At 45.4% G+C, this 141566-nt stretch overlaps 6 protein-coding genes and 1 long non-coding RNA gene across 12 annotated transcripts; 2 read left to right on the top strand and 5 right to left on the bottom strand.

Moving 5' to 3' along the window:
* The first annotated feature begins 1202 nt into the window (after positions 1-1202).
* LOC118076261 (uncharacterized) lies at positions 1203-11873 on the top strand. Its single transcript, XM_035098897.3, has 6 exons — positions 1203-1365; positions 6882-7271; positions 8276-8365; positions 8548-8613; positions 9890-10014; positions 11233-11873. Exons 1-6 carry the CDS (start codon positions 1308-1310, stop codon positions 11413-11415), a joined length of 912 nt encoding a protein of 303 aa, XP_034954788.1. The 5' UTR covers positions 1203-1307; the 3' UTR covers positions 11416-11873.
* Positions 11874-14281: 2408 nt separating this feature from the next.
* LOC118081103 (uncharacterized) lies at positions 14282-26116 on the bottom strand. Its single transcript, XR_004692043.3, has 4 exons — positions 25982-26116; positions 19100-19231; positions 18094-18411; positions 14282-14399 (listed from the first exon to the last, which is right to left on the bottom strand). It is a non-coding gene; the product is annotated as an uncharacterized LOC118081103 (long non-coding RNA).
* Positions 26117-38951: 12835 nt separating this feature from the next.
* LOC118076250 (nuclear factor 7, brain-like) lies at positions 38952-48721 on the bottom strand. The gene is made up of 5 exons (XM_035098886.3): positions 48157-48721; positions 46551-46646; positions 44120-44353; positions 42515-42537; positions 38952-39523 (listed from the first exon to the last, which is right to left on the bottom strand). The coding sequence occupies exons 1-5, from the start codon at positions 48559-48561 to the stop codon at positions 39304-39306; spliced, it is 978 nt and encodes a 325-aa protein (XP_034954777.3). The 5' UTR covers positions 48562-48721; the 3' UTR covers positions 38952-39303.
* A 2299-nt stretch (positions 48722-51020) lies between these two features.
* Positions 51021-56599, bottom strand: LOC132591640 (uncharacterized). 2 transcript variants are annotated; one of them, XM_088662720.1, is made up of 4 exons: positions 56100-56599; positions 54487-54509; positions 53110-53223; positions 51021-52028 (listed from the first exon to the last, which is right to left on the bottom strand). In XM_088662720.1, exons 2-4 carry the CDS (start codon positions 54492-54494, stop codon positions 51701-51703), a joined length of 450 nt encoding a protein of 149 aa, XP_088518846.1. In that variant the 5' UTR covers positions 54495-54509; positions 56100-56599; the 3' UTR covers positions 51021-51700. The 2 variants fall into 2 exon arrangements, with proteins under 2 accessions (XP_088518846.1, XP_088518845.1); XM_088662719.1 differs by lacking the exon at positions 56100-56599 and adding an exon at positions 55881-56068.
* Positions 56600-64618: 8019 nt separating this feature from the next.
* On the top strand, positions 64619-91781 carry LOC132591619 (C-type lectin domain family 2 member B-like). Of its 4 annotated transcripts, none has more exons than XM_088663432.1 (7): positions 64619-64982; positions 65708-65791; positions 75355-76006; positions 77916-78017; positions 86560-86753; positions 86856-86962; positions 88549-91781. In XM_088663432.1, exons 3-7 carry the CDS (start codon positions 75862-75864, stop codon positions 88658-88660), a joined length of 660 nt encoding a protein of 219 aa, XP_088519558.1. In that variant the 5' UTR covers positions 64619-64982; positions 65708-65791; positions 75355-75861; the 3' UTR covers positions 88661-91781. The 4 variants fall into 4 exon arrangements, with proteins under 4 accessions (XP_088519558.1, XP_088519559.1, XP_088519560.1 ...); XM_088663431.1 differs by lacking the exon at positions 64619-64982 and adding an exon at positions 65198-65285; XM_088663433.1 differs by lacking the exon at positions 65708-65791.
* An 822-nt stretch (positions 91782-92603) lies between these two features.
* Positions 92604-107666, bottom strand: LOC118080139 (killer cell lectin-like receptor subfamily F member 1). The gene is made up of 6 exons (XM_060271003.2): positions 107184-107666; positions 102300-102389; positions 101384-101488; positions 98155-98309; positions 94963-95066; positions 92604-93494 (listed from the first exon to the last, which is right to left on the bottom strand). Exons 1-6 carry the CDS (start codon positions 107266-107268, stop codon positions 93374-93376), a joined length of 660 nt encoding a protein of 219 aa, XP_060126986.2. The 5' UTR covers positions 107269-107666; the 3' UTR covers positions 92604-93373.
* A 6875-nt stretch (positions 107667-114541) lies between these two features.
* LOC118078939 (killer cell lectin-like receptor subfamily F member 1) lies at positions 114542-124002 on the bottom strand. 2 transcript variants are annotated; one of them, XM_088663429.1, is made up of 6 exons: positions 123785-124002; positions 118816-118923; positions 117903-118025; positions 116207-116361; positions 115431-115540; positions 114542-114732 (listed from the first exon to the last, which is right to left on the bottom strand). In XM_088663429.1, exons 1-6 carry the CDS (start codon positions 123867-123869, stop codon positions 114612-114614), a joined length of 702 nt encoding a protein of 233 aa, XP_088519555.1. In that variant the 5' UTR covers positions 123870-124002; the 3' UTR covers positions 114542-114611. The 2 variants fall into 2 exon arrangements, with proteins under 2 accessions (XP_088519555.1, XP_088519556.1); XM_088663430.1 differs by having other exon boundaries at positions 118816-118905; positions 123785-124000.
* Positions 124003-141566: the final 17564 nt, after the last annotated feature.

Genomic DNA, 141566 nt, shown 5'->3' with positions numbered 1-141566 from the left:
CAGAGCTTGAGCCCAGGACCTTCTGCACCTAAGGCATTTGCTTCCACTGCTGAGCTCTGGCCCTCAGAATTTTGCCCAAGCTCACAGCAAAAGAAGCAAGCGGATGGCAACAATAAGCGGGATTGTGGGCAGGACCCCAGGCTTTCTGCCTATTCCTTATTTCAAGGAGCAGCTCCTTACTGATGAACCCTATTTATCTGTGAGACTTCAATATGTTTGCTGATGTTGCCTTCTCTGGAGAGGTTCCGGATTTTTTGGCCTTTGTGAAAACTGTGGACACATGTGGTTGTTGGATGGGACAAGACAGCTCAGTTGGTTAGAGTATGGTGCTGATAACGTAAAGGTTGCAAGTTTGATCCCTGCATGGGACAACTACATATTCCGTCATTGCACAGGGTTGTACTAGATCAGGCACGTCCAACAGGTAGATCGTGATCTACCGGTAGATCACTGGATGTCTGTGGTAGATCGCTGGTAGATCACTGGCTCCTCCCAAAGAAGCCCAACAAGTTTGGCTCCCCTAAAAAAAGCTCAAAACTTTTGCCCTGCACTCCCCCAAAGAAACGGGCCTTTCTCCTTCCTCAAAAAGCTCAACAACTTCGATCTGAACCCCCCAAAGGGGGTAGATCACTGTCACTCTTTAATTCTGTGAGTAGATCGCAGTCTCTTGGAAGCTGGCCACCCCTATACTAGATGATCCTTAGGGTCCCTTCCAACTTTATGATTCTACGATTCTGTGAATATGCCCTCTCCTTCATACCATTGTTCACATGGAGGGAAAGGAATTTTAGGTCCACATTTTCTGTGATGTTAAATGTGAATGCAATCAATGGACGTGCTCTTGGTTGTGTGAAATGCAGCCTTTGGGACCACGGTGGGTGGGGGAAAGAGCCCTTTAACTCTCTTTACCAGGATCCTGATAAATATCCTCTCTCGAAAGCTGCTATTTGCTTCTCAAGAAGAGCTCTAAGAAGCCTCTGTCTCTGTGGTTTTATTTGAGTGTTAAGACCTTTAAACCTTCCCCTTAAATAAATTCAGACAAGACTCAAATTTTAGTTTGGTTTTTGGCAACACGTGCCCTCTTTAAGGGAGGACCCGATTTACATAACAAGCTACTGTACATACTTGTTCATTCATGGCAGTTTGACCTTAAATTTCACTTTTAAGCAGAAACTGCAGAGCATGACTGGGTTTACCAGCGAGCAAGCAGGAAGTTCCTGGCTCCTGTCAGTCTTCCCCTGAGCAGACTACACAGGGGGAAGAGAGGATCACTGATGTTGACTTAGCAAAAGACCGTGGGGCTGTAAATGCAGGAAGGTATCCTGGTTGCAATGGCAAAGCTGTGGCTGTTTGGGATGCTGATCGGTGAGTGAAAGGGTCTATTTTAGGAGATGCTACTACTCTAGGCAAATGGTGTGGGGGGAGGGGGAGGTTGTGAATTCAACAAAACACAAATTGCAAAGCTTTCTCAGGATGCAGATTACTTCAGGTGGTGGGTTACACTTGTGATGTGCTGGACAGGCACATCTCAGCTCGGTTGCCCGATGGGAATCCTGATAAGGGAGTTTGCGGGGATTGGCTTTCAATACGCAATCCCCACTTACAGCTCTTCCAGACCATCTGCTTATTCAGCATTCATCCTGATTTGCTTGCACAAATGTTAAATTGTTGTTGTTGTTTAGTTGTTTAGTCGTGTCCGACTCTTCATGACCCCATGGACCATAGCACGCCAGGCACTCCTGTCTTGCACTGCCTCCCACAGTTTGGTCAGACTCATGTTCGTAGCTTCGAGAACACTGTCCAACCATCTCATCCTCTGTCGTCCCCTTCTCCTAGTGCCCTCAGTCTTTCCCAGCATCAGGGTCTTTTCCAGGGAGTCTTCTCTTCTCATGAGGTGGCCAAAGTATTGGAGCCTCAGCTTCAGGATCTGTCCTTCCAGTTAGCACTCAGGGCTGATTTCCTTCAGAATGGATAGGTTTGATCTTCTTGCAGTCCATGGGATGAATTACACAATTACAATTGCACAGAGGTAAAATTATGCCTGGTCTTTATTGAGCATTTGGTCTGGTTTGATTGCTCGGTGTTTGCACCTATTCCGTCCATTTGTTCATCCCTCACTTTTCCATGCATTTCCCGGTTCACTTTCCAAACTGCAGAAAGTCTGGTATTTTTTAGAAAAATAAATGAAAAAAATCATTTGCTGCACAAGGGTGACAGAGCCCTTTAATCCACCTTGATTGCGCTAGCCTAAAATTTGGTATGCGCGTGAATTTCTCCTGTAAATACAACATGCAGGTGCCCTTGAAAAACCTGAAAGAAGGGCCACATAGATGCTGTGTGTTGTTTTTGGTTCTTTGTTATTCCAGCTCTGCAACTGGTATCGCAGCACACGGCCAGTACTTAAACTGAAAATACTCAAACTGAAGTGTACTTAAACCGAGGTATGACTGTAAATGCTCAAGTTATGATGCCTTTGGCTTGTAGACCTCAACATGTCTGAGCTCTCAGGAATTGCATCACATCCACAATTTCTAAAAGCTGTCCTAAAAAAATTGAAGGGAGATGGCTGCTTTTCCTAACCCACCTGAAACACTGAGTTTTTTGAAGTTTCATTTCTACATAGAAATGCAACTTATAATCCTTTTCCTTCCTCTTACAGTCAATATTCTGAGTGTAAGACCTTTGGGGTAGGTCTTACACTGGGATGTTATCTATCTATCTATCTATCTATCTATCTATCTATCTATCTATCTATCATCTATCTAATCTGTCATCTATCTATCTATTATCTATCTATCATCTATCTATCTATCTATCTATCTATCTATCTATCTATCTATCATCTATCTATACATCTGCAAACACATATTCCATTGACGCTGCAATTGTCATTGTACAACTTGTGTACAATGAAATTAAATGAGCCTCCCCCAACACTCAATCTCTTATCGAACAACATACCACCTCGCAAGTCAATTTCGGTATGTTATTTTCCGTTCAACAGCCTAACAGCCCACAGATAGAAGCCATTTTTTAGCCTGTTGGTACAACTGATTATGCCTGTTGTCTTTGTCCATGGAGTTTTCTTGGCAGGGATACTGGAGTGGCTTGCCAGTTCCTTCTCCAGGTGGATCATGTTTAGTCAAAACTCTCCACTATGACCTGTCCATCTTGGGTGGCCCTGCATGGCATAGCTCATAGCTTCTCTGAGTTATTCAAGCCCCTTCGCCACGACAAGGCATTGATCCATGAAGGGGATTGATCCATGTATATTGATCAATATTGATCAAGGCATTGATCCATGTATATTGATCAATATTGATCAAGGCATTGATCCATGTATATTGTCTCCCTGCTTATTTAACTTATATGCAGAATTCATCATGCGAAAGGCTGGACTAGATGAATCCCAAGCCGGAATTAAGATTGCTGGAAGAAATATCAACAACCTCAGATATGCAGATGACACAACCTTGATGGCAGAAAGTGAGGAGGAATTCAAGAACCTTTTAATGAGGGTGAAAGAGGAGAGCGCAAAATATGGTCTGAAGCTCAACATCAAAAAAACCAAGATCATGGCCACTGGTCCCATCACTTCCTGGCAAATAGAAGGGGAAGAAATGGAGGCAGTGAGAGATTTTACTTTCTTGGGCTCCTTGATCACTGCAGATGGTGACAGCAGTCACGAAATTAAAAGACGCCTGCTTCTTGGGAGAAAAGCAATGACAAGCTTAGACAGCATCTTAAAAAGCAGAGACATAACCTTGCCGACAAAGGTCCGTATAGTTAAAGCTATGGTTTTCCCAGTAGTGATGTATGGAAGTGAGAGCTGGACCATAAAGAAGGCTGATCGCCGAAGAATTGATGCTTTTGAATTATGGTGCTGGAGGAGACTCTTGAGAGTCCCATGGACTGCAAGAAGATCAAACCTATCCATTCTGAAGGAAATCAGCCCTGAGTGCTCACTGGAAGGACAGATCGTGAAGCTGAGGCTCCAATACTTTGGCCACCTCATGAGCAGAGAAGAATCCTTGGAAAAGCCCCTGATGTTGGGAAAGATTGAGGGCACTAGGAGAAGGGGACGACAGAGGATGAGATGGTTGGACAGTGTTCTCGAAGCTACGAACATGAGTTTGACCAAACTGCGGGAGGCAGTGCAAGACAGGAGTGCCTGGCGTGCTATGGTCCATGGGGTCACGAAGAGTCGGACACGACTAAACGACTAAACAACAACAACAACACGACTGATTATACTTCTGTATCTCCTGCCTGAGGGCAGAAGATTAAAGAGGTGATGGCCGGGGTGTGAGTCATCCCTGAGACTGCTCTCCTAAGGCAACGATCCCTTGCGATGTCATCTAGCGGACTCAAAGGGCAGCCCATGATATCATGTGCAGAAGATTAAAGAGGTGATGGCCAGGGTGTGAGTCATCCCTGAGACTGCTCTCCTAAGGCAATGATCCCTTGCGATGTCTAGCGGACTCAAAGGACAGCCCATGATATCATGTGCTGTATTCACCACCCTCTGTAGAGACTTTCTGTCCGTGGCTGTCAGGCCAGCATGCCACAGTGGGATACAATATGAAAGGACACTTTCTATTGTGGACCGGTAAAATGAGTTCATCAGTTGTTGTTTAACATTATTCTTTTGCAAGGCCCTGAGGAAATGGAGTCTCTGTTGGGCCTTTCTGACCACCTGAGTTATGTTGATTTTCCAAGTGAGGTCCTCACTAAGGTAAACACCCAGGATATTTAAAGGAGGAGACTCTCTCTACACAGCCCCCCCCCCCCGATATACAACACGGCAGGTTCCCCTCTCTTCCTCTGGAAGTCCAACACCATCTCCTTTGTCTTACTAATATTTAGGTGCAAGTTATTCTCTAAGCACCATGTAGATACTTTTTGAACCTCCCCCCATACGCTGTTTCATCTCCGCCTGCAATTAGGCCCATTATAGTACAGTGGAACCTCGGTTTATGAACACCTCGGTTTACGAATTTTCGGTTTACGAATGCCACAGACCCATCTGGAACGGATTAATTCACTTTCCATTACTTTCAATGGGAAAGTTCGCTTCAGTTTATGAACACTTCAGTTTACGAACAGACTTCCGGAACCAATTATACCCATGCTTCGGGTTAAGTACGCTTCAGGTTGAGTACTCCGCAAACTCGTCTGGAATGGATTAATCCACTTTCCATTACTTTCAATGGGAAAGTTCGCTTCAGTTTATGAACGCTTCAGTTTATGAACAGACTTCCAGAACCAATTGTGTTCATAAAACGAGGTACCACTGTAGTATCATCTGCAAACTTAATAATTACTGTGGATGGATCAGATACAGGGGTCCCCAAACTAAGGCTCAGGGGCCGGATGCGGCCCAATCACCTTCTAAATCTGGCAGACGGTCCGGGAATCAGCATGTTTTTATATGAGTAGAATGTGCCCTTTTATTTAAAATGCATCTCTGGGTTATTTGTGGGGCGTAGGAATTCATTCACCCCCCCAATATAGTCCACCCCCCATAAGGTCTGAGGGACAATGGACTGGCCCCCTGCTGAAAAAGTTTGCTGACCCCTGGATGATATGCAGTCATATGTGTACAATGAGTACACATCCCTGTGGGCTGCCAGTGCTAAGCTTCAGGGAGGTACAGTGGTACCTCTACTTACAAATAACTCTACTTACGAATTTTTCTACTTACAAATGGAGCTCTGTCCGCCATCTTGGATGCAGTTTAGATAGGATTTTTTCTACTTACGAATTTTTAGATAAGTTGCTTCGACTTACGGATTTTTTCTCCCAATGCATTCCTATGGGATTCGACTTACAAATGTGTGTTCGGAACACATTAAATTCGTAAGTAGAGGTACCACTGTAGATGTAACAGTCCCAATCCTCACTGTTTGTGTCTGATCCCTGAAAAAGTCTTTAATCCAGTCACAGATGGTAGAAGAAAGGTCCAAATCCATCAGCTTTTTAGTAAGAATGTCCGGGACGATGGTATTAAAAGCCGAGCTATAATCAATAAACAACATTTTGACATAATTCCCCGGTCTCTCCAGATGTCTCGCTGCAAGATGATAGGCTGTAGCTATGGCATCATCTGTTGACCTGTTTGTCCTATAGGCAAACTGATGTTTATCAAAGTCCGGTGGGAATCATGACCTAAGATGTTGAAGGACCAATCTCTCAAAGCATTTCATCACTACAGATATTAATGCAATAGGTCGGTAGTCATTTAGGCCAGGGGTTCCCAAACTAAGGCCCGAGGGCCAGATGTGGCCCAATTGCCTTCTAAATCCGGCCTGCGGATGGTCTGGGAATCAGCATGTTTTTACATGAGTAGAATGTGTCCTTTTATTTAAAATGCATCTCTGGGTTATTTGTGGGGCTTGCCTGGTATTTTTACATGAGTAGAATGTGTCCTTTTATTTAAAATGCATCTCTGGGTTATTTGTGGGGCTTGCCTGGTATTTTTACATGAGTAGAATGTGTCCTTTTATTTAAAATGCATCTCTGGGTTATTTGTGGGGCATCCGAATTCATTCATATTTTTTTTCAAAATGTAGTCCGGCCCCCACAAGGTCTGAGGGACAGTGGACCCGCCGCCTGCTGAAAAAGTTTGCTGACCCCTGATTTAGGCAGTTACGGTAACTGCTGTTTTCTTGGGGACTGGGACAAATCCACAAACACACAAAAAACACATATCACTTTCACTATACCAGTGATGCTCTTCCTCCCGCTAGAGAAATCTCATTGGCTGACAGTATATTTCCCCCAACAGCTTGGGGGAAAGCCCCTTGCATTGTCCTAGCCCAAGAAGCTGGTGCCCGCTTCTGCCTGCTTAAAAGCCCTTCCCCGTTCTCCCTTCTGCCCAGGCCCTGCTGCAGCCCTTTTGTTGAAGGTGCCCGAATCTCTGATTTCCATCTCGGAAGGTAATACGGCCTTGCTCTCTGCCTCGTTGACATTTCCGACTTCGGTGCCGGGCTACTTCCAGGTGCGATGGCGTTTTGTCACTGGCCGCCGGGCGGTGCTGATTCTCATGGCGGATAACTGCTTGGCAGGGAACGGTACTCAGCCCTGGAGGGACCTTTGCGAAATCAGCGTTAGGAAAGCAGACATATACAGACATCGTGTAGAATTGTCCTCTGAGGATGCTTCTCTGTTACTCAAGGGTGTGAGAGCTGAGGATTCTGGGATTTACTGCATCACCTTGCTGGCATTGGACGTGATGCTGTCGGCTAACATCAGCCTAACAGTGACCAAGGGTAAGAGGGTTAGGTTTGGTCTGCACCCTAATGTGACCCTATTGTTTTTAGTAAATGATTTAATTATAATATTATTATTCCATTTATAAGAGATTATTTAATGATTACAGTGGTACCTCGGTTTACAAACACAATTGAATCATAGAATCATAGAGTTGGAAGAGACCACAAGGGCCATCCAGTCCAACCCCCTGCCAAGCAGGAAACACCATCAAAGCATTCTTGACATATGCCTGTCAAGCCTCTGCTTCAAGACCTCCAAAGAAGGGGACTCCACCACACTCCTTGGTAGCAAATTCCACTGCCGAACAGCTCTTACTGTCAGGAAGTTCTTCCTAATGTTTAGGTGGAATCTTCTTTCTTGAAGTTTGAATCCATTGGTTCTGGAAGTCAGTACTTACCCTGAAGCATACTTAACCTGAAGCGAACTTTCCCATTGAAAGTAATGGAAAGTGGATTAATCCATTCCAGACGGGTCCGTGGAGCACTTAAACTGAAAATACTCAAACCGAGGCGTACTTAAACCGAGGTATGACTGTATGTTTTTATTAATAGCTAGGCCCAGGGAAATCCTAGGCAAAATGATACGTCTTTATAATATGCCTGGAGGAGACCGAGGGACGAAGCTTCACCCGACCTTCTCACTTTCTCACATTGTGGTTTGCTTGTCTGTCATTTCTTGTTATTAAAATAGCAGCCATTAGAGATGTAATGTGTGAGATAACTTGATTTAGATCTGTGGTTTTCATTAAGTTAAAAGCAGCCGGGAGGCTTCCAGTATCAAATCAGGACCACAAAACTATGTGGACTAACCTTAACCCTAACTCTTCTGCACCCCCCCCCCACAATACAATAGTTTGCTGATTAAAACCAACCCCTCCCTGATAAAAGAGTTTATATAGCAGACAGTTGAGTCAAAGCCTGCTTCTCGCTTCCCTGGAGAAAGCAAAAGCCCTTGGGCATTTTTTTAAAAAAAGGGTAAAGCCTTTTTCTTGTCATTTTAGCAGAAACAAACAATACCAAATACAAGGGCGTACAATTTCTAGAAGTGGAGAGAAGTGGAATGCCTATCAGTAAAAGTACAGGAGCAACAGGTAAGTTCTAGGGGACGGAGAATGGATGGGGAAAGGGAGATCAGGAAGGAAACAAATGGGATGCTGGCAGAGGGAGTTTGCAGGCATTGATCTTCCTCCCTAAGAGTAAGCTTGCTTGTTCATGATGCACACTGGACTGAGGCTCTCTTCAACTTTTCCTTCTTTCTTTTCTGCTCACCCAGGGATGAACGCTTCAACCGATCAGGCTGAGAGTTCGTCTAACAAGCCAGTTCCAGCATCTCCCCCAAGTAAGTTCTCTTTAGCTGGGGGCTGGTCCTCCTCCACCCCAAAAACCAGACGTTTTGTAATGAATAAAGCGAGAGAGAAATGCCCTGGAAAGTGTGCTCTGCATAGCCCTTGCTTAATGCAATGTTTCCTATCTCACCTCCCCACAAACAAATCAGAATGAAGGCTCAATAAACAGATCATCTGGAAACATCCTCTGTGCATCATATCCTACTCGGAGTAGTCTCATTGGAATGAATGAGCATGGCTAACTTCAGTCCATTAGTTTGAATGGGTCTACTCTGAGTAAGGACTACAGGTGACTAATGGTGCATCTTGGTTTGAGAAGCAGTTGCTTTTGCACAGTGCAAATTGGTTTAGCTCTTGCGTCCACCAGCGAGCTACTGCTCTTCTCAAAGCACAACAGTGATTGGCTGGCTGTTACAGCTCTATCTGGTTTTTGGAGGGCAAAAGTCCACAGTGGAGACCCTCCTTTGTACCCATGGAGTCTCCCCACACAATTTAGAACCCTGAAAGTGCAGGTCTTTGAAAAGATGGGAGCGCAGTGCAGAAAACTCCACAATAGCACTGCCGCTTGGGCCATAGCTGCCAAGTTCGGGATTGCAAAAATCCGGGATCAGCAGTGCCGCGGCACCGGAAGTCGCTTCTACGCACTTCCGGACATGCGTAGAAGCGACTTCCGATGCCGCTGTGCCCATCCGGAAGTGCATAGAAGCAACCTCTGGTGCCGGCGCGGCACCAGAAGAACATGGCCACCGGCAGGAGCTCCGTAATCCGGGGGAATACGGGGTATTTTGCCATTCGGGACATCTGCGGGAAATGGTAAGAAAATACAGGGGTTTCCCGGGGGAAATGGGGTACTTGGCAGCTATGGGTTGGGCTCTCTGTCGTAGCTGAGGAAATGACCAATGCTTGCTCCAGAGAGGTGATGTCTCTTTTTTCTCTTGTCATTCCCACTGGCATGCTTGGCGAAATAGAAACTCACTTCCCTGCTCTAAGCAGTGGCAGGGAGACCAGGACCAAGCAGCTGCCATCTAGCAGCAACGTGAGGGGTTTCCACTCAGATTCTTGGAGAGAACACTTCTGGGGGGGGGGTATCATTCCAAGGTTCCCAGGATTTCCCCCCCAGGTATCTTTGTTTCCACAGCAGTAGTACTGCCCCATGTTTTGAGAACTTGCATCTCAAAATGCCCCCACGCTTCCTTTGACTCCTATTCCCATGCATCTGAGCTCTAAGCAAAACATTAGAGATGAACGTTGTCTGTCTCTCTCCTGTAGTGAATGCGGGTGGTTCTGTCTCTTTCACGAAGGCAGCAAATGACAGCGACTCTACGGTTTCCAACATCATTCATTTGAGCTTAGCGGGCTTGATTCTCTGTCTCCTTGGCCTGATCATAGCAGAGGTAAGTGTCTTTCCCCTGCATTTCTACCCAAGGCATCCATAAACTGTTTCACAGAATCATAGATTTGGAAGGGACCACAGCTAATAAAAAGGTAAGGGACCCCTGGATGGTTAAGTCCAGTCAAGGGCAACTATGGGGTTGCAGCACTCATCTCACTTTCAGGCTGAGGGAGCCAGCGTTTGTCCGCAGACAGCTTTCCGGGTCATGTGGCCAGCAGGACTAAACCTGGTGCAATGGGGCACCGTGACGGAAGCCAGAGTGCACGGAAATGCCATTTACCTCCCCACTGCAGTGGTTCTTATTTATCTACCAGCACTGGCGTCCTTTTGAACTGATAGGTTGGCAGAAGCTGGGACAGAGCAATGGAAGCTTACCCCGTCACAGGGATTTGAACCGCTGACCTTCTGATCGGCAAGCCCAAGAGGCTCAGTGGTTTAGAACCCAGCACCACCTGCGTCCCACTGCAATGCAGGCATCTTTTGCCCAACGTGGGGCTCAAACCCACAGCCTTAAGATTAAGAATCTCATGCTCTACCAACTGAACTATCCCCCACTTGCATTGGGAAGTTTAAGGCAATCTTTAGCAACTGTTTCCGAGGGGAAAGAAAATGCTGGAAGCATCCAGGGTCTGCATTGTTAAAAAGACGTATATGAAAATGTACAATGAGCAGCTGTTATCAGACTTCCAGGGAGGGCTTAATTAGCCACGCAGCAGATCCACACAGGCTTATGAGCACTGCTAATTCCAAATGGATTCTTTCAGAGCGATCTTGCCAACCTCCTGTCAAACCTACAGCTTTGACTTAAATGAATGTGCATATATGCCAACCTAACCACACATGCGCAAACAAACACAAGGCAGTGCTCCAAGAGTGTGCCTTCAAACCATCTGGTGGCATACCTGCCAAGTTCCTCTCTGAAAAATAAGGGACCGGACCGAAAGTAGCATACCGGAAGTGACTTTTGATGCTGCTGTGCCCAGAAGTTGCGCTGCAGCCATTTTGGAACTGGGCAGAGCAGCATCAAAAGTCGCTTCTGAGCATGCTCCGCCCAGTTCCAAAATGGCCGCCGTGCCAGAATAAACTGGGGAAAAACAAAAAAAATCTGTTTTTTCGGCTGGGGACAGCTGGAAAAACGGGGGTTTCCCGGGGAAAACGGGAGACTTGGCAGCTATGTCTGGTGTCCAGCCAAGTCAGAAGCTTCTCTTCCTTTCCACAGCATGTTTCCTTCATGTGCTGCAGTGAGAGAAACTCAGCAACCAGGGATAGAAGTGGAGCCAAACTGTATCGAGAGAGGATGGAGGAGTACCCCTTTCCTTCTACGCCAGGCAACATCTCCCTGCTTCTGGAGATGCCAAGTTCAGATAATCTGAGAGAGCCTTATTATTCCATTGTTCACTGATCATCTTCAGTCCTTCTTTACAGTATGAGAATTCTGTTTCCTTTTCATCTACTGAAGCGCTTATGTGATTATATAGGTGGGTTTATATATGAGAGGCTAAGGCTGTGATCCTATACCCAAGTGACCAAGTGCTACTGAACTTAGTGGGGCTTCCTTCTGAGTAGGCATACAAAGGATGGTGCTGTGACTGTGAAGATCCCTTTTGGGGGGGGACTGGGAGCAATTGCTACGTGGCTAGAGAATATGTCAGAATAATCTTACGCATTAACAACATTTGCACGTGGCTCAAATATGCAGTGGGACTGAGAAGCACTTTTGACCCTGCAGTCTGTAACCCAGTGTGAGCTTAGGTAGCAGTAATTGAAGTCAATTAGATTTTTAAAATTGATGTCAATTTACTTTTTAATTGAAGTAAAGCAAAACAATACAATAAAAATAATAGAAGTACAAATATAAAACGGGGTGTCGTATTTCTGGATAAAGATTTATTATAGGATCAGCCTGCAGGTTTGTCGCCATCAGGAAATGTCCTTAGGAGATGTTTTGCTCTAATAGTACTCCCTAAGTACCATAAATTACAATTGCATTGTAGGGCATACACAACTCCCTGAGAGTTACAATTAGTAAAAGACTCCAACCGGACAGGTTCTTGCAGGTTCTTGTGTATGCCCTACAATGCAATTGTAATTTATGGTACATAGGGAGTACTTTTAGACCGGTGAAAGCGAGAATCTCAGAGCATAAAAATCGAATCCTTAATAAAGTTTTGGAGGCGCCACTTACGTCCCATTTTATTGAGGAAAAACCACAGAGCTACAGATTTTAAATGGTTTATTAAGCACAAACACTCTGGAATAAATGCTGAGGCTTTGAAAAGGAAACTACACCAGAAGGAGGCATACTGGATACATAGTATTGGACCTTTAAGACTTCGAGCATGAGATTTTGTACACATTTTTGAATCTCTTTGTATATGTGAAGGTTGTTGGTGCATATACATTTAAATATTTGCACTTCACGGTTGTTTACCTTTTCATTGTTTAGCAACGTTAAAGCAGCCTTCCCCAACTTGATGCCTCCCAGATGTTGTCGGACTGGAACTCCCATCATCCCTGATATGCGCAGAGCTACGGAGCCACCAGCTGTTCTGAACAGCTGTCAAGCAGAGAGAAAGATGTTAGACTGTCAGTTGCCTCTGCTGTTTAGCAGCCGGAGGATAGGAAAAGTTTGATCTGTGCAGTATTGTTGCAACCGGTAATCTTACACAGTACTTCTGTACCAAGGCCTGGGGCTAGCTTGAGTTGGGTATAAACCAGCAATGTGATTTTTTAAGCCACAGTTTACTACACTGCTGAGAACCATGTTGTTGGCACCTGTCTGTCTCGAGAGACAATGGAGCATGCCTCCAGGGGTGAAGTCCAACTTCTCCATTAGCAGCACCAGAGAAACCTTCCATGCTGTGCAAGCCTGGGCAGTGTGTATGGGGGTCCTGGGCTGCCTAGATGACAAGATCCCCACTCTCAGCCTCACTGATGTGGTCCAAAGGAAAGCAGAGCAAGATATTTGGCACCAGCTTGGCTGCAGGAGTTGCTGGAAGGAGAGAGCTGAGTAAAACAAAAAAAGGCTCCCTGGATGGTAAAATCCAGTCAAAGGTGACTATGGGGTTGTGGCGCTCATCACGCCAAGGGAGCTGGTGTTTGTCCGCAGACAGCTTTCCGGGTCATGTGGCCAGCATGACTAAACCACTTCTGGTGCAACAGAACACCTTGACGGAAACCAGACCGCATGGAAACGCCATTTACCTTCCCGCTACAGTGGTACCGATTTATCTACTTACACTGGCATGCTTTCAACCTGCTAGGTTGGCAGGAGCTGGGGCAGAGCAACAGGAGCTCACCGTGTCACGGGGATTCGAACCACTGACCTTCTGATCGGCAAGCCCAAGAGGCTCAGTGGTTTGGACCACAGCGCCACTTGTCTCCCTTTTAGAGAGCTGAGTGCAGGGTGGGTATCAAAAGTGGACAAATCACCTCAGAAGCAGCCCAAGGTGTCCCTCACCAGAAGTATCACCCATCCTCTAACACCCCATACGCCCCAAGATCCAAGAAAGTTTTTCAATTTTGATGCCTTGTTGGCCACGAGATCTTCTTTTCTCAACTACATGCATTTCTGTCGTTACTGGATATGTTAGATTGAAAGTATCTAAGGAAACCTACCGTTGAAGGAAAGAGCCCTCTTCTTATGCATTCACAGGCCATCCAAAATTCCTAACACAGGAGTGGCCAGGGACGGGGGCGGTGTTGCTTGCAATGGAGCAAGATGCTCACATACTGTAGCTTTGAGCTCTGCATCTCATGAAGGTTTTGTATTTTTCACAAGACCTTTTTTTTCCAAATGTGCACTAGCACAAACTACTCTAAATCAACAGAGTAATGAACTAGGCAGAGGGCCTTCTTTGTCGTGGCGCCCGCCACTACCAAGAAGGTCCAGCTCCGAGGGCCTTCTGGCGTTCTGGCGGTTCCCTCCCTGCGAGAAGTGAAGGTACAGGGAACCAGGCAGAGGGCCTTCTCGGTAGTGGCGCCCGCCCTGTGGAACACCCTCCCATCAGATGTCAAGGAAATAAACAACTATCTGACTTTTAGAAGACCTCTGAAGGCAACCCTGTTTAGGGAAGTTTTTAATGTTGGATGTTTTATCGTGTTTTTAATATTCCGTTGGGAGCCGCCCAGAGTGGCTGGGGAAACCCAGTCAGGTGGGCGGGGTATAAAAAATAAATGATGATGGTGATGATGGTGTATGGCATTGCAAAAAAACCCCAAAAACAAAAACAAAACTATGAAAAGCCCCCAATGAAAACAGAGTGTCAACATTTTACAATTTTATTATAAAGTAAGATAAGACCAAAAAAATCAACAACACTTAAAATAATAATAAGATTGCTAACACTGTAATTACAATGTGGGAGTACGTCCAGGACACACCTCCTGCAGGGAAAGAAATGGAAAATTGGGGTTCAGTAGGTTATTTCTCTTACATATATTAATAGTGAACTCATTATCTGGGTGTGGATCCATATTAACCAAAAGGCAGCATCCATGCACAAGGAGGTTTTTATCAGAAGGCTGGAGAAACACCAATGTTTGCCTATGTGTTCCCCCTTCGCTTTCACTTTCCCTGGCGTATTTCCCCTTTCCTCCTCACTTCTAGGCAGCTTTTGTTTCCTTTATTTACATCTCTCTGCCCCAAATGCTCTCTTTTGTGGGTGAAAGCAGAACCAACTGAACAAGGGTCTTGCCCTCTCTCTAGAACTTCAGAGGAAGTGATGGAATTAAACACCGAGTGTCTGTGTCCAAACAGTCGCAATGCTGGAAAGTTCAAAACAAATATTGTGCAAACATCCAGGTTTAGAGCTCCATCTGAGAAACAATGCTCTAGTTATCTCCCACTTGGACTACTGCAATGCGCTCTACGTGGGGCTACCTTTGAAGGTGACCCGGAAACTACAACTAATCCAGAATGCGGCAGCTAGACTGGTGACTGGGAGCGGCCGCCGAGACTACATAACACTGGTCTTGAAAGACTTACATTGGCTCCCAGTACATTTCCGAGCACAATTCAAAGTGTTCATGCTGACCTTTAAAGCCCTAAACGGCCTCGGCGCAGTATACCTGAAGGAGCGTCTCCACCCCCCATCGTTCTGCCCGGACACTGAGGTCCAGTACCAAGGGCCTTCTGGTGGTTCCCTCGTTGCGAGAAGCCAAGTTGCAGGGAACAAGGCAGAGGGCCTTCTCGGTAGGAGTGGCGCCCGCCCTGTGGAACACCCTCCCATCAGATGTCAAAGAGAAAAACAGCTACCAGACATCTGAAGGCAGCCCTCTTTAGGGAGGCTTTTAATGCTTAATAGATTATTTTATTTCATTATTCTGTTGGAAGCCGCCCAGAGTGGCTGGGGAAACCTAGCCAGATGGGCGGGGTATAAATAATAAATTATTATTATTATTATTATTATTATTATTATTATTATTATTATTATTATTTCCTAGATCAGGGCTAGCCAGTATAGGCATAGCCAGGATTTTTGTTAGAGGGGGAAGGTCTTGGTTAGGGGGAGCAGGACCTTTGTGGCGGGGGGCAGAACCGAAGTGATTGGTCAGTTAAGTATTTCTATTGTTTTACTTGATCTAGGGGGGCAGCTGCCCCCCAGCCCTCCTTGGCTATGCCCATTGTAGCCGGCATGGTGCCTTCAGTACATTGTCGGACTCCAGCTCCCATCAGAAATCATGGCCAGTGGTCAGGAATGATGGGAGCTGAAGTCCAACAACATCAGAGCGGCTGCCACATTCACAACCCCTGTGTTAGAGCTTTAGGCTTGCATTCATTGTAGAACCAAGTCAGTTGTTCCATCAGCACAAGGACTTAATTTTGCACAGTGGGACTTTTCGTCCCTCTTCTCCCCTTGTGCGTCCCCCTGTAGCAACATACACCCTAGAAGTGTAACCACATTCAATGTGCTTTTTAGCATCGTATAAAAACCAGCATTGGCCAGATGGAACCATTTTTCTCATCCTGTCTTCCTTAGGCCTGTCTAGCGAAAGGCAAAATCTCTGGTTGATTTGTAATATTTGCTTAGAGAAACAAATTTTCTTAATGACTTGCAAGCTACTTTAGCATTACAGAGTTGCACTTTTCAGGGACTTCACCAAAGGCAGTATAAGAAGAACGTAAGACACAGAGCCCTAGCGAAGAAGAAGGGGGAGGAGGGAGGGAGAATATAGAGGAGGGAGAAAGGTTGTTTTCTGCTGCTCCAGAGAAGCGGACACGGAGCAATGGATTGAAGCTACAAGAAAGAAGATTCCGCCTAAACATTAGGAAGAACTTCCTGACAGTAAGAGCTGTTCGGCAGTGGAATTTGCTACCAAGGAGTGTGCTGGAGTCTCCTTCTTTGGAGGTCTTTAAGCAGAGGCTTGACAGGCATATGTCAAGAATGCTTTGATGGTGTTTCCTGCTTGGCCCTCGTGGTCTCTTCCAACTCTATGATTCTATGATTCTAAGAAGAAGAGTTTGGATTTGATATCCAGCTTTAACACTACCCGAAGGAGTCTCAAAGCGGCTAACATTCTCCTTTTCCCTTCCTCTCCCACAACAAACACTCTGTGAGGTGAGTGAGGCTGAGAGACTTCAAAGAAGTGTGACTAGCCCAAGGTCACCCAGCAGCTGCAAGTGGAGGAGCGGGGAATCAAACCCGGTTCCCCAGATTACGAGTCTACTGCTCTTAACCACCACACCACACTGGCTCTCTAAGCTAAGGGCCATGGATCAGTGCCATCTTTTGGCTAGTATTGATGGCCTCTGTCTGACTCAAAAGACAATGGAGTGCACCTCTGGGGGTGAAGTCAAACCGCTGCATTTGCAGCACCAAAATGACCTCCCCTGGATGTAAGCCTGGGCGGTGTGTATGGAGGTCCTGAACTGCTCAGACGACAAGACTTCTCTCTCAACAGCCCTGATGTGACCCAAAGGAAAGCAGAGCAATACGTTTGGCACCAGCTTGGCTGCAGGAGCTGCTGGAAGGAAGCGTACAAGGTGCCATCCAACCGCCTTAAGGACCCCACTCTGGATTTGCCTTGCCATCTCACAAAGATATCCCACAAGGTAGTGGAGGTTTAGGATCAGAACTTTCCTTCTCCTAGATGGGCTCGTTTCCCAGGTTGACAAGGGCCGAATTAAGACTACTTAAAAGATTTTGGTGCCCCTAGAGATATCTAATTCAAAATATAAATAATAACAAACCATAAAAATGTAAAACATTAATCTCTATTGTTTCTTCTTCTTCTTCTTCTTCTTCTTCTTCTTCTTCTTCTTCTTCTTCTTCTTCTTCTTCTTCTTCGTCTTCGTCTTCGTCTTCGTCTTCGTCTTCGTCTTCGTCTTCGTCTTCTTTTTCATTTATTGTGGGAGCCTTTATATGTTCAAACCTGGTTCAGCTGTACCATATGTTGTTGTTGTTTAGTCGTTTAGTCGTGTCCAACTCTTTGTGACCCCATGGACCAGAGCACGCCAGGCACTCCTGTCTTCCACTGCCTCCCACAGCTTGGTCAAACTCATGTTTGTAGCTTTGAGAACACTGTCCAACCACCTCGTCCTCTGTCGTCCCCTTCTCCTAGTGCCCTCCATCTTTCCCAACATCAGGGTCTTTTCCAGGGAGTCTTCTCTTCTCTGCTCATGAGGTGGCCAAAGTATAGGAGCCTCAGCTTCAGGATCTGTCCTTCCAGTGAGCACTCAGGGCTGATTTCCTTCAGAATGGATAGGTTTGATCTTCTAGCAGTCCATGGGACTCTCAAGAGTCTCCTCCAGCACCATAATTCAAAAGCATCAATTCTTCGGCAATCAGCCTTCTTTATAGTCCAGCTCTCACTTCCATACATCACTGTACCATATGGTCCATGGTAAATTCTGGCAATGGAAAATTTCTGTGATGACCTCCTTCCCTTTTTTCCCCTAAGCGTTGCTTATTTTGCTTATTTTGCTTAATCCAGCTCAACCTGCCCCATATAATGATTGTGGATCTACAATAAATGAGCAAGTGCTTTTGACTTCCAAATGTTTAACAATTATAGCACTGCGGAGTCTACACAGACCCTACATCCTCTTATAGCAGAGGTGCAGCACGTAAAAACTTACCTGACACGGTGACATTTATCCAGGCCACACAATCTCCAGAAATGTTGAGAAGCTTATAGATCCTGCCAGCATCTCTGCTTACGTTGTATATATGAAAAGTTCCCGCTATCATGGAAACATTCTCTTTGAAGTATTTATGGTATGTCTTGCAGACTCCACCACTAAAATGGCACGCAATATACCATTTGGAAGCTGCGCTGTTCCAAATGCAGATGTCGAAATACGGTTCTGAAGATTCTGAATCATTAGCAAATTTCACTGTTATTGTCTCCCCTTCTTGCACAGATTTTGAAGTACGATTAAGGCAATTCTCACCACCTGTCAGGGATGGAACCAGAAAGAAGTTTAGTTTCAAATATTATCTCCTGCAGCATCATATATCCTTTCCAGTTTGAGCTAGTGTATCCGGGTATTGCTTGCGGGCTTCATGTAGGCATCTGGCAGGCTGTTTTGTGAGCAGAATGTTGGATGTGATGAGTCTTCGTGCAGTCCTAGGTAGGCAAAGAGGCAGTAGACGCTTGTGTGAATTGCCCAAAGAAACTCAACTTGCAGAAATAAGGAATGTTGGAAATGTAAAGAAAAGGGGGGAAATTTCTATCACATGTGGTAGACTTGTAGTAAAGTAAAAGCTTACTGGGAAATGATATATAATTAGTTAAAGAAACTATACAAAAGTACATTGGTTAAAAAACCAGAAGCATTTTTATTGAGTATAGTAGGTGAAGAAATTCCAAATAGAGACCAAAAATTGTTCATGTATGCAACAACTGTAGCAGGGACGCTTTTAGCCCAAAATGGAAGCAACAGTTTGCAGGACCATAGGGGCAGTTTGCAAAAACCCACATGCAAAAGGAGAATGAAACAACCAGCTTCTTTGGGGCTGATTTCTTTTGCAAGGGAACCTGAGAAAACGCTAATCTGACCTTGTCAAAAGCAGCTTCCTATGTTTTTAGGAAAGGACTGTTGTTGTCGGTTTCTGAAACTCCAATTTCATATTCATACTCACTCATTGGCTCATATTCACAGGCATTTGAGAAGAGGAAATGGGCAGCAAGCAAGGTGAATGAAAAGCCACAGGAATATCTCCTGCTGAGCAGCATGGCATGACTCTTCAGTGGTGCAGGACCCATCAGAATATCTGGAACAATTCAGACCATAAAAAAGATTATTCTAATACACATTGAGAACCAAGAGCGGCTTACGGTGTGTGTGTGTGTGTGTGAGAGAGAGAGAGAGAGAGAGAGAGAGAGAGAGAGAGAGAGAGTCTGTACTTCCACCCTGGGAAAAAATGTGGCTAGATCTGGGTGGTACTTAAACAGATGACAGAGAATTGCCAGTGGTTTGGAATGTATTAATGCCAGAAAAATTGGTGGTGTCACAGTGGCCGGAGTGGACTACTTCAGAGTAACGACGCTACGCAGCTCTGCATTTTATTCTTTTATTGGTGCTGCGTATTTACAGTGCTCAAGTCATTGCTATTTACACGGAGCGATGTTGTCAGTCGGTTTCAGAACCTCCTAATGGCTTTTGGCGCGTCTTTCTCCAACACAAAAGCTTTGGCAGACCCATCCTCTTGCCCCTCCTCTTCCTGCGTAATTCTGGAGTTGGGGGGATGGGTCTTCCCCCCTTACTTGCCCCTTCCTGTCCCACCTGGGACCCTGGCTCCTCTACCTTGCCTGAGCCTCGGACACGACTTCCTGCTTCCCCACTGGAATCGGAACTCTCCCTGCTTTCCCCTTTGCTCGGGGACGGGCTTGAACTCAGGAGGGGAGGGACTTCGCGATATCCCCTGTCCCTCACATCCACCCCCCTCCCAAGCTCTCCTTCACCCCTCCCCAGGCCCCCCCCATGTGTCGGTGACGACTGGAAGCCTAAAAACTCGGTGCTCTCCGAGCCCGTTGGTGTGAACACCTCCCCCCAGTCCTGCGAGCCCCCCCCCTTCCGCCTGGGAGGACGGGAATCCCAAAAAGTCCGTGGCGTCCGAGCTGGTGGGGGTAAAAATGTTTTGCCAATCTGCTCCTTCCTCTGACTGGGTGGATCTCGGCGACACCCATACCTCATCCTCTGGTTCCTCAAACTCCGCTTCCCAGCGCCATGGTGAGCTGTTCTCCCGTGCCTCCTCCTCCTCCCCCTCCCTTTCCATGTGCCAGGGCTTGGGTCTGTGGGGAAAGAGGGCGTGAAATTCTTCCACCAAGAATTCCTCCTGTATCTGAGTGGCGGGAACCCATTCATTCTGGGACGGTGGAGCATCCTCCCATGCCATGAGGTACTCCAGGCCCCCCACCCCCCACCTTGAATCCAGGATGGCCGTGGCCTCATTGAGTTGCTCCCTGCTTTCCCTCTCCCCCCCTCCCTCGGGGGTTTGTTCGCTGTCTCGGAGCCTGCTGCTTTCCCTGTACGGCGACAGCAGCGATCTATGAAACACTGGATGCACCCTCATGTCCTCTGGCAGTGCCAGCCTGTATGCCACCGGGTTGACCTGTTGCGTGACCGTGAAGGGGCCCCGCCATTTGGGTGCCAGCTTTTTGCACCTCCCTCTGGTGGGAAGGCCCTCCGAGGACAACCACACCTTGTCCCCCACCCTGATGACCTCCCCTTGTCGCCTGTGGCGATCTGCCCCCTTTTTGTACGCTTCCTTGGCCCTCTCCAAGTGTTCTCTGAGCTGCTGGTGCACCGTCTCCAGTTCCTCTGCCCAATCCTCAGCCTGTGGGCCCTCCTCCTCCTCCTCCCTCTCCCTCTCTGGGAAAGATCTGAGGTCGCGCCCGTAATTGGCCTTAAAGGGCGACACCCCTGTGGAGACGTGCACTGCATTGTTGTAGGCAAATTCTGCTAGTGGCAAGCGATCCACCCAGTCCGTTTGCCGCTGGCTGACGTAGCATCTCAGGTACTGCTGCAGAATGGCGTTGACCCTCTCCGCTTGTCCGTTGGTCTGCGGGTGTCTAGCCGTCGACAAGCTGACCTCCACCTGCAGGAGGTTCATGAGCCGCCGCCAGAACCTGGAAACAAATTGGCGGCCACGATCCGAAATAACCCTTAAAGGTAATCCATGCAGTCTGAAAACGTGATCAACAAACAGTTTGGCTGTCTCTTCTGCCGAGACTGCCCTGGCACACGGTATAAAGTGACACATTTTGGACATGAGGTCCACCACCACCAACACTGCAGTCTTACCCCTGGACGAAGGCAGATCTGTGATGAAGTCCATGGACACCACTTCCCACGGCCTGTGTGGTGTGGCTAAGGGCTCCAGCAACCCTGGTGGCGCTGCTCTGACCACCTTCGCCCGCTGGCAGGTGGTACAGCCCCTTACATAGTCTCGAACATCTTCCCTCACCCCTGGCCACCAGAAGTGTCTCATGACTAGGTGAGTGGTCTTGTCCCTTCCAAAATGCCCCGCTGTAGGGTTGTCGTGCATCTGCTTGAGGACCGTACGTCGAAGCTGGGTGGTGGGTAGGTACAGCGCACCCTTGTAGAAAAGCAGCCCTCTGCGTTCTGCAAAGTCTTTTGCCTGCTCCCTCCCCCCTCTCAGTTCTCTGAAGATGCGGTTGGCAAATTCATCCGCTGCCGTCAGTGCTGTGAGTTCTGCCTCGCTCACCACTGCTGCTCCGCAGGACCATGCCGACGGGGGGAAAATGTGCCTTGGGGCTGGTGGCGCCTCCTCCTCCATGTACTCTGGCTTGCGGGAGAGGGCATCCGCCCTGACATTCTGCTCTCCTGGGATGTAGTGTATGGAGAAGTTGAAGTTCGAGAAGAACTCCGCCCACCGTATCTGCCGCTGGTTGAGCACCCTGGCAGTTCTCCAGAACTCCAGGTTCTTGTGGTCTGTGCACACCTGGATGGGGTGCTTGGCGCCCACCAGGAAGTGTCTCCAGTGCTGGAACGCCGCGTGGATCGCAAGAAGTTCCCGATCAAAAACTGTGTAGTTTCGCTCGGGCTGGGTCAACTTCCTGGAGAAGAAGGCACAGGGTCTCCACTCTCTGTTGGCGTCCAGTTGCAACAAAATGGCGCCCACAGCCTTATCAGAAGCATCTGTTTCAATGCGTAGGGGCGCGTCCTGAACCACGTGGAACAGGTTCTGGTCTGAGGCGAACACCCTCTTGAGGCTTTCGAACGCTGCTTGCGCCTCTGGTGTCCACCTGAACTTCTGCTTGCCTCTCAGGCAGTCAGTGATGGGAGCCGTAACTCGAGAGAAGTTCTTGATGAACTTCCTGTAGAAGTTGGCAAAGCCTAGTAGGCGTTGGGCATCTTTGCGCGTCCTGGGGCTGTGCCAGTCCAGGATGGTCTGCACCTTGTCCTTGTCCATTGCCAGCCCCTTGTCTGACAGCTTGTAGCCCAGGAAGTCCACCTCCTTGGTGTGAAACTTGCACTTCTCCAGCTTCACATACAGGTGGTTCTCCTTCAGGCGCTGCAACACCTCCCTGACGTCCTTCACGTGCTGCACTGGGTCGTTGGAGTAAATAAGGATGTCATCCAGAAAGACCAAGCATTTCCTGAAGAGTAGGGACCCCAGGACGTGGTGCATGAAGGCCTGGAAGCATGCTGAGCCCCCTTGCAACCCGAAGGGCATCACCAGATATTCAAAAGAGCCCAGAGGCGTGAACATCGTGGTTTTCCACTCATCGCCTTCCCGGATCCTGATCAAGTTGTACGCCCCCCTCAGGTCTAGCTTGGTGAAAATCTTGCCCCTGCGTGCCGCTGTCAGGAGATCATCCACTCTGGGCATGGGGAAAGCCACTGGCTCTGTCACCGAATTCAGCCGTCTAAAATCCACCACAAGACGGCGCTGTTGCGTGTCTTTCTTGTCCACCCAGAAGACCGGGCTGCCCCCTGCTGCCTTGCTTTCTCTGATGAACCCCCGCTTGAGGTTCTTGTCGATAAAAGCGCGCAGATCCTCCAGTTCCTGGTCTGACATGGCGTACAGCTTGGCTGGGGGTATAGTTGCCCCAGGCACCAGGTTGATCTGGCAGTCAAAAGGCCTGTGTGGGGGCAGGTGGTCGGACTCCGCTTCACTGAAGACCTCCTGCAGGTCCCAGTATGGTTTGGGTATCGCCTCACCCCCTTTGACGTGCATGGTGGCCACCGTGGCTATCGGAGGCCCCTCCCCTGGTTGGTGCTGCATGCAATGTTCCAGGCAAAAGTCCGATCCAAAAGCGATGCATCTCTGATGCCAACTTATGGAGGGGTCGTGGCGCGCCAGCCAGCTCATGCCCAAAACGATTGGGGGGTCTGAGATGGTGGTGACGTTGAATGCCAGTGTCTCTGAGTGCCTTCCAACCGTCATTCTCATGGGGGGGGTTTGATGAGTGATGGCCCCTCCCAGCAGCTCTCTGCCGTCAATGGTTGCCACGTGCAGAGGAAAATCCAGCTGCAGAAGCTGGATCTGGTGCTCTTCTGCAAAGTTCCTCGAGAAGAAGTTCGCTGACGCCCCACTGTCAATTAAGGCGAGGACTGTCAGGGGATAGCCATTAGGGAGCGTGAGCGTCACTTCTAGAACCACTCCTGCTCTGGGAGGGGTGGGCTGGCTCTGCTCCTCTCTGTGCGGGTGGGTGGGCTGGGGCTGTGGTCTGCTGACTGTGCCTGGCTGCCGCCCCTTGTCTCCTGCAGCCAGGCTTTCCCGTTTCCCTGCTGTGGTGCTGCGTCAGTGGGGGAGGGCACAACCGTTCCCGCCTTTCCTTGCCACTCCCTGCGATGTGGGCAGTCTCTGACGAGATGCTGGGGGGAGTTGCAGAGAAAGCAATTCCCACCCCTTCCCTCCTTGCGTCTTGGCGCCGCTGGGGTTTGAAAAGCCCGCGCGCGCGCGCTATCAATCTGCATGGGTTCCTGGTCCTGCCTGGCCCCAGGCGTGGCTTGAAAGGGTTGTTGAGGGAGTGGCTTCTCCTGCGACCGTGGGAACCAAGCCCGCTTTGCGCGCGTTGCTTGCTTGTCGCTCCATCTGGATTCCTGCCTCACCCCCACCGCCAGAGCCGCTTTGCTCAGTTGATCCATATTACTGGGCTTTGGACCTCTTGAGAGCTCATCCTTCACCTCCTCATGCAACCCCAAGTAAAACGCCGCTTGCAGTGGGGCAGACTCCAGATCCCACCCCAATCTGTGCACCAGCATGGTGAATTTCGCCCAATACGCGCGAACTGTCATATTTCCTTGGCGTAAATTATGAAGTTCCTCCTTAGTCTGGTCCATATGACTATCGGACGAATACATCGTTTTCAAACCTTCTAGAAATAGTTTGACATTCTTCATGCAAGGATTCCTTGTTGCAATTAACGGTCTTAGCCACTCCCTGGCCGCCCCTGTAAGGTGCTCCACAATAAACGCTACTCTGTGCTCATCATCAGGGAACTCATCGTGGTGCAGCTCAAGAGCATACACAATCTCAGTCTCAAAGCCCTGAAACTCCTTCGGGTCTCCATTGAACTTGCTTACTAGGGTCCCGGCTCTCCTTCCTGGCAGCACTTGGACTTGGGGTGCCCCTCCCGCCTTGTTTTTCTCTGCATCCAGCTTGTTTTGGAGGTCTACCGCCACCGCCCTTAAATGCTGCTCTTTTTCCTGGAGCTCTCTCACCTGTTCCGCAAGTTGTAGCCGGTCGTCCTGGACCTTCTTAGTCTCCTCTTTAGCTGCCTTCAATTCTCCCTGCGCCTGCAGCGACAGCTGTTGCAGTTCTAGCTGGGCTTGCTCAGCGATCTGCCGCCACTTCTCCGCCTCTGACACGCTCATCCCGGCAACTCCAAAGTAGCCCAAAAATGATTAGGAGGTTGCTGTCACAGTGGCCGGAGTGGACTACTTCAGAGTAACGACGCTACGCAGCTCTGCATTTTATTCTTTTATTGGTGCTGCGTATTTACAGTGCTCAAGTCATTGCTATTTACACGGAGCGATGTTGTCAGTCGGTTTCAGAACCTCCTAATGGCTTTTGGCGCGTCTTTCTCCAACACAAAAGCTTTGGCAGACCCATCCTCTTGCCCCTCCTCTTCCTGCGTAATTCTGGAGTTGGGGGGATGGGTCTTCCCCCCTTACTTGCCCCTTCCTGTCCCACCTGGGACCCTGGCTCCTCTACCTTGCCTGAGCCTCGGACACGACTTCCTGCTTCCCCACTGGAATCGGAACTCTCCCTGCTTTCCCCTTTGCTCGGGGACGGGCTTGAACTCAGGAGGGGAGGGACTTCGCGATATCCCCTGTCCCTCACAGGTGGCTTACAAAGATATCTTTTAAGAAGCACCCCCATAATAATTGGTGTCTTACAAAGATATCTTTTAAGAAGCACCCCCATAATAATTGGTGTCTTACAAAGATATCTTTTAAGAAGCACCCCCATAATGCTCACTTTCTGGGAAATTGCTATAAATAAAAAAGGTATAGCTGTTAATAATTGAAAGGAAAAAAACTTTTTTTACTGCCAAAATAGGATTGAGAACCAGTTATCTTTCATTTCTTTCCTAGCAAGTACAGAAGCTTTAGTTTCGCTTAGGGTGATCCAGCAAGATGCTCAATACATGGAGAAGTAACATAGATGGAAATTGGAAACCCAGCAAAATAAAGGTATCACCATCAACCCATTTTCGCTCCTCACACCTTGTCAAGAAATTTGGCAGAATATGGCTTGATTCCAAGCTCTGCCCAGGACATTTTTAGTAACGTGCTTACTAAAGCACGACAGAGGACAAGATGATTGGACAGTGTTCTCGAAGCTACGAACATGAGTTTGACCAAACTGCGGGAGGCAGTGCAAGTCAGGAGTGCCTGGCGTGCTATGGTCCATGGGGTCACGAAGAGTCGGACACGACTAAACAACTAAACAACAACAACTGAATAATTCAATTTCCCATTACAATTTGAATCAGCAAAGCAAAAGATCTACAAATCCTTTCCCTCCCGCAAGTTATCTCCTCACCTGGCTTCTGAAATATAGGCACACACGAAACTTCTTAGACTCTCCGACAAAACCTTCCCACTTCTCTGAGATCCTCCTACAGAAGAACCAGCTCTTGAACTGCAGACTCAGAGGGCCGGTGCTGAGTTTTATTCATGCACAAAAATAGCCCACAGGAAAACCAACTACATTGCTCAACAGATGAAAACATGCAGGAGCCGGAGCCTGCAAATCTCTAAGAGACGGCACTGCAAGGCTTGCGTGACACAACATCCATGCTACTGAAAACTCCCCCTTCAGCAATTTGCGCTATCACAGATACAGGAAACCGCAACAGTCCACACCACAACAAAGCAAGCATCATTGAAAAACCCTATCCCACAGGCCACGTGCTATCACCGCTACAGGATTCTTCTAAGGCATGTGAAGACATGTCTTCCTGCCAGCATATTAATTACTATCTCACCTTGATTTTTCAATTTGATCATTTCTTCCCCAAAGGGACAAAATCAATGGCCACCTGTCATTGATGCTTTAGCTGAGAGTCCTGCGTTGCAGGGGTTGGGCTAGATGACCCTTGGGATCCCTACAGGTCTATGAGTCTATGATAATGGGCTGGCTCCAGAACCCTTCTCCAGGCACCCCCAAACTTGGCCCTCCAGATGTTTTGGGACTACAACTCCCATCATCCCTAGCTAACAGGACCAATGGTCAGGGATGATGGGAATTGTAGTCCCAAAACATCTGGAGGGCCACGTTTGGGGATGCCTGCCCTTGTCAAAGGGCTCCCTCGTAACATCCTAGAGTGGATTTGCATGGCTGGAACCCTTCCTTGCCTGGATGAAGAACACAAGAGGGGTGAATGAGAGTTGGTAGAAACTAGTAGTCTATGGCCTTGGAGTGGCCACTGAGACCATATCACACCAGTCCTGAAAGACCTACATTGGTTCCCAGTACGTTTCCGACCACAATTCAAAGTGTTGGTGCTGACCTTTAAAGCCCTAAATGGCCTCAGCCCAGTATACCTTAAGGAGCATCTCCAACCCCATCATCCAGCTCCAAGGGCGGTTTCCTCATTGCGAGAAGTGAGGTTACAGGGAACTAGGCAGAGGGCCTTCTCAGTGGTGGTGCCCGCCCTGTGGAACACCCTCCCATCAGATGTCAAGGAAATAAACAACTATCTGACTTTTAGAAGACACCTGAAGTCGGCCCTGTTTAGGGACATTTTTAATGTTTGATGTTTTATTGTTGTTGTTTTTATATTCTGTTGGGAGCCGCCCAGAGTGGCTGGGGAAACCCAGCCAGATGGGCAGGGTATAAATAATAAATTTGTTGTTGTTGTTGTTGTTGTTGTTGTTGTTGTTGTTAGCCTACTGTACAAAGAGTCACATCTGTTGCCCACCATTGGCATGTGGCCCCTGAAAGCTTTTCAAGAAGGGAATGTGGCCCTTGGGCTAAGGAAGATTCCCACACCTGCCATAGTGGAAAGGAGGACCTCCTCACGAACATCACCCTTTGCAGCAGCTGAATTCCACAGTTACTCATAGTTTCTGTGCTCCCGATTTCATGGAAAAGGAGACGGCCTCATCTTTCTTAGCTTCCTTTTTCCACAGATGAAACAAGAGTGAACCTTGTACTTGCTAATCACAGTGTTTACTTTCATTCTTAATCAAATGCAATGTTTATTTATTCTGAAACAAATCAGCAATAAAACACACACACACACACACTTTTAAATGAGCTTGAATTCGTCACGAATGTTCAGCTTTATTAAATAAGCAAACTTGTTGAAATGGTAAATGGTATTACAGTACAGTCATACCTCTGTTTAAGTACGCTTCAGTTTGAGTACTTTCAGTTTACGTACTCCGCGGACCTGTCTGGAACGGATTAATCCACTTTCCATTACTTTCAAAGGAAAAGTTCACTTCAGTTTAAGTACGCTTCAGTTTAAGTACTTCGCGGACCATCTGGAACGGATCAATCCAATTTCCATTACTTTCAATGGGAAAGTTCGCTTCTGGTTAAGTACGCTTCAGGTTAAATACAGACTTCCGGAACCAATTGTGTACTTAAACCGAGGTACCACTGTATTTATTACATTTATTTCCTATTTACTTATCATTTTTCATTTTACAACAATACATATCAATTAACAAAATTGAAAATAACATCGAATTGACTCCCCCCCCTGCAATCTGTGGTTCTCTACTTCTGCATATCCACAAAATTCCTTGTTTATTTCTTCTAAGATTTACTTAAGTATTCTTTACTGCTTGTTTTACATTAGCTCCGCTAAAGTTTTAAGCTGTTTACAATGACTTTTAAAATATCCAATAAATTTTCCCCAGTCTTTATTAAAAAAATATTCCCTTCCTGATTCCTTATTTTTCCCATACGTTTGGTCATCTCCACATACTAAAGCAGCTTTATTTGCCTGACCTTCTTGGTTGGAACTGTTTCATCTGTCTACTTCTGCTCATAAACCATCCTGGCAGCCAGTGTTTTTTTCCTGATCCTTGGGTACCTCTTGACCTTATTCACAAGCACGCAAGTGGCGCTGTGGTCTAAACCACTGAGCCTCTTGCATTTGCCGATCAGAAGGTCGGCGGTTCAAATCCCTGGGACGGAGTGAGCTCCCTTTGCTCTGTCCCAGCTCCTGCCAACCTAGCAGTTCAAAAGCACGCCAGTGCAAGTAGATAAATAGGTACCACTGTGGCAGGAAGGTAAATGGCATTTCCGTGCGCTCTGGATTCTGTCACGGCGTTCCGTTGCACCAGAAGAGGTAATCCTGCTGGCCACATGATCCGGAAAGCTGTCTGTGGTCAAACGGCGGCTTCCTCGGGTCCTTTACCTTTTTTTACCTTTTACCTTTATTCCTAGAAAAAAAGGATTCTGGTATTCTTACAAAAGATACCTTCAACATTTTTCAGCTCATTATAAATAATTTCCCAAAAAGCTTTCCTATCTGACATGTCCACTACATATGGTAAAAGGTACCCCCCTTTTTCCTTACATTTCCAGCACATATCTGATTTAGCTTTATACGTCTTAGCCAATTTACTAGAAGTCAAACACCACCTGTACATCATTTTCATACAGTTCTCCTTCATTTCCACATTTAATTCTGTGCTGACTAGAAAAGGGCATCAGATGGGGAGCAAGGAGCCAGGGGTTGACAGAAACCACAACTACCTTTCTGAAAACGCCTATTACTCAGAAATGTATTCTGTAAAAACAGCTGACACGAACGCGAAACCCAAGGAAACCTACAGCTGACTTGAGATTTAGATGTGTGGTCATATTATTACTCATTGTTGTCATCGTCAAGGCAATAGGCTTTACTTGAAAGTGAAGAAACATGGGCTGAATTCCTGGCCTTGGAGGACCAGCAATAGATTTTGCAGACCTGCTAAGTGCATCTTGCTGGTTTCAAGGTTCTGCTGCGTTCACATCAGAAACTACAGCGTCCCCAAAGATATATTATTATTTATTAGATTTATATGGGCAGCTATAAGCACCTGGCTGAAAGCAAGAGAAAGAGAATGCAAAGGCTGCTACTGCAAATTTAGATTTGTGCAGTGGATTATTTATATCACACTTCTGAGGGGGAAAGGAATGGAAGGTATTTAGTTCACAGGTGCCAATACATGTGGCTGTTCAGTCACCCTAGCACAACAAACCCACTTTTTAAAAAATCACCACAACCGCTGACTTTTGTTAGAATCATAGAATCATAGAGTTGGAAGAGACCACAAGGGCCATCCAGTCCAACCCGCTGCTAAGCAGGAAACACTATCAAAGCATTCTTGACATATGCCCGTCAAGCCTCTGCTTAAAGACCTCCAAAGAAGGAGACTCCACCACACTCCTTGGCAGCAAATTCCACTGCCGAACAGCTCTTACTGTCAGGAAGTTCTTCCTAATGTTTAGGTGGAATCTTCTTTCTTGTAGCCTGAATCCATTGCTCTGTGTCCGCTTCTCTGGAGCAGCAGAAAACAACCTTTCTCCTCCTCTATATGACATCCTTTTATATATTTGAACATGGCTATCATATCACCCCTTAACCTTCTCTTCTCCAGGCTAAACATACCCAGCTCCCTAAGCCGTTCCTCATAAGGCATAGTTTGCAGGCCTTTGACCATTTTGGTTGCCCTCCTCTGGACATGTTCCAGCTTGTCAGTATCCTCCTTGAACTGTGGTGCCCAGAACTGGACACAGTACTCCAGGTGAGGTCTGAGCAGAGTGGAATACAGTGGTACTTTACTTCCCTTGATCTAGATGCTATACTCCTATTGATGCAGCCCAGAATTGCATTGGCTTTTTTAGCTGCTGCATCACACTGTTGACTCATGTCAAGTTTGTGGTCTATCAAGACTCCTAGATCCTTTTCACATGTACTGCTCTCAAGCCAGGTGTTTCCCATCCTGTATTTGTGCCTTTCATTTTTTTGCCCAAGTGTAGTACTTTGCATTTCTCCTTGTTAAAATTCATCTTGTTTGCTTTGGCCCAGTTGTCTAATCTGTTAAGGTCATTTTGAAGTGTGATCCTGTCCTCTGGGGTATTACCCCCCCCCCAATTTGGTGTTGTTAGGAGAATGGAGGGGAAATGCAGGGAAAAGTGTGGGTGAATGAGTGATTTAACAGAAAGACATGCAAACTCCCAGGTGGCAAATCATAGAACTGTTGAGTTGGAAGGGACCACCAGGGTCATCTAGTCCAGCCCTCTAATGCAGGAATCGTTTGCCCAACGTGGGGCTTGAACCCACAACCCTGAGATAAAGAATATTATGTTCTACCAGCTGGGCTGGTCGTTGTAACACTGCCCTGCAAACAAATTAGAACGAATACCCAATAAAGATTGGACATGGTCTAACCTCCATGTAAGATTTGTGCAAGCAAATCAGGGCAAATGATCCACAAACAGGTTGTCAGAAGGAACCCTCCATAGTGCCAGTAGCGGACTTTCAAATTTCAGTGGCACTCTGTGCAATGCCAAAATTTGGTGCCCACCCTCGGCTCTCGCCTTCCGTTCTACATCATTATTGTGGCAAACCAGTCACACTCCCCCTCTGATTATTCGATTTATTACACACACACCCCTGATTTAGGAACAATTATTGCAAGGTGGCAGTCAACAATATATCAACATCTTATGCATTTAATAAATTTATATCTTTTTCTTCCTCTCAAAAGGAGTCCAGGGCAGCACAGGGCACAAGACAATAATATATAAATAATGTCTTATAAAGTTTTCCACAAACACCATGTAAAATACTCGTAAGCAGATTACCATGGGTGAGATGTAATGTTAGAGAATGCAGTGGGACTTCCCCTTTGATGATGGGAATTGTAGCTCTGTGGAGGGTAAACTACATTTTCCAGGATTCTTTGGGGGAAGTCATGTGTTTTGAATGTGTACGGTGTGTACACAGCCGAAGCGGGTATTTTGCTTACAATCTTCTACCCCAGGCATCCCCAAACTGTGGCCCTCCAGATGTTTTGGCCTACAACTCCCATGATCCCTAGCTAACAGGACCAGTGGTCAGGGAAGATGGGAATTGCAGTCCAAAACATCTGGAGGGCCGAAGTTTGGGGATGCCTGTTCTACCCTCTCCACGGTACGGAAGCTGTACTTCTCAGGATAGAGCAGGGCTGTGCAGAATTATTAAAACAGCAGAGAGCATTATTGGCTGCTCACTCTCCACCTTAGAGCAAATCTACACCACCAGGTGCCATAGAAAAGCACTAGACATATCAAGAGATCCAACGCACCCTGGTCACCATTTCTTCGAGCTCCTGCCATCGGGATGGAGATACAGAACAATGCAGGCAAGAACGAGCCGTCTCTGGAACAGTTTATTCTCCAGAGCGATTTTGGCCTTAAATGGAAAATCTGAACTTTGAAGTCGACTTATTTTACTTGTTGTATTGTATCGTATTGCACTGTTTTAATTAGGGTTTTTAAATAGTAATTTTGGATTATGTGGAATGCTTTATCTGAGTGGATGTGGTAACCGAGTAATTTCGTTGTTCCCGAAAGGGGACAATGACAATAAAGATTATCTTATCTCATTATCTTAAATGAAATTCCAGTTGCAGAATTTGAGGGTTGACCCCGAACTTTGTTGCTGGCATCTGTCTTGGGAGGCAGTGGAAGAGTACAAAATTTTAGCAGAGAATTCCGGATGAACGGAATCCAGTTTGCCGGCTGTGCAGGAGAAGATCTGAAACCAACTTTCTATTCCTGGCTTCTTGTCGAGCTGCCTCATAAGATTTCCATTTCTCAAGATCTACAATGCAAAAAGCTATCTGATGTAAGAAGTCTGCCACCCTGACACTTCTAGGCCACAAGTCACATGATTATCAGGCAGTGCAGAAACGTTGTTGCTCTTGCCTAATGAGAGGTGAGTCATTCACATGAAGTCAGTTTGAGCCTTGCCTGCTACTGAGGCGATTTACACACTGGGGCTTTCCTCCAAATTGACATCATTCGCTCACTCATATTGCAGAGAAACTAGCTAATGACAGCTGAGGTTCTGCAATGCTATTCCTTCTCCTTCATTGCGTTTCAAACAGCTGAGGGTTAATAGTGCAGTAATATAGGGTTATATAAAAAAGATACATGCGCTATAACACCTGTTCAAATTAACCATAACATCAGAATGCCCGCTGAAATTAAAAATGTCTTCCCCATGCACTGGAAGTTTATCAGGGAGCTAGGAAACAAAGCTTCCCAGCAAAACACTTAGGCTAGAATAAATCACAGACACTTAGTTTGGCATATAAGTTAATATTTTACTCAGAGTTTCCAGAAATTACAGCAAACAGGGCTCCATCTGCTGGCAGTGAAACAAAGAAGAAAATAGGTTCCACACGACTTAAAAGTTAAAATGTATGGTTTCCTTACAAAAGGATCATGCAATCTTTGGTTTAGCAAATATACAGGCTTTAAAATATCCCTTTTGGAAAGGTACACTTCACTTGGTTTTTCTTGCAGCTGGGAGCCATTGGCCGCATGACTTGTTCGCTTGTTCCAGTAAGTACAAGGAGAGAGACTACGAAATGGGGGAGCAGAGCCTGTTGAGAGCCTGCTAAGTCACACCCACTTGCAACTTGAGCTCTGGGCTCAGGTTAACTCTTTCATGCATGCAAGTGTAAGTCAGTACAGTCATACCTGACTTCCGGATTCAGCGCCAGCGCCGTCCGGTGGGGTTTGCCTCGAGCTCCGAGGCAGCCCGCCTTTGCGAGGGGGGGGGGAAGCAGCGAGAGCGACGCTGCGCCCCATAGAACCCAGGGTCGAGCGTCCCTTGGGCAAATGCTCAGCGGAGTCCCAATTTTCGACTCCCCAGCTCGTCGGCAGGCTCTAATAAGAGCGCCGGTGTAGGAAGGGTTGAAGTCGTGGGGGCCATATTGAGAACCATCGTTATCCTCGCGGAGGGAAGCTCCGAACCGGAGGCGGAGAGCGCTGGATTTTTCCTAAAGAAAGATTGAAAGATTGAAAAGATCGGGAACCGTGAGTAAAAGGATTTAAAATTATAATTGGACTTTAAATTTGGAACGGGGGTGAGATCGAAAAAACGGAAGCCGATCCCCCTCCACTGATGAAAAAGGAAGCAGTAAGAGGAGAAGTACCCGATGCCGGGGAAAGGTGGTTCGCAATTTGAACAATTCCAAGGATTGATAGGAAACTCTCCCCCAGAGGCAGGGCAAAGGGGGAGAACTGTATTAAAACTGGAAAATCCCTGTATATAGAGGATATTAAAGAGGGAAGAGCCTCTTCCTCTCCCGAAAGTGGCAACCCGGACAGAACAGCAAGCAGACTGAGAGGATATAAAGGAAATGGTGGAATTGACTTATAGAGACTTTTAGGTGAATAAAAGACTGAATTGAGGAAAATAGAGACTGGACTGTTTAAACAGGAGATTTGTTGCAGCCTAGTGTAATAATTACAAAAACTAATGTAACAACATTTGGAATGGATATATTACATCCAGTTTGCAGCACTCGGAACAGTTGCAACTTGTAACCACTTCCTGTTTTTCAAGCTCTGCTCTGCCCTTGAAAACTTGGGAAAATGTCAACAACAGACTATGCACCTGGCTTCCAGAGGAAAGTTATGAAACTCTTATGGGAAATAAAGATCGGAATGGACAAAACTCAGCAGCAGATGGAAATAACGAATCAAGATGCACAGAAACAGAATATGAGTAAAGGAACTTTGATAGAGGACGACAGGACAGATGAATCTAATTACAGTACAATTGAAGAAGAGGAGGAGGATTTGGATATACAAGAGGAGAAAGATCAAATTTCGACTTGGAACAACCCCCCCCTTTTGAGGGGGTGATACAAGAGCTGTCTGAGGGGCAGAGAATTCTCAAAAAAAATTGGATCACCCCCCTCTTCGAGGGGAGGAACAAGAGCTGCTTGAGTGGCAGAAAGCACACAAGAAACGCAATGTGCAAGCAAGATGGGATCATCGGGGGGGGGGGGGACAGAGACATTTGGGTGGCAAAATATGTTAAAAAGGGGGAGGGATGAAGGAGGAAGGAATATACTCTGTATTAGGATGGATAAGAAGGTTTGAAACTGGATTGTTGACTCTGGACATTGCTGGAATGGAAGGGAATAGCCGTGAACGAGGGAGGAGGAGGAAAAATTGAGAATAAATGATAAATTAAGGATTGGGAAAGTAAAAAGGAATTAAAATATAAAGAAGTCCTTGGAAGGAAATTGTGGCAAGGGAGGGAAAATGTTTTAAGCTAGCTAAAATTAGGATGTAATAGTAATTGGGCATATTAGAATATTAGTTTGGGCAAGAGGATTTAGGATGGTTGGGTGTCCCCCCCCCCCTTGTTGGTCTCCCTCGGGCTGGGAGCTTCTGGTGGCGGGGGGGGCTTCGGGCCGGGGGGGGCAGAGGGGGGGAGGGACCCAACTGGAAAAAGAATCATCCCCTTGCCTCCTTTTGCCCTCTGGGACTCTTCGTGGCAGGGGGAGTCCTGGGGGTTGGGGGAGGGAGGGTGTGAGAAATGGGAATAAAAGAGAAGTTAATAATGATTTTGGACAGTATATGAATATATGATTGGAAGGTTGGAAATAGAATGAGGAAAATGATAAGAAAACTGTTAAATGAGATTTAAAATGAAAATCAGATAGGGGGGAGATCGGGGAAGTCTACATATAAGCAATGTTTATGGAAAATGATTAGTTATTAATTATATTTTCTTTCTTTTTTTCTGTATTTTTTTTCTTTTTCTAGCTTTTCTTTTTTATTCTTTTGGAGGGGGGATTAAGTATGGATAGATGGTGGGATGGATACTCACTTGCACCTCTCCTGCTAGCTAACAGGACCAGTGGTCAGGGATGATGGAAATTGTAGTCCAAAACATCTGGAGGGCTGAAGTTTGGGGATGCCTGATTCAAAGTGTTGGTGCTGACCTTTAAAGCCCTAAACAGCCTTGGCCCAGTATACCTGAAGGAGCGTCTCCACCCCCATCATTCAGCCTGGACACTGAGGTCTAGCTCTGAGGGCCTTCTGGCGGTTCCCTCACTGCAAGAAGCCAAGTTATGGAGAACCAGGCAGAGGCCTTCTCGGTAGTGGCACCTGCCCTGTGGAATGTCCTCCCATCAGATGTCAAAGAAATAAACAACTATCTGAGTTTTAGAAGACATCTGAAGGCAGCCCTGCTTCGGGAAGCTTTTAATAGTTGATGAATTATTGTATTTTCATATTTTGCTGGAAGCTGCCCAGAGTGGCTGGGGAAACCCAGCCAGATGGGCGGGGTATAAATAATCAATTATTATTATTTATTGATTACAGGTAAGAGTAGGTTTGGCTAAGGCCCTGGGCAAGTATCCAGCACCAGGCAGCCTGTTTTCTACCTGATAGGAACTGGTTGCGGGTCAACCCTGTACTGGGGAGTCACCCCCAACATGGATTGGACCCCGTACAGGTCCATTGGTCCCCATGTGGACTCCCAGAGTAGGTCACCCCTCATGGACCCCTCTAACAGGGCACACCTGTAAGGATCCAGCCCAATGCCATCTTCACCAAAGTTGTGACAGTTGCCATGAGGTAGGCGGAAACCTGCAAGCCAGCCAATTTGCTTGCAGGAGAAAATTCCTCCCTGGCCCTGAATATGGCAACTGATTAAACCATAGCAAGGTCTGTAGGCAATGTGGCCGCTCCCTTCCTGGTGGGCCTCTAAAGACTGGGTGGATGGAAAACCCTACGCTGACCAGCCAACAGGGTGGCCTGCACCTTAAAGCCGCTTTAAATAGGCTAGGGGCAGGTGGGTTGCAGCCCCCAAACCCTTGCCTCTTGATGGGTGTTGCTCATCCTTACCTGGGAGCCTGATGTGGCCTGAGGTGGGCAGTGCCAGGTGGCCATCACCTCCCCTGGCTGTGCTGGAAGATGGCGGCCTCCCTGGACCTACGTGGCAAACATCAACCACCGGGAGTCCCAGGTGAGTGGACATTATCCATGAATTTGCTGCATTCACCAACCAAGGGAAGCTTCTCAAAGGGTTGGCCATGCTCGTCATCAGTAATGCTCTGGAGTGCTGCTCTGGTTCGCCAGAAGCAGCTTTGTCATGCTGGCCACATGACCTGGAAGCTGTACGCCGGCTCCCTTGGCCAGTAAAGCGAGATGAGCACCACAACTCCAGAGTCATCAACGACTGGGCCTAATGGTCAGGGGTCCCTTTACCTTGATTTGGCTATAAAAATGTACCTTAGGCTACTTCCAACACCTTTTAGCTTCCTTTTGGGGATGGGTGGGAAGGGAGTATAATGTGCTTAACATTTCCTGGATATTTACAAAGTTTATTCTAGAGTTTGAGGTAGATAAATTTAAATGTGCTCATTTTAATACTAGACTAGCACTAGGAAGATGTGAAGTATGCCTATACTTTAATGAGTTTGGCTATTTCTGTTTAGAATCTTGTGCAGAGTTCTGGTTAAGTCTTTTTGGTCACAAGCATAAATATATTAAGCACGGTTATCCTGGAATTTTACTAATTGCCTATGCAAAATTGGCAGACATATGTATGAAACTTTCTGTATTTTTTAATTTCATTTTAAAGTTGGCTCTCCAGCTCCTCGAAAGATTCCATCAACAGTGTCTCCAAAATGTTTTACACATCACTTGGGAAGACAGGTGAACCAATACTGGAAGAAGCAAAGATCACCAGTGTCGAAGCAATGATTCTTCAACATCAACTTCGTTGGACTGGTCATGTTGCGCGGATGCCTGATTATCATCTTCCAAAGCAACTGCTCTATTCTGAACTTAAAAATGGAAAGCGTAATGCTGGTGGTCAAGAAGAGAGGTTTAAAGACTGTCTCAAGGCAAATCTAAAAAAAAATGTAGTATAAACACCGACAACTGGGAAACACTGGCCTGTGAGCACGCCAGTTGGAGAACAGCTTTTACCAAAGGTGTCTTGGGCTTTGAAGACACTCGAACTCAGGACTCAAGGGAGAAATATGCTAAGAGGAAGCCACACCTGGCAAACCCTCACCGTGACCAACTCCCGCCCGGAAACCTATGTCCCCACTGTGGAAGGACGTGGGGATCCAGAATTGGCCTATACCAGTGGTTCCCAACAGGTGGTCCGGGGACCCCAAGGGGTCTGCGAGCTATGCCAGAGGGGTCCGCAAGATGCTCTTAGAATAAAAAATATATTAAATATATTTCGTATGATAACAGATTTTTTGTTTTGGCCGCTTCCTGCATGAGCAGAGTCTAGCGCAAAACTAGAATTAGATACAGGCAGTAGTTCTGCTGTATGCCGTTAGGTGGCGCTTTACAAACACTACTGTTTTGCAAAGAGGCAGCGCGCGCATTCTACTAACGCTTACCTCCCCAAGATGCTTTGTGCGTGTCGGCTTCATTTGTGCGCTACTGCGCAGGTACCCTGTCTTCTCCATTCCCTTCCCTCCTCCCTGGCGCGTGCTGCCTCTTTGCAAAACAGTAGTGTTTGTAAACAAAGCGTTGTTTTTCGCGGAAGCTACAGTTCGCGTAGTTAAAAATGGACCGTTGGTTTAAAAGTGGTTCGTTAAAACGACAAAGGCCTACAGATGAAGAGGAAGATAATGCATTTGATGTTCAAGTAAGTCAGTGACTCTCGAATCGGCTCGACATGCGGTCGGATTTCAGAGTGAAAGTTTCAAGTTTGGAACCTAATATTTCAGAAATAATGGACTCAAAGGACAGATTTAACTCATCTCATTAAGAACTGAAAATTAAAACTAACTGTATACTGATTGAGTACTCTGTTGTAACTGTAAAAAATGTATACTGTAAATATAAAATATAAAAAGACTCTTAATTTGGCTCTCACTTTTTAATTTTAGGATTAGGAATTAATGGGGGTCCTTGTCACAATAGCGGCTCGATGAGGGGTCTTAATTATCTTAACATGGGACTGTATGGAGCTTGAGGTTTTTTATTGAGTTTTGAAAACATTATGGAGCTGTGTAGTGTTTACAAATGGAAGCTACCAGATGGCATGCTTTAAAAGTGGCCTTCAACTTATCATTGCTTACTTCTGGGCTTGGGAAGTAAAATGTGACCTTGATAGGGGGAAGCAGAAATTAAAAGGAGCCTTTTTTGCACAACCAAAGAAGTACAGCTCACAGCTTCTGTTTCATTGCTGAAGACACACCACTTGGCTCTGCTCTTTGACAATTTCAGTGTCCTCCCTCCAGCATGGAATTATTGTTTTGGGGTTAGGGAGGGGGAGAGGCAAGTTGTTGTGCTATAAGCTTCTGTGCTATAAGCTGGTCCTGGGATCTTCTTGTGAAGAGTGGTGTTGTTTTTTGGGGGGGGGGGTAATATTTATTTTCTGTTCCTTCCAACGTCATCGGCGAACAACGCAACATTTCAATAAATCATAAATTTAAGAAGTATTCAGTAACTAGGTACAAACAAGACAAATCAACAGAGAATACAGGTCATTTCAGAGGGCCAAGTCATATGAACAGGATTTTCTGCAAATCGAAATCATTTTTTTATTTTTTATTAAATTAAACAGTAACTTTACAATATACTATAGAGCAGGGATGGGGAACATTTGCCCCCTGGGTTTTCTGAACTGTAATTCACATCATCCCTAGTTGTCAACAATATTAGCAGGGGGCTTCTGGGAGTTGTAGCTGAGCAACATCTGGAGGGCCAAAGGTTCTCCACATCTGCCAAAGTGTATCCCATCTAATGCCCATGCTTGGTTTGCCAAGAAAGAACGAAGTAATACTTGCTGGCAGTGCCAGCTTCCACTTCTGTGAACTCCCCCCTGCCCCGCCCCCCGCCATGGCTCACTACTGCAACGCATGGTAGGATCAGTCCCTGGGCTCAATAGATTGCAAAGTTTTCTTCCACGCATCGAAATCCAGCGAGGCCTTGAATTCATCAAGGGCTACAGCCTCTGACATCGCCATGCCAAAGGATAAATCAGAATCATCTTCCATGCCCTTGTCCTCGCATTCATCGTTGTCACATTCTTCCTCGATTCCAGCCTCATCTTCGCCATTGTCTCCCTTGTCCTCACCCACCGTAATTCTGAGGGAGGAGAACACCACTGTGTGTATCAGACTGCCAGAGAGGGCTTTCCCCATAGATCACACCCATCTTGTCACTAAGCGCCTTGGCTTGCCTACTGGGAAGGAAGTGTCAAAACATTGCAGGCCTTTCAGTAAGAAGCCAAAGCTTGAGTATTTTGGATACTAACACTGACCGAACCCAAAGGGTGCTCATCAATGGCTCCTCTTCATCCTGGAGAGAAGTGACTAGTGGGGTGCCACAGGGTTCTGTCTTGGGCCCAGTCTTATTCAACATCTTTATCAATGACTTGGATGATGGGCTTGAGGGCATCCTGAGCAAGTTTGCAGATGACACCAAATTGGGAGGGGTGGCTAACACCCCAGAGGACAGGATCACACTTCAAAATGACCTTAACAGATTAGACAACTGGGCCAAAGCAAACAAGATGAATTTTAACAAGGAGAAATGTAAGGTACTACACTTGGGCAAGAAAAGTGAAAGGCACAAATACAGGATGGGTGACACTTGGCTTGTGAGCAGTACATGTGAAAAGGATCTAGGAGTCTTGGTAGACCACAAACTTGACATGAGTCAACAGTGTGATACAGCAGCTAAAAAAGCCAATGCAATTCTGGGCTGCATCAATAGGAGTATAGCATCTAGATCAGGCATCCCCAAACTTCGGCCCTCCAGATGTTTTGGACTACAATCCCCATCATCCCCGACCACTGGTCCTATTAGCTAGGGATCATGGGAGTTGTAGGCCAAAACATCTGGAGGGCCGCAGTTTGGGGATGCCTGATCTAGATCAAGAGAAGTAATAGTACCACTGTATTCTGCTCTGGTCAGACCTCACCTGGAATACTGTGTCCAGTTCTGGGCACCACAGTTCAAGAAGGATACTGACAAGCTGGAACGTGTCCAGAGGAGGGCAACCAAAATGGTCAAAGGCTTGGAAACAATGCCTTATGAGGAACTGGGTATGTTTAGCCTGGAGAAGAGAACGTTAAGGGGTGATATGATAGCCATGTTCAAATATATAAAAGGATGTCGTATAGAGGAGGGTGAAAGGTTGTTTTCTGCTGCTCCAGAGAAGCGGACATGGAGCAATGGATTCAAGCTACAAGAAAGAAGATTCCACCTAAACATTAGGAAGAACTTACTTGACAGTAAGAGCTGTTCAACAGTGGAATTTGCTGCCAAGGAGTGTGGTGGAGTCTCCTTCTTTGGAGGTCTTTAAGCGGAGGCTTGACAGCCACCTGTCAGGAATGCTTTGATGGTATTTCCTGCTTGGCAGGGGGTTGGACTGGATAGCCCTTGTGGTCTCTTCCAACTCTATGATTCTACTAAGCCATGGCTCACAGGGAGGCACACCTTGCCCAATTGTTTTGTTTCCCAGCTGCTCCTGACTTTATAATTTGGCGGGTTGGCTAATCAAACCATAGTTAAGGAAGGGTCAATCAGCTTCCTTGCTGGTGATGGTGCTGCCCGGCTGGCACAAACCCACAACAGGGCCTTCTTAGTAGTGGTCCCATGCTTACTAAAAGCCCTCCCTGGTAAGCTGGAATCAGAATTGTGGAGTTGGAAGGGACCCTGACTAGATGGCTATCCAGAGAGCCAGTTTGGTGTAGTGGTTAAGAGCAGTAGACTCGTAATCTGGGGAACCGGGTTCGCGTCTCCGCTCCTCCACATGCAGCTGCTGGGTGACCTTGGGCTACTCACACTTCTCTGAAGTCTCTCAGCCCCACCCACCTCACAGGGTGTCTGTTGTGGGGGAGGAGGGGAAAGGAGATTGTTAGCCACTTTGAGACTCCTTCGGGTAGTGATAAAGCGGGATATCAAATCCAAACTCTTCTTCTTCTTCTTCTTAAAAACCTCCAAGGAAGGAGAGTCACAACCTCCCAAGGGAGACCGTTCCAGAAGGGCAATTTGCACCATAGCATGTGCTTTTCAGACAAAAAGTATTAATGGGACATTGCTGGGGGTGGGGTAGTAATCCAAAGGCACAATCTAGTCAAGAAGAAAATGCACAAAAAAGTGCACTTGTCAACATCACTTTCTAGGAAATCTAGAGCAGCGATGGGGAAAAGAACCTTTTCGGCTAGAGGGCCAATTCTCTGTCTTCCCACAAACCCTGCAGGCCAAATCTAACGGAAAGGTGAGACCACCCACCTGCCAACCACTGGACGTCAGGTAATTAACCATGTGATTAGCAGGTGAGTGGTCCTGCCCACCTGTCAAACCTGGTCTTCAGGACTGAACACCCTGCACTTCAGAGAACGACCAGCGAGTTCAAATCCTGATTAACAGCCATAGGACCCAGCCTTGTCTCTCGCTGCCCCTTGCTGGATGTCACATTCGATTGCTGCTGTAGCGAGCGATGGGGGGAAGACCTGCTCTCTGCTGCAAGGCCCATTTCCACCTGGCCTAGGGGGCAGGGCCCACATCCACCCTGAACAGCTAAAAGAGGCTCCTGGGACATTGCTGGAATAACTCTTTGGTTGGGGCAACTGGCTAAAGTATTTTAAACTGGTCTAATTTTGATTTCTCCGTTTCATTTTTGTTGGGTTGGTGTTGGTTACAATGTTTAGTTGGGGTTGGCGGTTACTTTAATTTGGGTATTAACTGTAAACTGTTTCTTATTATTGCTATTATTATTGTTTTTTTATTGATTTATTGGTTGGTTTGTTGCTTGTATAGGATATCTTGTTTTCTAATGCCTTGACGTTTCGTTGGGTTTTTTATGTTGTAAGCTGCCCAAGTGTTGCTGGGGAAACCCAGCCAGATGGGCGGGGTATATAAATTAACAAATATATATATATATATTATTATTATTTGATGTCAGGTGTGGGGCAGGCGGACGCAGTTTGTGAGGGGCCAAATAGGAAGGCTGGTGGGCTAAATCTGGCTTCTTTGGGTAAGGGACTAAAGGGGTTCAAACCAAAATGGGAAGAGACATTTTCTGAAGACGTTATGGCACAGGGGTGAAATATGAATGCATAAACTTACTCATCCATCAGTTGCTTGAAGCCCTGCATGAAAGAACAATTGAGATGTAGTCATTGAGCTCTTCCTCTCTTCACGGCCCCCTCAAAACATGGAAGAACTAACAGCTCTCCCCTCGCAACACCGGAGTTCAAGGATGCAAGTCTAGCCAGGGCAAACCAAAGTCAATTTGGGGAAAGCCGCTTTCTTCGACTTACTAATTTTCAGACTTACGAAGGTGCCTTCGGAACCGATTAAATTCGTAAGTCGAGGTACCACTGTACGTAAGGCATTGAAATGTAGCTGAATCTGTTTTTGGTTTTTGAAGCTTACTGTTCATTTTAATCATTGTTCTAGGTCTTAAATGTTGTATCCAAATGTTGTGTTGAGGCCCAAAAGTTGGGAAAGGCTGTGTTACAGTACCCTGCCCCCCCACCCGATAACCCTTGGGCCAGATTGATATTTCAGTTGGTTAGAGCATGGTGCCGATAACGCCAAGGTTGCAGGTTCGATCCCCGTATGGGACATCTGCATATTCCTGCATTGCAGGGGGTTGGACTAGATGATCCTCACGGTCCCTTCCAACTCTACAATTCTATATATTTTGCCCATATAAAGAAAGGCAACCTTAGGGCAGAGCTTTCCAAACTGTGTGTCGCGACACGTTAGTGTGTCCGTTGCAATGTGTAGGTGTGTTCCTCGAACGCTCCCCACATTCCTCCCAGGACTGGAAAGGGGTTAGTTTAACCTCCGGTTTCCTAGTCAAACTGACTAGGTATGTGTCATGTGTGTCACCAATGTGAAAAGTTTGCAAAGCTCAGCCTGACGGCTTAATAACATCCAAATAGTGATGAGGAAGGCAAACTGGCAGCCATATTAAATCAGATCTAGGCTAGCCGTATTGCTTAGAGCTATCTATCATTATCTGGCCAAACTACCGTATTCACTCGAATCTAATGCTCACCTTTTTTGGCCAAACTACATTGTGAAAATTAAGGTGCGCGTTAGTTAGATCCCGATGGTGCATTTACATTCACCAGCAAATGCTTTTTTGTTTTGTTTCAAGGTTCTGAAAATTGAGGTGTGCATTAGATTTGATGGTGCATTAAAAGGTAAAGGTCACCCTGACCATTAGGTCCAGTCGTGACCGACTCTGGGATTGTGGCGCTCATCTCGCATTATTGGCCGAGGGAGCCGGCGTACAGCTTCCGGGTCATGTGGCCAGCATGACTAAGCCGCTTCTGGCGAACCAGAGCAGCGCACGGAAACGCCGTTTACCTTCCTGCTGAAGCAGTATCTATTTATCTACTTGCACTTTGACGTGCTTTCAAACTGCTAGGTTGGCAGGAGCTGGGACAGAGGAACGGGAGCTCACCCCGTCGCGGGAATTCGAACCACCAACCTTCTAATCGGCAAGCCCTGGGCTCTGTGGTTTAACCCACAGCATCACCTGCATCCATTAGACTCAAGTAAATACGGTATGTTTCCCCGCATCCACTTTCCCCATGTCAGCTCATGCCCAAACAATCCACATAACCTACTAGGGGGACCCAATGGATTCCATGCTCTTCCCTGGCTCTGAAAATCTCATCCAGTCTTTTAGGTAAACCGATAAAAATCTGCTCTTACCTTCAGGAAGGCCATATGGTCTGTGGTTTCTAATGATGCTTTAATGCTGGCAATCATCTCTGCATACGAAGATACTTCGTCTTTCAGATATGCTACGTTATTTTGCATATCCTGCAGGTTCCTCTCACTTATCTCCTGGACTCTCTTCTTAAAACTTTCTTCTTTCTCACGCAAGATCTGGTGGAGAGCCTCAAACTCTCTGGAAATGTGACTCAAGGTGCATTCCGTGAAATACTGCAAGTGGTAGAAAAATCAAAGCAGCAAGGAGGGATTTTTGTAATCTTAAAAAGAAAAACCAACAACAGCCATGCAGCAAATATACCTTCCGATTTACGAAATCCATTTAAAAAACGCACCATGGAAATCTTTGAACATATTCAGCTTCTGAAATTGCAGTTGTTGCATGCTTTTTTTATAGCAACTGAGGATTCGGCTCACTCAACCACAGATGGGGTGACTGAATCTGCTCGGTCTTCTTGCAGAAACGAGGACGGTAATTGTTACAACGCCATATAGGGATCCACAGGGGTGATTCAGATTTCAGATAGCCATTTGGAACATGGCACTCACTCAAAAATTGTGGGCCTAATTCAGGCATGTCCAACACTGGTAGATCACTGGATGTCTGTGGTAGATCACTGGTAGATCACTGGTTCCCCCCAAAGAAGCTCAGCAACTTTGGCTCCCCTAAAAAAAGCTCTACATCTTTGCCCTGAAGCCCCCAGAACAGGGCTTTCCTTCCTAAAAAAAAAGCTCAACTTTGACCCGAACCCCCCAAAACATGGATGGCTTTCCTTCCTTAAAAAAGCTCAACAACCTCGACCTGAATCACTGCCAGTTTTTAACTCTCTGAGTAGATCGCAGTCTGGTGTGTTTGAATGGGGTAACCGTGCCCCTGAAAGACCAGGTGCACAGCCTGGGAGTCATTCTGGACCCACAAGCTTTCCATGGAGGAAGCAGCTGTTGAGATGGTTTAGCCAAGAATGAAGCCCTTTCCTTTTTGCTTGATTTTAACATAGCTCTAACATAATGTCAAGTACATAATGTCAACACAGCGAGAGAACGGCGGACGCCCCGGCGACCACCCAAGCCGGGCAGGAGAGCCCAAGAAGGTGCGCTATCTGTGGCGAAGGCGAGGCCTGTCGGCTGCGAGGAGCAGAGGCGCGGCGCAGTGCGGTGCAGTGCTTGCTGTCCACCCGCTTCTTCTGCCGGATCGGCTGCAAGGGGATGTTGTCGAACGCCGACAACATCCCCTTGCAGCCGGTCCGGCAGAAGAAGCGGATGGATAGCAAGCACCGCGCCTCAGCGCCCTCACCTCCCGCCATGGCCGCGCCGCTGGTGACCCTCGACCGTCATCTCAGAGTGGGAGAAGAGACGGTGCCGCAGTGAGGAAGGCGGGAAAGCCCGAGCCTGCTCGGCGGGGAGGTAGCGCTTTCCCCGCTCGTGGGGAAAAGGAAGGGGTTTGAGCCAGGCGCTGTGCAGGGCAGCCGCATGCTAGGGGTTCTTCTTCCTCAGGCGCTGGCAGCGAGGCTCCCTCTCTCGTCGCCTGAGGAGGAGGAGGGGGAAGCCGCCATGATGACAGAGGCGACACTTGCCGGCTGAGGGAGTTTGTGAGAAGCCGACCTTCGCAATGATGAGAGCGGCGGAGAAGCGAAGGGACAGGGGGTTGGGGAGTTCCGCTGCCTCCGGGGCTCCTGACCGTGTCTGTCTCTTCTCTCTCCCGGCAGCCTGGCTCCAATCCCAGTGCCACCAAAAAAATAAAAGTTAATTTAAGTTAAAAGACAGTAAAAATTGTGTTAAATTGCTGCTTTAGGGGGTGTTTTTCATCGTCTGGAACGGATTAATCCACTTTCCATTACTTTCAATGGGAAAGTTTGCTTCGGTTTTTGAACGCTTAGGTTTATGAACAGACTTCCAGAACCAATTGTGTTCATAAACCGAGGTACCACTGTATATGCATTTGGGTATCTCTTAAGATATTGTAACCAAATGTTGCACGATTGTTCCCCAGTTGAAAGAGCAGGTTTTTTTTGTCTATGTTTGGATACAACTGGATGCCAATTTTGAACCAAGATGGTGGACTGGTCCTTTCAAGACTGCAGTAACTTTACCCACCAATTTCAAAGCTGCACCAATTTTTGTTTGTTTGTTTCTTAGCATTCCCGAGCAATGCTGGGTACAAGGCAGCTAGTTTATTTAATTTTTATCCTACCTTTCCAGCGACAAATTCAGGATGACCAATATTCTCCGCCATTCCTCTGCTTTCACACATTTTAACCTTAGGCAGAGAGATAGCAACTAGCATAAGGAATTCAACCTTGAACCTATCTTGGAGTAGACCTTTGAACCAGCCTACCCATCTTGCCCCATTCCTACAACTGAAATCTTTTACTTACTCCAAGTACAGGTCTGTGTGGTGTATATAATTTACCTCCATATCTGACATTTCTTCTAGCTGGAAGGCTTCGGCATCACCAGTGGCCTTTCGTAAATTCTCCATGTTTCTAAGAATTGGCTTCAATTTCCACTGTGTAGCAGAGAAAGCCAGATATATTGAGCATAAAACATGTCTATTTTTCATTTATCAAAACAGGAGAGGCAAGACTTGTTACACATTTTGAAAATACACTAAATCATATTACCATAAAAAACACACATCAGGATCCTTGCCACGGGGGGGGGGGGGGGGGTTGAAGGCCATGGTGGGGGTGGGGCGAGAGAAAGCGTAGCTACAGGAAACACTAGAAATACGTTTGTGATATGGTGTTATTGTGTACTTATTGTTTGTGCGTGTGTTTGTGTGTCTATAGGTGCATGTACTGTACATACACACATATTTTCATATTGTAAATTGCTTCAAGATCTCTTAAAATACCAAGCGGTATATAAATGAAAATAGTAATATATTAATATAGGGCTAGAAGAGTATAATGGAGGGGTAAATTAGGGTAACAGGAGCATTGGACTATGGGGAAAAGAAGCGAGAGATGTTACGGCAGGGACTGCTAGTCCTTCTGGGACATTGGGCAAACCTGGAATTTTGAGAAAGTTATGCAGGTCACAATTTTGAGAAAGTTATGCAGGTCACAAAGAGGTGTTGTGCTGTGTGTGACATAATGGATGCCACATTTAAAAGAGCATAAACATACACACACAAAACCAGTTTTTAAATTTATTATAGTGATGAAGGGCAGGTGAGAAAAATCTAACTAAATTAAATAAAAATAACATATCTATTGCATTTTCCCACACCCCAGTAGTAGCCTCTGACCAGATGGTTTTACCACCAGCCAACCTTCCCCTCTCTCCCATTTTTTTACTTCTTCTCCTGATATAAGAGAGATATGGAGATTGGAGAACCAGAAAGTTTGCACAAGGTTTTCGTGATATTTTCCTTGGTGTTGCAAAATCCCCTTTGGGGCAATGCCTTCATTTTTTATGTGTGCGAACTTAAAAATGGAAAGCATAGTGCTGGTGGTCAACAAAAGAGGTTTAAAGACTATATCAATGCAAATCTTAAAAAATGTAGTATAAACACGGACAATTGGGAAACACGGGCCTGTGAGCACTCCAGTTGGAGAACAGCCTTCACCAAAGGTGTCATGGGCTTTGAATACACTCGAACTCAGGACGCAAGGGAGAAAGGTGCTAAGAGGAAGGCACGTTTGGCAAACCCTCACCATGATCAACTCCCGCCCGGAAACCCATGTCCCAACTGTGGAAGGATATGTGGATCCAAAATTCGCCCCCAGAGTCATTGTTAAGACCTTGCTCATGGAAGACAATCTTACTCGGCTACGAGTGATCACCCAGGAAGCAGCAGCAACCTGGGAAAAATAAGCCCTATTTAACTCAAGCGAAACTGACTTCTGTGACGGGTAGGAGAAAGCACACACGGATTGGAGCGCACGTCTGAAGCCGCTCCGCGTGTCACCACTGCTACAGCCGCTTCCCGGGCTCTGAGCAGAGAAAGAAGCCTTGGCTTCGACTACCTGCGCGTATTCGACGGCAGAATACGCAGAAGCCTTGCCACTGACCTGCGCGTATTTCACAGCATTTTTGATCGGCAGGAACTTGTAGCCCCGGTGGCAGGGCAGATCCCGGCAAACCACGCAGATGAGGACGCGATCCTGGCGACAGAAGAGCGCGAGCGGCTCCTCGTGCTCCTCGCAGAAGTCGCGGGCGGCTGCCGGCAGCGGCTCGCCATCGAGCTTCAGGCGGCGGACTTTCTGGGCCACGTTGCCCAGCGCTCGGTTGGCCGCCAGCTCCTGCAGCTCGAAGGGGCGGCGGCACTCCGGGCAGCTCCCCGCGCCCTGGCCGGCGGGGACCAAGCTTTTGATGCACGACAGGCAGTAGTTGTGGCCGCAGCCCAGCAGGTGGGGCTCCTGGAAGATGGAGAGGCAGATCGGGCACAGCAGGTCCTCGGCCAGGTTGGACGCCATGGTCCCCGCCGGGGGCAGCTGCTGGACGGGGAGCGACTGCGAGCGCCCCTCGCCCTTTCAAACGGGAGGAGCCAGCCGCACAGCGCCTTTCTTTCAAACGCTTCCGCCTGCCCGACGTCGGCTCAGTGGATCTGCCTTCTTTCGATTCTCCTTTCTCCGGAAAGAGGTGGGGGAAGCGCAAAAACGCAAGGGGGCAGTAGTAGCTAAGAGCGCTGCCTTTTCGGACCCAGCGCGCACGTGGAGCGTCCAAACGAAGCAGGAGCAGAGGCCGCTAGTGCTCTAAATAGTTCCCCCCCTCTCCGCCCAGCAGGTAAAGCGTGTGAAATTCCTTCTTCCAGGGAACTTTTAAAGGCGCAGGAGCCCTGTCTTCGTTTGCATTTGGCAACATTCCATTGCTCCAACCAGGGAGCCGGCTGACCATTTCGTAAAGAACATCCCCCCCCCTCAAATAAGGCAAGGTCACTAAGGCTGAAATATTTTTCGTATACAGCATTGTATATTTTCATTTATTGGCCTTTTCCCCTACAATTTTTGTGTGTCTTTTCGTTTTTCTTTTCTTTTTCTCTTTCCCTTTGCACCACTTTATTTCTTTTTAATGAAAATCTTTTAAATCCGCCATTTCAGCACCTGCCAGACTAAAGATGTTGTATATCTAATAAGATGCCTGTGCAATCTACTCTATATTGAATCAACCACAGGAGCGGTCGGTGTTCGGATAGGGGAGCATCGTTCCCGCACTAGAAATTGGGTTATGGATGCACCACTCGTAGAGCATTTTGTGAAACACCAGCACAGAGACATGGACCTTCTTTACACGGTTCTTTGGGTAAATCAGAAACAACTAGGGATGAGGAGAGATTAGGTAAGATTGCTACATCAACAAGAAACTAAATTAATTCTCTTATTCGAATCCCTGTATCCTGGGGGTTTGAACACAGAATTAGACTTTAATTGTTTCCTTCAATTGCTTTGATTATATGGCTACTGCTATCATTCACTGCAATAATGGTTGGATTCTGTATTTTAAATTTTCTGAATTTGTACATGACTCAGCACTCTCAGGATGGCCTATATATAATGCCTCTAGGATTCTGCCCCCAGTACCAGCTTTCTACGCTTCTTAGTGAGTGCTGATCTTATGCTACTTGATGTACCTGTTAGGACCATTCTACGTTTTTGGATCATCCATTATCACACGGTTACAGGATTGTGACTGTTGAAAGGCTTGTTTGCCTCTTTCAATACCAATGGACTATATTGTCTAATTTTGTTCATGCAACAGTGATCCACTTTTATTTTCTGTGTTTCCATTACATGTTCCGTGTTTAAGAATTGCTATGCTTGGAGCTTCTATTATCACATGATTACAGGATCGGGACTACTGAAAGGCTTTTTTGCCTCTGCGATATTGATTGACTACCTTCTCTAATTTTGTTCATACAATATTGATTTTGTTAGTATATTATTAGCCACGTGTTGCTTGTTATTGCTTAAGTTACACTTGTGTTTCCTGGCAGCTGGCATTCAGAGGCGTACTGCCTCCAGCACTGAAGGGAAAACACAGTTGTCCTTACCTGTAGCCATTGATAGTCTTCTTCTCCCAATGAGTCCACCAAATCTTCTTTTAAAGCTATACACATGGGGAGCCCATCAGGACCTCTGCTACTTTAACTACATGCTGTGCAGTGCTATTCCCCCCCCCCAAGAAAAAGGTGCCACAACTCACCACGAACACCTCCCTCATTCTCTTACAATGGCAATGGTGCCCACCTGAGAGGTGCCGGAACTGAGCTCGTGTGAGTTCCCCCTGGGGAAAAAAAGCCCTGATGCTTTCTTTTGTCTATCCCAAATCCATTTGGATACAGTAGAGCTTAATATTGAAAATTAAATCACTATACAGTAGCAGTCATCAGCAGGGTTACATGTTTGCGTGTTAGGCACTAGTTTGGGCATCGGAACTGGTTTGTGAACTTTAAACAACAGCCCTGTGGTGTGCGCGCCAAGGTGGAAAGCCCTGAGAAACAGTCAGTGGTTTTTTTGTGGTTTTTTTTGGCAAGGGAATATATGGACATATAGGGATGCGGGTGGCACTGTGGGTTAAACTACAGAGCCTAGGGCTTCCTGATTAGAAGGTCGGCGGTTTGAATCCCCGCGACGGGGTGAGCTCCCGTTGCTCGGTCCCTGCTCCTGCCAACCTAGCAGTTTGAAAGCACATCAAAGTGCAAGTAGATAAATAGGTACCGCTACAGCGGGAAGGTAAACGGCGTTTCCGTGTGCTGCTCTGGTTCTCCAGAAGCGGCTTCGTCATGCTGGCCACATGACCCGGAAGCTGTACGCCGGCTCCCTCGGCCAGTAAAGTGAGATGAGTGCCGCAACCCCAGAGTTGTCCGTGACTGGACCTTACGGTCAGGGGTCCCTTTACCTTTACCTTTTATAAGGACATATAACCAGACCAAGAATGACAGTTCAAAAAGTTTTATTTTCTGTTATAGTGGGTGAAGAGATACCAAAGGGAAATAAAAGAGTACAGTATTTATGTATGCAACAACAACGGCAAGAATTCTCCAACCCCAAAATGGAAACAACAAAAGTGCCAATGAAAACAAGATTGGCAGATGATGGATTTTGTGGAATTGGCGAAGCTGACAGGAAGAATCTGAAACCAGCAAGATCAAATATTCCAAAAGGACTGGAGTACATAAATTTATACGATATTTGAAAGATTACTGTAAGCAATTAACATCACTAGCAGGGTTCCCTGAAGACTCGTAATGAAGAATTTCCGCCCTTTTTATTTTAACATAAATTTCAATGACTTTTGCAATCAGCTAATCAGAATTGGAAAATGTATAAAATGCAATGATATAAAGGTTTACTTTGAAAGCTATGAGCCGGGAGGGAAGGAAGTCTATAGGCTCAAAAGAGCCAGAGCGGTAAAGTGGGTAACATTGATGTGATTATATATTATTAAATGGAAAACTAATAAAAATTATATTTAAAAACCACACAAAAGTTCCCCCCCTCTAAATACACAGCTAGGACACCCTCTCCCTCATACTGCCCTATGCAGTATGTTACTCCCTCTGAGTATAATGCGGAACTGCAGAGTGAGAAAACGTACACTCTGTATAGTGTGAGATCAGTTCACCTCCCTGGGTTTGATACCTTGCAACAGTTTCCCCCAAGCCTCGAAATCCAATGCCACTTTGAATTTCTTGAGAGATGGAAACACTGGCACCACATTTTTCTCATCGTCTCCATAATATTCCTCCTTCTCTTCACTACTTTCACCCTGTTCTTCATCCGCCTTCTGAGCTTTTTCTTCAGCTGCATTGTTGTCATCTTTTTCCTGATCTTTCTCTTCAGCTGCATTGTTGTCATCTTTTTCCTGATCTTTCTCTTCAGCTGCATTGCCCTCATCTTTTCCCTGCTCCTGCTCCTCCTCCTCCTCTGTTAAGACATTGAGCCTGAGAAAACAACAAGCGGCTGTTTACTGGGAAAGGCTGATCTGCCCCACTGTATTACTCCTGCTTATTGCTCCTAACTGGATGTTGCCCGCCCCCCACTCAAAAAATGAGGCCAGGCTGATCTGTGGCAAGCCCTAGAACTGGTTGGAGAAGCCACTAACTTTCTCAAACAGAAGCCACATTCTTCAACTAAGCAAGAGGAAACTGGATGATCAACGTCCGTGGCTTGACAGGTCTTCCATCAGAATAAATATGAAAGGAGGACTTTGGCCACGTGGAAGGTACTTGACATTATGTTAGAGCAGACATCCCCAAACTGCGGCCCTCCAGATGTTTTGGCCTACAACTCCCATGATCCCTAGCTAAGAGGACCAGTGGTCAGGGATGATGGGAATTGTAGTCTAAAGCATCTGGAGGGCCGAAGTTTGGGGATGCCTGTGTTAGAGCTATGTTAAGTGCTGCATGGAGCCGCCATTTTAATTTCATGCCCACCCAATTGTGGAAAAGCAGTGATTCCGCACCATAGAATATGTAGATGGGAGAGTAATGTGAATGAAATGGCCTTTTTTAAAAAAACAACAACAACTGAGCTGCATTCAGTTGGGCATGAGGACTAAGGGGCCAAACCAGAGGTGAGAAACCTCAGCCCTGGAGGTCAAATGTGCTCCCTCCAAAAAAGCTGTCTATGTGGCCTATGAGACTCTCCTCACACCACACCCTCAATGGTCTCCCTTCATCCCATTCTGGGGTGTTTAGGCATGGCTGGAATGTGTGCTTGAACTCTGAAAATGACTATTGTTTGCCTGGATGGAGAAGAGAAAGGGATTTGCGGCCGTGTGTAAAAAGTGGCCTTCTGTACATAAGGACATCTTGCATTTATTGCTGCCCTGTCAGGATTTTACCTCTGGCTCTGCCTGTCACTGGGATGTGGCCACAGACAGTTGCCCCAGAATGTGGATCTTGGGCTGAAAAAGCCCCACACCCACACCTGCCACCAGGTTAAACCAAGGACACAAGGGACACAAATGTCAAAGAAGGGAACTACAGAGATGGCACATAGGAATGAATTCCAGACACTTACATCTTCATCAGCTCCCGGATGCTTTTCACTTCAACTGCCTTGTCTTCATCATCATCATCATCTTCTTCTTCTTCTTCTTCCTCCTCCTCCTCCTCCCCTATTGAGTCTTTGGCTCTGAGAAAACAACAAGCGCCTGTTTAGTGGGAAAGGCTTATCTGCCCCACTGTATTCCTCCTGCTTATTGCTCCTAACTGGATGTCCCCCCCCCCCACTCAAAAAATGAGGCCAGGCTGATCTGTGGCAAGCCCTAGAACTGGTTGAAGAAGCCACTAACTTTCAAACAAGCCACATTCTTCAACTAAGCAAGAGCAAACTGGATGATCAACGTTCGTGGCTTGACAGGTCTTCCATCAGAATAAATATGAAAGGAGGATTTTGGCCACGTGGAAGGTGTGGGATGGAATACTGGGGCAGACAAGTCACAACAGTTCCTAGAGTGTCCACTAAGAGGAACTCACCTGGAGGAACACCTGACTAAGTTCAGTTTCCTGTTCCTCCAGACATGCAGATGAGATGGATTAGCTGGCAGCCATTCTCTCTCTTAGCCATCACTTCTTAAATGGGAACACATCTCCAGAGAATCTCCAGTTAGGATGGTTCTCCCTCTCGGCCTGCTGCCAAGAGAGAGACCAGATGGAGCCTTACTCTACTAAGTAGACTAAGTAGACTCCAGATGTACATATTTATAACTTTTCTACGCAAGCCTGCCTTTCTGAGATTATGCTGTCAACTCAGGATGTCATGTGAGTAAACTCTCTCTTATTTTAAGACTATTGTGTCGTGTATTTCTTTTAAGAGGGACGAAGGGGATTTGCCAGGAAGTATAATATTGTTGTATAGGATAGGTTTTAACAAACCTGAACACACACCTTTTGCTGCGCACAAAAGGGGAATGTCACTCTGCTGATATTGGAAGCTTGATAACACAAGCTTGGATAGGATCTATCTAATAATATATCCTAATCCACATCCCTAACATTCCCACAGAAGGTACTTGACATTATGTTAGAGCTATGTTAAGTGCTGCATGGAGCCGCCATTTCATCCCATTCTGGGGTGTTTTGGCATGGCTGGAATGTGTGCTTGAACTCTGAAAATGACTATTGTTCGCCTGGATGGAGAAGAGAAAGGGATTTGCGGCCGTGTGTAAAAAGTGGCCTTCTGTACATAAGGACATCTTGCATTTATTGCTGCCCTGTCAGGATTTTACCTCTGGCTCTGCCTGTCACTGGGATGTGGCCACAGACAGTTGCCCCAGAATGTGGATCTTGGGCTGAAAAAGCCCCACACCCACACCTGCCACCAGGTTAAACCAAGGACACAAGGGACACAAATGTCAAAGAAGGGAACTACAGAGAATGAATTCCAGACACTTACTTCTTCATCAGCTCCTGGAAGTCCTACATGAAAGATAAACAAGTTTAGTGTATTGATTTACAGCGTCTTCACAGTCCATTTGAAAGAATGACTAGAAAGGGCTTCCTCTTGCTTCAGCTGTCATCTGGGAGCAGCCGTTCGATCAGACAGCCTCAGCAAGAGACATTGGAAGCTTTGCTGGAAGCCCCTGAACTGCTCATTAGAGGAACCACCATTCGGAAATAAGATGCCTGCGTTTTGCTTTTTATTCTCCTCTTCCCTCCCTGTCCCTTTTTCCTTGTGTGCCATGGTTTTCGTTTTCATTTATAGATTGTAAGCCTGTGGGTAGGGAGTGTCTTGTTTTGACTTTATGTAAACTGCTCTGGGAGCCTTCTCGGCTGAAGAACAGGGTAAAGGTAAAGGTAAAGGGACCCCTGACCATTAGGTGCAGTTGTGGACGACTCTGGGGTTGTGGCACTCATCTCGCGTTATTGGCCGAGGGAGCCGGCGTACAGCTTCCAGGTCATGTGGCCAGCATGACAAAGCCGCTTCTGGCGAACCAGAGCAGTGCACACAAATGCTGTTTGCCTTCCCGCTGTAGCGGTACCTATTTATCTACTTGCACTTTGACATGCTTAGTCCTCTAAAGAAAATAAATAAGATATAAACGTGGCGGCCAGGTCATCACCGTCATCGTAATAAAAATATGGCTATTGTTATCATTTCCTCAAACAACATATAACTGGCGAAAAAAGCGTAAACTGAAAATAGTTAAAGAGAGGCCCTAGTTTTTGCAAGGAACTCTTCATGGTTTGGCAATAAGTGATCCAGGGTTTGGCGAAACCCTGTTTGGGTTACTCTAGTAGTGCATCATACGTGGGCATGCCCTTATTTTTTTTTTATAATCTATTTTTATTAGTTTTCCAATTAAAACACAATTATATCACATTCATTATTTCAAATTATACAAATACATATCAATTAAACCGAATATTATGCCAAATCATATAATCTTTTCTGGAGTTCCCATGCTTCAAAAATTTGGGGATTCCTCGCACCCGTCTACTGCCGTCTTTTTCTAAAGTCCAAATCTTCACTCAAAATCCAAAATAATCCCGATCTTTCCCCCCAGTCACTAAAATGTTTTCTTCTTTCATCCGATTTTTTCACAGCTGCTGAAATAAGTATCAAACGAGAGTTCACATATATTCTTTCTCCTGTGTGGGTTTTAATCGTTCTGCCCCCCCCCCATATATCTTCTGTCTGGAATGTCCTGTTACGTCAGTCTTTCAACACGGAGCAGCGCCATCTTAAAAAGCTTAGATCACTTTCGCTTTCTTAAGCTTTTTTTTTTTAAAAAAACCAACAATCTTTGTAAAATTTATAGCTTTTCCAGGCAAAGAAACAGCAGTCACCTTATGCATAGACTCTTGATAAGTTTGTAGCTCTCCTTGCACTGTAGCTGAACTTAGCTTCAGATCGCTGTTCAAATTCAAAGTGCGTCACAACCATAAATCCACCGAACGCATTCCAGGGACTCCGACCATCCAGTTAAAGGGGGGCTTCTCTCTTCAGTGGTTTTACAACTTTAAAGGATATGCTCAATAAAATAGTTTATAAAGTTCATTACTCACTCAGGTATTCTTTATCTCTCATTTGTTTCAAACAAACAAGGACGTCCCGTCCGGGAAGGTATGGAGTAACTCGTAGAGTATATGAAAAAAAATAAAAAAGTTCGCTTCCCTTCTCGTTACGTCCCCATCAATCTTTCTTCCAGATAAAATAAAGCTTTGACTTCTCACCCTCAGCAGCACAAATTCCTTGGCAGTAAACAGAGCTTCTTCCCCTCCTTCCGAAGCATGTCCATGAATACGCCTAATTATCTTCTTTAATCATGGAGATCCCGCCGTGCAGATTAGCGTCCGGGAGTGCCGACATTTCATGAGTGCTCTCAGCCCAAGCCCCCCCCACTCCTTAAACAGTTGGAGTGGGTTTGGGGGCATCGCGGGCCCGCGGGCCCTCTCCGTAACCCCCGGAGAGGTAGGGGGGTTGCCTTTAACTCCCCTGGCAACCGCCGAATTCCTCATGAAGGTCGGAGAGATGGAACAAGGGTCAGCCATTCCTGCAGGCGGAAGCAGAACTCCATACGTGGGCATGCCCTTAAAGGTGGTCTGGAAACAACTGGAATGTAATGTCAAGCATGTCTGCTGGGTTCGGATGGTATGAGCACCTCATTCTCCTGCCTTCTCTGGCTTCCATTTGGTTTCTGGACTCAATTCAAAGGACTGATTTTGACTTTCATAATCTGGGACCACTGGTGGAGGAAGAGGAGTGTGTGGGGGAAGTGCAGCCCCCCGGCAGCGCAATCCCGGTGGGGTACCATCACGGCTGCCCCCCACCCGTGCTGGGCACCATGCCCCCGCAGGCGATGTGCCACGGCCCCAGCACGCGCTCCATGCCCCTGCGGGCAGTGTGCCACGCCCCTGGGATGTGTGCCAGCCCTGCCCCCACCTGCTCTCCGCCTCCCCGGTGCTGGAGCTTCAGCCACTGTCTGTTTCTACTTACGAATGGAGCTCCGTCCGCCATCTTGGATGTGGTTTAGATAGGATTTTTTCTACTTACGAATTTTTAGATAGGGTTGCTTCTACTTACAAATTTTTCTCCCAATGCATTCCTATGGGATTCGACTTACAATTTTTTTCGACTTACGAATGTGCATTCGGAACGCATTAAATTCATAAGTAGAGGTACCACTGTATATCTAATCTCAGTGTGTGGGCCTCATCCACCCTCCAAATGGTTTTTTCCTGCCTCCCTCCCCCCTTCACTCTCAAAGAGCCAGTGAGAGCCAGTGTGGTGTGGTGGTTAAGAGCGGTAAACTCATAATCTGGGGAACTGGGTTTGCGACTCTGCTCCTCCACATGCAGCTGCTGGGTGACCTTGGGCTAGTCATACTTCTCTGAAGTCTCTCAGCCCCACCCACCTCACAGGGTGTTTGTTGTGGGGGAGGAAGGGAAAGGAGAATGTTAGCCGCTTGGAGACTCCTTAAGGGGAGTGATAAAGTGGGATATCAAATCCAAACTCTTTTTCTACTCAAACAGCCAAACAATTTTGGCAACAACACAAGGAAGAATTCAACATTGCACTAAGGCAACAGTTCTGTCAGCGCAAGCATTTTAGCTTGACAGATGAACGATCTGCCCTCCCCTTCTCCCATGTGCTATTCCGAGGTTCCCCCTGACCACCCAAGTCATTTTTAGGGGGCGCATGGGAGAAAGCCCTCTTGTTATTATTATGACCGGAATGTAATTGAAACTAATAAGCTTTTGGAATGCAGAAATAAAGAAAATAATCAAACCTTCAAATCTAGCATGCGGGGGCTCACTAAATTATAAAATTTGGCATTTGAATGATTAGTATTAATACAGTCATACCTCGGGTTGCGTCCCCTGTGGGTTGCGTCTTTTCAGGTTATGGACGCACCGAACCCAGAAGTCCCGGAACAGGTTACTTCCAGGTTCGGCGCGTCCGTAACTGATGCGCATGCGCAGAAGCGCTGATCTGCATCACGCATGTGCACAGACGTGATGCTGCATGTTACGTCCTTTTCATGTTGCGAACGGGCCTCCGGAACAGATCTCAACATGAAGTACCACTGTAACTGTATTATAAATTAGTATTGTTATAATGAGGCTATTATTGGACTGTAATTGAAAACTAATAAAATTTATTATAAAAAACATTCATTCTGTTTGCTTCTTGAAGGCTTTGCCAACATCAGAAACTTCAGAAGCTGGCTGCTGGATGGATCCCAAAAGGAGGTAAAAAGAATAATTATACAATATATATTTAGTTTTTCTCCCTCTCTCATAACGCCAGAACTCGTGGACACCCCTTGAAGCTGATCGTTAGAAAATTCAAGAGAAAACAAAGTTCATCTTCATGCAGCTCATCGTTAAAGTATGGCGCCCTTTCGCCCAGGAGGCAATTATGATCTCCCACTTGGAGGGCTTTAAAAAAGGGTGAGAAAGGTTCATGAAGGAGAGGGCTGCTGAGAGATACTAGCCACGAGGTCTGTGCTTTGCCTCCTTCTGAGTTACTCGAAGCTGCAGAAAGGCAGAGAGGTCTTGTGAGTTTCCCATAGGCATCTGGGTGGCCCCTGTGAGACCAGGATGCTGGACTCCATATGCCCATGGCCTGATCCAGCAGGAGCCAGTGGGGGAGGCAGAGGAGAGAAGAATGGGAGGAGAGCCAAGAAGGGAAATTCCACCCCTTTCAGCTAGCTTGCTGAACAGCAGTTCTAGGAAATTGTTTTTAGTAGCAGCTGCTGGCAACAAGCCTGTATGGTATAACAAGCCAGCTAAAAACAGACCAAAATTTGTGGTTCTGCCAAAAAAGAAAAAATAGAAAAAATTCTACAATGTATAGGAGGGGGGTGGGAATATGGGGAGGGGGAGGAAAGGGAGAGGGTGAGATGGGGAGAGGGAGATAGGGGAAAGGAGGAGGGGAGGAGAAAGAATTAATGGCAGAAGAAAAAACATTTCTAAAATAATAGGATGGCTTTGTTTGATTGGGGAAACTCCTAGACTACATTGGGGGGCATGGGGGGAGAATGTTCCCTTGTGGCAAGAAAATAGTTGTGGTGCCTTCTGCTGCACCCCCAAGGCTCTGTGCTCTCCTATATCTGACCTGGTGTCAGGCAGGAGTTCAAACAAACAAAAGAGTTGTCCACGATGCCTTATGAGGAACGGCTTAGGGAGCTGGGTATGTTTAGCTTGGAGAAGAGAAGGTTAAGGGGTGATATGATAGCCATGTTCGAATATATAAAAGGATGTCATATAGAAGAGGGTGAAAGGTTGCTTTCTGCTGCTCCAGAGAAGCAGACACGGAGCAATGGATTCAAACTACAAGAAAGAAGCTTCCACCTGTCCTAAACATTAGGAAGAACTTCCTGACAGTAAGAGCTGTTCGGCAGTGGAATTTGTTGCCAAGGAGTGTGGTGGAGTCTCCTTCTTTGGAGGTCTTTAAGCAGAGGCTTGACAGGCATATGTCAAGAATGCTTTGATGGTGTTTCCTGCTTGGCAGGGGGTTGGACTGGATGGCCCTTGTGGTCTCTTCCAACTCTATGATTCTATAAGTTGCCCACCCATCTTTCCCCCATTTACCTCTTTCCCCCTTTTCTTCCCAATGTCTCAAAAAATGAAACTGATTTGTAAAAATTACGAGAGACATTGCACATATTTTTGTAAATCAAGAAAATCTTTAATAATAAAAAAAGAGTGGTGCCTCCAGAGAGCTTTGCACATGTATTTGGGGGCACTGTCATACAGTGATTCTGCTCCTTCCTCCTGGGCCATGTTCAGAAAGTGGTGGTGGGGGATGAGTGTTCAGCCCCCTGGGCTCTCACTTGTGGGGTGCCTCAGGGTTCCGTCCTCTCCCCCATGCTTTTTAACATCTACATGCAGCCGCTGGGAGAGATCATCAGGGGGTTTGGGCTGGGTGTCCATCAGTATGCGGATGATACCCAGCTCTACCTATCTTTCAAATCAGAACCAGTAAAGGCGGTGAAGTTTCTGTGTGAGTGCCTGGAGGCGGTTGGAGGTTGGATGGCGGCTAACAGATGGAGGTTGAATCCTGACAAGACAGAAGTACTGTTTGTGGGGGACAGGAGGTGGGCAGGTGTGGAGGACTCCCTGGTCCTGAATGGGGTAACTGTGCCCCTGAAGGACCAGGAGTCATTTTGGACTCACAGCTGTCCATGGAGGCGCAGGTCCATTCTGTGTCCATGGCAGCTGTTTATCAGCTCCATCTGGTACGCAGACTGAGAACCTACCTGCCCGCGGACTGTCTCGCCAGAGTGGTGCATGCTCTAGTTATCTCCCGCTTGGACTACTGCAATGCACTCTATGTGGGGCTACCTTTGAAGGTGACCCGGAAACTTCAACTAACCCAGAATGCGGCAGCTAGACTGGTGACTGGGAGCGGCCGCCGAGACCACATAAGACCTACATTGGCTCCCAGTACGTTTCCGAGCACAATTCAAAGTGTTGGTGCTGACCCTTAAAGCCCTAAACAGCCTTGGCCCAGTATACCTGAAGGAGCGTCTCCACCACCCCCACCGTTCTGCCTGGACACTGAGGTCCAGTGCCGAGGGCCTTCTGGCGGTTCCCTGTTGCAAGATGCCGTTGCAGGGAACCAGGCAGAGGGCCTTCTCAGTAGTGGCACCCACCTTGTGGAATGCCCTCCCACCAGAGGTCAAAGAGAACAACAATTACCAGACCTTTAGAAGGCATCTCAAGGCAGCCCTGTTTAGGGAAGCTTTTAATGTTTGATGGATTTCTGTATTTTAATATTTTGTTGGAAGCCGCCCAGAGTGGGCGGGGTGTAAATAATAAATTGTTGTTGTTGTTGTTATAGCTAAACATCATTCTTTGCATGTCATTCTAACCACTCTAGCTAACCACGACGAGGCTCTTCATATCAACTTAGGAAATATCTGTGTAGTCACATCCTGTAGAAGAAACAGAAAGGGCATAGCACCTCTCTCTTTCACTCTCTCTCTTTTTTTCATACATTTAGTTGCAGGTAGGTAGCCGTGTTGGTCTGACGCAGTCAAAACAAAATAAAAAAATCCTTCCAGTAGCACCTTAGAGACGAAGGATTTTTTTATTTTGTTTTTTCATACAGTAAAAAAAAAAGTCTAGATTTCCCTCCCCCTCCTTCTCTCTCTTTCGCTCTTGCCTGTGGCTCAAGAAGTTACTAGCAAGCACTGGGTAACCAAATCAAAATGGTCGTAAGCAAATCAAAATGATGTCCGTCTTGCATCTGTCTGCTTTAAGGAAAGGTCTTGCATTCTCCATCTCACACCCCATGGAAACCATCTCTCCTCCCAAGGGCTGTTCCCTGAAGCAGAGCCCGCAGTCCCTTGCAACTTTCAAAAATGTAAGTTGAAAGGAGCAGTGTGAGGTGGCTTACAAAGGGCTCCATTTTTCAGTGGGTTCCTGGTGCCTCCTGGAAGATATGTGGGGGAGTCCCAAAGGCAGCTGTTTTTCTGTCCTCCCGAACGGGTAATCAGGAGAGGAGATAAATGATTGCTATTCAGGGACACAGGAAAACAGGAAGCTGACTTTTACAGAGCCAGGCAAATTGATCAGTCTACCTCAGTATTTTCCACACGCCTGACAGCTGCTCTCCAACATTTCAGCCAGACTTGAGGAAGGTGTGGAGCAACAGTGATGCGGGTTGGAGGGGAGGAGATGGCCTAGACTCGCAGGGGTGGCCAACTCCCAAGAGACTGCGATCTACTCTCAGAGTTAAAAACTGGCAATGATCTACCCCTTTTGGGGGGTTCGGGTCAAAGTTGTTGAGTTTTTTCAGGGATGGGGTAAAATGTTGAGCTTTTTTTAGGGGAGCCACAGTTGTTCAGCTTCTTTGGGGGGAGCCAGTGATCTACCAGTGATCTACCACAGACATCCAGTGATCTACCGGTAGATCACGATCTACCTGTTGGACATGCCTGGCCTAGAGAGAGCCCTGGGGGCCAGACAGACATACCCAACAACTAGGGGAGTGGGTGGCGCTGTGGTCTAAACCACTGAGCCTCTTGGGCTTGCAGATTGGAAGGTCAGTGGTTCGAATCCACACAGCAGGATGAGCTCCCATTGCTCTGTCCCAACCTAGTTCAAAAGCACACCAGTGCAAGGAGATGAATAAGTACCGCTGCGGCGGGAAGGTAAACGACGTTTCCGTGTGCTCTAGCTTTTGTCGCAGTGTCCCGTTGCGCCAGAAGCTGTTTAGTCATGTGACCCGGAAAAGCTGCCTGTGGACAAACGCGGGCTCCCTCGGCCTGAAAGCAAGATGAGCGCCACACCCCACAGTCGCCTTTGACTGGACTTAACCATCCAGGGGTCCTTTACCTTTTACCCCATGTGACAAATTGAAGCACTTTTGGAGTGTTTATTCCTACCCGGCTGGCAAAGAGTTAACCCACCTCCAGCCTGACTGACATAGAACTCTGATGGGGGCGGGACTGTGCCCGGTTCAAAAGGTGGGAGTGTCGGTTTGGTCAGTTAGGAGGGAGAGGGAGGAGGGTGTGGTGGCTTGTAGGAAGAAAGTGAAGAGGCTAGGAAAACTTGAGTTAAATGTTTGACTGAGTTTTTTTCCTGTACAACTGGAACAAGGCAAATAAATACATGACACGTTAAAGAAACACTTATGCTTTTAACACAATAAAACTTCATCTCTGTTTTGCCAAAAAGGTCCGTCTTTATTTTTCCAGCGAGGTACCAGGACTCACAGCCGTGGTGGCTCAAGAGAGGGCAAAACTCATCTCAGGCAGGGAGGTGGCAGTTTGTGTCCTGGGGTTACACGGGGGGAGGCTTTGCAGGGTAACCTGAGGCGCCAAGAAGTTGCCAGAGTGAAAAAGGCAAACTTTTACAGTGGGGAATCCAACTGAGGGAGACCCTTTACTGTAGGCAAGAGGTTATTCCATCGGACAGCCTAGAGTTTCCTAAGGTACCAGGCCACGTAAGCTGGAAGGCTCTCCTTACTAAGAAACCCACTAGTAAAAGGGGTTTATTTTTGAGGCGGCAGGAGAAGAGGGTGGGAGTTTTCCCCTCCGGTTTCCTGTGCCGCAGTGATAGTAAGAGAGAGTGGGACACTGGTCGTCACACCCCACAACTGACCCATTTTAAGCTGGGTATTGTGGATCACAGAAGCCAATCCCAGCTTCTGTTTGGATCCTGGAATATCCCATTAAAACTAGCACCTTGGCATTAGTCAGCAAGGGTGTGTCTGACCTTGCTGATTAGCACCAGACCACCTTCTGGGATTGCTTTAGCGATTGTCAAAGGGTTGTGCCAAAGTGCCTCTGGGAGGCCATGCTGGCTGGCGGCGGTGGCGGCGGCGGGGGGGGGGGGGAGGCCATGGCCCTGAAGCAGGAGGTTGCAGCCACAGAGGAGGAGGAGGACAGCAAAGGTGTGAAGGAGGAGCAAGCGAGCAAGTGGGCAGAAAAGGGAGGGGTGGGTGTGAGCAATGGGGTGGTGAGATGGTGTGGGATATCCCAATTTGCCCTCTCGAAATGTTTTTGGGGGTATGGATAGAGTCCTGCTGGTTTCACATGATTCAAAATCACATTATAAAGGATTGCTATTATGACTGGAATGTAATTGAAACTAAAAAGATTTTGGAATGCAGAAATAAAGCTAAAGGGCCACTTTATCTAAATTATACAATTTGGCATTTGAACGATTAGTAGTATTAATAATTGTATTATAAATTGGTATTGTTATAATGAGACTATTATTGGATTGTAATTGAAAACTAATAAAATTTATTATAAAAAACATCCATCCTGTTCTGCTTCTTGAGGGCTTTGTCAATATCAGAAACTGCAGGCACTGGCTGCTGGATTGATCCCAAGAGAAAGTAAAAAGAATAATTATCTGTATCTGAATAAGTATCTGAAGAATAAGTATGTGAAGAAGTGTGCATGCACACGAAAGCTCATACCTATGACAAACTTTGTTGGTCTCTAAAGTGCTACTGAAAGGATTTTTTTATTTTTTGTTTATACAATATATTGTTTATACAATCATAGAAAGTGGAGAGAGAGAAGTTTCTCTCTCTCTCTCATAACACTAGAACTCGTGAGCATCCATGGAACATCCATGGAAAATTCAGGAGGAAACAAAGTTGATCTCTGCTCCAGAGAAGCGGACACTGCTCCAGAGAAGCGGACACGGAGCAATGGATTCAAACTACAAGAAAGAAGATTCCACCTAAACATTAGGAAGAACTTCCTGACAGTAAGAGCTGTTCGGCAGTGGAATTTGCTGCCAGGAAGTGTGGTGGAGTCTCCTTCTTTGGAGGTCTTTAAGCAGAGGCTTGACAGGCATATGTCAAGAATGCTTTGAGGGTGTTTCCTGCTCGGCAGGGGGTTGGACTGGATGGCCCTTGAGGTATGTTGTATGTTTGTTTTATTGTCTTATTGCTGTATCTTCCTGTATTTTTGCATTGTGAAAATAATATGGACTGTATAGATTTGTGTCCATGCCGGCTATTGACCTGATTATAGTGTATGATTTATAGTATGTATGACATGATTATTGACTTATATTTATTTGATTTATTTTAGTTATAAAACTGAAGAAGCATTAACCGAAACAGATGATTACCCTGGATCACATTCATGGTTAACTACAATTAAAACAGTTACTTTTTGCCCAAGAACTGGTCGATGTGATGCCTCCTTTTCTCAGCATTTTGACTTTAATTTGCAACACAGGGGTTGTTTTATCCAGCATTGACTTCAAACCAACTACTGCAGTACCAATGGCAGGAATTCCGTTTTAGTTGCCAATGAGCTAGTATGGTATAAGGAAGTTCCATCCCAGAACAAATATTTGGCTTGCTGCAAGTAAAGAGACTTTTTATAAAATACTGTAACAGACTTTGTGTCAAGCCAGCAATTGCAACAGCGCAAAGAAGAAGAGAAGCTGTGAAATTCTCTCGAACGGGTAATTCTAATATCTATTTATATACTATGGAAGTGAAATCAGACAATGGAAGTGAAATCAACCTAACCTAAACGATGGCAATGTTAGGCACCTTTAGGTTAGGTTAGGTTGATTTCAAAGCCAGAGGGGAAGGCAGAAAGACCAATGAAAGGAGAGGTGAGGAGGGGACTATCACCCCTTTTAGTTCTGACTTCCCCTGTTGGTTTCAATCTGTACCGGGTGTAACTGCAGTTCCAGACAATCGGTTCTAGTTGCAGCTGCTGACAACAGGAGATAAGCCTACCAGTTGCTTAGAAAGTTGAGGTAACTATAATCTGCTATAGTATTTTTCCTTTTGTATGTTTTAAATTAGGGTTGTGTTTTTTTCTCCATTTTTAAAAAAATCTTTTTGTAAATCGCTCTGAAGTTTTTTTTTTTTTTACAATTATATACCTAATTCACAGGTTGGGGGAGGCAGAAACAGGGACTCTCCTGAGAATGAGTAGGGTAGGTTTGTTACTTTTTTAATTTAAAAAAGAATTCTTACTGCATTCTGCTACTTAACCATTTTTATGAAGCAGATTTTGGGCACCTTAAGGCTTGCCATCTTTTGTGAGACCTTGCATCGGCTGCCTCCAAAATATCAAGATCTTTCATTACTTTTTAAATCTCATTGTCTTTTGCATTCCTCCCTCAAAAGGCTCCATAAAATTATAGAAACCAATGCTCTTTTCAACTTTCCACAGGTATTTTCCAATCGCTTTGAAATTTTGTTCTGTTCTGCTTCTTGTGGGCTTGGTCAGCATCAGCTATTTACTCGCAAGGCACAGGTAAGCTGTGTCCTTTTAAAAAAACTGCACCTGTGGGATCTTTGTGGGGCCTGCCTGGCATGCTGCATCCTTTTATTTAAAACTAGCTGACCCGGCCATGCGTTCCTGTGGTTCTTTCCTGTGATCCCCCCCTGTCCCGATCCATGACGTATCCTGCCCCTCCTCCCTCCACCCCGGCTCATCCCCGTGTTTCGGTATCTTCCTACATTGGCCCCCACCCTTGGAGAAGGAAATGTCAGTTTCTGGGTTCCATTTCCCAGTATTTACTTTTGTCTGAGCCCTCTGTTGTCCCCTCCCCCCTGTATCTCCATACATTGGCCCCTGTGCACGCATCGTGAACATTTCTATATATTTAGATTAAGGATGGGGGGTGATGATGTGCCCTGGGATGCAGAGAACTACTTAAAAAATCATGAAGGGGGGGGGGTCAAATAGTGAAGCCCCATAGCCGCGTAGCAACAGACAGGCCCAGACAGAAGGAGGGGGGTCATATGGGCCACTTGGCGCGGGCCTCCAAATCTAAAGGGGGCCTCGGTCTGCATATTCACAACCAGTAAAATGAAAAAAGTAACAAAAGGGTTAAAAACAGGGCCACATTATCTTATCTACCTGGCCCGGGCCTCTGTGTGGCCCTGCAAGGGCCTGGCAACAGAAGGCGCATTCTGAAGCACCCGAGTTGTTCAGTTCCATAAAAAAACCCAGGAAGTGGCAAGGGGAAGGTAGGGGATTGTAAATGGGGTGGGGGGTGGCCACTGCAAATATCTGAGGACTTAAACTGGGGAGAGGAAGTGCATGGTTGTTGTTTTTTCAAAAAAAGTCACAAAGGCTTACAATCAGTTGTTTCTCCTAAAATAAGACATACCCATAAAATAAGCCATAGCAGGATTTCTAAGCATTTGCACAATATAAGCCATACCCCGAAAATAAGACATAGCGATAGGCGCAGTTCTGGAGGGCCCCAAGGAAGAGGTAAGGCTGGACGCGTAATAAAAAATAAGACATCCCCTGAAAAGAAGCCAATGTGGTTTTTTTTAAAGGAAAAATAAATATAAGACAGTGTCTTATTTTCGGATAAACATGGTAAAGCCTAGGTTAAAAGGGGCACGACTGCCCTTACTTAAAATGGCCGCCAGAGCCTCGCATGTGACACAACGCCCACTAAATTATAAAGCGAAAACCCCTCGCTGTGCCCCCAAGTGTGTGTTAGGAGAAATGATGAATGACTGCCTTATGCTGCCAGGCGTTTATTAATGCAGCCGCCGGGAGATGCTTTGGGCTTGGGGTGGAATGGCTGTTTTGGTGGCTGTTGGACAGTTGCTCCCCCCACCCTACATCAGCCCATGACGTATTTGGGCTTCTCCTCCCCCCACCCCCCACCCAGGGCTCCATTCGGCATAGTATTTAAAGGGCTGTAGAGCTGAGGCCTAGTCTGTAAAATGGAGCCAAGGCCTCCTGTTTTACAGGATCTCGTGGCGGAGGCGAGGTTTGTGGGTGTGGCTTGTTGTTGTGGCTAATCCCTGTGACTGCCCCCACGTGTCCGGATCCATTATCTATTCTTTTTGTCCCCCCCACCCCCTCCATGACTGGTGTAGCTCATGACGTTTTGAAGGATGGTATTTATTTTTGTCTTGTGGTTATTTGGTGGGGGATTTTTTGGGGGGGGGTTAGTGGTGCTAAATTGTAAAGTAAAAACCCCTTGCCATGCCCCCAAGTGCATTGCTGTGGGTTATCTACCCCCCCGGGTAATTTCAAACCTATTACAATTCCCACTACCCCCCTCTATCCCCTGGTTAGCAATTCTCTAGTTGACAATCCCTCGTAGAGTCCAAATTCAAACCATATAATCCATCCCAATCAAAATGCCACTTCTCTTCCAACCCACACCATCCCTGAACCACTTCAGCCCACCCTCCTCTCCCCATCCCTTCTTCTGTTGTTGCAGTTTCTTAGCTCCCTCCCACCTCCATCTTTCCCTTTTCTTGTCCTCCCATGTAACTGAACTGTTGCCTGGGATTCGCCTCCCTCCTCTCACTAGGGGGGCTCGATCCCAGGGCAAGTCTTTGTCCTTTACCATTGCTTGGTTGGTTTTACCAGGAGCCCGATCCCTCTCTCTCACTGAGGGGTCAGCATCCTGGATTTCTTCTTCTTTTTGAGCCTCCTGTTTGTAATCCAGACATTGTGCAGCTTCTCTCACAAGCTGCACTATTTTAACTTGTTGTTGCTCTTCTTGTCCATCCTCTATTGCAGCGTTTCTCAACCGCTGTTCCGCGGCACACCAGTGTGCCGCGAGACGCTGGCTGGTGTGCCGCGACAAGAAGGGCGATTTGCATTGTCAAGTCGCTGACCCGCCGAAAAGGAAGCCGGCCGGGTCACGACGCGAGGCGAGCGCCCGCGTGCCCGCGTCGTGACCCGGCCGGCTTCCTTTCCGGCGGGTCAGTAATGAATATTGGCGGCCGCCAGGCACGTGACAATGCAAATCGCCCTTCTCGTCGCCGCACGTCGCGGCAAATTACAGGCTGAGGTCGCGCCAGCTTCCCTTGGGATTTTCTTCCTCCCGTGTAAATGTGTCCTAAGATGTGCCGAATCCCAATTATTTGAGAAGAAACGTCCCAATGGCCTCCGCGGAACCGGCTTGCACACGCAATTCCGATTTAAACTGCAATCCGGTTGCAGCCACTAGCCAGGTAGCAAGCCCCACTAAAACTCAGCGGCCCTTCCTTCCGAGTAGAAATGCCTAGCTTTGCGTCGCCAGGTTGAATGCCAATGCTTGCTTGCTTGGGCGGCGGGGACTGAGGCCCACCGAACTGAGTGCGAGGTTTACTTGCGAGTAAATGTTGGACTAGAGACGGATTGTAACGTTTGTGGGTTTCAAGCAGCTTGGGAACTTCAGCTGGGTGGTGGATGGGGCCCATTTGGGCAAAAAGCAGGGGCTATAGACAAACTAAACCAGGCACGTCCAACAAGTAGATCGTGATCTACCGGTAGATCACTGGACGTCTGTGGTAGATCACTGGTATATCACTGGCTTCACCCAAAGAAGCTCAACCACTTTGGCTCCCCTAAAAATGCTCAACATTTTAGCCCTTCACCCCCCAAAACAGGGCTTTCTTCCCGCCTCAGAAAAGCTCAACAACTCTGACCTGAACCCCTAAAAAATGGGCCTTCCTCCTTCCTTAAAAATCTCAACAACTTTGAGCTGAACCCGTAAAAAACAGGGCTTTTCTCCTCCCTAAACAACTTTGACCTGAACACCCCAAAAGGAGGTAGATCACTGCCAGTTTTTAACTCTGTGAGTAGATCACAGTCTCTTCGGAGTTGGCCACACCTGAAAACTAAATATAGGGCGGCACAGAGTTGGTGTGCCGCGTGATTTTTTTCATAGAACATAGTGTGCCGTGGCCCAAAAAAGGTTGAGAAACACTGCTCTATTGAGTCTTTAGTGTCTTTAAGTTCCAAAGGTTGAGAAACACTGCTCTATTGAGTCTTTAGTGTCTTTAATTTCCAAAGTGGCTCCTGATTGTCCTTGGGAGTAACTTGTAATTTTCCAATGAGAGTCACAGTGTTACTTCTGTATATCTGCAGTTTTTCCAACACTTCTTGGGTTTGTTCCCAGATACATTGTAGCCAGTTTCCCCCCCATCTTGTGACTAATTGTTTTGACTGGCTAGTTCTTTTATCTTCTCATATTTCAATATGGAGTTTGGGCTGCTGTGCAGGTCAGTGCTTTGTTCTTTTTGCCCACCATTCCAATTTTAAAAGTTCCAATTCCAGACTTTCTTTCCAATTTAAGAAAGAGTTGCAAAATTATAAAGAGCCAAGTTCAAAAGATCATTTAGAAAGTTTTTCCAAGTTCAATAGATCGTTTAGTAAGAAATTTCCTCAGCTTGTGGCATCCCAATGGCAAATAGTCAATTTCCAGATTCCTGCCCCCAGGGTCTCAGAGGGCTCGTTAGTAAAATCTGCATACTTTTGCGGATATTCAATGAAATATAAATTCTCCTTCCCTTGGCTCTGCTGCCTCAGGGAAGGGGTTCAGCTTACAAGGAACTTATGTACAACAAATTTAAATTTTTCAAGTACTGTAATATTGTGGGGCTTTTAGCTATGGTTAAAACGTTAATACATTGCAGGCCTTCATTGCTCATTAATCAGATCTGAAGGTTACTCGAATGATGTAGCTTGATATCAGTAATCGTAAAGTAAAATATGCTGCTTTTTGTAAGAAAGAACTGAAATCAAATATTTTGCTACAAGTAGTGTTCTGGTCGAATCATCATCTTGCAGCAGGTATGTTAATTGGGACTCCGGCGGCTTGTCCATGATTTCCAGAATTAGAAGATACAGGATTCTAGCCTGATTAGGCATGTGCAGGGGGCAACAGAACAGTATGTGGTAGAGGGATTCTATTGTTCTGTTGTCACACGTGCATAGAACTGAAATTTGACCTTTGGAAAACCTGTGCCCCAGGACATTGGATGGGACGACATTAAATCTTGTTTTTAATGAAGGCGAATCTGTGGGCTGTGACAGAAAGAAAAGACAGATAAGATGGGATCTGAGGTGTGGGCTGTATGCCTTGATTCAACCACCCGTTATAATATTTTGATGGAAATAAAAGTTATCAAGTTTTTGAATGATAGTTCTTTTGGCTGAGGGAAGATCTAATTTCAATAGGTCCGATGGGAACAATCCGTAGGACATGATTTTGGTATGATTTTTTTTTTGCCCAGGGACTAACAAAATCGTCTCTCCAAAGACATTGAATGAGATGGTGATTGGGCAATCTATGCCACAAGGACAGCCAATAGCAGAAAATACGCTTCCATAAGGAGTTTTCTAATGAGGGAATTTTAAGTTCAAGGCGAATAGCTGCACTGCTCACGCACTGGGGCAATTTCAAGAGGCGTCTCAGAAATTGATTCTGAATTGTTTCTAAAGGCGCCAAATTTACTGAAGCTCCCCATAACGGGGCAGCATAAGCCATTGTCACAACTACTTTAGCATTAAATACCTTTAAGGCAGATGGAACATGTAAGGCCCCTTCCGAAAAGAAGAAACACAGTAATGCGTTCGAAAGGGCTTTGGCCTTGTTTTGGAGGTAAGCAATATGTGCTTTCCAGCCCATGTTGCACCGTATTGAAAATGCACTCCCAGGTATTGATTTTTTTGAATTTGTTCAATAGGTTTCCCATCCAACATCCATTTGTACAATTTCCGACTTCTGGAGAAAATAAGCACTTTCTATTTAGAATGATTTATGATAAGAAAATTGGATTTACAATACAAAGCAAAAATCTTAAGTGCCCTCCTTAAGCCGATTCTAGAGAAAGAGAGGATCTCAGCGTTGTCAGCATACAACAATAAAGGGCAGCGGTAATCTGCAAGGCGAGGAGTATGGATAGCTAATTGGGACTCAGCTAGAGGTGTTCTCATGTCACTTACAGGGCCGGCGCATCCATATAAGCGGACTAGGCCACTGCCTAGAGCGCCAAAATGGAGGGGCGCTGCGCTGGCCAGCCTGCCCGCTGCCATCCGCCTCCGCCCGCCGCTGCCTGCAGAGACGTCTCTAGCCTCGGGCTGGGGGGCGCCAGGGCGCCTGGCGAACAGGGGCACTGTGGGGAGGAGGACGCGGGAGGCGATCCTCCTCTGAGGCCGCTCCGCTGCTGCTGTGCGCGCCTACTGGAGGCTGGCCTTGGCGACGGTTGCTGTCTCCGTGCTGCTGCCGGCGCCGCTTCTTTCCTGCTCTCGGCCGCTTCCTCCTGCTTGGCCCAGAGGCGCCCGCAGCTTCTGGCCCAGCTTCTTGGCCCAGAAGCGGCCGAGAGCAGGAAGGAAGCGGCACTGCCAGCGGCACGGAGACAGCATCCGCTGCCCAGGCCAGCAGCATGGGCTCTGCACCGCTGTAGAGGAGGAGGGACGCGGGAGGCGATCCTCCTCTGAGGCCGGTGCTGCTGTGCGCGCCTTCTGGAGGCTGGCCTGGGTGGCGGACGCTGTCTCTGAGTCGTGCTTACCCTCGCAGGGAGGAGAAAAGCCCCGAAGAAGTTTATTTAGCCCGGGTCCACCCCCCAAATTCTCCCCCTCCTCTTCCCGTGCCTCTTTCTCGCCCTGTCACACAACGGCTAGCCGTCACCTTGGTCGGTCACCAGCATCTTCCATTCGAGCGCCTCTTCCTTTGTTGCATCCAGTCCCCTCGGGAGAGCTTCCATATTCAGGTCACCAGCTCTACTTGTCACTCACCCTCCACCAGAAGCCGCCCACATCGGCCGGAGTCCCTCTGCTTTCTACCTACTTTGCCCAGAAGTTCGTAGGCTAGCCTGCTTTCCCTCAACTTTCCCTTACTGATTGGACTTTCATCTCAACCAGTCTCTAAAGCTTGGAGTAACGTTCGTACAGCTAAAGAAGAATCCCCGCCCCCCCAAATCCCCCATCTCCTTGCTGGCATTCAGGAATGGAAGGGGTGGGGTGGCCTTAGCAGCCTCACTGAAGGGGAGATGCAACGAAGAGGGAGCACGAAGGGCAGAGCCAAGGCCACCAGTTTGGGAACAGGTCTAGAATCAGAGCCTTGCAAAGGATCCCGAGAGCCACCTAGTCCGACCCCCTGTAATGCAGGAATCTCAACTAAAAAGAGAAAAGGTAAAAAGATAAAGGGCCCCTGGATGGTTAACTACAGTCAAAGGCGCCTATGGGGTTGTGTGGTGCTCATCTCACTTTCAGGCCAAGGGAGCCTGCGTTTCTCCACAGACAGCTTTTCGGATCACGTGGCCAGCACTTCTGGCGCAACGGAACACGGAAACACCATTTACCTTCCCACTGTATCTGAACAAGTGTGCATACACACAAAAGCTCATACCTATGACAAACTTAGTTGGTCTCTAAGGTGCTACCAGAAGGAACTTTTCAATTTTTTGTTTCGACTACGTCAGACCAACACGGCTACCCACCTGTAACTTCCCACTGCAGTGATATTTGTTTATCTACTTGCACTGGCGTGCTTTTGAACTGCTGGGTTGGCAGGAGCTGGGACATAGAAAGGGGAGCTCACCCCATTGCGCAGATTCGAACTGCCAACCTTCTGATCGGCAAGCCCAAGAGGCTCAGTGCTTTGGACCACAGTGCCACCCGTGTCCCTTAGGAATCTCAACTAAAGCATCCCTGACAGATGGCCATCTAGCCTCTGCTTAAAAACCTCCAAGGCAGGGATTCGCTTGCACTGTCAGACACCTCTTACCATCAGATTCCTGCTCCATGTTGAGTAAGAATCTCCTTTCTTGTAATTTGAATCCATTGGTTCCAGATACTGGTTTCAAAGGTTTCTTTCCCCAGCCCTACCTGGGGATATTGGGCTTGAACCCCAGGCCCACAGAGCATATGCTAGTCTACACGCTGAGTGAACTATGGCCCTTCCCCTCTGAGGCAGGTTGGGTTGAGGAAGAGTCATCAGCCATAGATCAAAGTGCATATATTTCTGTCTGCTGCAGAGCATAGTACATTTTGCAAAATACTGTACAACAAACAAATCGGTGGCAATTGCATATGTCACATTTTGCGTGTGATTTCAGTTATCAGTTTTTGGAAATTACCAGTAGTAGCTTTTTCTACAGAGCCGGCTTGCCTGGTGGAGATGTGGAACGTTAAAGGCATTCCCGACTGTTTTCTGAAAGTAGAAAGCAGGACACCACTGTCCTTAAAACAGTGAATTGAAATCTTAATTCAGCCACAAGCTTTATGGAAACTAGTATCCCTCATTCTCACTCACCTGCCATATGGAGGTATTGCTACTGGCCTACTCTGTAGGGTTGCAGTATCTTCTTGCAATACGGTTCATTGGAACTACTATGGGAAATGGGAATGGCTTCTTATATGAGGCTCCCTTACTGGGTTTTCTCTATTACTTGTAATATACCGATTGGCTCAAGCCCCAAACTACAAGTTTTCCTCTAGTAAAAAGGCAGGACCCCAGTTTTGCAAATGTTTCCATAGGAATCGCTTCCTATGAAGCAAGTTCTGATCGTTTCTTTACTCTCGGGTAGCATGTATTTGAGATCAGTGGATGCTGTCCACCAGCTTCTTGTGAATTTCCAAAAGGAAATGTCTAAGGATGTAATTGGTAAAAAACAGCAACATTTTCCTGGCCCAGAGTTACCCTCAAAGGGAAAAAAGAATGCAGTCACCTTCTCCAACCTTGTCTTTCCAGATGCATGTCTGCAGCTACTGTCATCCCTTGCTTATGCTTATTTTATTAATTAAAATTTAAGTAATAAATACCATTAGAATCAAGATTAAAGCTTATTTGAAACATTTTAAAGCAATTAAGAACATACTGAAACCTTTAAAAACATGTTGATAGGGAGTTGTTGGGAATCCAAAACATCTGGAGTGAACCAGTTTTGCGAGGCTGAGATTCGGAACTGCCTTGCATTTAGGACCTAGCCGTAAACTTTTTTTTTTGTTGAGTGAGATTTGCTGAGTGAGGTTTTGTTGAGCTCAGAGATTCGCTGCTATTTTCCAGGCCCAATTCAAGGTGTTTGCTTTGATGTTGAAAGCTTCAAATGGATTGGGCTACAAATATAGGCAAGAACATCTTCCAGATCAACCTGCCCATGTTCTAATCAGCAAAGGTAGCCCTCCTGGTGGTCCCTCCACTGTATGAGGTGCATGGTGTGTTGGGCTTATAAATCATTTCAAAAAAATATGTATGGTATCAGATTATTCTAATTTCTGTGAGGATAAGCAAGTCCTAGGTAACAAACTGAACTCTCCAATGCAATAACAAGATACATTTCTTCCTTTAGGAGGTGCTGTTGTCACCAGAAAAGAAAAAGGTTTCAGTTTTTCTTGGAAAAAACCAGAAATTTCCGGAAATTTTACATGTCTAGTCCGCGGGGTGCAGAGCCCATGCCGCTGGCCTAGGCAGCGGAGGCAGCCTCACCGCTGCCGCCACTTCCTCCCACTCGGCTCTTAAACTCAGTGGGAAGGAAGGGGTGTCACCCAGAGGTGTCTGCCGCTTGGATTGGCTGCAGGAGCTTCCTGCAGCCAATCCGAAGCTGCGCCAGCATCACTGCCCGCCCAGAGTTGTGGAAGTCAGTCCCCACACGGTGAGGCATCTGCTGTTTCTGTGGGGACTGATTGAGAGGGCAGCAGGCTCTGGGGGCCAGATTTACGAGCCTGGTGGGCCATATCCTGACCCTGGGGCCTTAGTTTGCCGACCCATGGTGGAAAGTGTCCAGAGGAGAGCGACCTTTCCTAATAAGGCATGGAAACCTGGGAAAGAGGAGACTGAGGGGAGATATGATAGCCATCTTCAACTATCTCAAGGGCTTCTCCCTTTCACTTTTTCTCAATGCCTTTGTTTCATCAAGTAGATGTGGAAACATTGCTGTAATCGTTTAGACTAAAAAGAAGCAATATTTCATATAGGAATTTTCCAGCTCTGTAAATTAGTATACGTAAGACTACCTTTAGGGCTTTTTGGGGGGGATTATACTAGTATGGAAGCAAGACTGCACCCTTTAAAGACTTCAAGGAGAGATAATTTATTTGTCTGCTCTGTAATTTTGTCTCCACAGAGGAATCTTGGGACATTGATGCTGTGGCGAAAACTGATGTTGTGGTGGAAATATTTGTGGCAAAAGCAGACTCTGAAGAAGCTTTCGTTTCACCTGGATTAAAATAAGGTTACCAGACGTCCCCGTTTCCCGGGGATAGTCCCCGGATTTACAAATCGGTCCCCTGACAAAATCCATCTATTTAGTAGGAAGTTGAAAAGTGTCCCCGGATTCATTGAAAAAAAATCTGGTAACCTTATATTAAAAGCAGTCACGAAGACAAAACAGGGAAGTGGAATACGTATTAAGTACAGCTTGGCTGGACAAAGTATCTGATTAAAGCACACGATTAAGTGGTACGTATTTTAAAAGGGTGTTTTCTCACCACATCACCTAGCCAAACTGTGTTTGAATCTGCAATCCAGTGATCTGCTTTGAACATATCTCAAGAAACTGGAAAACTCAGTGTAACTAGAGCTGAGTAGTATTTACTGTGAAATCTGCGGATCCTCCTGGGAGAAAGGAAAGATGGGTTCCTCTGAAACTGAAATGACAGAGCAAAGGCTTCACATGAATCCAGCTGTAGCAGAGAATGGGGAAAGTTGTGGAAATGTAAGTAGGCCTACTACCGGTAGAAGCAAGAGGAGTCCAAAACAGGGCCGTTGCCTAGATGGTAAGTGAGTTCTGATGTGAAAGGCATGAGTTTGTCTCCACCTGCTGTCAGAAAAGTTATGGATTTGCTGCTGGGATGAGAACTGGCCAACTAATCAAATCCATGAAGAATATACTTTATTCAGGCAGTTAAAAGTAGTTGAAAAAGGATAGGTACATAGACACTCATGTGAAAATTGATTTGAGAAGATTGAGCACAGGGCTGTCTTAAGCATACCTGGCGCCGTGGTGCGATGGATCCCTCCGGTGCCCCCCCGCCCCGTTTCCCAGCGCGGCTGCCGCCTGCAGGGCCAGCACCCTGCGCCACCCAGCCTGGCCGTAGGGGCGGCCCTGGGCCAGGGGGCACTGCCCGCACCCTGTTGCGATGCCTCTGTGCGTGGCAGAGGCGCCCCCAGGCCCGCGTGCCTCTGAAGCTGCTGAACAGCTGAGAGGCGTGCCTGGGGCTGCATCCGGCATGCCTCTCAGCGGGCACAGCGGTGCCCCTGGTGGCCTGGCGCCCTGGTGCCCCACGCCACTGGACCCGGGCCTAGAGACGGCCCTGATTGAGCAGTTGGAGGGGAGAGATACCTTTACACCATGGAAAGCAATACCTCTTTCAAACCATGCTGAGCTCCTCTAAACTATTGCTTGTACCCAGCTTTGAATAGTGAGGAAGGCTTCTCAGGTTCTTCTTACTTTCCATCTCAGATGGAACAATCCTTACTTGTACATGTGTACCTATATTGGCAAACAGTTAATGATTCACACAATGGGTTGTGCTGCCCTCTGCTTCCACCTCCTGCATTGCCTATGTGATATTTGGCATGTATCACATTGCATTCAATTCATGCATTCCATTCCATTTTTGCACTTAACGTCACCAAAGTCCTTACTTTTGTGACCTAGAACCTGGATTACTACTGTGTTCTATGTGGGGCTGCCCTCCAGCCTAGCTATGAAGCTCTTGCAGATTGCCTTGACCTCTGATGGAGGCAGATGGTTGACAGTAAGTGGCACCTCTGCTAAAATGTTTCCAGCGGATGCACATACATTGCTAAGCCAGATTCAAGGTCCACATATACACAGCCCAGAAGAACTTCAGTCCAGGATACCTTAAGGGCCACTTGAGCCCTTATATCCCAGCTTCATCACTAAGATCATCCACAGAAGCAAATCTGGTTGCCTCCATGTCTCAGAAGCCCAAGTGACCTCAGCTAGAGGTTCAAGCTGTGAAAGGCTCTTCCAGCAGAGATACATCAGACACCTTCACTTTTGACTTCCAGGCATCTCTTTAAGACCTTTTCTTATGCCAACAAGCCTATGCAGCAGTATAAAATGTTATTGATTACTCAGTTATTTTAATGATTTTTCAAATTTTATTTTTTACTATTTCTACTGGTAATTTTTGTTTATTGTATAAATATTATTGTGCAGCACTTTGATAGTTTAGGAGATGGTGGCATGTATATCCTTTTTAATAAAATAAATAAGTGGTGACTCACCAGCCATGCGTAGAGGTCTACCAGTTGGTTGATTTTGTGGTGGGAGGCACCAAACCTTTGAGTTTTACACAGGTGAACTTGGTTCATCTCATACTCTTCCAGCATCTCAATGACCAAAATCGGGACATTTCTTTTTTGGTCCCCAGCCGACCTGCACTAGAGCACCGGACCCAAAAATGGGACATTCTTGGATCCAATCAGAAAGCCAGGATTGGCTTCTGTAATTCCAGGATGTCTCACATAAATCAGGACTGTTGAGTGGTATGGCATCTTGGTGTCATGCAACCTTGAACTCGCGCCTTCAATGTGAGTGGACTACCCAAGCCTTGGTAGACTTGGAGCCCCCCAGATACTTTGGAGTTTCTAGAAGGACTTGTCCGGCATCTTGCTGAAACCAAGGAAACATTAACACTTTATTTCCCTCTGCAGGTCTGAGCAAGAATGGAAAAAAGAAACTCACTATTACTGTAATTGTGATCTTGGGGATTATTATTGGCATTCTGATCATCGTCAACAGCATTCTTTTATCAAGTAAGTGAAGAGCCATTTTGCTGTAGCTTCTGCCAGGTTCTCTACAGGCCACCTGCTCTCAAAAATCTCCTCTCCTCAGCAGCTAGAATAGCTTTATTGGTATTCAATTGAGGTAGCCCAAGAGCAGCTGGTGTGCTGGGATGATGCTGGCCTCCTGGCAGCAGCATTGTCGTTGCTTACCAGGTGAGTGTGGGGTGACTTGAACCCCCCCAGCAGGGGTGCCAGAATTGCTCCACCAGCACCCACACTGCCTCAACCTTGCTGCCACCCTGAACTACCAAAGTAAGCAGTAGTGATGCCCCTGTCTATAGGCCTTCCTGCCATTTTGGATTGTATATCCCCATGGATATATGATGGCCAATGGTCAGAGATGATGGGAGTTGTAGTCCAACAACATCTGGAGCATCTTGGAGAAGTGGCTTGTTTTGAAAGGATTCCAGCACCAGATGACAAGGCTTGTACAGATGTGTGCATTCGCAAGTGCATAGAACAAGGGTGGGGAAACTGTAACCCTACTGATTTGGCTGGACTACAACTTCCATCAGTTGTCACCATTGACCATGCTTTGCAGGGCTGATGGGAGTTGGAGTCTAACAACATCAGAAGACCTCTGGTTTCTCATCCCTAGTAAAGGAAATGCAGGATATTAGTATCAGATTCTGAAAAGGGACCCACACCTTCAGAGCCCACACCTGCCATGGGCGTACCCAGGAACAAATCTAGGGGGGGGGGCAAGCCATGGTCATCCAGGTTGTGACATTTCAGCACGGAAATGGCGAATGAAACCAAAATTTTATTATATATAATTATAGCAGTGTTTTATTACGGTAGTTATACGGTATAGTTATTACAATTATTTGCATGATTTTTTTAAATTTCTATTCTAATTACATGTCTTATACTAATATAATTTTTCTTGGGTTTGAAGAAAATGTTGAGGTTCGTTTGGTGCGGCCTTTTTACGTACCTGGACTAAACAAACCGGCAGTTGTGTGGTATAGTAATGCATATACAGTCCTGCCACCATGTACACTGGTTAAAGCAGACTACTGTGCTACACAAACTCTTCACCGGGAACAAAACTGAATTCAATAACCACATCTTTTAAAGATGTAGGAAAATTAAGGAGTACTCTCACCAGAGTATGGTAGGGTGCCCCTCTTTCCCTCAGAAAATGTTGAAGATTATGGTGTTAAGCGACCCCCAAGCTACATCTGCTCCTGGTGGTCATCTAGTCCCACCCCCTGTAATGCAAGAACATGCACCTATTCCATATGGGGATTGGGCCTGCAAAAATTTGGCTTTATCAGCACTACTATCCTGCCAACCAATAATATGCAGCTTGCCCAAATGGGGATTGAACCTGCATCATGGGGGTTATCAGCACTATTATCCTGTCAACCAAGGAATAGTACCTCAAAGTTTTGATGGGACCCTGGGGGTCATCTAGTCCAACCCCCTGTAACGCAATAATATGCAGCTTTCTCATATGGGGATAGAACCTGCAACCTTGGCGTTAATAGCACTACTATTCTGCCCAGAAAAGTACCTCAGAGATCGAGGGGGTCCTAGTGGTCATCTAGTCCAACACCCTGTAATGCAATAATATGCGGCTCTCCCATATGGGGATTGAACCTACAAGTTTCATAGAGAAGATTCCCAATCCTACCTAGAGATGCCAGGGACCTTCTGCATGCAAAGCAGGCTATCTTCACTGTGGTACGGCTCTAAGATTAGGTTAAGTAATTAGGCCAAAGGTCATTTAGTAATCTTGACAATTTACTGGTGATTTGAATAATATAATTTATTATTGATAGATTTTTATTTATTTTCTATATTAAATATTTATTATTAATTATTATCATCATCATCATCATTCTTACTACTACTACTACTGATTCTTACATCATTACTATTACTACTACTGATTATTATAGAGCATTATTTACTCTTTATGCAAGGCGAGCATAAACTAGCAGCTATGAGAGTAAAATAATCAAGCAACAAAAACAAAACAATGTAGCAACATACTTTTCAAAGGAAGAACAATATGACCCTCATAGAGGTTCAATGAACTGCCAAGGAACCCCAGCAGTAATTTCAAAATGTAGCAAAGAAGGGAAAGATAGGTCAGAAGTCCTGGTAGTGTTCTAAAATGTAGCAATAGCAGGACAAATTAAATAACTATTGTTGAGGTCGCAAAAGCTGTAGTAGTCAAATAGCTGGCACAGGGACTAAAATTATTTCTGAGAAATAATTATCTGAGGTAACAACACCAGGTCCCTCATATGGACAACACAAAGTCAGGAGTACCAGCAGTATTTATAATGTAGCCACAAAGTATCAAATCAAAAGGGGCAGTGGAAGCCTCAATATCATAGCAATAGTTACAGGTAGGTAGCCGTGTTGGTCTGAGTTGAAGCAAAATAAAAAAATTCCTTCAGTAGCACCTTAAAGACCAACTAAGTTTTTATTTTGGTTTGAGCTTTCGTGTGCATTGATCTGAAGAAGTGTGCATGCACACGAAAGCTCAAACCAAAATAAAAACTTAGTTGGTCTTTAAGGTGCTACTGAAGGATTTTTTTTTATCACAGCAATGTAAACTATGCCAATCTTCATTAAATCAGCAGGTAATAAATGGAAGCAATCAAGGGGCAGCTTAGCCTGCAAGGTCTATAGAATCATAGAATCATAGAGTTGGAAGAGACCACAAGGGCCATCCAGTCCAACCCCCTGCCAAGCAGGAAACACCATCAAAGCATTCCTGACAGATGGCTGTCAAGCCTCTGCTTAAAGACCTCCAAAGAAGGAGACTCCACCACACTCCTTGGCAGCAAATTCCACTGCCGAACAGCTCTTACTGTCAGGAAGTTCTTCCTAATGTTTAGGTGGAATTTTCTTTCTTGTAGTTTGAATCCATTGCTCCGTGTCCGCTTCTCTGGAGCAGCAGAAAACAACCTTTCTCCCTCCTCTATATGACATCCTTTTATATATTTGAACATGGTTATCATATCACCCCTTAACCTTCTCTTCTCCAGGCTAAACATACGCAGCTCCCTAAGCCGTTCCTCATAAGGCATCGTTTCCAGGCCTTTGACCATTTTGGTTGCCCTCTTCTGGACACGTTCCAGCTTGTCAGTATCCTTCTTGAACTGTGGTGCCCAGAACTGGACACAGTACTCCAGGTGAGGTCTGACCAGAGCAGAATACAGTGGTACTATTACTTCCCTTGATCTAGATGCTATACTCCTATTGATGCAGCCCAGAATTGCATTGGCTTTTTTAGCTGCTGCATCACACTGCTGACTCATGTCAAGTTTGTGGTCTACCAAGACTCCTAGATCCTTTTCACATGTACTGCTCTCAAGCCAGGTGTCTCCCATCCTGTATTTGTGCCTTTCATTTTTTTTGCCCAAGTGTAGTACTTTACATTTCTCCTTGTTAAAATTCATCTTGTTTGCTTTGGCCCAGTTGTCTAATCTGTTAAGGTCATTCTGAAGTGTGATCCTGTCCTCTGGGGTGTTAGCCACCCCTCCCAATTTGGTGTCATCTGCAAACTTGCTCAGGATGCCCTCAAGCCCATCATCCAAGTCATTGATAAAGATGTTGAACAAGACTGGGCCCAAGACAGAACCCTGTGGCACCCCACTAGTCACTACTCTCCAGGATGAGGAGGAGCCATTGATGAGCACCCTTTGGGTTCGGTCAGTAAGCCAGTTACAAATCCACTGAATGGTAGCATTGTCTAGCCCACATTTTACCAGCTTCTTTACAAGAATATCATGGGGCACCTTGTCAAAGGCCTTGCTGAAATCAAGATAGGCTACATCCACAGCGTTCCCTTCATCTACCAGGCTTGTAATTCTGTCAAAAAATGAGATCAGATTAGTCTGACATGACTTATTTTTCAGGAACCCATGCTGACTTTTAGTGATCACAGAGTTTCTTTCTAGGTGCTCACAGACTGTTTGCTTAATGATCTGCTCTAGAATCTTTCCTGGTATTGATGTCAGGCTGACTGGGCGGTAATTGTTTGGGTCCTCTCTTTTCCCCTTTTTGAAAATAGGGACAACATTTGCCCTCCTCCAGTCTGCTGGAACTTCACCTGTTCTCCAGGAATTTTCAAAGATTATTGCCAGTGGTTCTGAAATCACCTCTGCCAGTTCTTTTAATACTCTTGGATGTAGTTCATCTGGCCCTGGAGACTTGAATACATCTAAACTAGCCAAGTATTCTTGTACTACCTCCTTACTTATTCTGGGCTGTGTTTCCCCTGCTGAATCATCTGCTCCATATTCTTCAGGTCGGGCGTTGTTTTCTTTCTTGGAGAAGACTGAGGCAAAGAAGGCATTGAGGAGTTCTGCCCTTTCTCTGTCCCCTGTTTGCGTTTCACCATCTTCTCCTCTGAGTGACCCCACTGTTTCCTTGTTTTTCCTTTTGCTACGGACATACCCATAAAAGCCCTTTTTGTTGCTTTTAACCTCTCTGGCGAGCCTGAGTTCATTCTGTGCTTTAGCTTTTCTGACTTTGCCTCTACACGTGCTGGCTATATGTTTGAATTCCTCTCTGGAGATTTCCCCCCTTTTCCATTTTTTGTACATATCCCTTTTAAATCTTAACTCAGTCAAAAGTTCTTTAGATAGCCAGCCTGGCTTCTTTAGGCACCTTCCATGTTTCCGTCTCATTGGTATTGCCTGAAGTTGTGCTTTTAATATCTCCCTTTTAACAAACTCCCAACCATCATGAACTCCCTTCCCTTTTAGTATTACTGTCCATGGGATTTCACCCAGCGTTTCCCTAAGTTTTCTGAAGTCGGCTTTCTTAAAGTCTAGAATTTGGACCTTAGTATGCTTGGTTGCTCCTTTCCGCTGGATAATAAACTCCAGAAGAGCATGGTCACTCCCACCTAATGATCCTGCCACTTCTACCCCACTAACCAAGTCATCACTATTGGTTAGGACCAGATCTAAAATGGCTGATCCTCTTGTTGCTTCTCCCACTTTCTGGACAATGAAGTTGTCTGCAAGGCCAGTGAGGAATCTGTTCGACCTTATGCTCTTGGCTGAGTTTGACATCCAACAAATATCAGGATAGTTGAAATCCCCCATTACTACTATCTCACTTCCTTTGGAATGCTTGGCCATCTGTTCCAGGAAGGCATCATCTGTGTCCTCAGTTTGGCTTGGGGATCTATAGTAAACTCCCACAATGAGATCACTGTTGTTTTTCTCTCCCTTAATTTTGACCCAGATACTCTCAATTTGGCTTTGAAGTTTTAAATCCTGGATCTCTTCACAGGTATACATGTCCCTAACATATAAAGCTACTCCTCCTCCTTTCCTGTTTGGTCTATTTCTCTTAAATAGATTGTATCCCTCTATTACTACATTCCAGTCATGAGACTCATCCCACCAGGTTTCAGTGATGCCTATTATGTCATATTTAGTTTGCTGTACCAAGAGCTCAAGTTCATCTTGTTTATTTCCCATGCTCTGTGCATTAGTATACAGACATTGAAGACCATTGATCATTCCCCCATGTCTCTTATTTAAGGATATTTTCGTCCCACCACTAGGTCTGCATGCTGCTTGCTCCATTTGGTCCTTGACATTTGGATGATCATCTTCAGCATTTGATAGACTCCTACCTTCAGGACCACTGTCTCCCTCCCCCACATAAGTCAGTTTAAAGCCCTCCTGATGAGGTTTTTGAGTTTCGTGGCAAAAACATTCCTCCCAACTTTTGTGAGGTGCAGTCCATCACTTGCCAGAAGTCCATCTTCAAGAAACTGCAGACCGTGATCTAGGAATCCAAACCGTTCCTGTTTGCACCATTTGCGAAGCCAGTTGTTCACTTCCCCTATTTTTCCCTCTCTCCCTGGGCCATGTCGTTCAACTGGGAGGACAGAAGAGATGACAATTTGTGCATCTAATTGCTTCAACTTCCTGCCCAGAGCCTCATAATCATTTTTGATCTTCTGTAAGCTATGGCTTGCAGTGTCATTGGTTCCCACATGCACCAAAAGGAAGGGGTATTTGTCAGTGGGTTTTATGATTCCTTGCAGCCGTTCTGTTACATCTTTGATCTTGGCCCCGGGTAGACAGCACACCTCTCGAGACATCTTGTCAGGCCCACAGATCACTGCTTCTGTACCCCTCAGTAGGGAATCCCCTATCACCACTACACGCCTCTTCATAGGCTTGGTTGGGATTCTTCCATGTGCTGTCCCTTCCAAGGTTACCTGCATATTCCCGGAGGACTGACTTTGCTGCTCGTCTTCATATTCCTCATCAACTGTGATGAGGGAGAGATCCTCAGGTGGAGTCTGTTCCTCGTCTTCCATGAGCACTTCAAAACGGTTGTGTAATTCTAAGCACTCAGAGCGATCCCTGGGCCTTCTACTTCTATGAGTCACATTCCGCCATACATCTGGCTGCTGTGTTGGGGAACTGACCTCCTCCTCAGGGAGATCCCCTGTCTCCTCCTTGGTGCAGATCACAATCAAGAAACACACAGCAGGGGCATGTTGTTGAGAAACGATTGTCCTGGCAACACTCCCTGACCTTTAGCACACAAACTCAGCCCCTTAGGACACCCACGTGAGGACAGCAGCTCACAGTTAAGGGTTTTGTAAAGGTAGGAAGCTGGGGGGGGGGGGCAGACAGGCAGCAGTCCCCTCTAAGCGTTATACTCTGCTACGGTACGTTAGCAAGCAGAGGGGGAAATAGCAACAGCGATCTGACTCCAAATTAGAAGCAGCTATCAAAGAGGCTGGGGAGCACCAAACGAGCGTGGGCGGGGAGAGGAGGATGAGGTGTTTTACACTCAGCCTTCCCTACACGCGGAACACACCAAACACAGTATAACAGCATAGCCCACACACAACAGTAAAACAACACACACACCCCTCAGTTCAGTCTCACGCACTCAATGGAACACAAACCTCAGAGTGGAGAAGAGCCAGGAATTTAAACAGCAGAGGTTACCGGTAAAAGGACCCTGAAAACACCAACTCAAGAGCTAGTTTAGCTTGCGGCAGGACAGCAACCCAAGAATCTAAACCACACGGGGAGGAAAATGTGGGGCTAGCAGGGGTGAAAGAGCAATTGCCAAGAGGCTATGCACAAAGAGGGAGTATTGCACGGCGATCAGGGAAACAAAGAAACTAGGATTAGGGTAATTTAGCTGCTGGCTAGAAACTGCCAAGCCCTTAAGCAGCAGTTCAGCCCAACACAGGACTGCACGGCGGTCAGGGAAACAAAGAAACTAGGATTAGAGTGATTTAGCTCCTGGCTAGAAAGGGATTTAGAGGGAACCTTTACGATGCAAAAACCAACAGAAGTGACCCAGCAATCCTTCCCTGTCCCAGGGAATGGTCCACACTGAGGATGAACACTGCAACTCCGCTCTCCGCTACCGGCTGTTTTTTTTGCTGCGCAGGAGCTTCCCCCCCTTTTTTTGCTTCTCTAGGGAGGGGCAGCTGCACCCCCCTGCCGCATGCTGGGTACGCCCATGACACCTGCACTTTCAAAGATGTCTGAGATTGCTCATAAAAACTATGACTGCCTCACTGCTCATCTTGCTGTCCAGAATACATGGGGGAAATGTGTTTGACTTTCTACAACCATCTCATGCTGGCTATTCAAACACATTGGTAGTTTCTTGAATGGTAGTGATAACTCTTCAAACTACAGCCATCTTCACAGTAAGGCAATACCTTCATAGTAAACTAACTTTCAAGTTGTGTGGAGTTTTGATTTGTTTTCCAGTGGACCAACATTGCTGCCTTTGCATTTTGTGTATCTTGAGACCATCTGTCATGGAAGTCTGAAAGGGCAGACCAGTAAGGAAGCTGGACAAGAACTTTCTCTCTCTCTCCTAAATAAGGACGAATACTAATAATATTTATTTGTGCAGCTGAAGCTATTACAAAACAAAATCCAAACAAGAGCAACAGCCACAGAAATGCCTTACTTCATGGCACATATAACTAAGTCCAGTGCCACCTAGTGACTAAATTGCATATATTTTTTGTCATGGGAAGATACAATTCTAATCAAAAGCTCATCTCAGGGAGAGTCAATTGGACTCTGGCTGTGTGTTTCATGGATAGTCAATTGAGGTCGGCTATCTATGGATGAGCCACAAGAGAAGCTGCTCCATGTTCTGCAACCTCCTGAGTTTGTGGACAAAGATGGGCACTGGGCTTTCTGCCCTCCCCCCTACCCTCATTTCCCCACCCTTACTCAGCCCTGCCTGGAGATGATGGGGGTTGACCGGAGACCTCCTGCACACAGTTTTTGTGTGTGGTGTATTTGCAATTATGTTGTTATACTATTTTTTTATGTGATTGTTCTTATGATGCTTGAGATGTGTTCCCATTTTCTTTGTTGCAAGCTGCTTTGGGCATGATTCCTTTTGTGGAAAGGCAGCACACAAATAAAATGTTGATGAGTGGAGTACATTGCCTGACCTTTATTTTGGGTAGGACTATTTATAAGCTATGGATAGTGATCTGTCTCACTTTCTGATACCTTTCTAGGGAGAAGTTGTGAAGTATTGCCAACCACCCTACCTTCTCCTTCTACTCCAACTGAGTGCTGTCCAAATGGCTGGATAGGCTACCAAAGGAAATGCTACTATTTTTCAGACAGTGACAGAAACTGGACTTATAGCCAGAATTACTGTGCCCCTTTCAATGCCTCTTTGGTCATGATTGACTCCCAAGAAGAGATGGTGAGTGGAAAGATACAGAGCACAGTCTGCAGCCCCAAATAGAGTTGATTCTCCACTTGGATGAGGGTTGACAATGTATTCACACTTCTTTTCTTTATTAAGAGCTTCTTGAGACGTTACAAAGGTCCTGCTGACCAGTGGATTGGTCTCCAAAGGATTGATGACCAGGAGCCTTGGAAATGGATTGATGGCACCATTTTCAATAACTGGTGAGATCGCTCCCCCCTCCCCGGTTGTGTGTCAAGAAACAAATGCCATAGCTCAGAAACTAGAAATTCAGCAGCACCAGCCATTTAAATGTCTGGGTTATGCAGCATGTTTTGCTTCGAGGCCTTCCTGCACCTATGCTTGCCGTTTTCTCCACTGCTTAGTCTTATTGAAATATACTCGGAGTCGAGAGTGAATTTCATGCTCTTTATTCAGCTCATAGTCATCAAGGAGAAGAGGAGAATAATGGCTCTTTTCCCAAAACCATCTGCTTATATACATTATTTACACAATGGGCCTTGCGTGATTGGCTACTTCCGGGCTACACCTGTGGGCCAATCAGGTTGTGGATTGACTTCTGCCTGCAGCCTGATTGGCTGCTCCTGCAGGCCAATCAGGTTGCGGATTCACTTCCACCTGGAGTTGGATTGGGTAGCTCCTGCAGACCAATCAGACTGCTGATTCTGAATCCTATTGTTCTAGGATTCAGCTCAGTACATAACACTTATGCTAGTTCTTATTTCTATGGATATTTTCTATGGAATGTGGTTAATGGGTTGAGGTTGAATTCTAAGTACACAGAGGTACAGATTCTAGAGGACAGCGGGCAGCATGTTTGGGGAATTCCCTGGTCCTGAATGGAGTAACTGTGCCCCTAAAGGACCAGCTGTGCAGCCTGGGAGTCATCTTGGACTCACAGCTGTCCCTGGAGGTGCAGGTCAATTCTGCCAGTTCCATCTGGCATGCAGACTGAGACCCTACCAGCCTGCTCACTGTCTCACCAGAGTGGTGAATGCTCTAGTTATCTCCCACTTGGACTGCTGCAATGTGCTCTATGTGGGGTTACCTTTGAAGGTGGCTCAGAAACTACAACTAATCCAGAATGCGGCTGCCAGACTGGGGACTGGAAGTGGTCACCAGAACCATATATAACATCAGTCCTAAAGTATCTACATTGGCTTCCAGTACAGTTCTGAGCACAATTCAAAGTGTTGGTGTTGACCAGGGGTGCCAACTTGAATAAAATATTTGGGGGAGGGCAAGTAAGCCCTGCCTCATATAACTGATCACAAGATGCAGCACATGTACACCATTTGAGTACACCATTTAACTTGGGGGAAGCAGCCCCCTCAGATATTTTATTGGGGGGCTGAAGAGATCTTGGCACCTAGGAGTTAGCTCCTATGATGCTAACCTTTAAAGTTCTAAATGGCCTTGGCTGTGTATACCTGAAGGAGCATCTCCATCCCCATCGCTCAGCCCAGACACTGAGGTCCAGCTCCGAGGGCCTTCTGGCAGTTCCTTCACTCTGAGAAGTGAAATAACAGGGAACCAGGCAGAGGGTCTTCTCGCCCTGCGGAACGCCATCCCATCAGATGTCAAGGAGATAAAGAACTGTAGAGCTTTTAGAAGACTTCTGAAGGCAGCCTTGTATTGGGAATTTTTAATGTTTGATGTTTTATTATGTTTTTAATATTTTGTTCGGAGCCGGCCAGAGTGGCTGGAACAACCCAGTCAGGTGGGTGGCATATAAATAATAAAACTATTATTATTATTATTTCAACATATGTTCTGTTTGATATTTTAGGTTTGAAATTCAGGGAGATGGAGAATGTGCTTACATAAACCATCAAGGTGTTGCCAGCTCCAGTGGCCGAAGTGAAGAACCCTGGATCTGCAGCAAACCAGTTCACAGATGAGATGTGCACTGAGCAGACTTATAACTCCTACATATCACACTCAATGAGGCATAGCTGCCAAGTACCTCGTATTCCCCGGGAAACCCCCGTTTTTCCTTACCATTTCCCGGCGGTCTCCCGTTTGAGCTCCTCTCCCATAAATCTCCCTTAAATCCGCTCCTGCCAGCAGCCATTTTTCTGCTGCCGGTTTGCCCATCTATCAGCACCAGAAAATGGCCACTGCTGGCTTCGGAAATAGCTTCTACGCATGCCCGACGGCCATCCTAAGGGTGGCCACATGGTGGTGGCCATCTTGGAGGTGGCTGCATGGCCACCCCTAAGATGGCAGCCACCATGCAGCCACCCCCAAGATGGCCGCCGGACAACTTCCGGTGCAACTTATGGTGCTGCTGCTGCTGCTGCTAATCCCGTATTTTTCTGTGGGAGACTTGGCAGGTATGCAATGAGGTACGCCTAATGAGGTACGTCCACATTGTAACAGTTGCTGTTTATCACAGCTACTACCGTGTTTCTCCCAAAATAAGACACGTCTTATATTTATTTTTTCTCTAAAAAAACACATTGCGGCTTATTTTCGGGGGATGTCTTATTTTTTATTGAGCATGGTACGGGGCTTTCTTGCGCCGCCCACTGAGCCCGCTGCTGGGTCCCTGGGCTTCGTGCGGTGCGGCGCGTCGTGGCTGGGGCTGCTGCCGGCTCCTGCCGGCTACTGCCACTTCGCGCGCCGCCCGCTGCCGGGTCCCTGGGCTTCATGCGGTGCGTCATGTCGTGGCTGGGGCTGCTGCCGGCTCCTGCCGGCTACTGCCACTTCGCGCGCCGCCCGCTGAGCCCGCTGCCGGGTCCCTGGGCTTCGTGCGGTGCGGCGCGTCGTGGCTGGGGCTGCTGCCGGCTGCTGCCGGCTCCTGTCACTTCGCGCGCCGCCCGCTGAGCCCGCTGCCGGGTCCCTGGGCTTCGTGCGGTGCGGCGCGTCGTGGCTGGGGCCGCTGCCGGCTACTGCCGGCTACTGCCACTTCGCGCGCCGCCCGCTGCCGGGTCCCTGGGCTTTGGGTGGTGCGGCGCGTCGTGGCTGGGGCCGCTGCCGGCTCCTGCCGGCTACTGCCACTTCGCGCGCCGCCCGCTGAGCCCGCTGCCGGGTCCCTGGGCTTCGGGCGGTGCGGCGCGTCGTGGCTGGGGCCGCTGCCGGCTACTGCCGGCTACTGCCACTTCGCGCGCCGCCCGCTGAGCCCGCTGCCGGGTCCCTGGGCTTCGTGCGGTGCGGCGCGTCATGGCTGGGGCTCCTGCCGGCTCCTGCCACTTCGCGCGCCGCCCGCTGAGCCCGCTGCCGGGTCCCTGGGCTTCGGGCGGTGCGGCGCGTCGTGGCTGGGGCCGCTGCCGGCTCCTGCCGGCTACTGTCACTTCGCGCGCCGCCCGCTGCCGGGTCCCTGGGCTTCGGGCGGCACGGCGCGGCTGGGGCTGCTGCCGGCTCCTGCCGGGTCCTGGGGCCCGTTCAGTCGGAGCTCGGCGCGTCTCTGTGCTGGGGCTCCCGCTGGGCTGGGGCATGGCGCGCGCTCCTGCGTTTGCCGGCTCCCGCTGGGTCGGGTAGGTACCAGTACCCCCAACATGTCTTATTCTTGGGGGATGTCTTATATATTTTTGCCTTTAAAAGATCGTGCCATGGCTTATTTTAGAGGCACGTCTTATTTTAGGAGAAACACGGTACTATGCCATAGATCCACTATCTTGTTACATCACATATGGTATGTTCACTTGTTTATGATGTTTTTATTATTCTTTTTGTGAAAATGTATGTGGTCACAACATTGTACGATTTTACATTACCCAGCACTTGTACTACTGATGAAATTGTTGGCATGGCAGTTAAATAAAAATGAGCAAAAAAATATCATAAACAAAATTAAATCAAATGAAAAAATTATAGACAACCGAAAGGAAATTAGGAAGTTCTTGTCAGTGTTTTGAAAAAAAATATGCCAAAGCTTCTGACCTGCTTTGCCTGGCACAAAAGACTCCACAAAAAGTGTCCTTGCAGAGTATATTCTGCTTTTATTCTTAAAAGTCTTTAACTGCAGAACGACAGACATCAACACCACCAGCTTTCTCCAACCAACCAACCAAACAGTCAACCAACCTCCAGCAAACTCCACTAACATATATACAGGTACAATACAATTAGGTGAAAGGTTGCATGAGTCACTGCAGGCCCAGGCCGCTGACTCATGCTGACTCAGCTCCCCCCAGCATTAAAGAAACAGCGGCCAATTTTTAGCCGTGACACCCCTTCTGTTTCTTTAAATGCAAAAACTCCAACAGAAAACAAAACATACATATACTATATACTATATACATAAACCCAGTTTTGTCATCAATTCCTTATGACATGTTGCTGGCAAAGGCTTGGTAAACAAATCAGCAATATTATCTTGTGATTGACAATACTCCAGTTTGATTAACCCATTCTGTACACAATTTCTAACGTTTGCATAACGGATGGCAATATGTTTTGATGCGGATTTCATTATTTCCCGAGCCCGCTAATGCAATGCATGATTGACTATCTTCATACACTTGGATAGGCAAATCTACTTTACAATCTAGATCTTTTAGAATCTGTATAAACCACACGATTTCATTGCATGCTAGAGACAGGCTCCCATATTCTGCGTCACAGGATGAAGTTGCTACAAATCCTTGTTTCTTCGAACGCCATCCAATTATGGAATTGGCAAACATCACAACCATTCCACTTGTAGATTTTCTGGTAGTTACGCAGCCTCTCATCTTGTGTACTAGATATCTTTAAACATACACTTGCTGTCCCCTTTAGATATCGAATAAGCCTTTTCAAACCACACCAATCAACAGTACTGGGTTTAGATACACGTTGGCTCAGAACATTTGTAGCACATGCAATGTCTGGCCTTGACCACTGGCTTAAATACAGCAATGATCCAATTTTTGAGCGATACAACTCAGGCTGATCAAATTCATCATCACACACTATCTTTGTGAAATCTGGTATCATGGGAGTTTGAACTGGTTTGCAGTTTTCCATGCCAAACTGTTGTATCAAATGATTAATTTTCTCTTTCTGGCTCAATAGGAAGCTTCCATCAGCTTCTCGCCTTACTTCTACTCCCAAGTAATTGCTTACAGGCCCCAAGGCTTTAAGCTTAAACCTCTTTTCCAACTGACTTGTGAGCTTCTGGATTTCATCTGTGGAACTCCCTGCTACAAGCAAATCATCTACAAAAACTAAGAGCATTAGATATTTGTACACCTTGGTGTACAGGCATGGATCAGCCACACTCTTTTTAAAACCTAGTTTTACAAGGGCTTCATTTAAACATCGGTTCCAACATCTTCCACTTTGTTTGAGTCCATAAACAGCCTTTTTTAAACGCCACACTACACCATTTCTCTCTTCAAAACCTGGGGGTTGTCTCATTAACACTTCATGGTCTAAATTTGCATGCAAATATGCAGCATCAACATCAAAACGGTGGACTGCTAGTTTTCTTACAGCAGCAATGGAAAGCATTAAACGAAAAATTTCATTCCTTAAAGTGGGAGAAAACACTTCGTCATAGCTCTCCCCTTTAATCTGAGTGAACCCTCTGGCTACTAATCTGGCTCTGAAACGTGGCTCCCCCGATGCAAGGGTTTTCCTGTATTTTTCTGCGGGAGACTTGGCAGGTATGCAATGAGGTACGCCTAATGTGCTGGCCCCCTGTAGCTTCCACAACAGAAGACAGAGATTGGGCTACCCACCCCAGCTATTAAATCTGTGAATGCTACTGGAGGGAGGGTGGAAATCTGGATTTTATTAGGGTGTTCCAGATTTAGTGTTTGGTGCAGATTTGCATTTTCCAGAGCAATCTATCGTTTTCTTCAGAAGAGAGAGCACAGGAGGATTGTGCTGCTTTTGTAATATTATGCTGATTGATTAAAGAAGGCTGAGAAACTATGAGTCATTTAACACACAATCCTTCTTCCCTGGGAACTCTGGGCCTTGCAGCTCGGTAAGGAAAATAGGGTCTCATCATAAATCTCAGCACCCCTAACTACATTTTCTAGGATTCTTTGGGGGAAGCCAGGACTTCTGAAGTGCTATAGCAGTGCTTTAAATGTATGGTGTTGATGTGCCCTTTTACAGTAGTCTGAAAATAGGACCTCCTGGAAGAAGTAGAAGCCTACTGATGGCATGTTGTCTGCATTTCAGGAGGTGTGGATGGACAATGACATTTGAAAAGAAAAATCACAGTCCTCATAACACCCAGGAAAGAAGCACACAACAAATAAGGATACTTTACTTTCCACCAGATATAGTGGATGCTGCTTGCCCAGAACTGGAAAGATAACAAGATACTTACCAGGGTGGACTGGCAGATGAAACTATTGGATTACGCAGAGACAGTGGCAGAGAAAGTGGGTTTGGGGGGTGCGGTTCGCACTGGGTGCCATCATGAGGGGGGTGACAAAATGCTCAACATGCCTGCTCCTGCCCCCCCCCCCCCGAAAGAAAGCAGCAGCTTCGGGCAAACAACAAACAATTCCATTTTAGGTGTGCTACCTCTGGTTTCACAATGAGGTATCCTGATGAAAATGGGATAATACCTTTACACAATCTTCTCAGTCACTCAATGACATTTTTATTGTGTGTTTCTGGCAAATAACAAAAACCCGCATAATCATTACATTTATCAAGCTAAAATTTCACAGTAGGAGAGGGTCTTTCTGGCAAATCCACCTAAGTACAGTACCGCAGCTTTCAGAGGTGACTTTATATCTTATTACAGCACAAGAGTTTCCTTTAGCATAGTCTGGTTCTGAAAATCTGTGGAAGAAAAGGGTACATCTGAATATCAGGACTGAAGTTTGTTACAACTATTTTTTCATGTTCTTAATAGAAAGCATGAGTATTCCCAAAAAGTAGAACAAGCTGGTTACAGTGCATTTGAATCCTCCAAACATGCATGAGTAGAATCAAAGTGGGGAGAGTGAAGAAAATCATGCTCAGCCTTTTCTTGCCCCCAAACCAAGTAATTTACTTTGGGGGCTGGGAAGGAGGATTGCAGCAGTGAGGGATGCTCCGGGGCATACTCTACACCCCAGGAAATCAAAACAGTAGCAGAACATATGCCCATGCTGCCTGAGGGGTCAGGGCATGGAGGGTACCCTCCCGCGCAACACAGTTCAGGGTAGGAGAGGGACGGGGAAGCTGCTGCCCACTCGCCTCCTGCTCTCCCCCACTGGGTCAGGCCTGACCAGGCAGCGGAAGCAGAGCTGCACGAGGCACAAGCGCCGCAACGAAGGCGCAGCTCCTTCTGGCGCGGAGCTAGGCTCCAATGAAGGAGCCTACTGTGGGGCACCCTCTCAAAATTATGCCTGGAGCCATGGCACCCCCTGGCTACGCCTCTGAATCAAAATGACGTACCAATTTGCCACCTTGGAAAAATTAGTGTATTGGCTTGCTTTTTTTTTGGACCATTTGTGTGTGTTAAGAGTGAAACAAAACCCTGAAAATAGAAACGGGGTGAGGTTTTTTTAAAAAAAGAATTCCATAGAGAAGAGGTTTTTCACTGGTTATGAGAAGGAGTGAGACGGGTTTCTACTATTCTTTCACTTTGCATTTTTTTTAAAAAAAACTTCACCAGCTGCTCCGTGCAAGACTCTCCAAATCAGCCTCCTGAATTCCTTGCATTATCAATGTTTATTTTTTATTTTTTATATTAATACTAAGTTGGGGAGGTGATGGTTGAGATTGCAAGTGAAGTGGGAAGATTTACTCCTCCACTCCCTCCCACTGTGGTTCCTGTTCAAATTAGGTTCCGTACAGCACTTATAAATAGGGGGAAATGTTCCATTCATGCCCCTAAGGATTTTTCCTTCCCCCACAAGAACCAGTGCTCTGGAGCAAGGGGGACACTTCAGTTGAGACCATGAGTGGGGAGCGAATTGGCCAGTGAATACAAATACAAATAATAAAAATAGTACTACTCTCATGCCTTCATGGAATGGAAACTTGCCAACCCAGACCTTTCCCAATTTCTCAGGAGTCAACTGAGGGAACCTTCTCGGCAACCAATAGAAGCAGAAAATATCTTTTACAAACTTTCTGTTAGCCTACTAAAACATTAGCTTATAAACAGGCAAGAGAAACTCTTGCTTAAATGTTCATTGCAAATTAAATGTGAAATTTGGCATGAGAATGCTGGCAACTTATTTGGAATCTCACACCAAGATAATCTTAGTTCTAAAAATGGTGCGGTTTTTTGCTTTGATTAAAAACAATAACAACTCACAGACTCTGATCAAGCTGGGAGCCTGTAATCCAAATCCATTTCTTCTCCGATTTTAATAGTCCAATCCAGTATTTTGAATGTTTTGTAATGTTTTTTATGAAATCCTGTATGAGGGAGAATGTTTTTTTTAAAAAAACAAATTATTTTCAAGTTGATAACTTCAGAATAAAGATTACATTAAAATAAAATAAAGTAGTAACATGTGAAAGTTGATATTAATTATAAAGAAACATTCATCAAGAACAGTAATCAAAGCAGCATTAAGCATTTATAATACAGGCCTCCCCATTTACGCAGGGGTTACATTGCCAGGCACTGTGCATTTAAGTGAAATTGCATATAGTGGGAACACTGTTGAAAAAGCCTCCAAACATGCTTTAAGTTTAAAGCATCCATGGGGAAAATCCGCTGAAAGGCTGTGTGAAATTGGGAGGGGGGGACAAGTGGAACACCAGCTCCTCCTCTGCCACTACTATACCACCAAACTCACCTTCCTAAAGAGTCTTTCTAAATAAAAAGAGGAGTTGGGCTACAGTTACAGGGATTTGCTTGCAACTTACTGCTTTGGTTCTCACTAGTCAAGCTCCCCAAGGCCCTATCTAGACACTGATGAACTGGCCATGGGTGGGAATGGGATGAAGCACTAAGCAAGATTCTACACTCTACATGCTTCTCAAGTCACCAACCATGATATCATTGCAGAGCTACTGAAGTAGAATTATAAAATAACTAGCTGTCCCGGCCACGCGTTGCTGTGGTTCTTTCCTGTGATCCCCACCTACCCTGTCACGATCCATGACATATCCTGCCCCTCCTCCCTCCACCCTGGCTCATCCCTGTGTTTCCGTAGGATACCCTTCCCTCTGTTGTCCCTGGGGAGTGTTGGCCCCTCCCCCTGTATCTCCATACCTTGGCCCCCACCCTTCGAAAAGGAATTGTTAGGTTCTGGGTTCTATTTCCCAGCATGCACTTTTGTCTGAACCCTCTGTTGTTCCTGGGGAGTGTTGGCCCCTACCCCCGGTATCTTCCTACATTGGCCCCCGTCATTGGAGAAGGAGTTGTCAATTTCTGGGTTCTATTTCCCAGTATTTACTTTTGTCTGAGCCCTCTGTTGTCCCCTCCCCCCTGTATCTCCATACATTGGCCCCTGCGAACGAATCGTGAACATTTCTATATATTTAGATTAAGGATAGGGGATGATGATGTGCCCTGGGACCCAGATAACTACTTAAAGAATCCCAAGGGGGAGATCAAATAGCGAAGCCCCATAGCCCTGTAGCAACAGACATGCCCAGACAGAAGGAGGGGGGTCATATGGGCCACTTGGGGCGGGCCTCCGAATCTAAAGGGGGCCTCGGTCAGCATATTCACAATCAGTAAAATTAGAAAAGTAACAAAAGGGTTAAAAAAGGGCCACATTATCTACCTGGCCCGGGCAAGGGGAAGGTAGGGGATTGTAAATGGGGTGGGGGGTGGCCACTGCAAATATCTGAGGACTTGAACTGGGGAGAGAAAGTGAATGGTTTAAAAACAAAACACAGAGGCTTACAATCAGTTGTTTCTCCTAAAAAAAGACATACCCATAAAATAAGCCATAGCAGGATGTCTAAGCATTTGTGCAATATAAGCCATACCCCCAAAACAAGACATAGTTATAGGCGCAGTTCTGGAGGGCCCCAAGGAAGAAGCAAGGCTGGACGCGTAATAAAAAATAAGACATCCCTTGAAAATAAGCTACGTCAGCCCATGACCTATTTGGGCTCCTCCTCCCCCCACCTCCCACCCTGGGCTCCATTTGGGATAGTATTTAATGGGCTGTAGACCTGAGGCCTAGTATGTAAAATGGAGCCAAGGCCTCCTGTTTTACAGGATCTCGTGGCAGAGGCGGGGTTTGTGGGTGTGGTGTGTTGTGTGTTGTGGCTATTCCCTGTGAATGGCCCCATGTGTCCCGATCCATGATCTATTCAGTTTGTTTCCCCCCCCCCCATGACTGGTGTGGTAGTGTTGCTAAATGGTAAAGTAAAAACCCCTTGGCATGCAGGGGCCTACATAAATCAAAGGCTGTGCTGTGGCCTGTGCCACCCCCCCCCCCCAGGCAGGCCCCGACCTCCACTTGGCAATGTTGGTTTTTTGGTGGGGTTTTTTTGGGGGGGGTTTAGTGGTGCTAAATGGTAAAGTAAAAACCCCTTGCCATGCCCCCAAGTGTGTTGTTGTGGGTTCCCCCCCGCCCCCGGGCCTGTCAGAGGGCTACATTAAACAAAGGCCTAATGGCCGCCTTGGGGGATTTCAAGTTGCTTGGTTGATGATGATGTCATTTGGTTTGTGGGTGTGGCTTAGATTTCACAGGAAGGGAGGGGGTGGAGGAGGGTACTACGCCACTTGAGGGCGCTGTTTGACTTGGTGGAAAAGCAGGTCTGCACCTGGGCAGGTGTGCGATTTGAGGGATTTTTGCCCCCAACAACGCTCTAGGAGTGGCCTGGATCGTTGTGTCAAAATTTCAGGACGATCGGTCAAGCGGTTACGGAGAAAAGTGTCAAACGGAATTTCAGGATTTTTACATTTTTATATATATAGATCAGGTCATATAAGATTTAGACATACGGAGCATGCTCGGAATGTGGTCGGACTATGTTAGGTACTGGAGTGAGGTGAAATTTAATCCTGCAATAAAATTCTGGCAAACCACGAGGAAAGCTCCTTTGTCTAAACTTTTGGGCAATCACTTGACGCTCTTTGTTTATGATGGTAGTTAGTACACATGCTCATATAAGTTTGTAAGTTTAGACCAATCACAGAGAGGCAGCACAGTATATACTTAAAGTGCCTTGAAAGGAAATGAGGTGAGAGAAACAAAATGTTCTGATTGGACAGGAAATTTAAACTTAATGGAATTTGTGGAATGCATTATCATTTCATTTGTATAAAATGATGCGAGATGCGTTAGCACGGGGCCAGAGAATTTGGGAAGATTTTCCCTCCTGGACATTTTCTGCACAGAAATAATAAATTAGAAGAGTACTCCTTCCCCAGTCAATGACTCATGTGGTTTTTGGGTATATCCATGAGACAGGGAAAGCTTATATTTGCAACACTACTAAGCTAGAGTTACGGTAAGCTCAGTTGAACTAAGGTGTCCTTCAGAATTATCCTGCATGGGAATGCATTGCCTGAAATGTGTAATTGTCCCCTTACCATCTCCTCCTTGTCTTGGATGACCAGCAGTTGAGAATCCCTTGTTGAACAGTCATGTCTGCTCTCTTCCCAGGTTTTTATAACTTCCGATTGCCAATAGCATTTGTCCCTGTGGAGCTTCCATTGTACAGGGCACACTTTGCATGGTGAATTAACTGTGGAAGGAAAGACACTTAATGATTATGACTTTTGATTGTGAAAAACATAAGTGCTCTGCAACGGTAAGGACCCAGTGTCTCTAGGCTGAGTGAAGTTGTCCAGTAAATTGATGGTTTGCAGAGTGCTCTTTGAAACTCCTCAAAGTTGGGGTCCAACAACTTTTTATGTTATTCACTTTTTTTTGAAGTGCACTTAAATTTGCCACATTTCTTTTGAAGGAAGAGCCCTGATCCAGATCATGCTCTCCATTTCCATCAGGTCTCAATGCTGGCTTCCCAACCAAAAAAAATGCCCTCTGAGCCAGAAGATGCTTTTAGGGGGTAATGGAGGGAGGCGAGACAATAGATGCAGGGGCGTAGGAAGATAGGGGCGGTGGGGGCAGGGCACCCCGGGCAGTGTGATCCCAGGGGCGCCATTGCGGCTGCCCGCCCCGCCCCCAAAATGCATGCTCCGCCCCTGCGTGCCCCCGCCCCCAAGACATGCGTCCTGTCCCTGCACACGGCACTCCCCGCCCCCAGAACACACGCCACGTCCCTGTATAGATGTCAGGTGGGGAGGTGATTTTTATGGGAAACAGGCATGTGGCTTGATTCAAACTGGCACCCTTTAAAGCTTCTTTTAAAGTATACTCCTGATCCAATTCAGTCCTCCTTGCATACTCAAAATGCTTTTGAGTATAAAAAGATACAGAGATCAAAGTACACATCTCTCAGATCATCCCATTGCACATGCAAGTTTATTACTTGCGTTGTTTTGCATCTGATTGAATTCAGAGAGAGGAAACTAGAGCCCTCCAAAGATGGAGTTTACAAAACAAATTAGAATAATAGAATCATAGAGTTGGAAGAGACCACAAAGGCCATCCAGTCCAACCCCCTGCCAAGCAGGAAACACCATCAAAGCATTCCTGACAGATGGCTGTCAAGCCTCCGCTTAAAGACCTCCAAAGAAGGAGACTCCACCACACTCCTTGGCAGCAAATTCCACTGTCAAACAGCTCTTACTGTCAGGAAGTTCTTCCTAATGTTTAGGTGGAATCTTCTTTCTTGTAGCTTGAATCCATTGCTCCGTCTCCGCTTCTCTGGAGCAGCAGAAAACAACCTTTCACCCTCTTCTATATGACATCCTTTTATATATTTGAACATGGCTATCATATCACCCCTTAACCTTCTCTTCTCCAGGCTAAACATACCCAGCTCCCTAAGCCATTCCTCATAAGGCATTGTTTCCAGGCCTTTGACCATTTTGGTTGCCCTCCTCTGGACACGTTCCAACTTGTCAGTATCCTTGTTGAACTGTGGTGCCCAGAACTGGACGCAGTACTCCAGGTGAGGTCTGACCAGAGCGGAATACAGTGGTACTATTACTTCCCTTGATCTAGATGCTATACTCCTATTGATGCAGCCCAGAATTGCATTGGCTGTTGCATCACAAAGTGTTACAATCTGAATTCAGTTGCAGCATTTGAGTAATCTCTGCAAATAATCAAGGTAATAAGGGTAAAAACAGACATATATACACAGATATATATTATTAGTTTATTATTACAGTAATACGTTGATAACTTAAGGTAATATGTTTACTATAGTGAAAAGATGCTGAAAAGGATGGGACGTCAAAATTATGTACTAAATTTATACTATGAAGACTTACATTCTTTTGTGTGTGTGTTTTTGGATAAGTTTGATATATATAGATAATGATATGTCTTGGATGTATGGATGCAATTATAGATAATAAAGCATGGGGGGGGGGAGGGAGAGAGACCAGGTCTGCTCAAAGACTGCTTTGCCACTTGAGATGTGATTCCTCCCCCTCCATTCCTCCTTGTACAGAAGCTAACTCTCCTGGTAGCTGAATCAATCAATAAAAAACCAATGAAAATACATAGTTAACTGAGATTCTGCTTCCAACAAAGGGCCTGCCCCCCCCAAATGGGATATGCCCATGCACCTAAGGACAGAAGGCTTCTTACAGGGCTACAGGACAGGAGATATGGCATACTCAGTTCTGCTCTCAGGTAAAAGGGGGTTCAGGGAACTTGGGACAAACAGCTGGAGGTGCCTCCATTGCCAGCCTGCAGCATTGCATGTCCACGTTGGCCTCCACAGTCTGTCTCATGCTAGGTCTGAGTTGACAATACTGTTGTGAGGTGGGGTTTTTTTGGAGGGGGGGGCTGTCAGTCTCCATAATACCTGAGTCCCTTCTAATTCCTGGGGTCTTGGTTAAAATCTAATGGAGGATTCCATTGTTGAACAAGCCAGGCGAGTTAATGGCCTTAAATACTGTCCTTGGTATAACAAAAGAAGTGGCTTTGTGCCAGAGGGCCAATGGGTGGGTCTCCCCTTCCTCACCTGGCGCTTAGAGAGAAAGGCCAGAGTTGTGTGTGAAGTTAGCTCTGGAATGAAACCACCAGTGCTTGATATTTTAGGAGCATAGGGATCTGTCTTATTCTGAGGAAGACCATGGGGTTCATCTAGCTCAATTTTGTCTACACTGACCAGCAGCAGTTTGAGGCAACAAGGATGGAATCTGGGACTTTCTCCATCCAAGATCGGTGCTCTACCACCAGACTATGAAAACACCACCTGGAGTACCGTGTCCAGTTCTAGGTGCCACAATTAAAGAAAGATTTACTGCTGCCACACGGGAGATGGAGCAAGCCTGTTCCCCCCTGCTCAGTAGGGTTGGACCTGAAACAATTGATTCAAGTTACAAGGAAAGCGAGTCTAATTAAATATCAGGGAAAACTTTCTGATGGTAAGAGCTGTCTGACAGCGGAACGGTCTCCCTTGGGAGGGTGTGGACTCTCCTTCCCTGGAGGTTTTTAAGCAGAGGTTGGATGGCCATCAGTCATTCATGATTTAGTTGACATTCCTGCATCACAGGGGTCCCTTCCAACTCTTCAATTCTGTAAGTCTATGAAGTAAATGAATGAATTTCAATGAATGAAATGAGTTTCTTTACAGAAGATTTATGCCTCAAAAGAACATAGATGTGAACTGAAAGCAAGTTCTTATAAACAACAGCTATGCTTAAAAGAGACAGCAGTACAATATATCGATTCTACCTGAGGACCTAGTCTGATTTTGATTGCAGAAGTTGTGTCTTAGGAAGGCATTGCATCCACCATTGTTCAGCACATTTCCCCCCTTTTCACCTTCCAACTGTAAAGCTGTTTCGGCAAAACAAATGAAGTCATTAAAATGAATGGGCATAATGTTAAGGCACAAATTGAAAATATGAAGGCCAAGGAATGGGAGAAGAAGAGGGATATGATAAGATAATGAGGGCAAGTTGCAAAAGTGACCAGGACACTTGTATATTTACTCATTGTGCAGAGGAGGGAATTTGGGGGGAACATTTTATCATGCAGGGATGTATGTAAACACACCTGCCCAAATTCTTCCTATGCAAACATTAGGGAGTCCCTGCTTTCTTTAGGGAAAAAAGTATGTAGCAATGCTTTCTTTATATATTGCTATCAGCATTTTTAAGAACAAAAAGGTTCCTTTTGCTATTTGCTTTCAAAACTAAATATATTGTTGCAATTGCCCTATTACTCTGAAAACCACAAAACCAGGAAGCATCCAAGAATGAGGTGCAAAAAAATACCTCACAGATGCCAAGAAAAAAGATGAGTTCTTTGCAATTTAAGCATACTGCAAAAAATAAATAACCAGTCCTTTTTCTTGGCATCTGTGCGATATTTCTCTCCTTTGGCACTGTATTCCTTCAAGCACTGAAGGGCTTCCCTAATTTCAGCTTCCTTTGGAAGAAGGTGCCTTCAGGCTTACAACGTTTTTGTAATAGTTGCATTAATTTACAAATACACAGAATGAGCAGAGGTGACACACTTCTGCCACTTTTTCCTGTCAAAATCTTTATCTGGGGATGATGGACCGCTTATACATATCTGTGGGAATGCTCACAGATTAAAAACTTTTGGAAAGCAATTCATAAGTGAAATAATAAATAATACTCACCCAAGACTGTCACAGCCACCCCCAGGAGGAGGTTCACAAAGCCTGCTGCCCACAGGGTGATCTGGTACCAACAGGGAAGCCCAGAAGCATCTGTGACAAGAGGGGAAACTTGAATGAAGCGAATCAGCAGTGCCTAGACCAGAGTCTCCCGCAACTCATTGCAGGCTAACAAACATCACAGGTGATTTGTTTCGGTTTTGTTTTTTGACAAAAAAGAAATCCCTTCAGGAGGCAACAGGCAACAGGCAAATGGTATATGTTTAGTAAATCACCAAAATGCATTGTATTAGGGGATGGCTTGAAAAACATTGTGTGCTGGACATAATTGCAAACAAAAAATGTGCATGTTCATTGAAATGCACACTAAAATGTTGAATTTTCAGGAGGAGCTTAAAGGGGTGTGTGGAAGTGATGTAGGAATGAGGCTAAACTTGTCTAATTTAGAAGGACTTGTGAAGAAGTTCACAAAAGACAAAAACAAGAGTGAGCTTTGATGGAGCTCGCACGATAACGAGAAAAGCTGATCTACCACTCCACATGCAAGAACTCATGATACCAATCTTCTGATGAACTTTGCACTCTGAAAATCTCATCACTGTTCTGGATCTCCAGTCATAACCCCCTGGCTATGTTCAGCTTGCTGTCCTTGTTTTTGTGCTCTCTTGCTGTATGGCATGATGAAATATGGTATATACTGGAGCTATCTGGTGTTTGTTGTGTTTTTTTTAATGCAGATTTTCTCCACTGCTGATGTGACTGTCAGCAGCATGCTTTGTCAAAAGCAGGGAAGAGAAACAGAGCGAAGGAAATAAACCATCTTTAATTTCTGATACCGATAAGTAGCCGTGTTGGTCTGACGTAGTCAAAAAAATTTAAAAAAACAATCCTTCCAGTAGCACCTTAGAGACCATCTAAGTTTGTCATTGGTATGAGCTTTCGTGTGCATGCACGAAATCTGAAGAAGTGTGCATGTACACGAAAGCTCTTACCAATGACAAACTTAGTTGGTCTCTAAGGTGCTACTGGAAGGAAATTTTTTATTTTGTTTTAATTTCTGATGTTTTGTATTAGTTTGAATTTTAAAAATCTTCAGAAAACATTCATCCACTACCAGGAAGCAGGTTGAAATACTTTGCTGTTTTTATTTAGAGGGAAAAGGGGATGTGTTACATTGATTTTTGTGTAGAAGAATCATAGAATTGTAGCATTGGAGGGGCCCTGAGGAACATCTAGTCCAATCTATGCAGTTGTAGCGGCTTCCAACAGAAAAATAAAACACAGTAATCTATTAAACATTAAAAGCCTCCCTGAACAGGGCTGCCTTCAGATGTCTTCTAAAAGTCTGGTAGTTGTTTTCCTCTTTGACATCTGTTGGGAGGGCGTTCCACAGGGCAGGCTCCACCACCGAGAAGGCCCTCTGCCTAGTTCCCTGCAACTTGGCTTCTCGCAACGAGGGAACCGCCAGAAGGCCCTCAGCACTGGACCTCAGTGTCCGGGCAGAATGATGGAGGTGGAGACGCTCCTTCAGGTATACTGGACCGAGGCCATTCAGGGCTTTAAAGTTCAGTACCAACACTTTGAATTGTGCTCGGAAACGTACTGGGAGCCAATGTAGATCTTTCAAGACCGGTGTTATATGATCTTGGCGGCCACTCCCAGTCACCAGTCTAGCTGCAGCATTCTGGATTAGTTGTAGTTTCCGAGTCACCTCAAAGGTAGCCCCATGTAGAGTGCAATGGTTGAAAAATTCATGGCTATTGACAGGTGTATCTGGCAGCTGGTGAGCATGGGAATATTTATATCCATTCCCTAACTGCTCTAATTTCAGCACCCCGTGGCAAGACATTTTGCAGCCAATACCTATTGAAATTTCATTCCAATACTGCAATCTGTATTGGCCTGATAAAACCTGCTCCTCCCTTTTTTCTTGTTAAACTAACATGTTTGTAGCTTTAATTTGATATTATCGCCATTAAAACACACAGTAAAAGAATTGCATCAAGACATAAACATGCCCAATGAAAATATGTGCTAAAAATCCCTTTAAAACATGGCAGTAATTAAAACATGAGATTTATGCTGAGAAATCTGCATAAACAGGGGCATCTTCAAAAGCCAGCAGAATGCCAATAGAGATGAATACGCTTGTGTTTAATCATGGAGTGCCTTCTATATCGCTAGTGCTATTGGTGAAAGGAGCCCACCTCCCACAAGCCAAGAATCAGTAAGCTGCGGAAATACTAATTGGGCTTCATTTGTTGTTTTAATGCCCTTACCTGACAATGAAAGGGAAGTGGTTGTTTTTAGGAAATCTGGTCTAGAGCTATTTAGAGCTTTATACGTAAGTAAGAAGACCTTAAAAATCCGGCTTGATGTCTAATGGGCAGCCAGTTCAAATCCCTTACTACAGGCCTGAGATATGCCTGGTAAGACAGACATGATCCAAATGGAAGGTACTCTGCCCATTCAATTATTTAGTTGACTACCAATATTGCTCATTAACCTGACAAAAAGAAATGGAGCGCCAGATGCTAAAATATGAGGCATTTTCTTTAACCAGGAAGTGGACCTGAGGTGGAAAGAAGTTCAGTTTGTAAAACCTTTGGCCATTGCATTTGAAAACGTGTCCTTGGTTGCAGAGAAACAAATGAGTCACCAGCCTTTGTTGGGCAGGCACAGTGGTGAACAGGTGTTAGCAGAGAAAAGGACAAGCAGGCGCTGTAGTTTTCACCATGGGTTGCCTCTGTGGCTCAGTAGGTACATAGGAAAAGGATGTGGGTGGAGCGGGTGGTCAGGCAACATGCTCACTCACACCTTTAGACTGTGCCTTGGTTAGGACATTAGGTACAGCATCTATAGAAGTGTTTTTTTATTCACTAGGCTGGGGGAAGGAGTGTGAAATGTTGCAGAAGAAGCAACATGCAAAGACCCATCTATATGCACGCTTCATGCTACATGCATACTTTGAATTTGAATAAAAGCATATTATAACATTTTATTTTCCAAGCTAACTAGCATATCTAATTTTATTTGGATTGTCCCCAATTCTACATCCTTTGAAAAAAATAATCTTACCGTATTTATTATTTTCATTTATATACGTTACAACAATAGATCAACAATAATTCTAACATATCAAACCTCGACCTCCTTCCCCCTCTTTCTGCAGTTCCTTACATTTATTTTCATCATTTCCTGCATACTCCAAATTATCTTCACTTATTCTTTTATGCTCATATATATCTAATATATGTTTTTTTTAAAAAAAACCACAACAACAACAAACCTGCAGGTATTTACAATAATCCTGCCCATGTCTTAATGTCTGTTTACAATTTATTTGTAGATATTCACTGAACCATTTCCATTCCTTTCCAAAAATCTTTAAGATAACACATTTGTAAAAAACAAACAAAACCCAGAAGCTGTTCTTTTGGGAATTATAGGATTAGAACTACCTAAACAGTATAGAAATTTATTTCTGTATGCAACTATAGCTGCAGGAACGTTATTTGCCCTCAAATGAAAAGAAGAAGCCCAAAAGAGAGAAGACCGGCTACAGAAATTCATGGACTATGCAAAATAGCAAAACTTACTGGAATAATAAGAAATCAAGACAACAAACTTGTTATCAAAGAACAGATGACATCCTTGGTCCTGTTCCTGCTTTTTTGTTATTTTGGTGGGGGATACAAAAAAATAAATACCACATGGAAGGAAATTGTGCTGAGAATAATAAGGTATTACTGGGTACATAAATGCACTTGTTGAAGGTCAGAAATAACTCCAGATTTCTTTACAAGGAATAAATTGAATATTGGAACATTTTTGCTCTCATCATGTTTAAAAACATGCAGCCAGATCTTGATTTCGTTTTTATGTGAACTTCAAATGACAACTCCCTCTCCCTTTACCTGTTCATAGACCCTTCACATTTGTGTAGTATTGATCATTTAAAAAGTCAACATTAACTTTGTGGGTTGCTTCCAACTACTTTTTTTAAAAAAATGAAAATAAAGAAGGCTGATCGCCAAAGAATTGATGCTTTTGAATTATGGTGCTGGAGGAGACTCTTGAGAGACCCATGGACTGCAAGAAGATCAAAACTATCCATTCTGAAGGAAATCAGCCCTGAGTGCTCACTGGAAGGACAGATCGTGAAGCTGAGGCTCCAATACTTTGGCCATCTCAAGAGTAGAGAAGACTCCCTGAAGAGACCCTGATGTTGGGAAAGATGGAGGGCACTAGGAGAAGCGGACGACAGAGGACGAGATGGTTGGACAGTGTTCTCGAAGCTACGGACCTGAGTCTGACCAAACTGCGGGAGGCAGTGGAAGACAGGAGTGCCTGGCGTGCTCTGGTCCATGGGGTCACGAAGAGTCGGACACGACTAAACGACTAAACAACAACAATCTGCATTTACTTCAGATTTCTCCCACATTTTTATATGCAGTTTTCATGTATACACATTTTTGCAAGCGATTTCCTCTGAATTTTTGTATATTATTTAAATGAGTACCTGCACTTTTATTGACACCTGAACATGCATATTTGTGCATATTTTGTGGCTGAAGAACTGCATTGCAAAATTCAGACAAGTGCCAATTGTGAAAGACAGTTTTGTTTTGTTTCGAATAGTGCAATTTGGGTAGCATGTTCGCATGAAAATGCAAACAAAGGGGAAATTCTTCCCCATCCCTAGGTGCCATGTACCCTTCTGTATTTCCTTCTCATTATTCAAACAAAAATACTGCTTATAAAGGTAGAAACGTTCTACCATGAGGGTAAATCTAAAGGAAAATGAAAATCATATCCGCCTGTCAACTAATATATTACAGTGGAATCAGACAAAAACTGGAAGATAGAGGGGTGTGAACTGATTACCTTGTTTCTGAGCTACAGCGGCAGTTCCTGATGCAACCCTCCTAGAGTGGAAGTTCAAAGCAGTATAACCATCTTCACTCTCCATTGGCAAGCAAAGGGTGCAGAGAAGCCATTCAGAGCTGCAGGGCTGTCGAAGGAGCACTGAAGGTTTGCTGCTATAGCCTGAGTTGATGGCCAAACACTCTTTCCGGAGCAGCTCTTCTCTTCAACCACAATGCCAGTCACACATTAGCAGTATTATTAGGTAGTTAGGGTAGGGGGTGGAGGGCAGGGCTGTTGTTGTTTTAAAAAAGGTTTTTGGGTGTTGTTCAGTTTGTATTGTTCAGCTTTTAGAATGGAGTTTGGCTTTTGGAAAGATGCTTACACGGGCTCCAATTATGGATTGTAGCTAAACCATATTGAGATGTGACTGAGGCTTCCATGAATGAGGTTGGATAGCTCAGTTGGTTAGAGTGTGGTGCTCATAATGCCAAGGTTGCAGGTTCGATCCCTGTCTGGGGCAGCTGCATATTCTTGCATTGAAGGGGGTTGGACTAGATGATCCTTCCAGCTCTACAATTCTATAATTCTATAAGTGGGGAGGAGTAAAGGTAAAAGGTAAAGGACCCCAGGACGGTTAAGTCCAGTCAAAGGCGACTCTGGGGTTGCGGTGCTCATCTTGCTTTTCAGGCTGAGGGAGTCGGCGTTTGTCCGCAGACAGTTTTCTGGGTCACGTGGCCAGCATGACTAAACCACTACTGGTGCAATGGGACACTGTGACGGAAACCAGAGCGCCCGGAAACACCGTTTACCTTCCTCCCGCAGTGGTAGCTATTTATCTACCTGCACTGGCAAACGTTTGAACTGCTAGGTTGACAGGAGCTGGGACAGAGCTATGGAAGCCCACTCCCTCACGGGGATTCGAACCGTTGACCTTCTGATCGGCAAGCCCAATAAATTCTGCCCCTTTAATATATTATATATTATAATTCTCCCATAAGGGCATATCCTAAGACAGGGGAGGCAACCTAAGGCCCAGAGGCCGGATGCGGCGCAATCGCCTTCTCAATCCATCCCAGGGGGATGGTCCAGGAATCAGCTTGTTTTTACATGAGCAGAATGTGTCCTTTTATCTAAAATGCATCTCTGGGTTATTTGTGGGGCATAGGAATTCATTCAATTCCCCCCCCCCCCGAAAAAATATACTCCAGCCCACCACATGGTTTGAGGGACGGTGGACCGGCCCATGGCTGAAAAAGGTTGCTGACTCCTGGCCTAAGAGATATGGACTACAGGCTCAAGAGGTCTCCATTGTTGTCCAGCCCATATTAGAGGATCATAGAATCATAGAGTTGGAAGAGACCACAAGGGCCATCCAGTCCAACCTCCTGCCAAGCAGGAAACGCCATCAAAGCATTCTTGACATATGCCTGTCAAGCCTCTGCTTAAAGACCTCCAAAGAAGGAGACTCCACCTCACTCATTGGCAACAAATTCCACTGCCGAATAGCTCTTACTGTCAGGAAGTTCTTCCTAATGTTTAGGTGGAAGCTTCTTTCTTGTAGCTAGAATCCATTGCTCCGTGTCCGCTTCTCTGGAGCAGCAGAAAACAACGTTTCTCCCTCCTCTATATGACATCCTTTTATATATTTGAAGATGGCTATCATATCACACCTTAACCTTCTCTTCCCCAGGCTAAACATACCCAGCTCCCTAAGCCGTTCCTCATTAAGGCATTGTTTCCAGGCCTTTGACCATTTTGGTTGCCCTCTTCTGGACACGTTTCAGCTTGTCAGTATCCTTCTTGAACTGTGGTGCCCAGAACTGGACACAGTATTCCAGGTGAGGTATGACCAGAGTGGAATACAGTGGTACTATTACTTCCCTTGATCTAGATCAGGGGTCCCCAAACTAAGGCCCGGGGGCCGGATGCGGCCCAAACACCTTCTAAATCCGGCCCGCGGACGGTCTGGGAATCAGCATGTTTTTACATGAGTAGAATGTGTCATTTTATTTAAAATGCATCTCTGGGTTATTTGTGTGGCCTGCCTGGTGTTTTTACATAAGTAGAATGTGTCCTTTTATTTAAAATGCATCTCTGGGTTATTTGTGGGGCATAGAAATGCGTTCATATTTTTTTTCAAAATATAGTCCGGCCCCCCACAAAGTCTGAGGGACAGTGGACCGGCCCCCTGCTGAAAAAGTTTGCTGACCCCTGATCTAGATGCTATATACTCCTATTCTTGCAGCCCAGAATTACATTGGCTTTTTAGCTGCTGCATCACACTGTTGACTCATGTCAAGTTTGTGATCTACCAAGACTCCTAGATCCTTTTCACATGTACTGCTCTGAAGCCAGGTGTCTCCCATCCTGTATTTGTGCCTTTCATTTTTTTTTTGCCCAAGTGTAGTACTTTACATTTCTCCTTGTTAAAATTCATCTTGTTTGCTTTGGCCCAATTGTCTAATCTGTTAAGGTCATTTTGAAGTGTGATCCTGTCCTCTGGGGTATTAGCCACCCCTCCCGATTTGGTGTCATCTGCAAACGTGCTCAGGATGCCCTCAAGCCCATCATCCAAGTCATTGATAAAGATGTTGAATAAGACTGGGCCCAAGACAGAACCCTGTGGCACCCCACTAGTCATTTCTCTCCAGGATGAAGAGGACCCATTGATGAGCACCCTTTGGGTTCGGTCAATCAGCCAGTTACAAATCCACTGAATGGATGTTATTAGCTAGGAGCTGTTCTTGCCTGATGGAGTAGAAGCATGTTTGGTCTATGTGCATGCACTGCTTTTTTCTATTTTTTAAATAAAAAGTTTAGGGGTACTCTCATTTTCCTACTCATATTGAAATAATGCCCCTCAATGAGGCCAAACTTAAATTCACGAAATGTTTAGGGGTATGTGTACCCCTGATACCCCCAGAAAAATGCACTGTGTGCACCCATTGGTACGTTTCTGAGCACAATTCAAAGTGCTGGTGTTAACCTTTAAAGCCAAGAATCTGCTTGCTCTTCCGGATGACCTATTCCTTGAGCTTTCATCCTGATTTACTGGCACAAAGCTCACCCAGGTGCTCTGATTTGTTTGTGGGCAGGCTTTGTGACAACAAGAATTCAATAAGCATTTGGTTGTGGGGTGTTTATATGTTTTCTGGTTTCTTTTCTAAAGTGCGTTTGGGTGACAGAGCACTTGCTCCGTTTTAATTGCACAAACCAGATTCCCCCCATGAGCTCTTGAATGCCTTCCACAAAATACTGACAACCCAGAGGTGTTGCAAGCAGCATGAGGGGAGAGTGCACATCTGAGGTTAGCATTTCTTCTGTATCCCTTCCCTAATCTAGAGTTTTAAAAAAATTCCTTCCAGCAGCACCTTAAAAAGGTAAAGGGACCCCTGACCGTTAGGTCCAGTCATGACCAACTCTGGGGTTGCGGCGCTCATCTCGCGTTATTGGCCGAGGGAGCTGGCGTATGGATTGTAGTCTGGAGGTAGTTGGAGGATCGATGGTGGCTAACAGTTTCAGGTTGAATCCTGACAAGACAGAAGCACTATATTGGAGGGACAGGAGGTGGGCAGGTGTGGAGGACTCCCTGGTCCTGAATAGGGTAACTGTGCCCCTGAAGGACCAGGTGCACAGCCTGGCAGTCATTCTGGACTCACAGCTGTCCCTGGAGGCGCAGGTCAATTCTGTGTCCAGGGCAGCTGTTTATCATCTCCATCTGGTACACAGGCTGAGACCCTACCTGCCCGCAGACTGTCTCGCCAGAGTGGTGCATGCTCTGGTTATCTCCCGCTTGGACTACTGCAATGTGCTCTATGTGGGGCTTTGAAGGTGACCCAGAAACTACAAATAATCCAGAATGCGGCAGCTAGACTGGTGACTGGGAGCGGCCGCCGAGACCACATAACACCGGTCTTGAAAGACCTACATTGGCTCCCAGTACGTTTCCGAGCACAATTAATAGTGTTGGTGCTGACCTTTAAAGCCCTAACCGGCCTCGGTCCAGTATACCTGAAGGAATGTCTCCACCCCCATCATTCTGCCCTGACACTGAGGTCTAGTGCCCGAGGGCCTTCTGGCGGTTCCTTCACTACGAGAAGCCAGTGGGCCTTCTCGGTGGTGGCACCCGCCCTGTGATGTCAATGAGAAAAACAACTACCAGACTTTTAGAAGACATCTGAAGGCAGCCCTGTTTAGGGAAGCTTTTAATGTTTAATAGATTATTGCATTTTAATGCTCTGTTGGAAGCCTCCCAGAGTGGCTAGGGAAACTCAGCCAGATGGGCGGGGTATAAATAATAACTTATTATTATTATTATAAGTACCATACTTGCAGTTTATCAGGTAGCATGGCAGAGGACATTGTGTCCTCCCCACCCTTGAACCCCTGTAATTGACAGCTTGTACTGTACACTGAACAAAACTGACAGGTTACTTTGCTGAAGGTTGGGTCTCTTGATAGCATACCTATTGCCATGGCAGAGAATCACATGTGTGACCTTATGAGCCAATTCTCCACATTTTGGCGTTGGGGGAGTAACCAATATGATCCAGGGGTTGGAGCAATTCCCCTATGAGGAAATGTTACAAAATCTGGGGCATTTTAAGTTTTAGAAAAAAGGCAAGTAATTGGAGGGTGGGAATGAGAGGTTTTTATACTTATCATAATACTAGAACCAGAGAATACCTAAAAAAAAGTGGATGTGAAATTCAATCTATTTTAGTATTTTAACTTTTTTATGCTTTAAGGTTTTGTAATTTTTTCCTTGATTTTCTTGTTTTATCCTTTTGTAAACTGCTTTGAGGTTGTTGCTGTTATTAATTTAGAATCAATTGGTATATTAATAAGTAAATAAAAATAAAATAAACCTGAAGGGTGGAAGAGTCAAGACAGATAAAGGAAACACTTCTTCACACAATTAGTAACTTCTGAAGGCGTGGAATTTGATCCCTCGAGACGTAGTGATAGCCACCAATCTGGACTTTTCAAAATGGAGATTAGACACATTCACCAATGATGATAAGTCTATCAATGGCTACCTAGTCATGATGGTGATATAGAACCTTTGGAATAAGAGACAATTTGCCACTGAATGCCAGTTGTTGTGGATCATGAGTGGGAGAGAGTGCTGCTCTGCTCATGTCCTGCTTGCAGGCAACCCAAAGGCAACTGTTTGGTCACTGTGAATAGAGAAATTTGGACTAGATTGACTTTTGTTCTGATCCAACTCTTCTTATATCCCTATTAAGCTGCTAATTTGTATCATTAAGCAGTTTAAAAATACAGTTGTTAAAAGGACTTTGCATGATATTCAGCAAGTTTTACCCAGAGAGGCTTATTTAAATTAATGGACCAAACGTAGTCATGTTGATTAATTTGAGTAAAACAAAGGCACTATGATTTATAATTGTAAGAAAAATATTGCAGATTACATCCATAGCTGGGCTTTGTAATGCCAATTGGTTGGACACAAACCAACAAGAAACATCATAGTTGCATGGTGTTCACGCCAAGCAATTGCCAGCTCCCTGCAACTTCAAACAATACTGGGAGGGTGGGGGAACACCACAAGCTTCTGAGGGTGGGTGAATTATTGGGAGGGGCCAGAAATATGGCTATTGCATGTTGGACCAACAGAAGTTTCTGAGTCATCTTCAAAGGCAGCCCCACATACAGTGATCCATTCTGGAAGCTATCAGAGCATGGAGTACAGTGGCCAAGTCATCACCGTCCAAAAGGGCTCATAGCTAGCCTACCAAGGGCAGATTGCCTCTCCACCTCCTGGACCTGAAACCTGGGACACATATATTTTCAGGATTCAGCTTCAGTTTATTGGCCTGCATCCAGCCCATCACCATCTTCAAGCACTAGTCTAACATCTCAACTGCTTTTCCTCATTCAGATGGAACAGAGAGACAGACCTGGGTGTCATCTGCATATAGATATGCAACTTCCTGGACTCAGCCTTGTGCCTAGATGCCCAAGTCTCTGTGCTGGCCAGAAGTGCATTTGCACAGTTAAATCTAGTGCACCAGCTTGCCAGGGACTGTGCTGAGGAGGGCTGCACTGAGGAGGAATGGTGGGAGCCTCCCCCTGCTCCTGATCAGGATCCTGAATCTTCCCAGGAGCAGGAGGACAGTATAGATTTGGAACAGTTTTTTGCAGACATAGTTAAGAAGGCAGAAGCTGGGAAGTACTGGATGGGAAACAGCTTGGAGAAGAAGAACTGGAAGAGAGAGAGAGAGAGAGAGAGAGAGAGAGAGAGAGAGAGAGAGAGAGAGAGAGAGAGAGAGAGAGAGAGACTCACTGTCACTTGAAAGTGTTCATCCGATCAGCCCAAGGTCAAGAAGACCAGATAACGTGACAGCACAGTGGTTGCGAGATCAGGTTGCAAGACACGGTAGTGACATGGGTGACTAGGGAGGAAGTGGGTGGAGCCCTTAAGTGGGAGCACCTTCATTCCTAGGAATGTGATCATTTCTAACTGGTAAGAGACTCTTTTTTCTTTGTTCTTCTTATCTACGGTACTGCCAAGGGGGAGGGGGAAGGAAGCCGATTCCCTGAAGCCTGACACAGCTGCACCCATTCCTTGAGATGTCTCCAACCCCATTGTTCTGTATGGATCTCATAGGATCTATGGGGATGTAATTTCATAATGTCACTCAGAAATCTTGCCACATTTTGCACAATGTCATTACTACAATTGTTCAGGAGATAAGACACCCTCCTTTCCAGGAGCAGGAGGACAGTATAGATTTTGAACAGTGGTTTGCAGAGGGACATAGTTCAGAAGGCAGAAGCTGGGACATACTGGATGGGGAACAGCTAGGAGAAGAAACACTAGAAGAGAGAGAGTTAACAGACTCACTGTCACTTAAAAGTGTTCATTCAATCAGCCCAAGGTCAAGAAGATCAGATAAGCACCTTCATTCCTAGGAATGGATTATTTGTTCTCTCACTGTGATGATTAAAGTTTCTAACTGCTAAGAGACTCCTTTCTCTTTGTTCTGCTTATCTACTGCCAGGGGGCAGGGAGCAGATTCCCTGAAGCCTGACAAAGCTGCACCCATTCCTTGAGATGTCTCCACCCCCATCGTTCAGCCCAGACACTGAGATTCAGCTCCAAGGGACTTCTGGTGGTTCCCTATCTGCGAGAAGTGAAGTTACAGGCAACCAGCCAGAGGGCTTTCTCAGCAGTGGCACCCTCCCTGCTTATTATTATTTTGCACTGTCAAATTCTTCAGCTGATTCTCAATTGTGACTTAAAACTAATCTTTTAGTAACAAAAATAAATTGATTTAGAATTCCATTTTAGGTGTGCTACCTCTGGAATTCACAAAGAGGTATTTTGATGACAACAGAATAATACCTTTGCATAATATTCTCAGCCACTCAATGACATTTTTATTGTCCCACATAATTATTGCATTTATCAAACTAAAAAAATCACAGTAGGAGAGGGTCTTTCTGGCAAATCCACCTAAGTTCAATACTGCAGGTGTCAGAGGTGACTTTATATCTTATTTTGGCACAAGAGTTTTCTTCAGCATAGTCTGGTTCTGGAAATCTGTGGAAGAAAAGGGTACATCTAAATATCAGGACTGAAGCCTGTTACAACTATTTTTTCATGTTCTTAATAGAAAACATGAGTGTTGCCAAAATGTACAATAAGCTTGTTGCAGTGCCTTTGAATCCTCCAAATATGCATGAGTAGAATCAAAGTGGAGAGAGTGAAGAAAGTCACGCTGAGCTTGATAGTGGGAACAGGGCCATCTCCCCCTTTTCCTGCCCCCAAACCAAGTAATTTACTTTTGGGCCTGGGAAGGGGGATTGCAGCACTGCAGTGAGGGATGCTCCACCAGGGACCGGGGCATACTTTTTTGACCATTTGTGTGTGTGTTTAGAGTGACAGAATACTGAAAATAGCAACAGAGTGAGTTTTTTTTAAAAAAAGAATTCCATGGAGAAGGGTGTTGTCACTGGTTAGGACAAAGAGGGTGTGGATTTTCTACTATTCTTTCACTTTTCAAAAACTTCACCAGCTGCTCTGTGCAAGACTCTCTACAACAGCCTTGCTTAAATGTTCAGTGCAAATTAAATGTGAAATTTGGCAACATCGCTAGCTACCCCTCTCTCTGCATGAGAAAGGTGGCAACTTAATTGTAACCAGTGCAAAAACAAATGCCTTAATTGCACACCAAGATAATCTTAGCTCTAAAAATTGTGTGGTCTTTTTTGCTTTGATTAAAAACAATAACAACTCACAGACTCTGATCAAGCTGGGAGCCTGTAATCCAAATCCATTTCTTCTCCAGTTTTAATCGTGAGAGTCCAATCCAGTGTGCTGCATGTTTTGTAATGCTTTTTATAAAATCCTGTATGAGAGAGAATTTATTTTAAAAAATTTTTTCATGTTGATAACTTCAGAATAAAGCTTACATTAAAATAAAATAGTAACATGTGAAAGTTGATATTAATTATAAAGAAACATTCATCAAGAACAGTAATCAAAGCAGCATTAAGCATTTATAATACAGGCCTCCCCATTTACGCAGGGTTTACGTTGCCAGGCACTGTGCATTGAAGGGAAAATGCGTATAGTGGGAACACTGTTGAAAAAGCCTCCAAACAAGCTTCAGAGCATCCATGGGGGAAGCCACTGAAAGGCTGTGTGGAATGGGGAAATAACAAGTGGAAGACAAGCTCCTCCTCTGCCCCTGCTCCACCACCAACCTCACCTTCCTAAAGAGTCTTTCTAAATAAAAAGAGGAGTTGGGCTACAGTTACAGGGATTTGCTTGCAACCGGTACTTTGGTTTTCACTAGTCAAACTCCCCAAGGCCTTCCACTGATGAACTGACCATGGGTGGGAATGGGATGAGGCACTAAGCAAGACTCTACACTCCACATGTTTCTCAAGTCACCAACCATGATATCTTTGCAGAGCTACTAAGCTAGAGTTAAGCTCAGTTGAACTCTGGCGTCCTTCAGAATTTACCTGCATGGGAATGCCTTGCCTGAAATGTGATATTGTCCCCTTACCATCTCCTCCTTGTCTTGGATGACCAGCAGTTGAGAATCCCTTGTTGAACAGTCATGTTGGCTCTCATCCCAGGTTTTAATATTTTCTGATAGCCAGTAGCACTTGTCCCTGTGGAGCTGCCATTGTACAGGGCACACTTTGTAAGGGGAATTATCTGTGGAAGGAAAGACACTTAATGATTATGACTGGGCCTCCATTTCTATTGTGAAAAACGTAAGTGCTCTGGAACGGTAAGGACCCAGTGTCTCTAGGCTGAGTGAAGTTGTCCAGTAAATCGATGGTTTGCACGGTGCTCTTTGAAACTCCTCAAAGTTGGGGTCCAACAACTTTTTATGTTATTCACTTTTTTTCTTCTTTTTTCTATGAAGTGTACTTACATTTGCCACATTTCTTTTGAAGGAAGAGCCCTCATCCAGATCACGCTCTCCATTTCAACCAGGTCTCAGTGCTGGCTTCTCACCCAAAAACATGCCCTCTGTTTGAGCCATAAACTTTTAGGGGAGAATGCGGGGAGGTGAGACAATAGCTGTCAGGTGGGGAGGTGATTTTTATGGGAAACAGGCATGCAGCTTGATTCAGATTGGCCCCCTTTAAAGCTTCTTTTATAGTCTTTTATATAGAGTTCAGAGAGAGGAAACTGGAGCCCTCTAGAGGACAAAGATGCAGATGGAGTTTACAAGACAAATTGCAGCCTTACATGTCCAAGTTGGTCTCCACAGTCTGTCTCATGTTGACAATACTGTGGTGAGGTGGGGTTGTTTTTCTTGGGGGGGGGGGGCTGTCAGTCTTCATAATGCCCAAGTCCCTTCTAATTCTTGGGGTCTTGGATCCAGAAAAGGTTAAAATCTAATGGAGGATTCCATTGTTGAACTAACCAGGTGAGTTAATGGCCTTAAATACTGTCCTTCCTTGATATAACAAAGGAAGTGGCTTTGTGCCAGAAGGCAAATGGGTGGGTCTCCCCTCCCTCACCTGGCTCTTAGTGAGAAAGGCCAGAGTTGTGTGTGAAGTTAGCTCTGTAATGAAACTACCAGCGCTTGATAATTTAGGACCATAGGGAGCTGCCTTATTATGAGGGAAACCACTGGGTTCATCTAGCTCAATTATGTCTACACTGACCAGCAGCAGTTTGAGACACCAGGGATGGAATCTGGGACTTTCTGCATCCAAACTCGGTGCTCTACCACCAAACTATGAAAACACCACCTGGAGTACCGTATCCAGTTCTAGGTGCCACAATTTGAGAAAGATTTCAACAAGCTGGAATGTGTGCTGCCACACAGGAGATGGAGGAAGCCTGTTTTTTCCTGCTCAGTAGGGTTGGACCTGAAACAATAGATTCAAGTCTGACTAAATATCAGGAAAAACATTCCGACAGTAGGAGCTGTTCAACAGTGGTACGGGAGTTGTAGGGGTGGGAGGTTGTAGCCTCTCCTTCCTTGGAGGCTTTTAAGCAGAGGTTGGATGGCAATCTGTCATGGATGCTTTAGCTGAGATTCCTGCATTGCAAGGAGACTGTTGGGGTTCCCTCCAGCTCTACAATTCTGTAAGTCTATGATTCACCCACAATGAATGAAATCAGTTTCTTTACAGAAGGTTTTATGCCTCAAAACAGCATAAATGTGAACTGAAAGCAAGCTCTTACATACAATTGCTATGCTTGAAAGAGACAGCAGTACAATGCATCAATTCTACCTGAGGACCTAGTCTGTTTTTGATTGCAGAAGTTGAGTCTTAGGAAAGCCTGAAACTTGTCTGTTGAGGCATTGCATCCACCATTGTTCACAACTTTTCCCTTTTCAGCTTCCAACTGTAAAGCTGTTTCCGCAAAACAAATAAAGTCATTAAAATGAATGGGCATAATGTTAAAGCACAAATTGAAAATATGGAGGCCAAGGAATGGGAGAAGAAGAGGGGTATGATAAGATAATGAGGGCAAGTTGCAAAAGTGACCAGGACACTTGTATATTTACTCATTGTGCAGAGGAGGGGATTTGGGAGGATCTTATTATCATGCAGGGATGTATGTAAACACACCTGCCCAAATTGCTCCTATGCAAACATTAGGGAGTCCCTGCTTTCTTTAGGGAAAAAAATATGTAGCAATGGGATTGCTCTCAGCATTTTTAAGAACAAAAAGGTTCTTTTTGCTATTTGTTTTCAGAACAAAATATATTGTTGCAATTGTCCTATTACTCTGAAAACCACAAAACCAGGAAGCATCCAAGAATGAGGTACAAAAAAATACCTCACAGATGCCAAGAAAAAAGATGAGTCCTTTGCAATTTAAAATAAAAAAACGGTCCTTTTTCTTGGCATCTGTGTGATATTTCTCTCTTTTGGCACTGTATTCCTTCAAGCACTGAAGTGCTTCCCTAATTTCAGCTTCCTTTGGAATAAGGTGCCTTCAGGCTTACAACGTTTTTGTAATAGTTGCATTAATTTACAAATACACAGAATGAGTATTCTGCCACACACTTCTGCCACTTTTTTTCTGTCAAAATCTTTATCTGGGGATGATGGAACGCTTATACATATCTGTGGGAATGGTCACAGATTAAAAACTTTTGGAAAGCAATTCATAAATGAAATAATAAATAATACTCACCCAAGACCGTCACAGCCACCCCCAGGAGGATGATCACAAAGCCTCCTGCCCACAGGGTGATCTGGTACCAACAGGGAAGCCCAGAAGCATCTGTGAGGAGAGGGGAAACTGTGGGAATGTTTAGGAATGTGGATGAGGATATATTGTTTAATATGTCCTATCCCCGCTTGTGCTAGCAAGCACCCAACTTTAGCAGAGTAAAAACATTCCCCTTTTGCAAAATACACAGCAGAAAAGCGTTTGCGCAGGCTTGATTTAAGCCTGTAAAATAAAGTGTATTTTCCTGGTATTTCCCCCTTTTTCCCTCTTAAAAGAAAAGACACGACACAATGCTCTTAAAAGTATAAAATATGTTTACTTACAAGCATCTCGAGAGTAAAAAGTACTTGCTTAGGTAAAAAGTAATATATACATTGTTAAGTTCACTTATAAGAAGTGAGACTCCATCTCATCTCTCTCTAGGCTGGAGGCCTTGAGAGAGAGCGAATCCTCACTAGATGTTGAGTCCTTGAAGTCCAAGAGAGTAGAAGTGTAAGAGAGGGAAATGGCTGCTTCCTTCAGAATTTATCTACCGCCTTTCCCATCTAATTAGCATGTGGAGGAACAGGAAACTAGGCTTAGTCATTTGTTCCTCCTCAGTCCTCCAAGTGGACTATCTAGGGATTGTTGTGACTTGACTGCACTTAACCCTTTGCATCCCACAAAAACTTGAATGATGTGAGTCAGCAGTGCCTAGACTAGAGTCTCCCACAAATCATTGCAGGCTAACAAACATCACAGGTGATTTGTTTCAGTTTCGTTTTTTGAAAAAATCCCTTCAGGATGCAACAGGCAACAGGCAACAGGCAAATGGTATATGTTTAGTAAATCACCAAAATGCATTGTATTAGGGGATGGTTTGAAAAACATTGTGTGCTGGACAAAATTGCAAACAAAAAATGTGCATGTTCATTGAAATGCACACTAAAACGTTGAATTAAAGGGGTGTGTGGAAGTGATGTAGGAATGAGGCTAAACTCGTCTTGTGAAGAAGGACTTGTGAAGAAGTTCACAAAAGACAAAAATAAGAGTGAGCTTTGATGGAGCTCGCACGATAACGAGAAAAGCTGATCTACCACTCCACATGCAAGAACTCATGATACCAATCTTCTGATGAACTTTGCACCCTGAAAATCTCATCACTGTTCTGGATCTCCAGTCATAACCCCCTGACTATGTTCAGCTTGCTGCCCTTGTTTTTGTGCTCCTCTTGCTGTATGGCATGATGAAATATGGTATATACTGGAGCTATCTGGTGTCTGTGGTGTTTTTCTAAATGCAGATTTTCTCCACTGCTGATGTGACTGTCAGCTGTCAGCAGCATGCTTTGTCGAAAGCAAGGAAGAGAAACAGAGTGAAGGAAAGAAACCATCTTTAATTTCTGATGTATCTGGCGAAGTGTGCACGCACACGAAAGCTCATACCAAAATAAAAACTTAGTTGGTCTTTAAGGTGCTACTGAAGGAATTTTTTTATTTTGCTTCGACTCAGACCAACACGGCTACCTACCTGTAACTTTAATTACTGATGTTTTGTATTAGTTTGAATTTGAGAAATCTTCAGAAAATATTCATCCACTAACAGGAAGCAGGTTGAAATACTTTGCTATTTTTATTTAGAGGGAAAAGGGGATGTGTTACATTGATTTTTGTGTAGAAGAATCATAGAATTGTAGCATTGGAGGGACCCTGAGGAACATCTAGTCCAATCTATGCAGTTGTAGCTTACAAGAATCAAGCCTGCAATCTAGGCATTATCAGCATCAAGCTCTAACCAACTGGGCTATATTTTCACAGAAAGTGTACCATCCAAAGTGGTTGAAAAAAATCATGGCTATGGACAGATGTATCTGGCAGCTGGTGAGCATGGGAATATTTATATGCATTCACTAACTGCTCTAATTTCAGCACCCTGTGGCAAGACATTTTGCAGCCAATACCTATTGAAATTTCATTCCAATACTGCAATCTGTATTTGCCCGATAAAACCTGCTCCTTCCTTTTTTTCTTGTTAAACTAACATGTTTGTAGCTTTAATTTGATATTATTGCCATTAAAACACACAGTAAAACAATTGCAGAAACACGCCCAATGAAAATTTGTGCTAAAAATCCCTTTAAAACATGGCAGTAATTAAAACATGAGATTTATGCTGAGAAATCTGTGTAAACAGGGGCATCTTCAAAAGCCAGCAGAAGGCCAACAGAGATGAATACGCTTTTATTTCATCATGGAGTGCCTTCCATATCACTAGTGCTATCGGTGAAAGGAGCCCACCTCCCTCAAGCCAAGAATCAGTAAGCTGCGGGTGGCAAGATTAATGGGGCTTCATTTGTTCTCTTAATGCCCTTACCTGACAATGAAAGGGAACTTGTGTTTTTTAGGAAATCTGGTCCAGAGCTATTTAGAACTTTATATGTAAGTAAGAAGACCTTAAAAATCTGGCTTGATGTCTAATGGGCAGCCAGTTCAAATAACCTTACTACAGGCCTGAGATATGCCTGGTAAGACAGACACGATCCAAATGGAAGTTACTCTGCCCATTCAATTATTTAGTTGACTACCAATATTGCTCATTAACCTAACAAAAAGAAATAGAGCGCCAGATGCTAAAATACGAGGCATTCTCTTTAACCAGGAAGTGGACCTGAGGTGGAAAGAAGTTCTGTTGTAAAACCTTTGGCCAATGTATTTGAAAACTTGTCCTTGGTTGCAGTGAATCAAAAGAGTCACCAGCCTTTGTTGGGCAGGCACAGTGGTGAACAGGTGTTAGCAGAGACGAGGACAAGCAGGCGCTGCAGTTTTCACCATGGGTTGTCTCTGTGGCTCAGTAGGTGCAAAGGAAAAGGATGTGGGTGGAGGGGTGGTCAGGCAACATGCTCACACCTTTAGACTGTGCCTTGGCCAGGACATTAGGTACAGCAATCTATACAAGTGTTTTTTATTCACTAGGCTGGGGGAAGGAGTGTGAAATGTTGCAGAAGATGCAACAAGCAAAGACCCATCTATATGCACGCTTCATGCTACATGCATACTTTGAATTTGAATAAAAGCATATTATAACATCTTATTTTCCAAGCTAACTAGCATATCTAATTTTATTTGCATTGTCCCCAATTCTGCATCCTTAAAAAAATAATCTTATTTATTATTTTCATTCATATACGTTACAACAATAGATCAACAATAATTCTAACATATCAAACCTCGACTTCCTTCCCCCTCTTTCTGCAGTTCCTTACATTTATTTTCATCATTTCCTGCATACTCCAAATTATCTTCACTTATTCTTTTATGCTCATATATATCTAATATATGTTTTTTTAAAAAATAAACCACAGCAACAACAAACCTGCAGGTATTTACAATAATCCTGCCCATGTCTTAATGTCTGTTTACAATTTATTTGTAGATATTCACTGAACCATTTCCATTCCTTTCCAAAAATCTTTAAGGTAACACATTTGTAAAAAACAAACAAAACCCAGAAGCTGTTCTTTTGGGAATTATAGGATTAGAACTACCTAAACAGTATAGAAATTTATTTATGTATGCAACTATAGCTGCAGGAACGTTATTTGCCCTCAAATGAAAAGAAGAAGCCCAAAAGAGAGAAGACTGGCTATAGAAATTCATGGACTATGCAAAATTGCAAAACTTACCGGAATAATAAGAAATCAAGACAACAAACTTGTTATCAAAGAACAGATGACATCCTTGGTCCTGTTCCTGCTTTTTTGTTATTTTGGTGGGGGATACAAAAAAATAAATACCACATGGAAGGAAATTGTGCTGAGAATCATAAGGTATTACTGGGTACATAAATGCACTTGCTGAAGGTCAGAAATAACTCCAGATTTCTTTACAAGGAATAAATTGAATATTGGAACATTTTTGCTCTCATCATGTTTAAAAACATGCAGCCAGATCTTGATTTCATTTTTATGTGAACTTCAAATGACAACTCCCTCTCCTTTTACCTGTTCAGAGACCCTTCACACTTGTGTAGCATTGATCATTTAAAAAGTCAACTTTAACTTTGTGGATTGCGTCCATTTTTTTAAAAAAATAATAATAATAAAGAAGGCTGATCGCCAAGGAAATGATGCTTTTGAATTATGGTGCTGGAGGAGACTCTTGAGAGTCCATGGACTGCAAGAAGATAAAAAATATCCATTCTGAAGGAAATCAGCCCTGAGTGCTCACTGGAAGGACAGATCCTGAAGCTGAGGCTCCAATACTTTGGCCACCTCGTGAGAAGAGAAGACTCCCTGGAAAGACCCTGATGTTGGGAAAGATGGAAGGCACAAGGAGGAGGGGACGACAGAGGACGAGCTGGATGGACAGTGTTCTCGAATTTACCAACATGAGTCTGACCAAACCGTGGGAGGTAGTGGAAGACAGGAGTGCCTGGTGTGCTCTGGTCCATGGGGTCATGAAGAGTCGGACACGACTAAACGACTAAAAAACAACAACCTGCATTTACTTCAGATTTCTCCCACATTTTTATACGCAGTTTTCATGTATACACATTTTTGCAAGCGATTTTCTCTGAATTTTTGTATATTATTTAAATGAGTGTCTGCACTTTTATTGACACCTGCATATGCATATTTGTGCATATTTTGTGGCTGAAGAACTGCATTGCAAAATTCAAACAAGTGCCAATTTTGAAAGATAGTTTTGTAATTTGGGTATCATGTTTGCATGAAAATGCAAACAAAGGGGAAATTCTTCCCCATCCCTAGGTGCCATGTACCCTTCTGTATTTCCTTCTCATTATTCAAACAAAAAATACTGCTTATAAAGGTACAAACGTTCTACGATGAGGGTAAATCTAAAGGAAAATGAAAATCATATCTGTCTGTCAACTGATATATTACAGTGGAATCAGACAAAAACTGGAAGATAGAGGGGTGTGGACTGATTACCTTGTTTCTGAGCTACAGCGGCAGTTCCTGATGCAACCCTCCTAGAGTGGAAGTTCAAAGCAGTATAACCATCTTCACTCTCCATTGGCAAGCAAAGGGTGCAGAGAAGACATTCAGAGCTGCAGGGCTGTCGAAGGAGCACTGAAGGTTTGCTGCTATAGCTTGAGATGACGGCCAAACATCTCTTTCCGGAGCAGCTCTTCTCTTCAACCACAATACCAGTCACACATTCGCAGCATTATTAGGTGGTTAGGGTAGGGGGTTTAGGGCAGGGTTGTTGTTCTTGTTTTAAAAAATGTTTTTGGGTGTTGTTCAGTTTGTATTTTTCAGCTTTTAGAATGGAGTTTAGCTTTTGGAAAGATGCTTACGCGGGCTCCAATTATGGATTGTAGCTAAACCATATTGAGATGTGACTGAGGCTTCCATGAATGAGGTTGGATAGCTCAGTTGGTTAGAGTGTGGTGCTCATAATGCCAAGGTTGCTGGTTCGATCCCTCTCTGGGGCAGCTGCATATTCTTGCATTGAAGGGGGTTGGACTAGATGATCCTTAGGTTACCTTCCAGCTCTACAATTCTATAATTCTATAAGTGGGGAGGAGTAAAGGTAAAAGGTAAAGGACCCCAGGACGGTTAAGTCCAGTCAAAGGCAACTCTGGGGTTGCGGCGCTCATCTTGCTTTTCAGGCTGAGGGAGCCGGCATTTATCCGCAGACAGTTTTCCGGGTCACGTGGCCAGCATGACTAAACCAGTACTGGTGCAATGGGACACAGTGACGGAAACCAGAGCACACGGAAATGCCATTTACCTTCCTGCCGCAGTGGTAGCTATTTATCTACCTGCACTGGCAAACGTTTGAACTGCTAGGTTGACAGGAGCTGGGACAGCTATGGAAGCCCACTCCCTCACGGGGATTCGAACCGCTGACCTTCTGATCGGCAAGCCCAGGAAATTCTGATCCTTTAGTATATTATATATTATAGTTCTCCCCAAAGGGCATATCCTCAGACAGGGGAGGCAACCTAATGCCCGGGGGCCAGATGCGGCTCAATCGCCTTCTCAATCCATCCCGAGGGGATGGTCCAGAAATCAGCTTGTTTTTACATGAGTAGAATGTGTCCTTTTATCTAAAATGCATCTCTGGGTTATTTGTGGGTCCTGCCTGGTGTTTTTACATGAGTAAAAAGCGTGTTTTTATTTAAAATGCATCTCTGGGTTATTTGTGGGGCATAGGAATTCCTTTGGTTCCCCCCCCCCCCAAAAAAATATACTCCAGCCCACCACATGGTCTGAGGGACGGTGGACCGGCCCACGGCTGAAAAAGGTTGCTGACCCCTGGCCTAAGAGATATGGACTAAAGGCTCAAGAGATCTCCATGGTTGTCCAGCCCATATTAGAGGATGTTATTAGCTAGGAGCTGTTCTTGCCTGATGGAGTAGAAACATGTTTGGTTTATGTCCACGCAGTGCTTTTTTCTATTTTTCTTAATAAAAAGTTTAGGGGTACTCTCATTTTCCTACTCATATTGAAATACTGCCCCCCGATGAGGCCAAACTTAAATTCACAAAATGTTTAGGGGTATGTGTACCCCTGATTCCCCCAGAAAAATGCACTGTGTGCACCCATTTGTACGTTTCTGAGCACAATTCAAAGTGTTGGTGCTGACCTTTAAAGCCCTAAATGACCTCGGTCCAGTATAGTGGACCGTCTGGATATGAATTTAATTCATTCCAGGGGTCTGTGCGCCACCCGAAAAATCCCTATCTAGAGATGCTGCTTCTGCGCATGTGCGGGCCGCGATAAAGCACTTCTGCGCATGTGTGAGTGGCAAAACCCAGAAAAATACTTCTAGGTTTGCCGCTTTCACAACCCGAAGTTTACGTAACTCGAGAGTAACATAACCTGGGGGTCTATTGTATACCTGAAGGAGCATCTCCACCCCCATCGTTTAGCCTGGACACTGAGGTCCAGTTCCGAGGGCCTTCTGGCAGTTCCCTCAGTGCGAGAAGTGAGATTACAGGGAACCAGGCAGAGGGCCTTCTCAGTGGTGGCGCCTGCCCTGTGCAACGCCCTCCCACCAGATGTCAAGGAAACAAACAACTACCTGACTTTTGGAAGACATCTCAAGGCAGCCCTGTTTAGGGAAGTTTTTTATTGTTTGATGTTTTAACGTATTTTTTATATTTTGTTGGAAGCCACCCAGAGTGGCTGGGGAAACCCAGCCAAATGGGCGGGGTATAAATATAGGATGATGATGATGATGCATGTGTATTAGTCTACAGTGAAGATGCACCAACACCCTACTCAGAGGTTTAATTTTTAGATGCTCTAGGGACAAGGCTGGCCAACCCATGAGACAAGGTGAAGCGATTGCCTTACTTAGGCAGCAAATCCAAAAGGGCAGCAGAAGATCCTAATGTAGATACTTATTCCCACCTTGTTCCTGATGTGGCTCCTCTCTAACCTCTTCTTCCCTGGAAGACAGTGGACACCACATTGTGGTTCACTTCAGGTGCCAAAATGTTGTGGGCTGGCCCTGCTCAGGGATGCAGCTATACTACATTCTGAAAGATTTTTGTGCCCACTGTGTGGATGGTGTATTCTATAGTTTTGGTCACTAGGTGGCACTGGACATCATTGTATTTGGGTATAACCCGGGAGATTCTTCTTCTGAATTTATTGATGAGACATAATAATTCTTGTCTAACTTCCAAACCGATGTGACTGCTAAGCTGATTTTTTAAAAAATATGTTTTCATCAAAAATTCACGAATATAAAACAGGGACAGTGTTGTTGTTTTCTTAAAAAAACAAGATAGAGGGAGTTAAAAATATTGGGATTGTCGATTATACTTTTGCTTAGTGCCATTACAGAAATCAGAGGGTCTCCCCCCACCCTGACGTGGATCTGCTGCTGGAATGCATTTTGGCCAATTCACCCTAACTTAGAGCCATGACTGTGGTCCTGTAGTAATGCTGTAATATAATAGGCTGGAGTGTATAATGGCTATTTGGAAGTATCGAACAGATTCTCCCTTTCCCATTGCCTTATTTTGTTTTCTTTTAATTACTCTTGTTATTAAAGTTTGCTACTTCCAATGGAAGGGGGGGGGAGAGGTCAAGAAAATCAATCTGTTTCCTGCTTTGAACCTGCAGCCTCAAGATAAGATAAACACAGCTTTAAAGCTAAAGGTAAAGGTACCCCTGACCATTAGGTCCAGTCACGGAGATACCAACACAGCTACCTACCTGTAACTATAGCCATAAAAAAAAATTTCTTCAGTAGCACCTTAAGGACCAACTAAGTTTTTATTTTGGTATGAGCTTTCGTGTGCATGCACACTTCTTCAGATACACTTGAAACAGAAGTGTCAGACCCCTATATATATACAGAGGGTGGTGGGGGTGGGTGGGAATGGGTGATGGGCTGATGGGAGTGGTAAACCTGTAGATGGCTGTTAACAACTGCTGATGACTGCAATTAGTCCTGGACCTGGGGGAAAAAAGCAAGGGCTGAGGCACTAAAGAAAGCTTGATCATGCATAATGAGATAAGAATCCAATGTCTTTGTTCATCCCAGGTGGTTCCATGGTTTTAAGCTTGGTAATGAGTTCCAATTCAGTAACTTCTCTTTCCAGTCTGTTCCTGAAATTTCTCTGTAATAAAATAGCTGCTTTGAGATCTTGTATAGAATGTCCTGGGAGATTGAAGTGTTCCCCTACTGGTTTCTCTGTCTTATGGTTCCTGATGTCAGATTTATGTCCATTTATCCTTTGGCATAGGATTTGGCCTGTTTGTCCAATATAGAGAGCTGAAGGGCACTGTTGGCATTTGATGGCATACATTATGTCAGAAGAATAGCAATTAAATAGTCCTGAGATGGTACGTTGGATGTTGTTGGGGCCAGTAATGATGTTGTCCGGGTGTATGTGGCAGCAAAGTTGGCATCTGGGTTTATTGCAGGCTCTGGTACCAGTGTCCATGTTAAGTCTGGTGGTTGTATTATTGTGGGTGAGGAGTTCTTTAAGATTGGGTGGCTTTTCTGTAGGCAATGAAAGGTCTTCCTCTCAGAGCTTGAGAAAGGGAGCTGTCATTGTCCAGGAGAGGCTGTAGATCTCTGATGATGCGTTGTACTGTTTTAACTTGGGAGCTGTATGTGATGACTAGTGGTGTGCTGTTATTTTCTTTTTTGGGTCTGTCTTGCAGCAGGTTCTCTCTAGGTATCAGTCTGGCTCTGTAGATCTGTTGTTTAACTTCATCAGGTGGATATTTTAGTTCTAAAAAGGTTTGCTGTAGATCTCTTAGGTGAGATTCTCTGTCTGTAGAGTTGGAACAGATGCGGTTGTAAAGTAGGGCCTGGCTGTATACGATGGATTGTTTGGTATGTTTGGAATGGTAGCTAGAAGCATGTAGATATGTTTGTCGGTCAGTTGGTTTTCTGTATAAGGTACATTTTTTGGACACTACTATAAAAATACAGGATGGGCGTATAGACACCACCTTATACAGAGGGAGAACAGGGGGAAGATTTGGGGAGTATAGAGCGGTAGAATTTGGAAGTAGTAGGAGGGAAAATAAGAATATTCGATAGGAGGAAAAGGAAAAAGGAAGTAGACAAAAATATCAACATTTATGGGGTCCATTTGGGTATGGGAGAAGTGGAGAAGTAAGCTTTTTCCTGACCTTTCTCCCCTTACCAAAATGTGGTGTTATGATAAAATGGCCCCGTTATGGGAGCTCATCCTGAAAGAGGTTAGGGTTAGATAAATTAAAGGAGATCTCAATTCAGGATATGGAGAAAAGTTGGGAAACAGAGGCTATGATGGAAGAAGAAAGTGGAATAAAATTAATTGGTTCCAGAAAAAACAAATTTCCTCCCTGTTGAAGAAAGAAGTTTAAAAATGTGGTAAAAGAATTATTACAAAATTGTACAAAGTGTTATTAAATATGGGGAAATCACCAAAAGAAAGTTTGAAAGAATATTGGAAGTTAGATATCCAGGAACAGATTTTAGATGAAGATTGGGAAAGAATCTTTCAGCAACTACCCTTTGTTGTGACCTCTAGGATAACCCAGGAACATGGTTGAAGCTGATACAAAAATGTTATTACACACCAGTAAGGTTGTATCATATTACAAAATCCGGAAGTAAGAATTGCTGGAGGAAATGTGGAGTGATGAGAACGTTCAGTCATATGTGGTGGGATTGTCCATTAGTTAATAAGTGTTTTAAGCAAAAATCTGCCCTTATTCCCTTATGGGGTACACAAGAACCCTTATTGGGTTCTTCATCGGTCGCAGAATATAACAGAGGCCAACCAGAGAAGTTTGAGAAGCAAAGCCTTTATTTTTGCTGTTGCAACAGGGTGCTTCCCCTCACACAGGAGAACAAGGAAGGAACCCAGAACAAAAGAGAACCTCCACTTTTATTAGTTTTCCCATCACCAAGAAACACCCCAAAATACATCATTCCAACATCACAGCTACATAATCAATTCCTCACAAAAAGAGAGGGTTCAAGGTAGAAATCTGAGCACCTTTGACACCTCTCCTAGTCCTCCTCTCACCCCTCCCAGGTGTGAATTCCTAAACACAAAGAGAAATTAACAGTTTCCTAAAAGTTGATCACTATCTTTTGTTCGGAGGAGTCTTCCATTGTGAATGAGATGGCTAGCAGTCTGGCACCATTGATGGGGAAATGTCCAGTTGGCAGAGACTCCGGTTTACAGGATTATGGCCAGTGGCGTAGCGTGGGTTGTCAGCAAGGCAAGTAATTTGTGCCCCCTTTGTTGTTGTTGTTGTTTAGTCGTTTAGTCGTGTCCGACTCTTCGTGACCCCATGGACCATAGCACGCCAGGCACTCCTGTCTTGCACTGCCTCCCGTAGTTTGGTCAAACTCATGTTCGTAGCTTCGAGAACACTGTCCAACCATCTTGTCCTCTGTCGTCCCCTTCTCCTAGTGCCCTTAATCTTTCCCAACATCAGGGTCTTTTCCAAGGATTCTTCTCTTCTCATGAGGTGGCCAAAGTATTGGAGCCTCAGCTTCACGATCTGTCCTTCCAGGGAGCACTCAGGGCTGATTTCCTTAAGAATTGATAGGTTTGATCTTCTAGCAGTCCATGGGACTCTCAAGAGTCTCCTCCAGCACCATAATTCAAAAGCATCAATTCTTCGGCGATCAGCCTTCTTTCTGGTCCAGCTCTCACTTCCATACATCACTACTGGGAAAACCATAGCTTTAACTATACGGACCTTTGTCGGCAAGGTGATGTCTCTGCTTTTTAAGATGCTGTCTAGGTTTGTCATTGCTTTTCTCCCAAGAAGCAGGCGTCTTTTAATTTCGTGACTGCTGTCACCATCTGCAGTGATCAAGGAGCCCAAGAAAGTAAAATCTCTCACTGCCTCCATTTCTTCCCCTTCTATTTGCCAGGAGGTGATGGGACCAGTGGCCATGATCTTGGTTTTTTTGATGTTGAGCTTCAGACCATATTTTGCGCTCTCCTCTTTCACCCTCATTAAAAGGTTCTTTAATTCCTCCTCACTTTCTGCCATCAAGGTTGTGTCATCTGCATATCTGAGGTTGTTGATATTTCTTCCGGCAATCTTAATTCCTGCTTGGGATTCATCTAGTCCAGCCTTTCGCATGATGAATTCTGCATATAAGTTAAATAAGCAGGGAGACAATATACAACCTTGTCGTACTCCTTTCCCAATTTTGAACCAATCAGTTGTTCCATATCCAGTTCTAACTGTAGCTTCTTGTCCCACATAGAGATTTCTCAGGAGACAGATGAGGTGATCAGGCACTCCCATTTCTTTAAGAACTTGCCATAGTTTGCTGTGGTCGACACAGTCAAAGGCTTTTGCATAGTCAATGAAGCAGAAGTAGATGTTTTTCTGGAACTCTCTAGCTTTCTCCATAATCCAGCGCATGTTTGCTATTTGGTCTCTGGTTCCTCTGCCCTTTCGAAATCCAGCTTGCACTTCTGGGAGTTCTCGGTCCACATACTGCCTAAGCCTGCCTTGTAGAATTTTAAGCATAACCTTGCTAGCGTGTGAAATGAGCGCAATTGTGCGGTAGTTGGAGCATTCTTTGGCACTGCCCTTCTTTGGAATTGGGATGTAGACTGATCTTCTCCAATCCTCTGGCCATTGCTGAGTTTTCCAAACTTGCTGGCATATTGGGTGTAGCACCTTAACAGCATCATCTTTTAAAATTTTAAATAGTTCAGCTGGAATATCATCACTTCCACTGGCTTTGTTATTAGCAGTGCTTTCTAAGGCCCATTTGACTTCACTCTCCAAGATGTCTGGCTCAAGGTCAGCAACCACACTACCTGGGGTGTACGAGACCTCCATATCTTTCTGGTATAATTCCTCTGTGTATTCTTGCCACCTCTTCTTGATGTCTTCTGCTTCTGTTAGGTCCTTACCACTTTTGTCCTTGATTATGGTAATCTTTGTACGAAATGTTCCTTTCATATCTCCAATTTTCTTGAACAGATCTCTGGTTTCCCCCATTCTATTGTTTTCCTCTATTTCTTTGCATTGCTCATTTAAGAAGACCCTCTTATCTCTCCTTGCTGTTTTTTGGAAATCTGCATTCAGTTTCCTGTATCTTTCCCTATCTCCCTTGCATTTTGCTTGCCTCCTCTCCTCCGCTATTCGTAAGGCCTCGTTGGACAGCCATTTTGCCTTCTTGCATTTCCTTTTCCTTGGGATGGTTTTCGTTGCTGCCTCCTGTATAATGTTACGAGCCTCCATCCATAGTTCTTCAGGCACTCTGTCCACCAAATCTAAATCCTTAAACCTGTTCCTCACTTCCACTGTGTATTCATAAGGGATTTGATTCAGATTGTATCTTACTGGCCCAGTGGTTTTTCCTACTTTCTTCAGTTTAAGCTGGAATTTTGCTATAAGAAGCTGATGATCTGAGTTACAGTCAGCTCCAGGTCTTGTTTTTGCTGACTGTATAGAGCTTCTCCATCTTTGGCTGCAGAGAATATAATCAATCTGATTTCGATGCTGCCCATTTGGTGATATCCATGTGTAGAGTCGTCTCTTGTGTTGTTGGAAGAGAGTGTTTGTGATGACCAGCTTGTTCTCTTGACAGAACTCTATTAGCCTTTGCCCTGCTTCATTTTGAACTCCAAGGCCAAACTTGCCAGTTGTTCCTTTTATCTCTTGATTCCCTACTTTAGCATTCCAATCCCCTGTAATGAGAAGAACATCCTTCTTTGGTGTCATTTCTAGAAGGTGTTGTAGGTCTTCATAGAATTGGTCAATTTCACTTTCTTCAGCACCGGTAGTTGGTGCATAAACTTGGATTACTGTGATGTTAAAAGGTCTGCCTTGGATTCGTATCAAGATCATTCTGTCATTTTTGGGATTGCATCCTATTACAGCTTTTGCCACTCTTTTGTTGACTATGAGGGCCACTCCATTTCTTCTACAGGATTCTTGCCCACAGTAGTAGATATGATAGTCACCCGAACTGAATTCACCCATTCCCTTCCATTTTAGTTCACTGATGCCCAGGATGTCGATATTTATTCTTGTCATCTCATTTTTGACCACATCCAGCTTACCTCTATTCATGGTTCTTACATTCCAGGTTCCTATGCAATATTTTTCTTTACAGCATCGGACTTTCCTTTCGCTTCCAGGCATATCCGCAACTGAGCGTCCTTTCGGCTTTGGCCCAGCCGCTTCATCAGCTCTGAATCTACTTGTACTTGTCCTCCGCTCTTCCTCAGTAGCATGTTGGACGCCTTCCGACCTGAGGGGCTCATCTTCCAGCGTCATAACTTTTATATGCCTGTTGTCTTTGTCCATGGAGTTTTCTTGGCAGGGATACTGGAGTGGCTTGCCAGTTCCTTCTCCAGGTGGATCACGTTTAGTCAAAACTCTCCACTATGACCTGTCCATCTTGGGTGGCCCTGCATGGCATAGCTCATAGCTTCTCTGAGTTATTCAAGCCCCTTCGCCACGACAAGGCATTGATCCATGAAGGGGAATTTGTGCCCCCTAACCTGTGGATTTTAGCACTCGAGTCTCTTCCACTAGATTAGTTAAATAAACCCTTACCCCCTAAGCACATGTATTGTTTGTTATGAAAATACTGATGTAATTAAAGTAAAATGCATCTAAATACAAGTTTATTTTCAAACACTTTATTGAGTGATGAGTTTCGTGACTCAGTTCAACCATGAGTGACCAACCAATGGTCAGGGCCGGTGCTAGGGTTTTTTGCGCCCTAGGCGAGATCACCTTCTGGCGCCCCCCCCCCCCCGGCCAATCATATTTCCAACACAGATGTTTGAACACAAAATGAAAAGCACAGAGTTTGGAATTGTTAATTTATTTTTTAACAATTGTGAAAACAAGTCATAAAACAATTTCTGATTTATTTTCTCAAACAGAACACAGTTTTAGCAGCATACATTATAATTAATAATAATAATGGCTTAAAATATAGGAATATGTAACTTGGAAATGTCTCTCTTTTCCACCCTCCTGAGGGGAGGAAAAACTTCATTCAAATGTGTCCTGAATTGAGAGACAGTATGTCAGTTATGACTAATAATAATAATAATAATGGTGGCTAATAAATATAGTATATAAAATAGAAGCCTGTTTCCCCCTCTCATGTGATGAGTTTCCTTCAAATGTACCCTAAATACACAGCATGTATGTGTCTGTTATAATTATTACTACAGATGCACACAAGAGCAGCTAATAAATAGGAATATATTAAATAGAAACCTATCTTCCCCCTCCTGAGGGGAGTAAAGCTTCCTTCAATCATGTATTGAACTGGGAGACAGCATGTATGTGTGTCTGGTGTGATTATTATTAGACACACACATTACTAATAATGTTCATATAGAAATATTTATACTTTGTTTTCCCCCAAGGGAAGCTTCCTTTAAATGTATCCTAAATAGGGAGGCAGTGTATATAAAGAAAAGCTATTTTTTTAAAAAATCCTAAAATGCAATTATTTGTGAGGGGTGGCATTACATTGGCCGCATACTATGTACTGTTGTTCTGAATAAAAATAGGCACAGGGAAACCTGCAAAGGGGGTGGCTTTACATTCGCCACATACTTTATACATACTGTATATACGCGAGTATAAGCCGACCCGAATATAAGCCGAGGCACCTAATTTTACCTCAAAAAACTGGGAAAACTTACTGACCTGAGTGCAGCTACTGGTACTGTCAGTGTCAACTTTGGGTATTTTCACACCTGGGGTTTTTCTTACTTTTAATTGTTTTATAGCCTGCTTTTCAGCTTCAAAACAAGCTCCTCAATGTGAGAAACAAAAAAGTTAAGAACTACCGTACTTATATAAAAAATAAATTACCGTAAAACAAAAATCATAAACAAAATATTTTAGAGAAGCAAATCTATACATGCACTGGTAGTCGTTAAAGTACCACAAGACTGTGGCTTTCATGAACCATTTCATCAGCTGCATGGCAAGCTGTTATGAGAGGAGAGGCAGATATTTGCTATTACAAATTCAGGCTGGAAAGACTAGCAATGCAAGATGTACGGTAAGTGTTACTTTGCAGGGCACAACTTCAATTCAAGATCCACATTTTTTAAAAAAGTTATCTGAGTGAGCTCTGAATTCCTGCATTGCAGGGGGTTGGACTAGATGTCTTCAGGGTCCCTTCCAACTCTATGATTCTATAGTCGTGCCATCTATGATTCTGTGTCATTGACTGAACCTGGGACTTTCTGTGTACAAAGCATGTGTTCTACCACTGAGTTGTGAACCTCCCCCCTTTTATTTTTAAAATCCTGTTGTATTAATACTGTCACAGCTGTGTAAAGCAGCCTTTGTCAACCTGGTGCCCCCCAAGAGACTTTGAATCAGCACCAACCAGCAAGAGATTTATTGTATTGAAGTATGTATTGAAGGGGGAGAGAGCTGATATTGCAGCTATAGAACAGAAGCAAGCAAAAAAGGGGGGTGAATGAAAAAACAGTGCTCAAGAATGTGAAGGGTAGGTTTATATTGTAGCAGAGCAGAAAGAAGAACTTATTCAAGCTCCAGTTCTGACATGCAAGGAAAGACAAGCAAAGTCTCTCTCTCTCTCTCTCTCTCTCTCTCTCTCTCTCTCTCTCTGTGTGTGTGTGTGTGTGTGTGTGTGTGTGTGTGTGTGTGTGTGTGTGGCAAAGGGGGGGCAGAGAGAAGAAGGATGCAATGAGGATGGGGGGGAATAGAAGAAAAGGAGGACCAGTTTGAGAGGGAAACACCGTGATGGGGGGGGAGTGAGGCGAAAACTGAAAATCCTAAAAGGAATTTGGGGGGAGGAGGAGTGTGGGGAAAGAGAGAGAGAGAGAAGCATGGGGAAAGGGGTGGAAAGAGAAAATAAAAGAGAAAAGTCACTATCAGGTTTGGATTGGAAAACAGCCTTGCATCCTGTGGAATACACTTCAAATGGTAGATCTTGTTAAAGGAAACCACTTTTTTATCATTCAAACAAAAGGTCAAAATAATTGTTATTTCCTCCGTCCTGTCATCAAAAGGGGGCAGTGAAAAGGACCTTATACATTTTATGAATGAGTAACAGGTGGGACTCTAAGACTGAGGAAACCCCTTTTTCAGCTCCGGACTTCAAAGGCGCTATGGGTTTACACTTTCAATTGACACTCTCAATTGGGGGAGATCAGATAAGACAATAGGTGTGCATTCCAAACCCGCTGATGTTACAATGGACTGATCAACGAAAAGCAGCCAGCAAGGAGGCTTTCCTTTAACAATTAATATAAAATTGAGATTTTAACCGATTCACAAAATTCCAGTGCCAGCTCCCCTCTGCTACACAGGACTCATAAATAAAGCGAACCAAGAGCACTCGACCACCCTCCTACCCCTCTTTCCCCCCTAGGAATGAGACGAGCCCCCACCCCTTACACACCTCTCCCGCTCGTCCCCACCTCCGCCTCCCGAGCAGGAGAGGTGGCAGCAGCAGCAGCAGCAACACCATTTCAGCGGCTCCTCAAAAGCTGCCCTTTCTCGCAGCCGCGCCCGCCTCTCTCTTTCCCAGCAAGCGTCTCTCTTTAACCCCATCAGGGCTGGGCTGTCCGTGCCTCCGCCACCCAACTCTTCCAGCCTCGGCAAGTCCACCATTTTGGAGCCGGCGATGCTGCGCCCGGTGCTGCTGCCCCCCGGCACCCCCCACGCTACGCCACTGCATAGGTGCCAACTCCCAGATTCAAAAATCCGGGATTGGCAGCTGCGCGGCAGCGGAAGTCGCGCTGCGGCCATTTTGTAACTGAGCGGAGCGGCACTGGAAGTCGCTTCTACACATGCTCTGCCCAGTTCCAAAATGGCCGCAGTGCCAGAAATCACTTCTGCGCATGTCCAGAGACTCCAGACATGCGCAGAAGGTGCCTTCCTCAGCCGGTAAGTAATCCGGGGAAAAACAAAAAAATCCAGGTTTCCAGCAGGGAACGGCTGGAAAAAAAGGGGTTTCCCGGGGAATACAGGAGACTTGGCAGCTATGCAAATTGCCTTTAAAAAATGAGTATAATGCCAGAAGTCCCACAGGGTACATAAATAGCCAACAGTTCTGTCTGCAACCAGAAAGCCATGAATGCAAACTGGGTTCACAAGGGGAGGGTTCACAATATGCAAGTGGCAACTAAGTCCATCCACATAGAATGAGTTGGAATGGACTTTGAAGGTCACTTGGTCAGTGGTGGAGGAAGAGGGTGCGGTGAGTACGGTCCGCCCCGGGTGTCATCACTGAGGGGGGGGTGACAAAATGTCAAAAATATTAGTTTGAATTATTATTATTATTTTTAAAAATTGGGCTCACAAAACTTTTTAGTTCAGTCAACAAACACAACAAAACCTAGCTGGCACTGGGTGCCACACTGCGGGGGCCGGCACTTACTGCGGAGCCTGCAGCGTACCCAAGCCACGTGTCTCTCCTGGGAGTGACATGGCTGGCTTGAGTGCCTGCAGGCTCAGTGCTGCCTAAAATGGCAGTGTGGCACTTACGTCTGCCCACTGCCTTTTTCTCAGCTGCCCTACAACTGAGGGGGAGGCTGCAGAGAGGCTCCACACAGCGTGCCCTGCCTCCATGGGCAGCTCGCTCTGCCCCTGGCTGCAGGATGCCCGCACTGCACCAGGCACCTGAACGGCTAGCTATGCCACTGCACCTGGTTCAAGCCCACCTTAGGGCAGAATAGCCAAAGTGAAGCATCCCGTCTTACTCCTCCTGCACTTCTCCCACACAGGGCTTCTTATAGCCCTGAAACAAAAACCTTGTATAGTAGATTCCCATAGTGGGGAATCGGCAAAAGAGCTGGCAAAGAGTTTCTCACTTTTGAGCACTTTTTAAGCTTATGCTGCACGAAGAACGCCTTACTTAAGCATCTTTCATGTTTGTGACACAGGAAAGAGTCAAGTGTTCTACCGCTCAGATTATGGCGAATTAGCTACTAGCTGTGATGACTATGCTCTGTCTCCACAGTCAGAGGAAATACTGCTTCTGAGCACCACTAGCTAGAAACTGCAGGAGGGAGAAATACTCTAGTGCTCGGCCTCTGCTTGCCAGTTCCCTACAGGCATCTGGTTGGACCAGATGAGTCATTGGCCTGATTTAGCAGGCTCACCTTATGTTCTTATGATCATAGTGTTGTAATACTGAAAATCATGAGAACTTTAAATGCAGGGCGAAGGCACTGAGAAGAGGCTAGCCTTAACAGTTTAAGGGGAAGTATTAAGAACCTCTGTTGCAATCAGTATTTCCCCAAAAAACACTTCGTGCAATTGGATTCTCAGCACACCCTGCTCACATGAAACTCCTTCAACTTTCCCACTATTAAATATTAATATTATTATTAATATTAATAATAGTTAATAATTAATAGTATTAATAATAGTTAAATTTGCATACCACCCTTCATCCAAAGTCACAGGGCAGCTCACCAGATAAAAAAAATGAGAACACCAAATACATAATAAAGCAGAAACCAATACCAACCCCCAACACATTTAGAAAGCCATAGAAAGTTCAATAAGCCCAAGGCCTGGTTGGAGGGAAACGTTTGCCTGGCGCCAAAAGATCTGTAATGAAGGGTCTTAGAGGATGAGCGCATGGTAGCCTTCAGTACCTACAGCTCCTGCCATCATATTCTCCAAATGCATTTCCTGAAAAGGGGTGGGTGGGGTGGGGTCCAGATTACCCCGCCATGCACTGGAATGAGGTAGTCCTGCCCCCCAGCTGCCAATGGGACTTGAGGCCAGATACACACCCGCCAACATTGTTGTTGTTTAGTCATTTAGTTGTGTCCGACTCTTCGTGACCCCATGGACCATAGCACGCCAGGCACTCCTGTCTTCCACTGCCTCCCGCAGTTTGGTCAAACTCATGTTTGTAGCTTCAAGAACACTGTCCAGCCATCTCATTCCTTTGTCATTCCCTTCTCCTTGTGCCCTCCATCTTTCCCAACAACAGGGTCTTTTCCAGGGAGTCTTCTCTTCTCATGAGGTGGCCAAAGTATTGGCGCCTCAGCTTCAGGATCTGTTCTTCCAGTGAGCACTCAGGGCTGATTTCCTTCAGAATGGATAGGTTTGATCTTCTTGCAGTCCATGGGACTCTCAAGAGTCTCCTCCAGCACCATAATTCAAAAGCATCAATTCTCCGGCGATCAGCCTTCTTTATGGTCCAGCTCTCACTTCAGATTACCCCGCCATGCACTGGAATGAGGTAGTCCTGCCCCCCAGCTGCCAATGGGACTTGAGGCCAAATACACACCCTCCAACATAGCCCAGATGAAAACAGAGACACTTCTCACTTCCCACCCCACAACTAATCCTATCATAAGATGGTATGTGTTTTTGTTCTTGTTTACCACTGAAGGCAGGGAATGGAAAAGGGAGGGGCTTCCTCTTTGTCCCCTTTGTCCCACAGCTGCAACTTCCTCCCCTGCCTGTGCTGATGGTGAGGTCTTGGGTCTTGCCCAGACTGTAAAACCTCCTTTTGAGAAACTTGGAGGCGGAGAGGGAGGGACAGAAAACATCTCAAGGGCCTTCTGGAAACGAAACTTAAGAAACTTGAAAACGAAATTTCCTATCATAAGAAGGGGGAGGGCTGCCACCTCCACTGTCTCCAGCAGGACACAGCACATCCTCCAACCATCCTGAGAAAACCCCTCACTCCTGATTTTATCCTATTTTGTTCCTTGGTAGACTTACAAAAAAGAAAAGCACACGCCAAGAAATACATTTTAGAAAGGGGCAAGATTAGACGTGGATGCACAAAGCATTTTTTTTAAAAAAAACCAAGACCTCTTTCTTCTCTCCCAGTCCCTTGCCTGCCCCTCAGAGGTGGCGCATCATGTGGGGCTGGGCCTCAGTGGTGGCAGCCTCTCCCCAACAGAGGAGGCCAGCAGCAGTTGCCATGGAAGAGGCCGGAGAGAGGCAACCTTGCCACCTGCCCTTGGGAGAAGCACCGGCTCATCCTCCTCCCTGAGCTCAGTGGTGGCAACACTGGTGGGAGAAATAGGGACATTCCGGGATCAAAGCAGAAGCCAGGGTGGCTTTCGTAATTTCAGGACTGTGCCTGGAATATTGGGACTCTGGGAGGTATGCTGATACCCTGTCAGCTGCCTTTATCCGCAGTCATTTTTCTGAAAACCCCCACAAACTAATAGTATGTTTGTCATTAAGGCTGCAAAAATAGCCAGCTGAAGGGAGGGAGTGTATACAAAAAGGTCAAATGGGGAATTGCTAATGCTGAGGCATTCGTCTTTAGTTTCGCTTCTTTAGATTTACTTTCTTATTTCAGAATGAAGTCCTTCTGCCTTACTTCTGCTTTTATTCTTGGATACCAATGAAGTAAATCAGTGTGGGTATGTGGGTGCGTGCATTAAATAAGATTTAAGCTAGAAAGATTAGTACCTATTCTTTCTGCTTGGCCACTCAACTTCCCCCTCATGGGCTAGTCAAGGGTTCAGCTCAGTTCCCCTCAGAAGGATGGGGCTGATTGTAGAGGAGAGGAAGGAAGGCAACCTCATGCTACAGATGGACAGGAGGAATCCACTCCAGGGGATTGAGTCCGGACTTAGGGGGTTGAAGGCCCTGTTTGGGGAGGAGGGATCGAGGGAGGGTGCCTTCAAGGGAGCTATCCCCCAGTCTGCCACTTCACCCACAGAGGAGCAAGGCAGCTGGGACCCATGGACAACTGACGTTCAGGTGATGCTAAGCCAGGTGCAGTCCCAGGCGGAACCCAGGGCTACAAATGTGTTTGACGTGTCAGTGGTCAATGCATCCTGCACTGCACATTACTTACTGCAGCTAGTTGTCTTCTTCTTCTGTTTTTAGCATATGCGCCACTGGGGTGCAAAGATCTGCCCAGCACCCCCAAATTTAGTTTAGCCCCAAAATCTTCCTCCTGAAGCCAGATTTAATGTATTGCCATCTGCCTTATTGCAGGGAAGATTCCCAGGTAAACCATATGCAGAACGAGTCTGCCCCTGCGGCCTGCCGGAGGTAGAATCTACCTCTCACGTTTTATTACGCTGCCATTTTTATAATGACATTCTGCAGCCACCCAGCAGAAGAGAGGCAAAAGAAAAAGGGACTTGTCCAAAACTCCTCATAAATGTCAGCACAAAAAATAATAAAAAATGTCAGCACAAAAAAGAGAGTTAACTGATAAACTAAATAAAGCACAAAAAAGTTAATTGTCAAACTAAATAAAGCACAAAAAAGAGAGTTAATTGACAAACTAAATAAAGAGCCCATAAAGCAAGCAATAAAACTATTACAAACACAATATTCAATGAATATCAATCAAGAAATAGAGTGGGGGGGGGAGAAACAAAAGCATTTTGAATATGCAAACAAACAAGGGAAATTGTTAGTATGGCAGTTAAATAAAAAATAGCAAAAAACATTATAAACAACCCGAAGGAAATTAGGAAGGTCTTTGTTAAATATTTCAAACAATTATATAGGAAAGGAGGGGGGAAAGGCAAAGAGATATCTGAAGGCCAATAATCTGCTGAAGATAACAGAAGAGAAATTACCAATGTTAAATGCCCATATAACAACACAGGAAATATTAGATGCAATTAAGCTGGAAAAAACAGGGAAATCGCCAGGACCGGATGAATTATCAGCAAAATACAGGGAACCAGGCAGAGGGCTTTCTCGATAGTGGCACCCGCCCTGTGGAACGCCCTCCCACCAGATGTCAAAGAGATAACTACCAGACTTTTAGAAGACATCTGAAGGCAGCCCTGTTCAGGGAAGCTTTATAATGTTTAATAGATTATTGTATTTTAATGTCTGTTGGAGGTTGCCCAGAGTGGCTGAGGAAACCCAGCCAGATGGGCAGGGTACAAATAAATTATTATTATTATTATTTATTTCTATTTCTCTTGGTCCTCGCAATCCTTCATTTCCTCTTTCTTTCTTTCGTTCGTTCGTTCTTTCTTTCGTTCTTTCTTTCGTTCTTCAATTCTTTCTATGTTATCCTACCCCCCCCCCAAAAAAAATTCTCTTCCATGTCACTGGTAATCCACAACAAAGAGGCAGAAGAAAGGAGGAAAGGTGATATGAAATAGAGACACAGCTGGTGTGGGAAGTTTTGGAAGCTCTCCCCAACCCCACCACTTCTCTAATTAAAATTACACATTTTCCAGCAACAATAACATTTATTGGGGCATTGTCAAAGGAACAATCAGGAGCTTAAGGTGGAGTCCTGATTATTGTCTTCCTGGGGCAAGGCATGCTCCCATCGTGCCCA

This window comes from Zootoca vivipara, chromosome 2 (genome assembly GCF_965207765.1).
Source record: "Zootoca vivipara chromosome 2, rZooViv2.hap1.1, whole genome shotgun sequence".
NCBI lineage: Eukaryota > Metazoa > Chordata > Lepidosauria > Squamata > Lacertidae > Zootoca > Zootoca vivipara.
This window is presented reverse-complemented; position numbering and strand designations above follow the sequence as displayed.

Excerpts from the sequence above, each read along its gene's own strand:
- LOC118076250 (XM_035098886.3), bottom strand. The coding sequence starts at position 48,561 with ATGGCGTCCAACCTGGCCGAGGACCTGCTGTGCCCGATCTGCCTCTCC. Across the intron at positions 46,647-48,156 it reads ATGCTGTGAAATACGCGCAG|TGGAAATTGAAGCCAATTCT; the intron begins GTCAGTGGCAAG and ends TCTGCTACACAG. Across the intron at positions 42,538-44,119 it reads ACCATATGGCCTTCCTGAAG|GGCTTCAAGCAACTGATGGA; the intron begins GTAAGAGCAGAT and ends TCTTTCATGCAG.
- LOC132591640 (XM_088662719.1), bottom strand. Across the intron at positions 53,224-54,486 it reads TTCCAGGAGCTGATGAAGAA|AGCCAAAGACTCAATAGGGG; the intron begins GTAAGTGTCTGG and ends TTGTTTTCTCAG. Across the intron at positions 52,029-53,109 it reads ATCCGGGAGCTGATGAAGAT|GCTCAATGTCTTAACAGAGG; the intron begins GTAAGTGTCTGG and ends TTGTTTTCTCAG.
- LOC118080139 (XM_060271003.2), bottom strand. The coding sequence starts at position 107,268 with ATGGAGAGTGAAGATGGTTATACTGCTTTGAACTTCCACTCTAGGAGG. Across the intron at positions 101,489-102,299 it reads GGTGGCTGTGACAGTCTTGG|CTTTACAGTTGGAAGGTGAA; the intron begins GTGAGTATTATT and ends TTGCCGAAACAG. Across the intron at positions 95,067-98,154 it reads TCCAAGACAAGGAGGAGATG|GATTTCATAAAAAACATTAC; the intron begins GTAAGGGGACAA and ends TCCCTCATACAG.
- LOC132591619 (XM_088663433.1), top strand. The coding sequence starts at position 75,862 with ATGGGTTCCTCTGAAACTGAAATGACAGAGCAAAGGCTTCACATGAAT. Across the intron at positions 76,007-77,915 it reads ACAGGGCCGTTGCCTAGATG|GTCTGAGCAAGAATGGAAAA; the intron begins GTAAGTGAGTTC and ends TTCCCTCTGCAG. Across the intron at positions 86,963-88,548 it reads GGCACCATTTTCAATAACTG|GTTTGAAATTCAGGGAGATG; the intron begins GTGAGATCGCTC and ends TTGATATTTTAG.
- LOC118076261 (XM_035098897.3), top strand. The coding sequence starts at position 1,308 with ATGCAGGAAGGTATCCTGGTTGCAATGGCAAAGCTGTGGCTGTTTGGG. Across the intron at positions 8,614-9,889 it reads AGTTCCAGCATCTCCCCCAA|TGAATGCGGGTGGTTCTGTC; the intron begins GTAAGTTCTCTT and ends TCTCTCCTGTAG. Across the intron at positions 10,015-11,232 it reads TTGGCCTGATCATAGCAGAG|CATGTTTCCTTCATGTGCTG; the intron begins GTAAGTGTCTTT and ends TCCTTTCCACAG.
- LOC118078939 (XM_088663429.1), bottom strand. The coding sequence starts at position 123,869 with ATGGAGAGTGAAGATGGTTATACTGCTTTGAACTTCCACTCTAGGAGG. Across the intron at positions 118,924-123,784 it reads CGCTGTAGCTCAGAAACAAG|TTTCCCCTCTCCTCACAGAT; the intron begins GTAATCAGTCCA and ends ACATTCCCACAG. Across the intron at positions 116,362-117,902 it reads AAAACAGACTAGGTCCTCAG|ATAATTCCCCTTACAAAGTG; the intron begins GTAGAATTGATG and ends TTCCTTCCACAG.